The sequence below is a fragment of the Aquila chrysaetos genome, chromosome Z, assembly GCF_900496995.4.
Source record: "Aquila chrysaetos chrysaetos chromosome Z, bAquChr1.4, whole genome shotgun sequence".
NCBI classification, from domain to species: domain Eukaryota; kingdom Metazoa; phylum Chordata; class Aves; order Accipitriformes; family Accipitridae; genus Aquila; species Aquila chrysaetos.
In genome coordinates this window covers 67392885-67536007 of record NC_044030.1, presented here as the reverse complement: position 1 = coordinate 67536007, position 143123 = coordinate 67392885, and the positions used below count along the sequence as shown (strand labels likewise).

The 143123-nt window shown below is 40.2% G+C and overlaps 4 protein-coding genes across 25 annotated transcripts in view; 3 read left to right on the top strand and 1 right to left on the bottom strand.

Moving 5' to 3' along the window:
- Window positions 1-28307, top strand: part of MAP3K1 (mitogen-activated protein kinase kinase kinase 1) — a 64169-nt gene extending 35862 nt beyond the window's left edge. For 2 of the 3 annotated variants that reach the window (XM_030004702.2, XM_041120911.1), the window contains exons 2-20: window positions 3325-3475; window positions 5911-6117; window positions 7885-8085; window positions 8928-9044; window positions 9600-9748; window positions 12166-12287; window positions 13048-13129; window positions 13260-13437; window positions 14223-14513; window positions 14962-15083; window positions 16143-16234; window positions 16482-16671; window positions 16990-18271; window positions 19197-19349; window positions 20744-20906; window positions 22408-22539; window positions 23541-23683; window positions 24164-24295; window positions 25639-28307. In XM_030004702.2, the coding sequence (XP_029860562.1) occupies window positions 3325-3475; window positions 5911-6117; window positions 7885-8085; window positions 8928-9044; window positions 9600-9748; window positions 12166-12287; window positions 13048-13129; window positions 13260-13437; window positions 14223-14513; window positions 14962-15083; window positions 16143-16234; window positions 16482-16671; window positions 16990-18271; window positions 19197-19349; window positions 20744-20906; window positions 22408-22539; window positions 23541-23683; window positions 24164-24295; window positions 25639-25788 (4057 nt within the window). In that variant the 3' untranslated portion in view covers window positions 25789-28307. Of the gene's footprint in view, window positions 1-3324; window positions 3476-5910; window positions 6118-7884; window positions 8086-8927; window positions 9045-9599; window positions 9749-12165; window positions 12288-13047; window positions 13130-13259; window positions 13438-14222; window positions 14514-14961; window positions 15084-16142; window positions 16235-16481; window positions 16672-16989; window positions 18272-19196; window positions 19350-20743; window positions 20907-22407; window positions 22540-23034; window positions 23684-24163; window positions 24296-25638 lie in introns of those variants that run through there. The other variant, XM_030004701.1, reaches the window with a different exon arrangement.
- Window positions 28308-33051: 4744 nt separating this feature from the next.
- Window positions 33052-43523, top strand: SETD9 (SET domain containing 9). 6 transcript variants are annotated; one of them, XM_030004882.2, is made up of 7 exons: window positions 33054-33223; window positions 34043-34407; window positions 36186-36309; window positions 37276-37401; window positions 37519-37634; window positions 38863-38968; window positions 41065-43523. In XM_030004882.2, the coding sequence occupies exons 1-7, from the start codon at window positions 33138-33140 to the stop codon at window positions 41150-41152; spliced, it is 1011 nt and encodes a 336-aa protein (XP_029860742.1). In that variant the 5' UTR covers window positions 33054-33137; the 3' UTR covers window positions 41153-43523. The 6 variants fall into 6 exon arrangements, with proteins under 6 accessions (XP_029860744.1, XP_029860742.1, XP_029860745.1 ...); XM_030004885.1 differs by having other exon boundaries at window positions 33055-33223; window positions 34043-34191; XM_030004884.2 differs by lacking the exon at window positions 38863-38968 and having other exon boundaries at window positions 33052-33223; window positions 41065-41197.
- A 3940-nt stretch (window positions 43524-47463) lies between these two features.
- Window positions 47464-71512, bottom strand: MIER3 (MIER family member 3). Of its 2 annotated transcripts, none has more exons than XM_030004869.2 (13): window positions 71357-71512; window positions 70533-70557; window positions 68148-68293; window positions 66106-66240; window positions 64537-64657; window positions 62214-62299; window positions 61940-62012; window positions 58381-58532; window positions 57833-57914; window positions 53798-53889; window positions 51824-51951; window positions 51495-51640; window positions 47464-51413 (listed from the first exon to the last, which is right to left on the bottom strand). In XM_030004869.2, the coding sequence occupies exons 1-13, from the start codon at window positions 71363-71365 to the stop codon at window positions 50956-50958; spliced, it is 1653 nt and encodes a 550-aa protein (XP_029860729.1). In that variant the 5' UTR covers window positions 71366-71512; the 3' UTR covers window positions 47464-50955. The 2 variants fall into 2 exon arrangements, with proteins under 2 accessions (XP_029860729.1, XP_029860728.1); XM_030004868.2 differs by having other exon boundaries at window positions 53798-53892; window positions 71357-71511.
- A 12272-nt stretch (window positions 71513-83784) lies between these two features.
- On the top strand, window positions 83785-131428 carry GPBP1 (GC-rich promoter binding protein 1). Of its 14 annotated transcripts, none has more exons than XM_030004875.2 (13): window positions 86673-86730; window positions 88778-88908; window positions 89562-89669; window positions 102047-102166; window positions 107501-107624; window positions 108145-108368; window positions 109027-109093; window positions 121006-121190; window positions 121655-121762; window positions 122273-122437; window positions 126669-126856; window positions 129737-129839; window positions 130954-131428. In XM_030004875.2, exons 4-13 carry the CDS (start codon window positions 102104-102106, stop codon window positions 131110-131112), a joined length of 1386 nt encoding a protein of 461 aa, XP_029860735.1. In that variant the 5' UTR covers window positions 86673-86730; window positions 88778-88908; window positions 89562-89669; window positions 102047-102103; the 3' UTR covers window positions 131113-131428. The 14 variants fall into 14 exon arrangements, with proteins under 14 accessions (XP_040976733.1, XP_040976735.1, XP_040976734.1 ...); XM_041120807.1 differs by lacking the exon at window positions 86673-86730 and adding an exon at window positions 87249-87782; XM_030004878.2 differs by lacking the exon at window positions 86673-86730 and adding an exon at window positions 87249-87782 and having other exon boundaries at window positions 88778-89408.
- Window positions 131429-143123: the final 11695 nt, after the last annotated feature.

Sequence of the window (143123 nt, the reverse complement as noted above, 5' to 3'; positions counted from 1 at the left end):
TTGCTTGTGTATTTAGCAATAGTTTGCTAAATAACACGTGCATACCTTGTTTTAAGATATTGAATCATTGATCCATAGAGAACAAGTTGTTAATAATCTAACTATTCAATTACTGTTTGCAAGTCTTCAATATTAAGACAGAGAAACAAAGGACAATGTTTTGCCTTCTTTGTTGCACAAGACGTTGCAGTAGACCGTTTCCATGCAGTACATTGATCTGATTGTATTTAGTTTTATAGTTCATGAAGCAAATAATCCAAAGTGAATAATGCAGTTATTAATGTGCAGACCACTGAGCTTATGCATTAAAAACAGTAGTCATCACACTGAGCTTGCTTAGTACTTTAGTATTACAATTTAGATCCATTTCTTTAGAATTTCTTGACTAATAATACAGAAGCGATGTCTGTTGGTTTAAAACTCCTAATAAAAAGAATTTAAAAGATCCTTAATGCTGCCTTTTGGCAGGGAGGCAAAGTTTAAAAGTTAAAATTTATCTGGAAAAAAAGCCTTGTATCTTTTTTGCTTGATGCATGAAAAGCTGAAACTTTTAAGAGCAAAATCCTTTCTTCCTGATGAAGCAGAGGGGTGGGCTGGTGAGAAATGTCAGGCTCCCTGGTCCAAGCTAGCATGTTCTCTGAGGTTGGTTTTTTTTTTTGGCCTGCTCCTTAGCTTTGTCACTGCTGTTCAAATAAAGCAGTACCTGGCAGTCACTTAAGCATATCGTTACCTTGACTTATGAATAGGTTTTGCTGTATGAAGATCAGAATGCTCTGTATCCTGCAGGATCAAGTCCTGGGTAGAATACACTCTGGATTTATTGGGTTTGTTTTGTGCTGAGGTACAGTGATGTGGAGATGGGCTACCTAGCCATTGTCATGTAGGAAAACTTCAGCTTGCCTGGAATAGGTGAGGGGGCTTGCTTTAGATTAAAAAAAAAAAATAAAAAAACCCCTGCAGGTTCAGGGCCACAAAATGAGGATGTCCTGCAGTATGCAGGAGCTTTGTGCAGTCACAGGAAAAATGTTTTTTCCACAGACCCAATATTTAATAAATATTTTAGCCAAGCTTGAGTTAAAATACAAAGTTTTCTTGAGCACTTCAGAAACTGTTTGGTAAAAATACACATAATACTTAAATTCTGTGAAAAGTTAACTGTTGTTTACTAAGCAAAAGCTTTCAGACTCAGTTGGTCTTTCCCACCTGCATGGTGAAAAAGCACAAGAGTTCTTTGTGCAGGCAAGAGTAGATCGGTTTAGCTGTCACATGAGAGGAAGATAGCTGCTTCTGCTTTTTAGAGAACAAGCACAGATTGTAAAGCCTCCACTGTTGTATTACATTGTTCATGAATTCAAGTCCACAGGCCTCTAAAAGACTTTTTTTATATCAGTTGGGAAGTTAATCATGTTTATACGAACAAATGAAATACTGTGTCATTCTTTCACTGTTGGGATAGTGTTTTCTGTCTTGTATACAAAGTATTCATACAACTAGGATGGTTCATGCCATGGAATCACTAATATAAAAAACAGAGTAACTATATTTTTAACTTGCACCTATATTATTTCAGAGCTGTACTGTTCTTACACAAAGATTTCTGTCTTTGAACTGATTTTTTTGACTGAGAAGAAAATGTAAAGTTTTTACACATTAGTTTTTTCCCCTATTTTAAACTTAGGCACTCCATTCGGACTCTACCTGCTGCTGTAATATCTTTGTGTTTCATGAATTATCACTATTTTTTTTGTCTGTGTTTCTAGAAAGCAATAGTGTGGAATTCAATGCTGGGACAAAAATATTTTTTAGGTCACTTCCATTAGTTTTGAAGTCGAGCAAGCATTAATGCTTAACGTCTGAAAAAACATTTATTCTTAGGTGGATTGTGTTTCTATTTATAAACACTTTTAAGTCTTTAATTGCTAAACACAGTTCTAAGTGTCTAAAATTGGTTATTAACAGTAGGTTTAGATGTTGCTTGAAAAAAAAAATTACTTTGTTTACAGTATCCATCTGCTTATTACGTTTCAGCACTGAACAGGAAGAGTTATTTCCTGCCTCAGAATACTTTGTTTCCTTTGTCTTTACAATGTGAGAAAAAAAATAACAGGAGTACTCCTGACCAGTGAAAATGTCTCATTTTTCTAAGCAGGGATTTGTGATAAATGAACCTTAGTGATGAAGATAGGAATTGTAATTTTAACATCATCTTATTGCAGTGAATGTTACAGGGACTATGTTGTAGGTCATCACGCAGTACATAAATGTACTTTTAACTGCATAGCTAAATGTTTTAGAAGCTGAAGACCACATGCATGAAAGCAGCGCTTGTAGCTGAATTATTATATAGTCTTATCTTCCACTTTAAGTTGTGATTTTATTTTTAAATAAAATTTCATTCTGAGAGTTGGCTTGATCAAGCTTGCTTATTTTTAAAGATGGCTAACTTCAAGAAAATGGGTGGGGATCATGTGCTGCTGCTTAAGAATGTGGTTTTGTTGGTGATTTAACAGATAGCTCAACAGAATCAGGAAATCTTCCAGACTGTTCATATTTGTTTTTCAGTGTCTGACAGTATTTTTTTCTTTTTTGTTGTTGTTGCCAGCAATCACAAGCAACTACTTTTCTGTAGGTCAAAAAAAGTACAAGCCCAGATGAATTACACTTTCATTTTACAGATACGAACTTGCTGTCAGTTTTGCTATAATTATAGCTGACTTGAAGAGCTTTTGAGTCATCAGTCACTCAGAAAGCAAGTCTCAAGGCCACTAGCCTTACTTTCATGACTTCTGTGTCTAGTTTAAGCATACTTACTGTGTATTAGTTTACAAGTTCTCTTTTTTGAGGAAGAGCTCATGTATAGTAAGAGGCACTACATACCTAGCTTCTTGCTTGTGCATGGTATGAAGATGTAAAATTTTCACCATTAATTTATATTCATTTTCTAAATTGTTTTTAAAGAGATTGTAAGCTTTGAATTGCCAAGGAATGCATGAACCATCATAACACTTGTGAAACCTTTGGTGAATGACATGACATATAGGGTAATTTTTGTATTGGTTTAATATTTGCCAAGACCTTCCTTTTTACTGGGTGTCCAATGTTACAAGCAGTGTACACATTTTAAACAGGTGTGCTGCAAACGGCAGACTAGTGAATTAGTCGTAACTCTTAAAAGGCTTGCTGCAGTCAGTTGGAAGTAATGTTTTAGCAGCTGTGTTGTAAGGAAAGGGAGACTAGAATGGCACAAAGTTTAAGAATGCTGTGGTATTATACTTTAACTAAAATTAATTGTGTTTATGACTATTTTTTTTTTCTTTGCTGTAGTCGTGACATGGAGAATAAAGAAACCCTCAGGGGGTTGCAGAAGATGGATGACCGCCCAGAAGAGCGCATGATCAGGGAGAAACTCAAGGCAACGTGTATGCCAGCCTGGAAGCATGAATGGCTGGAAAGGAGAAGCAGGAGAGGCCCTGTGGTAAGTGGCACTGATGGAAGGGCAGTATCTGTAACAGCTATTACAGATAAAAATCCCTTAAATTTCTTTCTATTAGAAACCTCTTTTTCTTAACAATCTGCATACTATTAATTATGGTCCTCCTGTTCATTTTTTGTGAGCTGTTTAACAGGAAACTGTGGTTGACTTTCTGAAATATACACATTTATTAAGCTTTATTTTTAAGAAAAAAGGCATATAGCTGCGTGGCTGATTTGTGTAGTATAAAATAACACTGTGACAACACTGCCCTCTAATGCCAGCAACAAAAGTAGCTCCTGTTCATTAGGTAAGAATTTGAGTGCAAAACTGCACTATAGTGCTTTGTACTCCCTTGATTCTTAGGGGTTTCATGACTTCACTTTTCCATAGTTTGAAAATGTTAAGTTTTCTGTGTATTGTAATGGAAGTGCATGGAATTTTTGCTAGATGAAAAAACAAACTGCAGTCTTACTAGAAGCATTAAAAAACCAAAGCTGAGTAGTAACTCCTTCATACAGGTCACAACTCTGCTAAACTTTGGATGCCAGAGCATTCTATAACCTTTTTGGTAATGCTTTTGTATAAATGGTTCAGAAGTGGTTTTAAGAAATTGTGGGTGGATCAAACATGAAACTTACTAAGCATAGTTACAATTCTATTCAGTATAATACTGGTTAATTAATAGCCATTAGTTACCTGTAAGTATAGTTGCATTGCTTGATGTGACTCCCATGTACCACTTGATGGGAGTGCTAATTTAAAGCTGAGATCCTCTGATGCAGTAAACAAGTGTTTGTCGACAGCTTTTCTAGACTAGAAATAAGAGGGTTCTGTTGGCAACTTTCTGTCATGACAAAGAACATTGAAAATACTTACAAGTGCACCAGAAAAGCAATACCTCAAAGAATCAAATAACCCCAAACAGTTCTTACTCTAAAAATTTTTAAATGTTTCCCTGCTCAGCCCCCTTCCCTTGAGGTTTCTGGGTTTAATACACCTTCTGATGCTCCAGATTCTCCCATTTTATATTTTAAATGTTTTCAAGTACTAGCAGCTGGTAACTGCAACTTGTCCATAGGCCTATGAATTTGCATTATGACTGTCCAGGAAAGAAAAAGCATTACAGTAATCGGCAGGAGAGAAAAAAAAGGCTGCACTGCTTTTTATAGTTCTTTGTTATCCTGTTCACCTTTATAATCAGATAGCAGTATATTTTAAAAAAATAGCAGCAAAGGTTTCTGAAAAGTTCAGGTTTGCAATACATTAAATATGTTGACTTCTTAAAGTAAAATGAGCAGTGCTTGGACCAAGGCTGTAAATGCAGATTTTTCTTCTGTTAGGCAGTGCCTAAGTGGAATAGCTTCAGTTGGATGAGTTAAATGCTTCAGTTTAAAATAGCATTTGACTTTGTGGATGCCGTCCAAATCATCAGGTAGAAAGGCATGAGTCTGGATGTCTCTTACTCCCCTGAGCAGGAAAATCCCTTCCATTTTTTGCCTAAATCAAAGAGACCTCTGGAACTTCATAGGAGAGGTCTGCTCTGTTATTCTGAAGTGTTACTTGGAGCTTCTTCCAGCTTTGAGTCAAGCCTCTAAGACATGGAGAAATGTAGAATTAAAACTGAATCTGCTGTGACTGCTTTTAATTTGATTCCCAGGGGCCTTACTATTCTCATGCATTATGTGGGTCTGAGAGGCAGGCAGCTGAAAGTTGTCTTGAAATATTCCATACCTCAGGGTCAAAATTCAGTGTTCATGCAACAAAGCACTATATTAGAAGTGTATGTACTCACTCTGCTTGAGCACATGTGTATATTCCCGTAGCGCAGCACTGTACGCAGTGATTAGCTCAGATACCAGATGTAGTGTAGCTGTTCAACTTGTATGGCAGGAAGAAAACCCACGTGTGGTTCTTACAGGGTGCAGCACACCTTAATTTTGCTGCATTGCCTCCAGGTTTAATGTAATTTTTACTTTGCAACAAGTGTTGTGCTGTAGAAATAGCAACCCTAGTATTTCTCAAGTGATACTGTATATAACAGATGGATCCAACATTATAGGTCTTAATAATCAGACAATGTCTGTTAAAAAAAAAAAAAAATTTTGGCTCCTACTATCCAAATGGGGAACTGCTGTCCTTTGAGATCATGAATGACAATTACAGAAGTACTTTGAGAATCAAATCAGTTGCTGCTACAACTAACATAAGCAAGACAAATGGGCAGGAAAAAAGGTTCTTGCTTTTGTGTTGCGTATAGGATAACTAAATAACTGCTATTAGATGTTAGTATTAGAACCTAGGGAACATGCAAACTTCAGATGTCTGGATAATGGCTTAATTATATAATGCTAGCAAAACAAGTTTTGATGAATTTGTTTTGCTTTAGCGTAAAATGATCAATTCGTAATTCTAACACATGGTTTAATTCTTGCAAGGTGGTGAAACCTATCCCTGGGAAAGGAGATGGATTGGAAATGAACAAACTCTCTCTAGAACCTCAAGCTGAAGGACAAAGCACTGCTTCTTCACCTACACAGAAAGGAAGACGTAGTCCTTCTCCAAGTAGCTCCTCTTCATCATCTTCTAGGACGGTTAAATCTGAATCACCAGGTGTTAGAAGAAAAAGGGTATCTCCAGTGCCTGTAAGTTGCAAGCTGTGATGTAATTTTTAATTTGACTATACTCTGCAATCTTTTGCTTGTAGAGGCAATTAATCCTCCCTGTGCAGGGCAAGATGCTGATACAAAGGGCTTGTGACAGGGTATCACTTGTGAGATATGCAGAGCATATCTCATGTTATGATTCTCATGTGTGGACTTTCATTCTCTACTCTTAGGTGTGTGTTTTCTTTTTAATTCAGTCCTGCTTTCAATTTTTATTTCTAGGAAATAAATGAAGAAATATAGATATTCAGTCGTGAAGACTTGTATGTTCCCTTAGCTTGATTTGCACAAAGAGATGCTAGTAGTTTGGTGGTTTTCCTGTAGTTTTGCATGTCAGTTCTCCAGGCAGATATATTCCACTGGGGATATGATTGTTGACTGGATTATGATTCCTGTAGAAAATTGTTACTGGTATGCTATTTGTGATCTTCTATTCCAGAACTGATCTTTGTGTACAGATAAGGGAAGATTTAGGTATGTGCCTTGTTAGAAGACTAAATCTCTATCATTAATTTGAGAAGATCTGGAATAGAATGTTTTGAGCAATAGTAACTGCCTTCATTAAAGAAGGTCAAGAGTATAATGTTTTGAGCAATAGCATCTAACAGGTTTGCTTGTTTACAAAAATGCTGATCCACAGTTAAGCTTCAGTTGACTTGTCTACAACTTCACAGTGCAATTAGAGTAAGAATAGGATCTAATTGATTTTATTGTCCCATTGCTCTAAACAACGTTTCCAAAATCAATTAAAATATGTACTGCCATTCCTCTGAACTAGGCACGAATATCAAACGTTACAGCACTGCAGCACAGCTCCTTTTCTCTTGATAAGAGAAACTGAAAGGTTAAAAAACCAAACAACCTCCCACACACACAAAACAATGCAAACCAAACCCACAACAACCCACCAAACTATCTAATTTATCCTTTGATCCATTTTTACTTGATTGTTTTTCTTTGTTTTACATTAAACTTCCACATCAAAAACCTTAGAAGTTCAAGCTACCTTTTACTTATTGATGGACAGGTAGTCAATTATAACCTGCATCATAACATAAAATTCAAAGTGGATATAAGTCAAAGCAGAAAATTTGAAATTGGACAGAGCCATTAATGCATCTCGTAATGTTAGAAATGTGGAGAATTTAAATGAAGACAATTTTAATAAAAGGTTTGGGCCACTGAATTTTTTATCATGGGGAAAGAAAATAAAACAGAACCATCCTGAACTGAAAGTTGCTTTAATTGTGCAAAGGCGAGGAAGCTGTATCCTTTTTCCTTTTCTTTGGAATTTCTTAAACTTTTGTTCATCGTTGACCATATATTCCCTTTTGTAAACTCTAGTCATAGGATTTCTTCATTTATGAAATATATTAGCACTATAACCTTATATAATAATTTCCTGTATTGAGTCACAAGTCTATGATTATCTTCCAGTTGAATTATACTTGCTAATTCAGTAGTAATATGGTAAGGCAACCAATGAAGACTTAAAAATAGAAGGAATTTAAAAGACTCCTTTTCTGTCATAATGTCAGACAAAATTTCAGTTTTTCTTCTGCCCTCGAGTTCTGGACATGGCAGAAAAGTAACTCTTTTAAAGGCATATAGTCGAAGCAGGTTGCAGTAGTTTCAGGCTTTGGGGACTTTCTTATTCTATGTCATTTGGAGGGGAAAAAAAAAACCCAACACCTGATTAAACTTACTGTTGTCCTGGAAATCCTTATGATGGAACTGCTTATGTAGTTTCAGAGTGGACGAATAACACCACCTCGACGAGCCCCATCTCCAGATGGCTTCTCTCCATACAGCCCTGAGGAAACAAATCGTCGTGTCAACAAAGTTATGCGAGCCAGACTGTACTTGCTGCAGCAGATAGGACCCAACTCTTTCTTAATTGGAGGAGACAGCCCTGATAATAAATACAGAGTGTTTATTGGGCCTCAGGTAGAGAACATTTTTGTGTTGTCTGTGGCTTTTATTAATTTATAGTTAATCTTGGAAAACTGTTCAAAACCAAATTAGATTAAGTTAGTCGCCAACCCATGATAATGATTCTATTGAGTAACGTTTAAAAGTTTTAATCTGTGCTCATGTAATGATCAGCTTGTATTTTGTCAAATATGTAGCAAGTATGTCAGTTTTCTCTAAAGTTTCTCTTTAAAAAAGAAAAAAGACTCTAGTTTCGAAGTAATTACTGTTGTCCTGTCTTTCTCATTCCTAGAAGTGGCTCTGAATTACATATCTGAAGTATTTTTGGCTAAAATTTGGCCACATCGTTTTCCCAGTTTCTCACTCTGAAACACTTTATTTCCTCTCTATATATAAATGACAACCACATGACATAATTCCTTTAGTGTTGTGATAATTTCATTAATACTCATAGTGAGGTCCTTTTCATAGACTTTCGTAGTACTAATGTGATGCTGCATTGGGGAATGTTTAGGTTTTTGAGTAAACAGAAGCATCTTAGTCAAGCTTGATTGCTGTCATGTTATTAGATATACGATGATTATGTGCATAAATTCCTTCTAGGATGAAGCATAGCAATAACTTCAGTTGATTTTAAAAAAAATTCAAAATGGGAAAAAAAGTCAATTGAAAACTTAGTGTAATAATTATTTGCTTTTCCATATATATTCCTGAATAATATTTGGGGAATTCACATTTTCTGTAAGGCCATGTAAGAAGATAAGAAGATATTTATGCCTATGATGCAGTTAAATGTGGAAAAATTACCTATGTAATTATCAATTCAGTAAAGCCTTAGCATATACTTTTCTCTGCAGACTTGTAGCTGTGGCCGTGGGACATTTTGTATTCATCTGCTGTTTGTTATGCTGCGGGTGTTCCAACTTGAACCCTCGGACCCAATGCTCTGGAGAAAAACATTGAAAAACTTTGAGGTAATTGATTTCTAATAGATCTAATGGCAGATCTAAAATACACTCCAGGTAAAAGTCTCCAGGACTATCTTAAAAATGCTGAAAACTTGTTTCAAAGCAACAAGAATATATGTTTTTAGTTATATCTTTAATTCAGTCTCAAGACTGAAATTTTTTTAATTTATTTATTTGCATAGCTGCAAATAAAAGACGTAACTAAAAGAATAGTAGAGAGTGGTAGTTTACTGAGTGATTCAAATCTTGGATTTTCTACTCAAATTTGTATATCTGTCTCACCGATTACCTGTAAGGTAAACAGAACAAGGGTCTTCAGAAATAATTGTGTGTATACTTAAAGCTGTTATTTATTTTTAATAAGCAAATAAGTTTTTGTTGTAAAGTGTTTCATGTGATCTGTTTATTAGTAAGACCTCTAAAATTCCTGCTGCTGCTAATGCATTACTGTGAAGGTGAACAGATCTTTTTTTAGCAGTAGTTAAGCTTCAGTAATACTACTTTTAATTACAAGCTATTCATAGCATAAATACGTCTGTTGCTATCTTTCTCTGATGTTAGGTTGAGAGTTTGTTCCAGAAATATCACAGTAGGCGTAGCTCGAGGATCAAAGCTCCATCTCGTAACACCATCCAGAAGTTTGTCTCACGCATGTCAAATTCTCATACATTGTCATCATCTAGTACTTCTACATCTAGTTCAGAAAACAGGTTAGTATTTTTCTAAAGGAATTAAAAGCTTTATTCTGTAGTTTTCTTCTAATTTTGGAGGTTTAGAATCACCTACATTCTTTTTGTTCAAAGCTGCTTTCATTTCAAGCCACTTTAAGTCTCTATTTGCAAACGATCAAGTCAAGCATACATTAGTCACCAAGTGGGCATATTTGCTTTGTAACTTCTGTTTGAAAAATGTTGTGGAGTTGTGAAAAGAATTTTTTTGAGTCTTTATGAATTTGGGAAACAAACTTTTGAAATGTAAGTGCAAGACTGAAGCGTATATTAACTTTGGAAACCTATTTCTGTGCATTTGTTCAAATACAGCACTTGTGCAAATGTTGACAAATGGAAGAAACATGATTTTTGTTTTTCTCTTGTCCTACTTTGTCATTGTCACAAGCATTTCTCCAATATGCTGAAAAATTTTGGGGTAAATGTACTTTGTGTAAACTTATATAAAAATACATATATACGAACACAAGCTTATATTTAAAAAAAACACTTCATGTAAAATGGGTGATTAAATTATTTTAAGGGAGCTATTAAACTATTATGATTCTCATAGTTTATACAATATTAAACGATGCCTTATTTATCAATTTTAAGTGATGTTTGATTCTTTGATTCCCACCCCCTTGACTTCTGCTATTTGAGTGATTTTGCATGTTCTTTTCCTTGATTTTTAAAAGATATTAATTTTTTTAAACAAGTGATTTGTGTATGCATGCATTAGTGAGTAAACTAGACATCCCCTATAGAGGTCAAACCACAGAAGGCAACCTAAACTGAAGCTTTCTTTTGTGTAAAGTGAAACCTAACTTAAGGAGTACCTTGATATGTTACTTTGTGGTAATAAGCATATAGTCAGATGAATGTATTCAGACAGGTTTATAATTCTGATGTACATTTTGTGACCTTAATTTCCCATCAACTTTTACTTCTTTTTTCAAATTGCCAAATTGTGTCACTGTAAATAAATTGCATAAACAAAGCACTTCAGTAGTTCCAGAGTAGATTATGTGTTTACCTGGCAAGTCAGTTCCTTTAATATAGATACCTTGTGCAGGAAAATATTTTTTTTTCATAGAATTGGCTTCACTGGATTGTGAACTTCGCTGCATTAGTTCTCATTTTTTACAGGATGAAAGATTTTTCAGTTGCTTGCCAGTACACCTGATGATTAGTTCCTAGCATTACTGGTTCAATGAGATAAGTTGCTGTTTTGTGCAAGTCTAATCTTGCATGATATAAGTGTTGGAGAACAGTGAGCATCAGATTCATCTGAGATAAAAGTTTACTCAGTGCTGATAATTACTGTGACTTGCAATTATTTTAGGTTTACTATAATTCTTCAAAAACAAGTTTTAAATTAATACTTGTGTTTCTATACGTGCTGTGGAAATGAATTTTTCATTGTAAGCTTATTTTTGTGGATTTTTCAAGGAAAAAAATAGTGTCAACCATTTGCAAGGAAACAGAAGTGAATATATGTGTATAGAAATAGTGTACATACAAATTAATTTTATTCTAAAAATACATTGTTGGTGAACAAATGCAGGGTTCCTGCAAACTTTGACACACACCGACTATAACTTAAATTTTTGTTATGAATAGTAAGAGTTTTGCACATTTAAACAGTATTACAGAATACTAAAATCTGTGTTTTTCACTACGTGTTACTTAAGTTCAGAATAATTTTTCTGGCTAAACCTCTGGTTATATCCAATTAAAAGTTAAGGTGGGGGTAAATAAAATGGAAGCAACACGTAAAAGAGGGAAAAAGGTTTTTTTAAAAATCTACATGTGACATGTAGGTATGTTAGTGTTCATGTGAATCTATAGCATCTGTTTCTGTTAGTGGCAGAAAATTATTGGGTGGCTGTTATCTTCTGTTAATTTTTTGAGTTTTACATATGTTCATCAAATAGTATTTACAGTTTCCTGTAATGGGCTAAAGACTACCTTGTGACTCAATGCTCTGAAAGGAGAGTAATGGAAAAAAATGTGGGTAGCTTTCAAAATATAAAGATTTCTTAGTTTTTCAAAACCAAATGATAAGTAAAAAAGTGAAGGTTGGTTTGTTTAAAGAAGCCTTAGGGGGAAAAAAAAAATGTAAGTGCCTGAAAGGCTGGGCCTTTCAATCTCTAATTGGTATCTGACCTAGTTTGAAAAAGATGTCATGTGTTTTGTGACTTTCCCTTTCTTTTCAACAAAGTGTTTTCTGTACTCAGTGCTTCTAAAAATTTGGTTGCTTACTTATTCAGACCAAGGTTTAGGAGAATGATTCATGAATAGCCTATAGTTATTCAGAAGTGACTGTTCCAAACTGGAAGTTAATCTTTTTTCACTGTTAAAGCCTGTTCTGAATTCTGATATGCCACTTTTACAATCACAAATATCTATTTTTATAGTATGAAGGATGAAGAAGAACAGATGTGCCCCATTTGTTTGTTAGGCATGCTGGATGAAGAGAGTCTAACTGTGTGTGAAGATGGCTGTAGGAACAAATTACACCACCACTGCATGTCAATATGTACGTTGTCATCTTTGTCTTGTTAAGTTCTGGTGCCTCTAAATATGCAAAAGTATTATAACTTAGTGTGTTTTTGTTGGGGTTTTTTGTTTGTTTTAAAAGGAAAAAAACCAGAAACCTGCTCTTAAGTGATGACTCATAGCTCTTTATGAGAGTTTGGTATCCTTTGGGTACTATTGATATGCCTTATTTTATCAGTTATTCACAAATCAAGTTTGCAATTTGATGCTTTGAGAAAAAAGTTAAACTGCAGGGCTAGAGGTTTGAGCCTCTCTTACCTGAGTGAAAAGATTATGTCCAATTCGAGCAAGGTTAGGAAGAGACTTTTAGCCCCCTGTGACTTGTCATTAGAATGCATGAAAGTCATCTGGTATCAGCTAGGATTATGTAGTGAATTATGGAGTATGCTTACATAGCACATTAAATAAAGTATGTAAATTATTACAGTTTGCTTTAACAAATAAAATTCCATCTCCCGTATTTTAATGCTTTTGAAAAAGTATTGCCTATGTTTGAAGTACAAAAGGAACTGCAGTTCAGTTCATAACTTTTAATATTAGTTGTAGTGCTAAACTGAAGCACTTCTGCATGCAAAAAATGTTTAAATGCCCATATTCATCAGGCTGCTGCAAATGGCTCAGTTCAGAAGCGTTTATCCTGAAACTAACATTCTTCAATAAGACTTAGAAATAGTAATGCCATCTTCTGGTTTTATACACTGTAAAACTGAAGTACGTATTATCCTGTTCCTGTGTTCCAGGGGCAGAAGAATGCAGAAGAAACAGAGAACCACTTATCTGTCCTCTTTGTAGATCTAAATGGAGATCTCATGATTTCTATAGGTAAGGATTCAGTCTGTGTATAAGAAACTATCTGTTTCTGGATCCTTAGTTGATGTTCCTAAATATGCTGAAGTATTTACTTTAGGAAATGTTTCATTTGTTAATCCATGTTGTTTGTTGTAATCTGCAGTCATGAATTGCCAAGCCCTGTGGATTCTTCTGTTCTGCGTGTGGTTCAGCAACAAACTCAGCAGCAATCTACAGCTGGATCACAGAGAAGAACCCAAGATAGCAATTTTAACCTTACTCATTATGGGGTCCAACAGATCCCTTCTGCCTATAAAGATTTAGCTGAGCCATGGATTCAGGTAATTTTACTTTGTAAAAGAAGCTTCAAGGGTAAAACTGATTTTGAACTGTTCTAGATTTGTCAGGTCAACAGTTCAAAAATCTGTTCTGAATCCCATCAACTTTATGATTGATTCTCATTGGAAAGAATTATGTTTAACTTGCATCTGAAGAGAAGGTTTTCCAGTCCTGTTTTAACTGGGGTTTCAATTTTGGACTTCACCTCAGGCCTTGTGTTAAAGGTCCATGTAATAAAATTTAGTATTCTTAACTCTAGTTTTGGTTGTGGAAGTATCACATAAATACAGTTGGCACTTATTGTTACCTGAGTTGTTTTGCAGGAGCCAAATGACCTAAATAACCTCTAGTGTCTAGAGGTGGGTTGAGTGGAGCAGGAGTCATGCAGTTAAAAGTGGGAGAACTTATATTGCCTGTATTTCTGCTGTAATTTTTTGTCTGGTATAGCTGGACCTTGGTTTCAGGGTTGCTTATATCAATGTCTAGAAATACACTCCATACTGAATAATTAAAATTCAAAGTGAATGAAACCATCCACACAGTCATCCTCCCACTTCTCTTAACAGGGTTTTTGGAGACCCAATGACTTATCGTTTATGATGTTTCATTTCTATCACAGAATCTTTTTTTTAAGACGCTGTACCTTCTGACACATTTTTGCTGTCAGACTTCTTAAGGTGATTTTTCACCAGAAACATTTCTGTGCTCTTTCTGATTTTTCTTCTTAGGTACTTAAGTTGCAATATTATTCAGTTTAACTTCTGTAACATTGCTTTTTCCTTGGCAGGTATTTGGAATGGAGTTAGTTGGCTGCTTGTTTTCTCGGAACTGGAATATACGAGAGATGGCACTTAGACGTCTTTCCCATGATGTTAGTGGTGCTCTATTACTAGCTAATGGTGAAAGCACTGGAAATTCTGGAAGTAGCAATGGAAACAACATAAGTGCTGGAGCTCTGGGAGCAGCTAGTGGGTCATCTCAGACCAGTATCTCAGGAGACGTGGTGGTGGAATCCTGCTGCAGTGTGCTGTCCATGGTCTGTGCCGACCCTGTCTACAAAGTGTATGTTGCTGCTTTAGTAAGTAGTTGTTTACTCATTGTATTCTAGTAATTTCATAGTTACTTCATTTTTGAAGGAGAGGGAAAGGGAGGAGATATGTGAAGTCAGGAATCCTAGTAATTGTTGTTGAGCACCACTGATGGCTTAACTTTTAACCATCATCTGAAAGCAGGATGAACAAAATCCTTGGCAAGAGTGGAATGGCATGGCTCCACTGGCCAAATATAAGGAAATGCTTGCTACAGTGCTACGTATTAACATTACTTCCATGACTAGGTTCTTTCCAATCTCAAAGAATACATGACTAATTCTAACAGTGATATGTAGTAAGCTATTTATTCGTTGAACATTTCACTGATGCTTTGAATGCAATTTATGTAAAACTATTTACAACTCTCTAAAAAAAATTTTTTTAAATGTGTAGCTAATTTGATTTTGTATGTATTGCTTTCTTCCTTTCTCTTAGAAAACTTTAAGAGCCATGCTGGTATATACTCCCTGTCATACTTTGGCAGAGAGGGCTAAACTACAGCGACTTCTCAAGCCAGTTGTAGAGACGATACTAGTTAAATGTGCAGATGCCAACAGGTATGGTGTCTCGTGAACTTCAAATTTATTTTGGATTGTTACTAAAATGTCTTGAAGCTTCATTTGTTGCTATTTATGTGGAACTAGGAGACCATTTATAGTTGGTGGTGAAATAAAATGTGTGGATCATAAGTATAAATTTATCATGGTTTTTTTAAAGTCTAATTGCTACCAGCAAACTTGAAAGCTTGAAAGACGTGGGTTTTGAAGGCACTTGATTGTATTTTTCCAACTCTTAGAGATCTTAAATGATACTTTGCTTTTACAAGGCCTTTTTCCTCCCCCTCTTAAAATAAAGGAGCATGTTAGGTGCAGTCATCAACTATCCCGTCCATCTCAGTTGATATTGCTTTAGTCTAATTCTCAGGACTCACCTTTAAGCAGTCAGCAAGTACCAATCATATATGTTTCCTACTTCAATAAAAGCTGTTGCACATCTGTGCCATGAAGTGTTAATGTAACACTTCTACTTTTTATTTCACAGTGTGATGTTAGGAGGTGGCTATTCTGAGTGAATTCCCTTGGCATTTCTGGCTTGAGTAGGCCTTGTCTTCCCATCCCAAGCTACCCTGTTTGTTCTGCCAGACCAACCATTTCTTCATCTGTACTGTAAATTCGATGCCGAAGTCCACCAGCTTATTTTTTTGTCTCTTTAGGTTTAGTTCCTAAGCAGCATTTCTTCTGAAACTGCAGCTAGAGATGCCTCAGCAATAGTCTAGCAATAGAATATCTAAAATTAAAGGAATAAGTGAAATAGAACTGCTCCTTGTGTTGCTGAATACCTGGATTTGGCCTGTTGTTGCAAGAGGATGAAATCCTATTTGGGGTTTTGTTTATTTATTAGTGATAGACATGACATTTCTGGGAGTATCCTTGTAAAACATGTCACAACTATTGGTAGCTTACAGATAAAGGATTATAGAAATGTATTGGAATAAAGTGATATGAAATTTTCTACACAGAATTCCAAGCTAATGATTATTGAAATATAATGATTAGAATGTTTTTCCTTGAAAGCATCTGCTAAAAGAGTTATTTTTTGGTTTTAATTTCTTATAGTCGAACAAGTCAACTTTCAGTCTCAACGCTATTGGAGATGTGTAAAGGCCAAGCGGGCGAGCTGGCAGTTGGGAGAGAAATACTTAAATCTGGTAATAATAGCTCTTCATATATAATTGAATTATAATTACAAGAAAATGTACTGAAGTATTTTATATTTAATACAGGATTTATCCAATATTAGCATGGCAAAGGGAACAGTATTTCTCTTAGCAATTTGGGAGAGGGGTAATTTGGGCACGCAATGTGTATTCCTGTATGATACCTTTCTGATCTTTATTTAGAACAGAATTTAGATGGTGAACATACATAATCCTTATTTTATCAATTTTTTTATAGGGTCCATTGGTATTGGTGGTGTTGATTATGTCTTAAATTGTATTCTCGGAACCCAAACTGAATCTAGCAACTGGCAAGCACTACTGGGGCGACTTTGTCTAATAGACAGACTTCTGTTGGAATTTCCTGGTGAATTTTATCCCCACATTATCTGTGGAGATGTTTCACAGGCTGATACCATAGTAGACAGGTACTTGCTTACACTTTGTGACTATTACTCTTTGTAGTTGAATGTGGTGTTGGTGATTTCTTAAAAAAAAATCGTTGTTCTAATTCCTGTAAACAAGTAGTAAATATTTATATGCAAAAGTGTGCTTGCTTTACAGAGTAAATGGTTGCCTTTTTTAAAAACTTTTGACCTGTGAATCAATTTTGAAGCACCAGTGCAGCAATAAGTGTCCTTTCTACTGCAGAACTGACAGCTAAATACATTGTCTTGAAATGGCTTTCTTGGCACTAGTTACCTAGAGTATCTCAGTGTATAAAACATCTCTTTTCTTTTTTTTAGGTATAAGAAACTTCTCTCCCTCTTAACTTTCGCCTTGCAGTCAATTGATAATTCCCACTCAATGGTTGGTAAACTATCGCGGAGAGTATTTTTGAGCGCAGCAAGAATGGTGGCAAGAGTGCCCCATGTTTTTGTAAAGCTGTTAGAAATGTTGAGTGTGACAAGCTCAACTCATTATGCAAGGATGCGTCGACGTCTGATGGCAATAGCAGATGAAATGGAAATTGCAGAAGCCATCCAGCTAGGCATGGAAGAAATGCACTCTGGGAAATGTCAACATGAAGACTTTTTGCAGCTACCTGTACCAGATAACTCTCCAGAAGCTACCGAAAGCAATACTCCTAACAATACTGTCCAGTTATCAGGGAAAAGTGGGAAAGGTTTAAGTGACAAAAAACTGAGTGCCAGTCCAGAGGACATTTCTGAGACACTGGCTGGCCTTGCTGTGGGACTTCCTGTTTCATCAGTAACTACTGAGCAACCAAAGCCAGCCATTCAAACAAAAGGAAAACCCCACAGTCAGTGTTTGAACTCTTCTCCCTCATCCAGTCATTCCCAGTCACTATTCCCAACGCTTCTGTCTCCTTCAAGCCCATCTGTACCAGCTGGAACTGTAACAGATGTCTCTAAACTCAGACCTCAGGGATTTGTTCCCTGCAAAATCCCCTCGCCTTCTCCTCAAACACAGCGGAAACTTTCTCTGCAGTTTCAAAGAAACTGTTCTGAAAATAAAGAACCAGAGAAACTTTCTCCAGTTTTTACCCAAGCCAGGCCATTGCCATCCAGTCACATACACAGGCCAAAGCCATCACGACCCACCCCCAGTGATGTGAACAAGCAGGGAGAAACCTTAAAAAACAGTATGACACTTGACCTGAATGATATTTCGCAGTGTGACGGCAACAGTAGTAGTAGTAGTAGCAGTGCAGTTATACCAAGTGAAGAGACAGTGTTCACACCAGTAGATGAAAAATGCCGATTAGATGTTAATGCAGAGCTCAATTCCAGTATTGAAGACCTACTGGAGGCCTCTATGCCAACAAGTGATGGCACAGTTACATTCAAGTCTGAAGTTGCAGTTCTTTCTCCTGAGCGGGCAGAAAATGATGATACTTACAAAGATGATGTAAATCATAATCAAAAATGCAAGGAAAAGATGGAAGCTGAAGAGGAGGAAGCTTTGGCTATTGCTATGGCAATGTCAGCATCTCAAGATGCCCTGCCAATAATTCCCCAGCTACAGGTTGAAAATGGTGAAGATATCATAATCATTCAGCAGGATGTAAGTATACATATGAGAATTTAGCATAAGTCTCAACTGAGGTTCACTGAATTTATAAAGCAGTGGTGTTATATTTCCAAAGTTATATAAAACGTAAAGATACCCAATACCCTCTCATAGGAGTTGGAGTATAAACAGTCTGCCAGTTGAGGGTGCTGACAGAATCCTTCCATAGTTATTAACAAGCTTAGAGAAGGTATTTGGAAGAGAAACATCATGTCGTGTACCAACTTTCAAAATGGCAAAGAATGAAGTGTAAAAGTGGGGAAACCAGGAAATGAGGACAAAGGTTTTAAGCAGGAGTAGAACTGTACTGAGTCTGTACTGATTTACTTTGAAGGCAATTGTACAAAACCAGACTAGTTTCTGAAAGAAAAGGCAGAGTTGTAAGAGATATTGTTGTCAGCACATCTTGAGAGAGATGCGAGATACTTTAGAAGTCAGAAGAAAGATGCTTGTTTGCAAGTAGACAAAAGCACAAGAAATAAGAACAGAGAAAGGAGTATTTTCTTTGTGGTCCTTTGCATGAGGTAACAACATGTGAAGCATAAAATGGGAGAAATAAGTCAAGTAGAAAATAACATGATTTTGGTCATGTTTACTATAGGTGCTAACTAAAACCTTAATTAGACATGAGATCAGGAATAGAAAAAAAGGCTTGCTCCTGTTTGTGTCCTTAAATCTTGCCTTTCACCTTCAGCTAGTAACATAGAGGAGGCTCTCTGTTCTTGCATACAGTAGGAGTATGTGGATTATGGAATACACTGGTGTTCTGGTCTCAGCTGAAACATGTATAACATGCAGTACAAAGAACTGTAAGGGAGAGGAGAAGCATATAAGCTTGGATATTTCATAACCTTCCAGGATGTCTACATTTTAGATGCATGCTAGTAAACATGGAATTGATTTGGAATTCAATTTGCAGACACCCGAAACCCTGCCTGGACATACCAAAGCAAAACACCATTATAGAGAAGATGCAGAATGGCTTAAAGGTCAGCAAATTGGTCTTGGAGCTTTCTCTTCCTGTTACCAAGCTCAAGATGTAGGAACAGGGACATTAATGGCTGTAAAACAGGTAAATACTTCAAATACTTCACTTTCTTGAATATATTGTGCTTGTTCTTCAATATTTCTTCGGAATATTAAATATAAAAGCTCTCTGTCCTCACAGACTTCTTGTATTCCTTGCTTCCTCTGCTCCCTATCATGTGTTCTCACATAATACATGATAAAAAGTCTATATGTGCATGGTATTAACATAACATTTTCAGTTTTTTTTCACTTCTCCTTAAAATGAAAAAAAAAAAAAAACCCCTAACCTGTAATTTTTTTTTATATGCCCATTTTCTTTCATAGTTCTTCAAATGCATTTTTACTTTTATCACGTTCATAAAACAGTGACAGTTAGGAATGCAGCCCAGATCTCTTGATTCCAACTTACTCTTTGCAAGGTAGCTGTTAAAAGTAGTTTCCCCTTACTTGTCAAGACTTTTTTTCCTAAAACAGATTAAGTGGAGGAAATGTAGTTTAATGCTTGTTTCTTCTGATCCAACAGCCAGCTTTGAGCCAAGTATTTTTAATATTTAAATTAACAGATACAGAAGTATGACTGAGAAAACAGGCTCAAATGCACATGCTTCACTCAAGATTTTTGAAGGTTCTAGATGTGAGTAAATCTTTCACGCTTTAGGTGCCCTAGGTCTGGATCAGTGATACCAATATAGAGAGAATCTTAGTCCCCACATTTTCGTATTAATTCTAGAATTAACTTATACCTATGGAATTGAGCAATTTCAAAACATTTCATCAGGGAAAGAATACCTGTCATCAGCTATTCCTCCTCTGAAACTGTCTTCCTTGTGAAGGAGTAGGACTGTCCATGTAGTCCTTGAGGCTCCTCCTGGAGAGATGATACTGATGATTCTGATGCCCAGGGGAAATTCTCTGCAGCATACTATTATTTGAGACCTACTATGGGTCAGAGCTGGGGTTGGCTCCAGTTCCATTACAGGACTTCTGATATGTTTTCCCTGTCCCCCAACCCCCATCAAATTTCTGGGATAAGAGGTTTAGTTATGAAACAGATAGTATGGTTAAACTGGTAAAAATCTTACAAATAACAACACTGTCAGAATCCCATTTCAGGCCTTATCTTATTTCCTTTTCTTCAACATCTGAAAAAGAAAAAAAAAAAAAAATCCTAGTTTAAGCAGGAGAGTGAAGAGGGGAGTTTCCCCACTCCATACTGGGAGAGATTTTTGTTGGTATTTCCCCAGAAGATCACTCTTAATTTTCTATGACTGTCTAACAGGGAGGTATGTTCTCAGCTGAAGGGGCTTGAGTTAAAAGAATACTTGCTATTTCCAGATGGTGAAAAGGGATGGAAAACCATCCATTCTTGTTACTGTACTAAAAGGGGGGTTATGGCATTGGTAATTATGTAAGTCTGAATAACATATTTCAAAACAGGTGACATATGTCAGGAACACATCATCTGAGCAAGAAGAGGTAGTTGAAGCACTGAGAGAAGAAATAAGGATGATGAGTCATCTGAACCATCCTAACATTATTCGAATGTTGGGTGCTACATGTGAGAAGAGCAACTATAACCTCTTTATTGAATGGATGGCAGGTAAACAATTACTATGCTAAAGAAAATTGAAGTATCAGTTGTGTCTTGAACTATGTAGTTTCATACTGCATTTTGCATCGCTTCAGTTTGCAAATTTTTGTTTTCATTCCTGTTGGTAACCAGTATAAAGCTCTACTTACAGAACAGTTTATGTGGTTGTATTCTTACTGGTGCATCCTTTTTTTTTATTTGGAATTTTCCATACCTAATCTGTCATACAGTTAAAGCAGTTGGAAGCCCTGAATAAAAATTCTACTACTTTTTCCTCAATTTCTGAATCTAATCGAGGAGTTAGAAACTTGAGACAGGCACGGCACTTGGAAATACATCACACTGTTGCATTTTCGGTATACCTGTGTAACTTTAAATTATTATTAAAAATAACTTTGCTAGAAAGTTTGGAATACCTGTCACTTGTTTTTGTCCCAAGTGTTTTCATAAAAGTTGTGCAAGGTGACGTGCAAAGGCATTTAAGAACTTAAAGTAAATGTCTAATAGTAGGTAGTAAGCAGGATACTTCAGGAAAAACATGTTCAAATCCTAAACGTGTTGAGTGGTAACTTAGTAACAAATAGTGAAATCTTTTCATTATTCTATACAGCAGGGACAAGAAAGTCTATATCCTTTTTTTAAGAAGGAGCGTTACTAATTTTATGAATGGGATTGTATGTTGTTGCCATCCAGTTATCAAGACTAGATTTGGTGTTTTATACATTCTTATTTCTTATAAAAGAAAGCATTGCACCTTAACTTACGTTCTTTGGCAGAAACTGCTTAGCAGTACCAGAGTGCTAACAAGCAAAGCCCAAGTATGTGTTATTGCAAGCAGTAGTGTAGAAAATATTTTCTCAAAACTAAGGGTGTTTTAACTTTTTTAATTATAATTTTTCTGAAACAATATTATTTAGGTAATGAAATGTCAGGAATTGTCTTTACCTCATTCAAGCCTAAGTTATATGAGAATACTTTGAAAGGCACAAAGGAAATTAAAAATCTTGAGGATCTATATACCAGTTGTGGAAAACAGAGGAAGATACTGCTTTTCCTTGCTTGTCTACTTGCTTCTATATATTGGTACTTGGATGGTAACAAAAGTAAATTGAGATCCTCAGAGGGAACGCTTACTGGAGGCTGCGTGTATCTTTTGCCCCAAAGCAAGCTAATGTTCTGCTGCTTAAATGTTAATGTGAAATGTGGATAAATATGTGTATTTTTTTCAGCAACAGTACTTTGTACACTAAGGTATTTGTACATTCTTTTATGGAAGTATAAAATTATGAGGAAGCATGAAGAGAATGTCTTTAATGTGTACAGTTCCAGGTAGAAAGTAATTAAGTAACCAAGTATATTACTTTTTGCCTATGAAATTTTTTAATGTTTTGGGGGGGAATCTAGTTATAAATTAGGAATACCAATACCAAGTTCCAATTTTAGGAGACAGTGCTGAATTCTACTAATACAAAATATAAGCGTTGATAAAAATATATTTTTTATCTTCTAGGGGGTTCAGTTGCTCATTTGTTAAGTAAATATGGAGCCTTCAAAGAATCAGTTATTATTAATTACACAGAACAACTATTACGTGGCCTTTCTTACCTCCATGAGAATCAGATAATCCATAGAGATGTTAAAGGTGAGAATTATGTAGAATGTCTTTTAAAAAGGAATGTTCAGAAAGCAGCATCTATTTTGGCTTGAGACCTATTGCTTCTCTTGAATACCATCTCAAGAGTGGTATTTCTATTGGGTTTGTCTGATCATTCTTAAGAACTTTTAATTACTGAAATTAATCAGAATGTTCATATCCAGTCTTTGGGGATGTTTGCTACCTATGCCAATAGTTTAGAAAAATCGTTTTTCTCAATTTGTTCAAATAAAATATGAAGTTGCCATATAGCTTTAAAGGTTGCTAGTTAAATTAATGTAAATGTTTACACTGAAATAATAGTAAAATCTGTGAACAAGCCAAGATAAAGAGGTCAGGTTTCTAATGTATAGGAATATTGTGATGAGTTTGCTTCCTTCATCCTAGTTGAACATAAATACAGTGGTACTGTGTTTGAGCAAAATGTGGACTTCATTGGGAAATACCAGTCTTAATAAACTTTTCCCTTTAATGTCACTATAGCTGTCCATGAACTGGAGAGATATCCAGATAAGTAGCAATATAGCAATTGCAAATATTTGTCTTTAATATTTCTTCTTAAAATAGGAGAACTTTCAATTGCTCTGTAACTCACTCCAAGACAACTCGGAGTTGCTTAAGGATGAAGTAAGTTTAAATTTCACAGGGAGCTGCAGGCAATGAAAACCTCCAGGGTTTTAGGTCACCATTTTCTTTCATTATTCCATCTCCAGGCATTGTTCCAGAATCCTGTGTTTGCCCTACTTCAAAAGTTTGATTGCTTCTCTGTATCTCTCAGACAGCCTCAAGCTGTGTGCAGTATCATTCAGGCATAACAGAAAAGTGACATTATTAGACTTCGTCCTTGATTTTTAGATTTCCGTTATACTGGGGGTGGGGGAAACGTCAACCTATTTATAGTTTCGAAATGGAGTGAGGAAGAGTGTCTGTTCATCCTTTCGCCTTTAATAGAAAGCCAACTAGCAGTAATTTTATTATGCTGTTGACAGGTGCCAATTTGCTAATTGACAGCACAGGTCATAGATTAAGAATTGCTGATTTTGGAGCTGCAGCCAGGTTGGCATCAAAAGGAACTGGTGCTGGGGAGTTTCAGGGACAGTTGTTGGGAACTATTGCATTTATGGCACCGGAGGTAAGAAACCTATTTTGGAAGTTACTTCAAAAAGTTTGTTTGAGCTCTTTAAGTTAATTCATACAGCCAAAAACCAGAAAATTGCTGTAAATGCTTCAAATATGTTTTAAATGTACTTGTTCTAAAGAATAGGAATGATTCCAACATGATGATAATGACATTTCTTTCTTGCTGCCAAAGTTGGTTTAGGTAGTTTGTTACAAGTTTTATCTATCATAAGTGTTGCTACTAAGGCCCAAATGACCATTTGGTCAAAAGCTACTATTGCAAGGTACCTTGCTTTGCCCCTTGATCAGGCATTTTATTTACTAGCTCTCTACAGCTGTATAAATCTTAGGGCATTTACACCACTGATCACTCTCTCAACCTGAAATGTTAATCAGAATGCATTTGGTTGATGATATTTTTTGCATATAAATTACTTAGAATTAAGAGACTTTGAAGTGGATAATCTGAGCTTTGGTCTGTCTGTCTCTTCAGGTTCTGAGAGGTCAGCAATATGGTAGGAGCTGTGATGTGTGGAGCGTTGGCTGTGTTGTTATAGAAATGGCTTGTGCTAAACCTCCCTGGAATGCAGAGAAACACTCCAATCATCTTGCTCTGATATTTAAGGTGAGGTGCTTTGTTGCTACCAATATGCTACAAAAGACGCTGACTAATTTCATATATAGCAATGTGAATTTTAGAAAAGTATACAAGTAGTAGGAGTTGTTGCAATAGCTCTTCTTTATATTGGAGCTGTTAGTACAAAATCAATACTGCTATCAACATAATTATACTTGCTTGTTAAAAAAACCCAAACAGCTACCAACACAATAATATGCAGAAAAAGCTCTTTTGTAAGATATAGATACTTAGTGTAACAGGCAAAAAAAAATGTGGGAATACTGTTGATCTTGACTCTAGGCAGAAGGCTGGGATTTGAACTCTTTCTTACAATCCTGAAAAATACGGGAGCAAAAGAAGTTTTTCTACCATAAAACATTGATGTGTGTATTCATATTTCAGAGTGGGGAATGTCCTTTGGTAAAAACCTGATGTTCCGCATTCAGATTTTGCTGAAAGATATTTACTGTTATGCCATGCTATATATAAATATTGCCCCTCCCTTCTCTAGGTCATCCATTTTGGCATTCATGTTTCTTACTGAAATCAATCAGGTATATTTAATTCTAAAAGTTTAGTTGAACTGTAGGCATGAATGAAGAAAATACTGCCACAAGTGAAGAAAGTGATTATTAGCGTTTTCACTAGCATGAGTGAAGAAAGAGTTTCCACTAAACAGAACTAGAACAGCAATATTCAAATATGTTCTGATTAAGTACAAATCACTTGTGATAAGAGATGTAATTGTCTTGATTCTGTGTCTGTGAACTGGTGGTGCCACTCTAGTGTTCTCAATCACCTCACTTAACCTATCTAGAGAAGATCAAAATTAATTTGGTGGGGATTGATCTGTGTCTATCTGAGAAAGATTGCCCTTTGGGATGGTAGCAGAAATACAGCAAAGGAAATGCAAGAGAGCATACCGAGCTTAATGTATCATAACGTAACATCACTCAGCTTAATATATCTCCATGTTGGCTTATGTCAGTTAACACTGATGGCAACTAGTAGACTAAAGAATACCCATATGTATGGCATAAGAGCTTTTCTTGTGGCCTGCTCAGCAGATGGTCACTGCAGAATCTTGCTGTAAGAAGAAAATTTAAAGAAAAGTACAAGGAGAGAGGCAGACTGTGAAAGGCAGTAGGTATAAGGGCAACTTAAGACCCATTTTATAATATGGAAGCAGTAATGTAATCTTCAAACTGCAGTAGGAAATACGCTAAGTGGAGAAAAGCTCATAAATATAACTCATCACCTGAAAATTATCAACTTGTGGAAGGGTTTTGGGGTAGGAGAGGGGACTTAAGGATCACTGACTTCTAAAAAGTTATTTTCCCTTTGTTCAGATTGCTAGTGCAACTACTGCTCCATCAATCCCTACACATCTGTCTCCTGGCTTGAAAGATGTGACTCTTCGATGTTTAGAACTTCAACCTCAGGACAGACCCCCATCAAGGGAGCTGCTGAAACACCCAGTCTTCCGTACTACGTGGTAGCCACTTAGGTATAAGGCTGATATACTGAAGAAGATGCTACTGAATATACCATAACTGTCTTGCAGTGCAGTTAAGCACAGCAAATTGTATTGTTCTGCTGGCCTTAATGATAGATACATCAAGGACTTAAGGCCAGCACAGGACCCTACCTAAGTATGTGATTGACAAATCGAGATCTTTACCTAAGCTCAGTATGCAACATTTCACAATTTGTGCAGAGATTAGTAAACTGTGCCTTTTCAAACATCTGGCTCTATGTGAACACAAAAGCATTTTTCCTTAAATCTGCATGATTATTTAGCAGATAAGTGATTTTTATTTTATTTGGAGCACTTTTTCAGCAATATTAGGAGCTGAGGGGCTCAGGATCTATTTTAATATAGCATTCACTATTCCATTTCACATCATGTAGATGTAAGCAGAGGATTCTGCAATTAGTCAGTTTTCAGCACTGGTTAAAAAGTTCTGTATCTGTCCATTTTAATTACATAAAGTTCTCTGAGTAACAAATCCAAACATTGATGGATACTTTAAAAAAACATTTTGCCTTCCTTAAAGTAAGAGCAGGCAGTTGTGGTTCACTGCATTTACTGCTGGCCATGTAATTTCTTTTGAAATTAAAGGTTTTTTTCATTGTATTTTTAACTTTCAGGGAAAGGTGATCTTTTAAAATAGTCTTTAGAAAAAGATGCAATAAGTGTCATGGAACATCTTGCTGACACAACAGTTTTAAAAACAGATTTGCTGGAAATCTGGAAAAAAAAAATGCTACCTTCAACAAAGCAGTGTTGAAGGCTCTGATAGTAGAGGTTATTTAAAAAAACAAAACAGAAAAACCAAGATTGTTCTGCAAAGAACAACTTAGTCTGAATCATGCTAAAAGTTGGTGAGCCTTCTTTTCTTATAGCAGTTTCTTCTGGGAAATTGTGTAGAGAAGTTTCATGTCAAAGGCCCCAAATCCAGCTCCCATTAAAGTTTATGGGAGACTTCATCCTTATACTTCAGTGGGAGCAGGTGCCAACTATGAGCAAATCTCATTTTTTGTGTAACAAAACTGAGGTCACATTCTCTACTGATAATAACTTTCACGTGCTGTTTTCCTTCTGCCATACATCATCTATTTACTGTAGCCATTAGTGATAATTTAATTTGAAAATGCTAAAAATATTACCATAAGAAAGGTATTTATTTTAACAAGAAACAAACTTGGACTTGAAAAGCAAGTATAATGTGAAGTAAAGCTTCACCTGTAGTGCAAAACTTGTGGTTTTTAGCAGGTGTGTTTTTTTTAAAACAGGTTTTTAAATTTATTTTAAAGGCAGGTTATTAGATTCTGATGCATGTAATTCTGAAGGAAAATGGCAGCTTTTCTTTTGCTTTTTTAAGAGGGGATCTTTTTAAATCAAATATTGATTGTGTTTAATCTATTTGGAAAAAAATACTGTTCATGTTTTAACTCTTCAGAAGCCAGTTGGATTGTTGGACTGAAATAGAATTGGTTATTTTCAAAGACTCAGGACAAACTAAATAAGCTATAGTACATTAAAAATGTACAATACTAATTGGAAGTAAAACATCTTAAAGATAAGTTTACAGGAATGATAGTGCTCATACTAATAAAGAAAAGCAGTGTCATTAGTTGTGAATGTGTTTCTTTTGGAAATTTTACATTCCTTTGTTTTGGAAGACTGGCAGACTTTGAAGAGTTAAAAAAATAATACTGAAATGTGAAGTTTGGTAGCTCTAACTGTTTTGTACTTGACTTTTTTTTTTTTTTTTTTTACCACTTTAGAATTTCTTGTTCTAGTAAGATTGTTTCCAAGTCTTTCTTATGTGCAAGCTTTAAAGGATGCACTCTTGCCAATTCATGTACTGGAAGATCAGTTGTCAGATTAATACTGTTTCTGGTGGAAATGCAAACTGTATAAACTGATGAACCTCAGCTAATCAGTATTACTTTGTAGATCACCATGCCTACCACATTTCAAACTTAAACTGCCTCTAGGTGTCCAAATGCGTGCGTTTGCGTTTCCCTCAGCTTGCTGGTAATTGTGGTGTTTTTAAAATGCAGATGTGATGTAATATTCTTATTTTCTTTGGATCAAAGCTGGACTGAAAATTGTATTGTGTAATTATTTTTTTGTGTTCTTAATGTTATTTGGTACTTAAGTTGTAAATAACGTCTACTGCTGTTTATTCCAGTTTCTACTACCTCAGGTGTCCTATAGAGTTTCTTCTACCAAAGTTCACTTTCACAATGAAATTATATTTGCTATGTGACTGATTCCTAAGACTTCCAGGGCTTAAGGGCTAACTTCTATTAGCACCTTACTGTGCAAGCAAATTTTACAGAAATCTCTGGGTTAAGAAATTTGGCTTCATTGTATCCTTTGTTATTTTAAATATATCAAGATATTTTAATTAAAAGTTTTTACCCCATTGAACCAATTTTATATAGTATAATTTGTACCTATTTTGGTGTTTTTTGTCTTTATAGTAAATAAAAGTTTTTGAACAAATTTTGTCTTTTGCTTATTGTAGTGTGAACACCTTCAGTTTACTGATGTAACATTTCTTTTAGACTTCACTGTTTCTACATGATTTCATATGCAACACTCAATATATCAAGACTTAGTTTCTAATATTACAGGACACATATGAATGAGTATTGGCTGATACATGTATATCTTAAGTGTATCAATAAAGAATGCTTAGATAAAGGGCAGCAACAAACACTAAATTTTTCTTAATCAATAATAAAGGTAGGAACTTCTCTCACAACAACAATGTATCTGTCAGCCTCACTTGCTTATGCCCTCAGATCAAACATTAAATGTCTAAATTTTGCAGTACTGCAAATGTAACTATTAATTACCAAGCCAGGTGAGCTGATTTGGTTAGATCAGTTCTGGAGGCATAGAGGTGTACCTTGGAAGTTAATCTGCTATTTTGTTTTCAGTGAAATGATTCTGTTGCTTGTGATTTAAGTAGCAAACATAAGCCTTTCCTTATTCAGGCAATCTGAATACGTATTGCAAAGATAGGGCTTGTTTCAGTTGCTTGTCTTTCTCCTGATTTTTTTAAATTTTAAAAATTAATCTATTTTTTGATAGTTGAAAATTAAGTTCAAGTGTTCTGTAGCCTTTTTTGTGACTACTAAATTCTGCATTTTGAAGGATCGTTCTCTTCATAGTCTCCATTACTTACATGACTTTCTGCAAATAGAGACAAACATATCAATTCACCAGCAAAAATTGGCAGCAGAAATCTTCAGATAAATTTTAATATCTGATTTTATATACAGAAAAATGTACTACCTGAAATGTCAAGAAGTAAAATATATGACAGGGATTAAATAGAAGATAAATTGAGTCCAATGTATCTTCTTTATTTGATTTACTACAGAACTTTGTATTGGGTTTGCATGGTAAGGCTTTGGTAGCAGAGGGCATACAGGGGTGGCTTCTGTGAGAAGCTGCTAGAAGCTTCCCCCATGCCCGACAGAGCCAATGCCAGTCAGCTTCAAGACGGACCTGCCACTGGCCAAGGCCGAGACAATCAGCGATAGTGGTAGCGCCTCTGTGATAACATACTTAAGAAGGGAAAAAAGTTGCTGCACAACAGAAACTGCAGCTGGAAAGAGGAGTGAGGACATGTGAGAGAAACAACCCTGCAGACCCACAGGTCAGTGAAGAAGGAGGGGGAGGAGGTGGTCCAGGCGCCGGAGCAGAGATTCCCCTGCAGCCCCTGGGGAAGACCATGGTGAGGCAGGCTGTCCCCCTGCAGCCCAGGGAGGTCCATGGTGGAGCAGATATCCACCTGCAGCCTGTGGGGGACCCCACACCGGAGCAGGTGGGTGCCCGAAGGAGGCTGTGACCCTGTGGGAAGCCTGCGTTGGAGCAGGGTCCTGGCAGGACCTGTGGCCCCGTGAAGAGAGGAGCCCACGCTGGAACACATTTGCCAGCAGGACTTGTGACCCCGCGGGTGACCCACGCTGGAGCAGTCTGTGCCTGAGGGACTGCCGCCCGTGGAAGGGACCGACGCTGGAGCAGTTTGTGAAGAACTGCAGCCCATGGGAAGGACCCACGTTGGAGAAGTTCACAGAGGACTGTCTCCTGTGGGAGGGACCCCACACTGGAGCAGGGGAAGAGTGTGAGGAATCCTGCCCCTGAGGAGGATGAAGCGGCAGAGACAATGTGTGATGAACTGACCCCAACCCCCATTCCCTGTCCCCCTGTGCCGCAGAGGTAGAGAAAACTGGGAGTGGAGTTGTGCCTGGGAAGAAGGGAGGAGTGGGGGGAAGGTGTTTTAAGATTTGGTTTTATGTCTCATTATCCCCTACTCTGATTTTGATTGGTAATAAATTAATTTTCCCCAAGTCGAGTCTGTTTTGCCCATGACAGTAATTGGTTGAGTGATCTCTCCCTGTCCCCTTATCTCGACCCACGAGCCTTTTGTTATATTTTCTCTCCCCTGTCCAACTGAGGGGGGGAGTGATAGAGTGGCTTTTGTGGGCACCTGGTGTCCAGCCAGGGCCAACCCACCACAAACACCTGAATCTTAACAGTACTGTGTGGTAATCACAATGTTGCAGTCTCCTTTTTAGGAACAAGGGATGGCAGAGATCACCTGACCCCAGCAGTTGGCAGAAAATGTCAAAGACACCTACTTACAGAACCAAACATCTTCATTTGCAAAGGGCATGTTCAGTTCTTTCACAGGCAAATAGTAAGCTATGCCCATTTTGGTTTTCTCTGCTGGAAAAATGTTACATTCCATGTTCTCTATGACAGTCATAGACTGAAGTCTGACAGTGTTTCATCTTTGCAAGTTCTCATTGAAAGGTAATGATTGCTTCCAGACCATGCCGGAGCATCATGAGGATCATGTATTTCACCTCCATCATATGAGTGGGCAACGTGCATGTGTGGCTGTTCTGACCTGACTCTTGCCCACCTCCCAAGACACTGTATTTCCCTTACTAACTATTCTCTCATTGCTTAGTCTTCCTTGCTGAGCTGAATCATGAATGTGACAGTCTTGCTTTTAAGAGCCACAATATGCATATACTGTGGCAAAGGTGCCTGTTGTTTTCTCATTGTGGCACACAGCTGCTGAAATCCAGAATTTAAGCTGTGAATTGAGACCTTTCTTCCCTGACGTTACCGAGAAAGTCCAGAAGATGGCAGGAAAGCGTTTTGAGGCAGCCACTATGCCATGTCCTTTTATTTCCCTCAGTTATTTCTGTTTGCAATATATCATCACTCGGTTCCTGTTCTTGAAAAGATGTGCAAGGCCAACAATACAATTAACGTGAATATGAAGTAAATCAAGAGGCCATTTATAAATATTTGCAAGGCTCTGAGTCGGGAAATTAGTTCTGCTTGCTTCATTGCTTTGGTGGGGCTGCCTCTCAAAATCCCAAACCCCTGGCTAAAGTTTAGGTCCAGATACAGGACTGTAAGCCTTGACAGTGGTTTGAGGTTTGATTTCTCTGTTCACCCCAAAACCAATTCTCAAACACTAGCTCTATATGATTATTTTTTAAGCTAGTTTCCTCAGAAAGTAAGATACATGCTGTCATGTTCTGTCCTTTTTTCCCCAACAACTTTTGACTTCATTGGCAGATTTTAACTAAAACTGCATGGTAAGGAGCAGCATCCAAAGATAAGTTTTATGAAAGTAGGTACCCAAGCAGAGAAGGGAGAACAGCGGCCAAGGAGATACCATTACCCTTATCTTAATATATCTTAACTTAATGATTTGTAAAGAATGATTTGGGGAGCTTTGTTAATTTCTGAAGCTCAATTGCTGAGCAATTGTTTTCTTCACTAGATTTGTTTGTTTATTTTACAGACAACCTATGGTAGAATGTGGCACCAAAAGAAATTATGTCCCCACCCCACGAGCACTCTAGTCGTAAATGCTCATGATTTGCAATACATCCCTTCTGTCTGGCTTGTTAGGTTTACAGTAAATGCTGCAGACTGCTTCACACCAGTAAGCGGGCTGCACCTTTCGAGATGCATTTGCTTACGATGCTACAAAGCACAACTCATGTCTCCTTGTTGCTAGGGCCAAATACTAGTCAAAAGCGCAGACAGAAATGTAACAGGTTTCAGCTCTGGGCTATTGATCCACTCCTTTTGTGATCATCTGAGGCACTAACAGTCTTCAGCATCACTAGAAGCAGGCGCAGGATAATTTTGGAAAGGCGGTCTGATAGTGCTGGGATTGCTCCTGGATGTAGAATTGTCAAGGAGATGTGTTTCAAACGCTGCTTCTAGATAATTTTTAAATCTCCCTTTGGCATCATCTTGCCTTTTTTGATTGTTTAATAAAACACGGGAGGGGCCTGCAACATTATTTAGATATAGGGAGGTGTGCATGTATTTACATATCTAAGTATGCACCCACGGGACAAGAGTTTTCTTTTCCAGCGCCTGGAGCTCTGCCTTTTTTGGTGCAAACACACCATGCCTTGGTACCACCTACGGTTAACCAGCTCTCCCTATGCTGCCAGCTGTTGCAGAACAGGGAGTCCCAGCCCCACTTGAGCCCGATCTCATCAACCAACAGCCCTATACATTTGCATTAAAAAGCTCCTCGCTCTGCCTCCTCTCCTTGGCCGCGTGGAAGCTGCTCCCAGCCCCGCGGCGGGTGGTGCGGGACCGGCCCACCCACCCCAGCTTCCCCGGGGACCCTGGCCCAGGGAGCGCGCCAAGATGGCGCCTCAGCCCGGTCAGCCTGAGGAAGCCCCCTCAGGTCAGTCAGTTCCGAGGGCTGACTTGGGCTTTGTCTTACTTTGTTTACCTATATGGGCTCTTTCCGTTGCCTGTGTCAACCGTAATTTTAAAAATTAACTTTTTAAAAATGAATTTAAGAAAAAGTAAATGTTGAAAAATTTGGCTTGCCGTCACGCCTCCACGGGTGTCAAGCGCGCAGCCACGTGACAGTAAGGTGGTATCGGCTACTTAAAAGCGCACGTCACTCGCGCTCCTCGGTGATGTCCGAGCTCACGAGTGGGCCACCGTTCGCCACCGCACGCGCCACCGGCCCAGCGCCCGCCCGCCCCTCACGGCCGACAGCGCGGGCCCGGCGTCGCCCCCCACCGGCCAATGGCAGCTCCGTACGCAAATACGGCCGCGCGGCTGGAGAGAGGGCGGTGCCGAGGGGGGCGCCGTGAGGGAGCGGGCGCCGTGAGGGAGCGGGCGCCGTGAGGGAGCGGGCGCCGTGAGGGAGCGGGCGCCGTGAGGGAGCGGGCGCCGTGAGGGAGCGGGCGCCGTGAGGGAGCGGGCGCCGTGAGGGAGCGGGCGCCGTGAGGGAGCGGGCGCCGCTCGCCCGCCGCCATGCTGCGGGCCCTGCGGCGGCGGTGGGACGCCTACAAGTACCGCTTCGTGCCCTGGCTGGCCCTCAACCTCCGCCGCAAGCGCAGGTGAGGCGGAGGGGAGATCCCGGGCGCCAGCGGGCAGCGGTGAGGCCGCTCGGGGGCGGGGGGGGGAAGGCCCGCCCCGCCGCCCTTTGTGTCCTCCAGCGGGGTGAGGTGGCGGCCGGGGGCGCCGCCTGGCGCAGGGTTTTTCTGGCTGGAGGAGCTGCCGGAGCTGGGTGAGAGCTCCCTCCCGTCGGGCCCGGGGGGGCGCAGACCCGCCGTCGAGGCCCCGCTCCCCCTTCTCGGGAGTGACGGGGGTCGCCGCGGGAGCTCACGCGGGTGTTTCCCTGGGGGCGGCTGCTTTGCGGGAGGGGTTCAGCCTTGTGTGCCGCTTCGCTGGCGCGAAACTTTAGTACCTGCCTGCTTTAAAATGGTATTCAACGTTACAACTGGATGGGTAGGTTTTTCTTTTTTTCCGCAAGACATGTTTGCCCTCCTTTTAAAGGTAAAAGCAGTGCTTGAATTTAAGTGGGTACGGCGTTGTTAAATGTAGCATAAATTAAAATCTCCCTAGTCAGCATAACGTTTGTCCTTGCCCCATTTAAACTGTAATGCACTATGCATTTTTTTCTTTAATAAACTTTGGTAATCGCGTATATTTGATTTTTAGTATGTTTGTCACTGAGAGTTCAGTGGTGTTTAACCTACCTGCCTTGCTGTAAATACACAGATGATGGTTTTATAGTAGGAGAGGTATGAAAGAATATTCTTCAGAGTTTGGGTTTGTTTGAAACAACAGTGCCTATAAGTTGCTGCTGTAAAATGGGTCTTCTGTATTTTATTTAGGAAAAATGTAATTTTAAAATAAGGGTTTTTTCTTTACAGGACTCTCCGATACGTTCCCGAAAGCTCCCAAGACAAAATTATCTCTGATGAAGATGTCTTTGAAACACTACTGAAAGTATTTAAAGCTCTGTTCATAAATGACTTCAGTAGACACGCACACATTTTGGCCTTACTTCCAGAAATCAAATGTAAATATCTGGAATTACTGACTGTTGAGCAGAAGCGATCAAAAGTAAATTCATGTAACCATCAGAGTCAACATGTGTTTAGTCCAGAGGAAGTTCTGTTGAATACACTAGGGTTCGCTGTTAGTCGAGACCGAAGTTCCCTGGTGTCTGCTGGAACTGGAGTCTTTGTTACCAAAGGTTTTGTACCAAAAGGGACGGTTGTATCTATGTATCCTGGTAATGGAATGTTCTTTTATCTGATTAAGTTAGATGGGATTTCTAACCATCTAATTATAGAATACTGAAGTTCTACACTAATTTTTATTTTACGGGTTTTATTTCTGTCATTCCTTAACAAAATTGCAAGTTATGGTGAATGAGAATATATCTGTGTAACCTGACTAGAGTTCTTTTGGAAATAAGCAAAGCAATATTGGGGGGGGGGAGGTGGTGATGGTGTGTAATTTTGTTTATAAAAAAAACTTTCAGTACTCAAAATCTGATTTTTTCAGCTGCTGGAAAAGTTGTTCCAGATTCTTTAAACACAAATGTATGGGAGCAATTTCAAGTAGATGAACAATACAGTTTAATTCTTCAGGGTTTCTGTTTTGGGTAAGGATCTGAAAAATGAGGTTTTGAGATTTCCACACAGATCAGCATACAAGACTATGAACTTTTTCAAAGCACAAAAATACAAACTGGAGAATGAAAGTAAAATCTTTTAGTGGAACTCTCTTCCATAGAAGCATGTTTGGAAAATCAGCACTTCTCTGTTCCTCACTTCTTGGAACTGTATTTGCTTACATTTCTTAAAAAGATTTGTAATTCTGTCAGCATGGCCAAGCTAGGACAGCTCTGCTGAAGTGCTTTGGATTTGTTTCTGTTTTGTCTGTCAACAGAATCATTCCCTGCATGCAGTCTCTAGCTTCTGCCAGCACTGCAGGATCGGGACCAGTCCAAGCATTGGGCAGCAGAGCGTGTTTTGCCATGCCAAAGCAGGAGTGCCTGGCGATTGCCATTGACTGGTAAACTGACTAACAGTCAAATGACAATCACAGGGAATGAGCCTGCGACCTTGCCACTCGCTTCAAATTTCAGGCACATGCTAAATGTGAGTGTAGGCTCATTGAGAGTCTCCTCTAGCAGCTCATCTGGCAAAACAAGAGGATGAGCTGTTGAAATGCTTTCCTTTTTCAGGGGTATGAAGGAAACTGCAGGGCTGCTGGCTGGGGAAGGGACCCTGTGGAGAGAGCACGTCAGTGCTCTCCTGCCGGTTTGGCAGTGAGTGCAGACTGCTGTCGGGGCCTTTGCCTCGCTTCTTGTGAGATTGCAGTGAAGGATTTCTGCAGAGAGTTGCTGAAGGTGTAGTGGATGTGAGGGACATAGGACTGCAGTGTCATGAAAAGTTGCAAGCCAGTCTGCTGTCACTTTTCTGTGCTTGGAAGCCAGGGCAGGTTAAATCCTGTCAACGGATTTGTGACATGGTCTGCTGAAATGATTTGTCTGTTCTTGGTTTGGCATTTTCCCTCTCCCGTACCAAACAAAATCTCCAATCAGGGTGGTGGAGGAGGGTGTTTCAGGTTCTTTGCTGTCTGTGTGTGTTTTTCAGAGTCCTGACAGAGTAGTAACAAAATAGCTTAGTACCTTCAGGTGTGCTTTCCTGAACAAATGTCACTTGACATTTTCCTCTCTGAAGCAGGCCGGTTGGCTGGTTTTTTACCTACTTCTCACATGGATGCTGGACACAGGCCTTCTCCTCGATGATTTCCTTCAATGGCTTCTCTCTCTGGAGTATCTCAGCTCATGTAGATTTTTTTTTTTTTTTTGCATCCCACAAAGATATGTCTAAAAGCTTGTAGGTTTACAAGTGTTAATGTCATTAACTGAGAGAGGAGTTCTCTCCTACCCGCTCTGTCTCCTTTGAGTTTCTGTATGGAGGGTCTGGGTGATATCGTGAGCCCATTCTGACAGTTAACTTATTTTCTTCTGAAATAATCATATCTGTCTTGCAACAGGTACAGTATACAGAAAGCATGAGCCCATCTTTTTCCAGTCCCTTGGCAATCCCTTTATTTTTAGGTGCATAGATGGTGTCCTTATTGATGGGAATGATAAAGGACTATCAAGATCAGTGTACAGGTAAGCAGTCAAAAGAAATAGGGGTTTGTCACTCAACTGGTTTATAACAGTGGTACTAATAGTCTCAGTTCCCTGTTGTCTTACCCTAAATTGAGTTAGATTTTAATATTATCCACCTATGTGTATCTTGTAATGCAAACAACACAAGGGTAAGAGCTGCTGGATGTGATCTGTTATGTACTTGTCTTCATCTGTAATGCCAGTGAGATGCGTTTTGATGTACAGAGACTGTTTCCTGTAAAGAAAATAGTTTTAATAGGAGCAGGATATAGCATAAAATTTTTTAAATGCTTCTGAGCTGTTATTCAAATCTGCTTAGTGGATAAAAAAAAAAAAAAAAAGCCTCTATATGGACTTGCCGATACAAACAGGGTGAATCTGGTAACTCCAACTCTACTCTACGGAGGAGCAGCACTTAAGAAGGGAGCAGTAACGCTAATAATAATACTTATTATCTCACATTGGAAGGGACCCATAAGGGTCATCAGGTCCAACTCCCTGCTCCTCGCAGGACTACCTAAAACTAAACCATATGACCAAGAGTGTCATCCAGACACTCCTTGAACTCTGACAGGCTTGGTGCTATGACCACTTCCCTGGGGAGCCTGTTCCAGTGACCAACCACCCTCATGGTGAAGAACCTTTTCCTAATGTCCAATCTGAACTGCCCCTGACGCAGCTAGCCTGGACTGTTTTAGCTTGCCTTAAAATACAATTTGTAGCAATTTGTCTTTAAATGTGAGATGAAAAGGAAATAAAATTTAATAACAAGCAAAATGATCTAAAATAATACCTAATTTGATTACTAATACCTACTAATACCAGATTTTAATTCTGGGAATGAGTTTGAAGTTGATATTATAACGAGCCTTCACATCTTTAGAGGTGAACGAGATGTGTTGACACTTCTGTAATGGTAATGTTTGACGTTGGATTTCTTGAATGGTATGTGGTGGTTTTGTGCAGGTTCTTCCACTGGAGTCTGAAAGACACCACGCATTATGTGGGAGGTTTAAATGCACTTTTTAAAGTATCATCAAGGTGTTGGTCTGCATGCACACCCCCCAACTCCAGTGTTGTCCTGTCTCCCAGGTGGGTTGGACAGCTGTAACTTTACGCAGCAACTGTGGCCATTTCTACTGGAGGAAGTACAGATAACCTGTTAAGTGAAGGAGCAGTGATTCATGTTAACACTGTTGGTCGTTTCAGGTCTTGCAGCAGGAGAGATCAACTTGGCCCATTTCAAATGAGTGACGAGAGCTGGCTCACAGCTGCCCTGCAAAACCCACTGGCGGTGGGACAGTATGTCAACAACTGCTCACATGGTAAGTTGCCAGGTAAATTTTCCAGGCTTGAGTTTGTCTTTATGGATATAAGTTGTTTTGGGGATGACAGAGAATCAGATACTAATCTTGGAGGACAATACTGCTGTTTAAAACAAGATAAGCACTTATGGAATAAAGAGTTTCTGAGGCTCTTTGTGACGGCTGGGTGTTAGAATCCTTCAGTGTAGCAACACTTCAAATATCCTTATGCTTTTCTCACTGACTCCCCCAGTCTCCCTCCTGGTACGTAGAATGAAAGGCACACATCCCAAAATGTGAGATGGTGGGAAAGAATATCTGGCAAAGGACTGCTGGGCTGAGGCAGTACACAGAGTTGCAGATCAAGTTCCCCAGTATGGTTCCAGCAGGCTTCATTAGAAAACCATACACACAGTGGCATGTACAGTAAGATTCTATCACTGCTCAGTTTGAACTATAATACTTTTTTTAGATTTCCTTACATTTATGTGCAAAATCTAGGAAACTGCTGGTATGATCTAGCTGTTGGACATGAAGAAGGGAACTACTTATTTATTCTGTCTCACACAGTACGTGTTGGTCTTAAGGTTTGGGGGAATAAATAACTCATGGGAACGGTTGTGAGATACAGAAAGTTGAATTGCTACCATCCCTATCTTCTCAGTTGCTTTGAGAGCCTGCATTACATTCAAGATACCCTGCCTCCAAGTAGCATCCAGAAAGGTTGCTGGAGTAGCGAACCAGGTGTTGACTGGCCCAGAGACAAAGGGCTGTCCCATGAAGCTGTTTCTTCCAGATCCAGTGTCCATGTCAGGAAAATTCCCTTCTTCCTGCTGGACAGATGGTGATTTTCTCTGCTGTATTTATGTATTTTGCCACCAGGAAATTTTTTTTCTGGATTTTTTTAACTGTAAAAGCAAATGTTGTGTATTAACAACATTTAGCAATGCTGTAAGCTACCCCTGGCACTCTGCAAGATGTGCCCCTTCATATACATGTTGATAATCAGGTCATCCTGTTTAATGCAATAAGGATGAATTAAAGCTCCTGTAGTTCATTGTGTATCTCTTGTGTAAATTCAAAATAGGACTTCAGAGGAGTGTAGTAGCTCCCAACAGAGGCATGCTTTTCAGGCTTGATGAAGCATCTGGTACTTCTGCAGCAGTACATTTGATATTTTTACATATCTCTAAACCCTAGCTAAGATTTTTCTCAGTATCATAGAGACTTTTTTTTTTCTTATTTCTAGAAAAAGCAGCCAACGTGTGTTATCAGGAGTTTGATGTGCCAGGATACTTTCCAGTAGAACTGAAACAGTATCTTCCAAACATCGTCTACAGCCATGACATAGAGAGGTTAGCAGTGGGTCAAAGAGCTCATAGATTTGTATGATACAAAGCTTACTGTATGTGTAAAAAAAAAAAAAAAAAAAAAAAAAACAAAACAAAAACAAAAAAACCACAAACAAACATGGTTGAAGAATAACATTATTCCATATAAAGATGTGTTACGCAAATGTGTGCACCTGTATGGAAGAGTTAGCTCTTTAAATAGACTAATTTTAAGTGATTTACAAGACTATTTATTTTTGTTCCTTTTTCCACATCTTCACAAATGAGATCAGCATAGCTCTGAAGACATGGTTTTACAAGCAGTTGTTACACTATAGTGTGATTCTTCTGAATCCCATAAAGCACTAATTATATTTTGCTTGTATGACAGTACTCGTTTTTCAGTATGTATTTCAGATGTAGTTAGCAACCCTTAACCAAAGCCCTTCTAAGGTAGTTGAGATTTAGGCTTCTTGCTCTCCTGTTCCGCATGTCTTCTGCTTATGTGAGGAATAAGCAAATGAATTTGCAAGAAGAAACTTAATATTAATTTGTACTGAGACAAGTGAAGTACTATGCAGTATAAAGCGTGTGACTTAGTTACACTACACAATTACAATATCCTCATTATGATCTGAAAATCCACCTCTTTTAGAAATTAAAACACTTGGAAACCTTTCTCAGATTTTTTTGTTCGGAAAAGTGACAATTAAATGAATATGTGCAAGAAGCAGTATGGACAACAAGGACAGACAATACGTTTGGAAGTGAGTGTCCTGTACTGGGATGTTGTCAAGAATAACTTTGAAGCTGTAAGTAAGTTGTAATGTTGGTCCTGAATTTAACACACCAAAGAAACTGCGCTTCTAGTCCAGTTGCTACCTTCAGGAACCAAGTAATCCTCTTCATTTAGAGGATGTGTAAGGGTTTTAGAGCAGATCATCTAGACTTCTAATGTAGTTCTGGAGCTATTTAAAAAATCTGGTTGGAGAAAGTTACGGTGCATATTGGAAAAACAGCTTTTCTGATTCAACTTAGACTTTGTTGAGGCAAGGTTAATGATGCAGTTGTAGTCTGCAGATAAGTAAATAAATGCTAATAAAAGAAGTTGTAAGACTGAACTTTCAGGAAGCCTGGATGCTGTACTTTAAGTGTGAAAGTGCAGTGAGTAGAGGTAAGCTATGGGACCATTTCGGGAAGGGGGAATTTTGCTCTCTTCCTTGGAATCTGTCCAAGAAAATATGGTCTTTCAATCACCAATTCTGCCAGCGTACAGCCACTAGACAAAAGATCCCATCTGCTTCTAGCTGCTTGTTTTGATAATGATACTTACAGTGCTGACAACATAGGTAATCTGGTTTCTAAATCTTTTTCTGTCTTGTAAAAGAGTTCTTAGTACTTGCTTACCTTTTTGTTGTTGTTTGTTTTGTTTCAAAATGACCTCACACTCAGTTTCTTAGTAGTGGGGACTGTTTGGGTTGATGCTGTTCTTCACGTTCATGTTCATCAGCATCAGAAGAATGTGCTTTGCTTTGAACAGATACTTCAGCTTCAGGGCATGGTCACTTACTTAAAGGAAGTTTAGGGGGGGGTGGGTTCCTAAATCTCTCTGTAAGACGACTGCCAGCCACTGATTTCAGCTTGGTTTATGGAGAATTCACCCATCCCCATAGACTGCAGCAGGGCTCTGATGCAGTTCGGAGCTGTCTTTCTGGGTGTTGTTGACTGAGGGTGGGTTTAGCCAGCTAGCACCTGTGGGTAGGCATGTCTAGAGGAATGATTTCTGCTCCATGAACTTTGCTGTAGCTTTGCTTCCTGTCTGTGTGTCTTTTTCTCCATCTTGACTAATTCTTTTCATTTCTGCGTAATTGTGCGAGTGGAAGGTTTGTTTGGTTTTTTTTTTTTTTTTTTTTTTTTGCAATTATACTGGTTTTGCTTATATTTGCTGTCTGTATCCCAGTGTTGTTCTTCCAGGCTCCTGGGCCTGCATTATGCATATTACTTCCAAAAGTAATCTGGACAGAGCCATTGTTTTAGTTCCTTGCCGTGAAGAATTTAAAAAATTCAAAGGGACATGTAATTGTTCACTTTCATATGTTTTGCTTTTCCTTTTCTTACAGCCACCTGAGGTGTGTAGTGCTTGTTGCTCTCAGAGACATCAAGCAAGGAGAAGAACTTTTTTCTAACTACTACACTGTTGTCGGCTGAATAATAGAAGAAATCTGTGTCATGAAAATACTTACTGTATGTGTACTTCGAGCTTCGTGAGCATCTTTACATAATGGAGGGCTGTAGTTTTACCATTTAGACAGCAAGCTGCAGGCTTGTGTTTCCCTGAAAATACTCCACATCTGATGCAAGGGTGAAGGTTTAACCATTTATGTCATTAGTTTCTCAGCTTTCTCCTGTTGTTGATATTACTGCTTATCAGTGTTCAGCTGTCCATACAAAAGCTCATAAAAGAAAAACGTAAGTTCTGGACATGTCATTTAATCTTCAGTTGGCACAGCTGTCTGTAACTCATGGCTCAGTTTTAATACTTTGCCATTTCGCTTCTCGTGCTTACAGTGGACACAATTTGTAAAAATGACTTCCCTCTTGTGAACTATTCCTTGGATAATTGTCATAGTTCATGGTAATTACTAGTTCTTTTTCTGATTTTCTTGGGGTTGGTCCCTTTGGTATCTGCTTCCTTTTAGAAAGTATTTCAGTGTAGCCAGTTGTCCAAATCTTTTATGAAGCCGGTTTTGGAACAATGCTAATACATGCTTCAGGTGTGCCTGCATGGTGCCCTGTCATCAGGAGGCCAGCTTGAGCCACTGGCTTTATCTGTGCCTGTCTTGGGGTGGGAGGAAAGAAGGTCTGTATCTTGAACCCCTGTCCAATCCTAGTTTCAGTGGTTCAGTGAAAGTTTCCTGGCATGTGGCAACTTTCACAGCTTTTATTCTCAAGGAGAACCTCATGTTGCAGTGTAGCTGGAGGAAATAATGCCAGCCAAGTGTGCTGTGTATTTTTTTAATGAGTTACTGGCATAAACAGAGCCAGCGATTCCCACATTAATTCTTGCTGCTGTCTGCAAACTGCCTTCAGAAAGTAAACAAGAGACAGCTTGTCAGTCTTTTGGTCTGGCTAAACAGCTTGGGAAAAGAAAAATCATCCCTGTGTTTACTGCAAAAGTCTAAGCAAGCCTCCCAATGAATTTGTGGTTGGCATAAGCTGATGAGAAAGGAGGGGCTGGGAAATGGTGCGCTCTAACAAATCTGGCAGTGGTTGGGGCAGCCAGGGTGCCCTGCTTAGCTGTGGAAGCATCTCGCCTCCTTTTCAGAACGCAAAGCTTTTTGGTGTCTGTGTGAACTTGGTCTCCTTCCAAGCCTGAACCTTGTCTTTCATATTCATCTGGAAGTCCTTCTCAGCCAGAGAAGGCTGGCTTTTTCAGGAAGATTTAAATAGCAGAGCGATGAGACGGTGGCAAGCGGCTCAGCGTGGGTTGTACAGTTCTATGAAGATGCTGGGGACAGCTTTTAGTGGCCCCTTGTGTCTTCACAGCGTGGTAACAGATCAGAGCAGGCAGCGGTCTGCAGTCTACTGAAGAGGATGCTCATCCTCCATCACTCTGAGGATCCCTTCTCTCCTGAGCTGGGCCTTCTCACCGGCTCTCTCTGGGAGGAGGTTGTTGGGCATCTTGATCTCTGAAGAGGACGCTGGTTGTCAGGCTGCCTGCAGCATTGCTTAGCTCATCAGGCCAGGGTTTATGGGTAGGTGGAGAACCCTAGTCTCAGCATGGCAGAAAAGGGAGATCCTGTTCATGTTCTCCAGGCTGAGGTGCTGCCACACAAGGGCACAGATTACTGCAGCTGTCTCATTATATACTTGTTAATACTTTTTAAATGACCGGATCTGAAAGTATTTTCCTGTCTGACGACTGTGGAACTTAAGTTTACAACCCATCTATTGAGAAAGCTTTGCTTTACTGCACTTGCTGCCTCCTGGATGTGAATGTAGCAGGTTAGTGAAGGACTGCAGCGCGCAGGCTGCCTATCAGTAGCAGGGTACCTGTGACTGGCTTCTCCTTGCTGAAATACTGAAACCTGACAGCCCGCTTCAGGGACTGCTCACACATGAGGGAAAGCAAGACCTGGCGTGCAGCTGGCAGCAGCAATTGATTTCTGTCTGCTGGTGGCTACAGAAAACCAAAAAGTAGCAGCAGGAGGAGGAGGAGGTTGTACTTCTGAGCAAGCATCAGGGCAACATGGGCACTGAGCAGGAGAAAGGAAAATGGAAGAGTAGAAATAATGGTCCGGTAACGTGCTACAGCCTAAGAGAGGGCTTCAGGTAGATCAGACTTCTTGTCGTCTTTAGATCCCTGTCTCTTCACTGAAGGTCAAAGTCATTCTAATTCCCTGTGTGTCCATTCATTACCACCAAACTGACACCACCAGTGCCTGAGAGGAGGATGGATTCTGATGTATTTTCAGATACAATGTGCAATCTGATAATAACCCAGTAAAATTCTCTATGCAACCTATTTATGGTTTGTTAATAATAAATTATTCATTACAATAAGTACAGTCGCTTGAAAGATGATTTGCCTGCGTGATTTTCATTAGAATTCCCTAAAAATAGGGGCTTACTTGGCTAATTCTGCCTCTGTATGCCTGTACACTTCAGTGGTAGAAGAAGGAAAGGAAAATCAAACTAAAATTTAAGGTGGTTTCAATTACTGACAGGCCAGATCCTCAAAGTCCTTCTCCCAGATGCACACCCTTAGTCTGCACGTGTTAAAATACTGTACTAATTCAAGAGAGAATTTGTATGTTTAAATCTGTTGCCAGCTGTGATGCGCTGGCTGGGATCCTCAGTGAGGATCACCAGCTGTCTTGAGCCTGGCTGGGATGGAGCTAACTGTCCCCGCAGCAGCCCGCCCAGTGCTCTGCTTTCTCTTGGTAGCTAGAGGGGTGCTGGTAACACAGCAGTGCTGTGGCTGCTGCTGAGCAGCCCTCCCACAGCATTGACCTGTCTCTCCCACCTCCTCACCCCCAAAGGCCGGTAGGCTGGGAGTAGGAAAGAGCTTGGGAGGGGACATAGCCAGAACAGCTGTCCCAAGCTGACCAAAGAGGTACTCCATACCACACGACATCATGCTCAGCAATGAAAGATAAGAGAAAGGAGGAGGGGAGGGAGCGTTTGCTATTAAGGCGTTTTCCTCCAGACCAGCTGCTACGGTTGCTGCGGCCCTGCTTCCCTGGCAGTGACTGGACATCACCTGCTGATGGGAAGCAGAGAATAAATACTGTTTCCTTTGCTTCTGCACAGCCTTTGCTTTTGCTTTATTAAAATGCCTTTATCTCAACCCACAAATTCTTTTTTCATCTTTTCTCCCACGCGCTGGTCTTGCTGAGGAGGGAACTCGCAGAGCAGCTTGGCGGGCACCTGGCAGCCAGCCAAGGAGACCACACCACACTAACATAAGAGCAAAACCAGGAGTCCGTGAGGGGAAATGGAAAGGTTCACCACTGCATGGAGAGTTTTAGGCTTATTTTTCCTGGATTTGTTTGAACTCCTTACCCCTGTAGTAAATGGCCTGGTAGTCCTGGTGCTGCCAGAGGGGGAGTGCAGCTTGTGAACTTGGGGGGGGGGGGGGGGGGGGTTGAAGGGCTGAGAAGCTTAGCAGGTTGTGCTGAATCCATGTGCCTCCTCAGCAGGAGTGGGAGGATGGAGCCCTTGACACTGCAGTATTATTTGGAAACACTGAGGGCTATCTGCTGCTGTTGAGATGGTGAAATCAGGTTTTGGAATAAATGAGATGATAGATTGCATCAAGAGACACCCAGCTGGTGTCACCAGGCTCTTCTGAAGAAAATTAGTCTGCAAGGCTCTAACTTTTGACTTATTAGCTCAAAAGGCGAAGCTGGTGGTAACAGTCGACTAATTCTCCAGGAGGTTAAGTTGTTAACTGGAATCCCTGTTGATTCGGCATGGCAGGAGAACAGAGGTGCCTGAAAGATAAAGAAATGAGCTAACAAACTTTGCAGGGGTGCTGCAGACTCCTGGAAAGAATAGCGAGATGGCCCACAGTAGGAGAGGGACGTGTCTGCTGGGGGAAAGAGCTGCAAGGGGTCAGCACAAGAATTGGAAGCCCACTTTAAAAAAGCAGTTCTTAATCAAGCTACTGAAGTATTCAGTAATCAAGAGTCTGAAGTATCACCAGTACGATTTAGAGCAGGTGGACATGAAATAGCCTGTGTCAGCTGTCCTGGTTAACACACTTGTGTTTGAAACGCCTGTCCACAGGGGGAGTCCACCATGAAGGGCTGGGCTGGGGGGGGTGATTGGTGGCAGCTCAGAGGCCACCCTTCCCTCAGGGCTTCCTTCTGGGAGCCGTTTTATCCATCATCACTGCCTGTGGCCATGGAGAGTGTGATGAAGGCAAACCACATCTCCCTGCTGTGGCGCTTGTGAGTTGGAAGGACTGAGAATGAGTTTGTCAGGCACTGAAAAGAATATAATCTGTTAAGCTACTGATGGGTATCTACTGGTGCAGTGGCTACAGTTCCCCAGGCAACTCCCACAGCACTCCGGTTGGAGGAGAGGGGGAAAGGTGTGAGTGCATAAATGCTGCTGCTCATCTGTCCCTCCTCCCTTGCTCTCAAAGCCACCATTCCTTCCTGGCCATTTGCTCATCAGACCCTACCGTGAGCTGATCTGACTTGCTAAATGTGGTAACACCAACACAAACCACAGGCCTTCTCACTTGTTTTGGTTTCTGCTATTGCAGTGAGCTGCAACAGCTCATATAGAGGGGCCAGAGTGAGCAGGACAGCAGGAAGCCTATAGGAGGTGGCTGCAAGTTGCTAATTTGCCTCATGGGATCTTATGAAGCCATGTTTTAAGACACTTTTATTTTGCATATAAAGGTGACGTTGTACTTACCTGACAGCTCCTCGTTGCCTGCCGGGCTGCTCTGCTCCCTGGCTGCATGCTCCTTCCCTGTTCTAGTTCTGGAGCTCACCCGGCGACACAGAAAACCGAGTCGGTACCTGCAGCAAAAGGGAGCGATGTTCTTCTGCTAAGTTAACGAATTGCGTCAAATCTGTTTGCAGAACAGGCAGATGTGTGCCAGCGCTAAGGCAAAGGAGCCGGTGGGGATCAGCAGCCATGCTGAAGGACAGCAGGTGGCCCATTGCTTCAGCATAGCACAAAGGCAGCAGGAGAGCATGTTTCTGCTGGGGCATCCTGATCTCCTCCCGTATTGGAGGGCCAAGATTTGCTGGGAGCTCTAAATTACTTTTCCCTACAGAGAAGGCAGAGAAATCCAAGAACTAGTAAAAACTTTTTTAGCAAACTGATCACTGGGGTTTATGCTTGTAGTCTTTGCTGCTTTGCATTTTGTGGACAAAACAAGGACTTAGGCACTGAAGAGCCAAGCACCATAAGGACTTCAGGGGCTTCTTATCTTTTTAGTGGCAGAAGCAGATGTGTCCCAAGATTACTATAAAGTAACTATTCAGTTGGGGGCAGATGTTTACATTATATACAGGTATACTAATTAAAACCATTTTTAAGACTCCAGCATTGCAAGGCTAACAATTAGTTGCATCAAAACATGAACAGACTAGATGGGGTCAGTCATTATGATTTGTACTAATAGCACTGATCTTTATGCTAAGCAACCAGAAAAAGAGAGGTGCAGCTTGTCACCAAAGAGCTTTGGATAGGTATTTAATTTTGCACCTTGTATCAACCATCATTACAAAGACACTTATCTTGCATCTCTTCATCGGAGGAAGCAAAGCTCATTACATTACCTGGCAAATTACAACTTCTGCTGTTCAGAATTGTATCAGCTTGCACTTCTATTTAATAAAAAAAAAAAAAATATCTTTTCTTTACCCAAAGCTTTATTGTGCCAGCCATTGCAAAACCAAGCATGCTGGGCCTAGGAAAGCACAGCACTAATTCTGGCCTTTGATCGCACTGGTATGTAGGATCTTAGAGGTAATACAGTGCTTTTCAGGATCCAAGATTAGTGGTTATTTTCTTGAGGGAAAGGAAAATCAAGACAACAAGCATTTCAAACCGTTTAACTTCAGCATTAAGGCCTAAGCCAAGTAAAATTTTTGTATTCACACCTGTAATCTAGCTGGACATGGATTTAAGGATTTGGGCAAGTTTTCTTACAGCAGAGAACAGGAATGTGTTCCCTAGTTTACCATGTAGTTTGAATACTAGCTTATACCGCTGCAATGCATTACTCTGAAGCTACGTTTAAGTCCCATCTAAGATTTTGCTATGCTTAAGCCATAATGCTTTAACGTTTGAGGGAAATCATTACTTACTATCTTACCTGCATCACTGCATGCTGCATTTTTCACTCTTCTCTATGTAACACTAGGTAGCGTGGCAGCGTGCACTTTAGCGGTACCTGGAGTTCTTAAAATGTGTTCAGAGTTACTGCTAAATATTTCTGAAAATGAAGTACCAAACATAGTGCAGATGTATGTAAAGCTTTACAAGTAAAGAAAGGTTTCCAGACATTTATTTCTGGAGCTGTACACCAGGTATTAAAGTACAACAAATACAAAATAATGCTCAAAAAAAAAAAAAAAAAAAATCAGTGTTTATGTACAAATATTAAAACCAATGCAACAATAGCGACTTCCTCTTGAACATATGATACTAGAACATGTTCCGATTGTCACTAGATTTGTTGTTATGCACAGGGTACTTACTTTGAACTGAGAATAACTGGAATCTCTGTTTTATTAGGAGAACTATAACCATTCCTACTATATTTTACAATTGATATCTTCCTCCTTCTTTCAATGAAAAATAGGAATAAAAAAAATAGTAACCTTGTCATTATCTTATAAATTACTGTATTTAGTTTCCCTGTCTGTAGACAATGTGCTTGTAATGCTGGGCAAATAGTGTCCCTGTTGGTCAGTTTATCCATTAGTTTACATTCAAAGTTGAAATATTCACTAGAGACTTTGGTTAAATTAAGTAGTATCACTATGTTCTACTTGATCTGAAGTTTTCCTATATTTTTGACCCTCAGTTTTAAAAATTAAAAACAGGAAACAATTGCACAATTCATTGACCTAATTGTACACAATTTAGTATTCTTCAAACAGTATTGTACATCCTTCAAGTAAATTCAGCAGTTTGACCATGACAAGAGGAAAACTAAACATTTAAAAACCTAGCATGAGCAGATGATTTATGACTAACCAAAGCAAAAGTATTGCTATAATCACAGCACCAGTTACACTCCTAAATGAATCAGCTACCCTCTTCAGATTCCCTGTACATAAAAAGGATACATTTACCAACACTGCAGTTGCCCATTATGGATTTTTTGGTTTGTTTGTATGAAGAAAAAGTGTGGCAAAGGACAAAGAATTCATCACAGTTTGTTATAAGAATTGTGCTTCACCATCTAAGAACCAAGGCAATGGAATTTCTTCATATGGTTGCAATTCAGTTATCTTCATGCTGACTTTCAAAACGCAATTCTTTTAATAAACAGTAACAAGTTCTCCATTTAAATGTTTAAACTGAGAGAAAAATAAGTAAGTCCAGCTTTTAAAAGAAAAGTTCAATAAATAGCTATTTTACATGGATAGAGTCATAGTGGTACAAATTTATGAATGTCACATCAAGCATGCACAAAAATGTAACTATACACAGAAGTAGTCAGAAAATATTGAAATAGATATCTAAAAAGATATGAAGAATTTACATATTTACAAAATCTTGCAAATTATTGCCTCATTTTAACAAGGAATTAAAAGTAAACGATACCAGCTAGCTAGCCAACAGGCTAAATAAGATCAGCATTTAAAAATCTATTAGACTAGCTGGAATTCATTTTTCTCTCATATCATTTTCTGAATTTTGGTCAAAAGTCTTTATTAAATAACTAAAGTGTCCATTCAACTTGCTGACAACCCAAACCTTAGACAAGTCTCTGTCTACTTTAAGAGCCCAGCAATGCATAGATAAACTGAATATATTACTGCATCAGCTAATGAGAATGGGCATGTTCATTTAAGTGCAACTGGTATAAGCATTCAGTCATCTTTGTATAATGATTTTTATACAGACCAGCCACTCACTGTAAACCCATAGATAAACTTGAATGTATAACAATGGAGGATTATGGCCAGTATTTTACAAAATTACATAAAATGTGTTGATTCATAAACAAAAAAAACAAGGTACAAAGTTCAGCACAAAACACAGCAACAAGAAGCTGACAACTTGGCTAAAAATGTCAGAGTACAACACAGGGCCAAGGCTACCTGTTATTTACTGTGTACTTACTAAAGTTACATATTTCAGATGTGTAAATTAAGAACGGATTACAAAATTGTCTACTTTTGTCCACTGTGCTAAACTAATTTGGTTTTAATATGGTAGATGTGCTATTGCGTAAACACTTCAAAGCAATCTTCATTACAATGCTGTAAAGAAAACTCCATACGCTGCATCCGAAACTCAGGATGTCAATGCATTTCACAGTATGCATAATAAATACCCTCTTCCCTTTCAAATATTAAAGTCACTACTTTCTAATTACTCAGCATAACCTTGAAGCAACTATTACAAATATCAACAATGCAAACTTAATCACTTGAATAATGAAAACAAATTAGTGGCAATTAAATTTGTAATACAAACAGTGCAAAGAAAAAGTATGGCAGGAAAGGGGTAATCCTATTGAAGTAAGGTTCAGATTCTCATTAAAAAACCCTGCAAGCTGTATGCTACAACAACCGGTTACAAGCCAATACTATGCTTGGGCTGCCTCTCCCGCAAGAACTAGAACAAACCTTTGCAAGACAAACTTCTTGGATGGCTAAATTGCACTCAGTGTTCAAAATAAAAATAAAAAAAAAAATGTACTGAAGTTACATAGTTGCTTTTATGGGAAACATTTTTACTCATCCTTTCCTATTTGATCAAAGTAGTGAAGTGCCATTTTTGAGCCAATGACTTGCCAAAACAAATAAATGCAATCCACACTAAAGAAAAACTTTCAAATACATACTTCAAGGTTCTACTATTCCTATATAAACTAGATAGTCCCTCAAAACTGTAACACTTTGAACTGCAGTGCTCCAAACAATTTAAGATGTCTTCCAAATGCAGACTGCTTGTTTAGTGGTAAATCCTAAGCTGTGCAGACTGTAGCTTTATACATCAGCTGCCTTAGGAAACTTAAGGTACATGATTACATTATTCTTCAAAGTCGTGGACAAAACCCATCCGAATACAATATAGTCTAAACCGCATCTGTTTAAGCCAGTAAATAAGTTTAAAGTACACAGACACCTATGGCAGCATAATTACTTCTGGGTAAGGTAGCCATGGCCTATGTTTTTCCAACAGCATTGAAGTGTAGGTCTTCACACTTTAGTCATGTTAAGTCCCTTGTGCTAGCTTCCACCAAGATGAACTTGCTGTTTTGTAAACTGAAGTGCTCTAGTTTAGTATCACATGAGAGAAGGTTCCATTTAAAAAACATCCTTGTATGTTTGTGCAGTTTAAATTAAAGAAACCCATCCCTGCCTTTATAAGGAAAAAAAAAAAATGCTACATTGAGCAGGGATCAGGATCGGTACCTGTAAACATTGTTATTCCACTGCATCCGTTACGGCAAAAGTAACTTAGACTAAAAAGCCACTCCAATTCGTTCAGAACTTCTGTGCTGGTTTTGAAACGGTGGCCTCTGTCTACAGGCTTTAAAAAAAATTGAAGCAGAGCTTAAAGCTGCACCACAGAGTTCTCTTAGTCCCAAACTCTGCTGAACATCCTATGACATTTCCACATTTATGGACTGAAAAAGAAATTACTCTTGATAAATCAAGATATAGTTCTATACATACAAAGACATCACTGATGTCATAAAGTTCAAACTTCCAGTGAAAGACTAAGCAAACCTGATAGCTCCCATCAAGCTTACTACTACTGCATAAAGTACCCACTGTTTGTTTAGTTTTCCACAGTCATTCTGAGTGAAGGGCAGCATGTTGGTGAAGAGTGTGGGTATTGATAAAACCATTTGTCTCATTTGCAGATAGACTGCTGAAGTCAGCCACTGAAACAGCCATTTTGGCACTGGTAATATGGTGTGTGTGGTTCTCGAAGTCCACACCAAGGTTATTTACAGAGACATCACTCATGAAAGATTCTGGGACAGCAATTCCCATTTTCAATCTCTTTGCAGGTCTTTCTGTCTCCTCACTGCACATGTTCATTGGGTTTAGCTCTGAATGATAAAAGCCAGTCTCAAATAAATTAAAACAATCACTTTCACCATTGCTAGGCAAATTAAGCAATTCTTCTGTTCCAACAGGCACGTGATTAACTGGTGCTCGGGGTAAGCTGTCCATAGGAGGAAAGGTGTCATCCAGGCAGTTCACATCTGAAGTGTGGCAGACTGTAGCTACACTATTTGTCAATGCTGGAGAAAAGATGAACACAAATGCAAATGAAATAGTTGTTTGCATAGTTACACCAACAATTTTTTTTTTCCTTGATTTACCTGTCAACTCATTGGCAGTGATAGAGTTCAGAATGCTTAACTGTTGATCAGGAATGGTTTCTGTTCGACTGTTAGATGTTAAGGCTGAAGAATGCACTGCGCCACCAAGGGCTTCTGCTTCATCGACCAAACGATCCATGTAGTCCCTAAAAGAATATTGCATCCATAATGTATCATTTAACTGGAAAACAAAGCCTAAAAATGATGATGGATTTAATTTCAGTTGCCATAGCCACTGCAGCATTACACTGCAATGACAGAAGGAAAAAAATAGTCTTCTACATTTATGATTTGTAACAGAAAACATATTCCAAGAACGTTTTACTTACGTAACTCCTGGATGATGGTTGTATCTCTTCTTTCCAAATCTTGTTTGCTGAGCAAAGTAATCATAACGTTCTGACTTTTTCCACATGTAATAGAAAGCCACACACTCAGCAACTGTTCTGGTTCTTACCTAAAAGAAGGCAGGAAGAATTGACAAGATGAATGCAAAGACTAATGTTTTGTCATCTCTCCAATTCCTATTCCTGCAATATTGTTAGTTTTATTGTTCTAGTATCTGGAACAAACCAATTAGATTAGAAAACTTCAAAGATCTACAGTTTCAAGTAAGGATTACATTTGTTCTACTGTATGCATTATTGACTTTTTTTAAAACTAGATTGAAACTATATCTACATCTGAAGCATTTATATATATAACAATTTTTTTAAACTATAAGATAGACTCTCTCTTAAGATGGAAAAAGCTGAGCAAATCAATAACCTAAGAGAAGTGATGCAGGAAAGACTTTGGGTACTTATTTCTTTTGGGGAAGTCCAGAATCCTGGAGGCTTTGACAACAGATAATCACAACGGTAAATGCTTAAACAACAAAATAAAATTGTAGTCTTGTTGAGAAGGTATAAAGGACTCAAAAGATTCATTTTGATCTATGTTAACTGTCTCCTTCCCCCAAATGGAGTTTGCTATGTGAAATCAGATTCTTGGCAGAAAAAGTCGTTACTTCTACCTACATTCTTATAAACTACATCCATTTTTAGATGCAGAAACATTTCACATCATCCTCAGCCCACAGTTCCAGTTCAAGTTTTACAACTAGCATATACAACTCTATCAGTTGGCAGTAAACTATATTTGAGCTTAATCAAACTCACGGAAACATCAGAGGCAAATCCAAAATACCTTGGGTGTAATAATAAACCTTGCTAGTTTAGACAACAACATACCAGACAGGGGAGGAAATGAGCAGATGTCTGTATGCTAGCGATATCAAGTCCCAGTTAACAGCGCTTTGCAGTACAGTGATAAGGAAACACCTCGTGTTAAATTCTTTCACACACAAAAGCTTGTCTAGCTGATACTTTTGAAATAGAAGTGGCATCAGCTTATGCTGGGTCCCAGAACCTTCCCTGAACTTTCTGGCACTTTAGCCTTTTGGAAAAACCAGCTGATTGCTTAGACAAATTCTGATCCATAGCAACAGATACATCAACCCACATACTTTGTTGCATGCTGGAAAAAATATTTTTAAATTATTTCTTTGCATCTCTGATGAATTACTGTTTATTGGTAAGGTCCACTTAAAATCTGAACCACCCAAATATTATTTAGGACAGGTTAAACCAGGTATTGAGCATGACTAGCTTACTGTTGCTGAACAGCAACGACAAACCTATCAAGTTTATCTGAAATACAAGACCACCAGACTCCTAAAGGAAAAAACCTTCAAGGTCGTATCAAAGTATAAAGTAGATACACAGACTATTTGGAAACATCCATATTGACAACAGTTGCTTTTTGAATCCCTATTCTTCAGGCACAGATCAGTCAATCAGAAGCAACCCAGATCAAGATTAGAAGTCCTTTGCTGGCCACAAAACAGAGTCCTTATGGATGACTATACTTCCTGAAAACACAAAAAGCTAAGTCTGTTTCAGTAAACTTACACCTTCCTGGTGACAAAAATAAGTTAAGATGCATTTTCCCCTCCCACTGCTGTGGTATGGAAACACTGTACTTCTAGGAGAGGCACACATTTAAACTAAATTATAATATGAATGCATAAATGGAAGTAATGTCAACATAAGTCAATTTCAGAGATAATACATTGACTCATCTTGCAATGCCTAGTTTTCCAATGACATCTGAGGAAAAATTAGGACAAAAATGCCAAGCTGGTTTTAATATGTTGGTTCTTATTTCACTCTTCTGCATGGCTTCTGACAAATGTATTGCTTTTACAGATTTTCAGCATTGTATCATCTACTAATTCTTCCATTTAACTGTAAAATACTAACCTTGTTTTTCTGTATGAGATGAAAGTCTTTTCCATAAATAAGAAGTGCATGTTCAAAGCTTCTGCATTCTTCTTCTGTCCATGCTGTCATCTCTTCTAGACAATTATAAAAGTAGCATGATAAACTTGATTTCACTCACTAACCTTTTACAAATAAAATATTTGTTGCTAATGGATAACTATCCAAATGCATTCTAAAAAAAAAAATCCATGTTCTTTCCTCTACTGTACAGATATCCTACCTGAAATCTAATGTTCTTCTTTATAAAGACTCATAGAAGAGTTTGATTTCTGAAATCTTTTATCCTTGAGGGCAAGTGAAATGCAAAAGATTTGATTTATTATTTCTGAATAAGTTTGTCATCAAAAAACCAAAGTTTGATAACATCACTGAGGTGTACGCTAGAGATAATTTTTCTGAATATTTCTTCTCACACAGGATACAAAGAACAGTGGTCGTTCAAAAAAAGAGTGAAGGAACAACCTTTTGTGATGGATACCCCTGCTCTGAGTGAGCGAGCAGTACTTTGATTCAGGCATCACCAACAAGGCAGCCTGAGCTCAGCCCCACTGTGCAAACCGTGAGAACTGTGCTAGGCTGTATCTTCTCAGGAACCAAGGAGTCTAAGCAATGTCTTATCAGGAGCTAACAGTACCAGCCTGAGCTGGGAGTAGACAAAACTAAAACTGATACAGCTGCACACCTGCGAGTACACCAAAGAGGAGGGCTGACTACGAGTTGGTCACTTTACACTATAAGTATCTGTAGCTGCCCCAAGCCCTCCGAGCTCTCCTGTAGAGCAGCAGTCTGGGCAGGACTGATCTCCGCTTGAGCACGGAAGAGACGCCTCTCAAAGTTATCCTTCAGAGTTCAGACATCCCCTGCCCAGGACGTAAAGGCTGTAATTAGGTAAGTGACATTTTACATTAAGCCTAAAAGTATATTGTATACTAATGACATGTATATATATCAAGCTATAGCTTAATTATTAGAAGTGTCGTAAGTAGTAGAGTGTTTGACCACCACCTAATTATCAATTAATTATTGTTAAATCAGTTTAATTACTATTCAATTGATTACAGTTTAATTGCCAATCAACGATTAATTATCATTTGATCATTTAATCATTAAAACCCACTTTTAGTTAACCCCATAATGATGACTTTTCTCAATTATTCACCTGCAACAAAAAATTGGCATAGTCGGCAGGATGGCCGATTCAATCACTGACTAGCTATGGAGTCACAGAGTTAACCCTTCACTGAAATTTTCATATGACTGGGTGCATAAAAAGTGGGATAATTGGAATAAGATAAAAGAACAGCTGAACCCTGTAAAAGGGAAGCTGAAAGATGGTAAAGAGAAGGTAATAATATACAAGATGTTGAAGAGGTATTTAGAAGCTGCATATCGGTTAAAAGAATGTGAAGAACAAGAAGGGAGAATGCTACAAAATTAGTTTGAACAAAAAAAGTGACAAGAAATGCTGTTACCTCTGCAAATAAAACAAATGCTTAAACAACCAAAGGAGGAAAAAGAAAAAATGCAAAAAAGCAAGGCTGAGTATCTCTGGCATGCCTCCTTAACAAGGAGACTGTATTATGTTAGATCAGGATGGCTTTTGGGGACCAGGGGTGCTCTTGAATGAGAGACCATCCCCTAACACTGAATCACACTCTATTACCCGTTGAGCAGCATATTGGGCAGGAGGCACAGACCCTCAGGATAGAGGGGAGCCCACTGCTATATCAGTAAGAACATTAAGTGAACATTTTACTTCCGTTACAAAAGCAGCCTGCCTTAACAACAGAGGTACATGTGGTGATTACCCTGTCTCTGCCCCTGTAGAAGCCATGAAACTGCTAGTAAAAGGAGCCCCAGCTGTTTTAAAATTGTACTTCATTGCAAAAAGGGATGAAATAAGACAAAACATAGAACATAATGGTCAGGAGGGTCAGGGTGGCCAAACCCTTCTCTGACCCATCCCGACCTGGGCAGACTTGATGCATGGCATTGTAAATCATAGTCAAGAAATGGGGTGGAATGAACGAACACCAGCAGGGCAGTCCTGAGCTAACACAGACAGCAGACGGATCTAGCAAGTAAGACAGACTTCACAGAACCCCTGACACTTTCCCCAATCTCATAAACCTCCTGGCGAGGTAGTGGACCCCCAGAAAAGGAATAATGAACTGTGGAAGAAAGGCTTAGCTCTAGGCATACCTCGGGAAGCCATACAGGGCCAACTGACTGGGACTACACTTAGTCTGATCCAGGCTTTTGAAAAACAAGGGCTATCAGGGAATACGGAACAAACCAAACAACCATCTGCTCCTAAAGATCCCAGGAATAACCGTTTCAGATTTCATAAGGTAGAACTGCAAATATCCCTCTCTGTTGGTTTTTTTTAAGATAAAACCTGCAATTTCTAAAACTGAATTTTAGCTTTACAAACAACAACAACAACAAATCATTAAACAAGAGTAAGACTTTTAAAACAAAGTAGCTCAAACTATTTGAATAGGTCAGTTTTGTCTCAAGTATTGTTGCTTTCCTATCTTGATTACGGTTTGGATCTATATAATGAAGAAGGGATATTTCAGGCATCTTACATTCGTAATGGTGATCCAAAGTTCCTGTTCAGCTGATATTTACAGCCAATGGTGGGTGGGGGGGAAACACATTTCAAAACATTTCTGGAAGCAGACACTGAAACCAAGACCTTTCTGCTCCCAGAAGGAGGAGATAATCATGCCACTGCAAAGCCATTTTCTTTCTTTCTCACCCCACTGATTTTGCACTCCTTACTACAGAGTTCTCAAGCTTTAAAGAGAAAAGATCCTCATGTAAAGTCCAACAGTTAAGAAATTATTTTGGGAGTGGTGGATTTTTAATTCTCATCTTGAGATAGCAGTGAACTTCAGTGGGTAGATCAGATCATAGCATAATGGTTACCCTAAGAGACAGGCACCGACAGTGTTATCATCCTTTATCATTTCTAATGAAGGTATAATAAGTCCCATCTGATGTGGGGCAGGACAGGGAGTGTGAGTACTAGTCCTTAGGACAGAATTTTGGGCTCTGAACTACAAACGGGCAGAGGTATTTTTCAATCCCGGAACAGGAACATAAATCCTAGAAAGGTGTGGGATTTAGGATACAACCCTGCAACTGATACTTCCTTATTGTTTAAGTCTACGCAATCTCTTCCCGTACATGAGCTTTCTGAAGCACTGCTCTGATAGTCCTTATTGTACCCTTCAGCTTCACCTTAGATACTTAGCTTTCACAGCACCTAACTTGTAAACACTGAAGTTCCCTTTGAATCCAATTCTGAGTAGGGAATATCTGTCAGACTATCAGTTTATACCAGGGCTCACACTCCATTTCTGCTTTATGCAACACGTATGTTAAAATACAGGACAAAGAACTGTCTTTGCTAAATGATAAACTCTGACTTTCATTTAAGGGAGTAACAAAGTCAGGGACAAACAAGATGGAAGCTTGTTTTCCACTGTAAACTTGAGCAAAGCTCTCCATGCTTTACTGAAGACCTATGGAACTATACAGTAGAACCAGTTTAGGATTGGCATAGCACAACATTTGCACAGTGGGGAAGAGAGTGGGGGTTATTTATATAGCCAGCTGTGTTCTCCTGATTTTGGTATAAATGTCATCAGATTATAATTCATCATGATCTTAAAAAGATGCTGTAATGTGGGTGAGAACTGCCACACGGGAGGCAAAATCACCGCTCCCCCCAACCCCTCTCCTCAGTCTGTGCCATTGTCACAACAGCAAAGGAGGAACGAAGGGAAGGTGGAAAACTGATCCTCAACCTCTATACAAGTTGCAAACTTCTCTAGCAGGAATTTCCAGCTGGCCAACAGTCAGATTATACCTAATTTGTGCTAAAGGCATCATGGAAAGGGATGTGCTCATCAACCTGATTCTTACTCAAGGCTTCTCTATGCAACCTTTTTTTTTTTTTTTTTTCAAACATACATTTCTGAAAAACCAGGTATTCTCTCTTACCCTGAGACACCTTTCCATTTGAGCAGTACCTCTCAATTGCTTCTTTAACATTATGGCTACTTTTAAGAAGTTCATACAGCGCCTATAAAATAGAAAAAGTCTTTAGAAAGAGTCAATGTTTGCAAATATCCAATCTAGACCTCTAAAACTAGCCTTTCAGTTAGCATAGCTAACATAAAAAAGAGAATTTTTCTTTATAGATGATGAAAATTTTAAAATAACAACCAAAAGCAAAGCCATCTAGAAGTTAAGGCAAGGATTAATTAAGAAAGTGTAAAACATTATATGCAATTATTAAAAAAGCTGGATTTGTCAACAGCGTGGCAATCAAAAACATCACAGATCACAACACTGCTAACATTCGAATACTTGTAATTTTAAGCATGTGCTTAAAATTACAAATAAGATCCTGACCCCAATAACATCTAATTAAAAAAAAAAAAAAAAAGAAATTGAGTATTGCTGCCTTTATAACAGAAGGCAGAGAAAGAGAACACATGTTAATTACAAAGCAATGTGTTACAAATGGAATAGGATATAAAACATACTTGTTCATTGTCCCGTGTATGTAGTCCTTCAGGAATTCTGCCAATCATTTTTTCATTTCCTGTTCTTAAGGAGGTTTCAAAAAGGTATTCTTTAACTTTACTTTCTGAGATCACATCAGGTTTCCAAAGTAAATGGTCTTCATTTTCATAGGCTGTTAAAACAGAAATCCATTAATGCCAGGTGTGACATTTTTAAGGCTGTAACATTAAGAGCTATTTCACAAAGACAAAGAACACAGAAGTAATCAAATCAAGCACTGTCATGCCACTTTTAAATTGCAGCTCACTTTTTCCCCAAAAGCCTCAGTTAAGAGACAGACTCTGCAGTGTGACATGGTGAAGAGATTCAGGTTCCATGAAGATAAGAGACTGAACTCTTGAGATGAAGAGTCTTTACACAGGAGCAGCTTGTTGACAGCTAGATGATTCAAGTCAAGTTATGCATATGTATTCGTCATCTCCATATAAACTAACTAGCAAATCCATTCACAGTTTTGTTCAGCTGTTTTCAAAAAATAAACTATAGTTTACAGTAAAAGTGTAGGGTATTACTTTAATATTTCAAATATTACATGTCAAAAAAAAAAAAACAAACCAAGAGGAGGCAGCTAATTGGTCATTTTCAACTAAAATTTGCCAAAGATAACTTAACAGAACAGACATCTAGGTCTCGATGTGGTAATCTGTTTTTCCATTCACTAACAACTGAATGCTGTTAAGAACTTGTACGTTGCATACTTTACAAGGAATCAGGATGTATATTCCTCCTTCATAGTACACTAAAATCATGCATGCACCTCTTAAGTAGCTTATTTGAAAGACAATATACTGGAAATATGCAAGAGCTGGGCTGAACCTTTGTCAGTCTGTGCACGTTTCAATTCTAGATTAAACTATAAATACTTTATTCTGATCAACAGTTGTGATTAACATTGCGTGTAATGTTTCACATACTGTTTTGGTGATACAGAATTAGACAGTTATTCAATTCAAACACACAAGCATAATGGCTGTTACAGTAGAATAGATGAAGATTCTCAAATCTCTTATAAAACTGCAGGAAACAACATTAAGCTAAGGTGAGGAATAAAATTACGTGTCCTCTGAAAGTTCTGTTACAGCTTAAGAACATGGAAAACTTTCAAATAGATATGTTACAAGTGTAAGGTTTATAGAAGAACAGAACTGCCTTCTAGCACAATTCTGGTAGCTGGGAGTACATAGGAGAAATCATAGAATCACAGAATCAGAATTGTTTAGGTTAGAAAAGACCTTTAAGATCGTCGAGTCCAACTGTCAACCCAACACCATCATGCCCACTGAACCATGTCCTGAAGTGCCATGTCTACACACTTTTTGAACACCTCCAGGGATGGTGACTCCACCACTTCCCTGGGCAGCCTGTTCCAATGCTCGACAACCCTTTCAGTAAAGAAATTTTTCCTAACATCCAATCTAAACCTCCCCTGGTGCAACTTGAGGCCATTTCCTCTCGTCCTATCACTAGTTACTTGATAAAAGAGACCAGTACCCACCTCACTACAACCTCCTTTCAGGTAGTTGTAGAGAGCAATACGGTCTCCCCTCAGCCTCCTTTTCTCCAGGCTAAACAACCCTGGTTCCCTCAGCCACTCCTCATAAGACTTGTGCTCCAGGCCCTTCATCAGCTTCGTTGCCCTTCTCTGGACACGCTCCACCACCTCAATGTCTTTCTTGTAGTGAGGGGCCCAAAACTGAACACAGTACTCGAGGTGCAGCCTCACCAGTGCCGAATACAGGGGGATGATCACTTCCCTGCTCCTGCTGGCCACACTATTCCTGATGCAGGCCAGGATGCCGTTGGCCTTCTTGGCCACCTGGGCACACTGCTGGCTCATATTCAGCCAGCTGTCGACCAGCACCCCCAGGTCTTTCTCTGCTGGGCAGCTTTCCAGCCACTCTTCCCCAAGCCTGTAGTGCTGCATGGGGTTGTTGTGACTCAAGGGCAGGACCCAGCACTTGGCTTGCTGAACCTCATACAACTGACCTCAGCCCATCGATTCAGCCTGTCCAGATCCCTCTGTAGAGCCTTCCTACCCTCGAGCAGATCAACCCTTCCTCCCAACTTGGTGGCAAACAGGGGCTTGTATTTGCAGATGACATCACAAGCTCTTCAGGGAGTACAGAAGAGGCTTTCACAGATTCCCTCACCTCCACAGCCAGGTCCAACCTCTCCAAGCACTGCTGACACTCATCTTCAACCTCCTTTATCAATCAAGACAACCCAGCACTTCTAGCTGGAGTCCATGACTGATAGTTGCAAAAGGAGCTCCTTGGGCCCTCTGATCTGGGAGCTACCTCTTTGCTCTTGGCCATGCCAGCAGACAAGACTCTCACTGGTTCTCTCTAGCACCAACTCATTCCAGAGAAAGTTGTGAGATTAACCCCTTCCCGGTCATCCTCTGGTCATTGGCACTTCTCTAGTTCTTGGCTAAGGAGAAATCAAGATGTGTAAATAGTAAAAGGACTATCCAGATAAATCTGGTTCTTACTCCTCCATTTCTTAGAACCCATAAGCATCGTGCTTGAATCTTAGAAAACAGACTTCCCTAGGTCTCTGAAGCAACACAAGACATGTTCACTTGCTAATGGTTCTAGCTCCATCCATACCAAACATTCTTCTTCTCTACTGCAAAGGATCATTATTCAAAAAAGCAGTTAGTAATGGTGAAAACACTCGATATACTTCAAGTGAATAATATTCCCATGAAATGTTACAGTTTGAACACAAGTCACTTACAGAATATTGAAAATTTACAGAAAAAAAACCAGAATGCACTTAATTTATTAACGTTATCCCCCAAACTGTTCCTTGATTTCAGAGCTGTTCCACGCATGAGCAAATTTCTTTCATTATTTGCTTTTTGAATTCCACAGCTGTATGTGCTATACTTTTCTCATAGTGAAGGTTTTTAAAGATACAAAACTCTATTAAGTAAGTTCTTTTTTCTACTCTAGCACAATTGCAGTTTTTAACCTAAATTTACACTGGAATAATATCATACTTAAAACATACTATTTTTTAAAAGACAGTGTATCAGAAACCACATCTTCTATGCTATGGAAATTTAAAATAGTTTATTGCTTTATTTTCCATATCCATTTTGTAACCTACACTGTTGTGCTTGCCAAAAAACAAGCAAAGAAAAATACTGTGTTGAAGATCTTCAGTGTAAATTAAGTTACATGCTCATAGCCCAGTTATGATACTCTGATGAAAATATTTCCTTCCTGATCCACAGTTTGTTGCCTCCTAATATTACTAGATACTTCAGAATTAACACTGTAATCTACCATCCAATGTTTTCTTCAGAATGTTCTCTCAAAGCTGAAGAATCACATTTCTGAGATATAATTCTGTGGTTGTTCTACTTCAGTTTTCTAGTGCCCTTTTTTTTTTTTAAGGTCTCTGAGACTTTAAGTAAGCCATTGAATTTACCTTATAAACTTAAATAACATGTTTCCATCAACTGCTATGTATAAACATAAAATAAAAAGTAAAACAGTCAGAAGAACTTACCCTTTTCATCATCACTGTATCTGCCAAGGTAAGGTGGAATTTCAGCCTGGTACTGTGAACCAACCATTATTTCCTGAAGATGTAACAAAAATGAAAAGAGAAAGTTATTAACTTAATATTTTGTGGAATGGAAGCATTAAAAATGCCATTAACCTGGCATTTGGCGGAGAATTCCAGAATTAAGGTACTATTTTAGATATGTACTATAAATCTTAATGCATTTTTCTTAACAATAAAGTTCTTTTAACTTTTTTTTTTAAGACACAATCATTACCTTTCTCAAATCTTCAGATGAATTACCATTGTCTGCCTCTAGATCTTCACCATCTGATTCCTTATCTCCATCACATGTAGTGTTTGCTTCAGACACAAAGAAGTTTGGTTTTAGCTAGGAAGAATTTTCAGTTCAAACACAGAACTACAAGATAACGTTTACTTTTGAAAGGGGCACCTTGCTTTTATTCTGGGAGACACTTAAAATGAATCTGTTGATCTACATTTCTGTCAGAAGTCTGTTAATCTACATTTCTATCAAACTAACATGAAGTCAGAAGGCACTGGTACTTGTATACTGCAGAATGGAAACATTTATCATCACCTCAACTGAAACAATCTACCGTATTTCTAACAGTCAAAAGGAAATGAGATCATGATTCTTCATCAGTTTTCTCAAAAAACGCTTATACCTTACAGAAAAGGTATGAGAAAACCAGAAAACTTCCAGGGCTATGACTTAGCCTCAGGTTAATCACAAAGAAAGTAAAGTTGAAGGCATGTCTTTATTACCTACTAAAACCTTTCATCAGAAGTTTTAATGGGCATTCAAAACATTCCTTTAAACAGGGCTGCCTCAGCATGGAGTAAAGATACAGGAGAGATACACAAAATGGAATAAGCAAAAGACAGCAAAAGACTGCTTATTCCTTTTTTTTTTTTTTTTTAATTAGGAAGAAATACAGCAGAGCACACCAAGCAATTCAAATACAGTACTCCACACAAGAACTCGTAGTTTAGAATCTGCAACACTGTGGTACTGGGTTCTGAAGTAATTCTGTTTTTATAGCTGTATAATTTCTGGCAGAATGGAATCCACAGTTCTGATATGATTAAAGCTATTTTGTATTCTCAAACTTCAGAAAAAATATGCTTATAAATAGGGTTGCAATTTTAGCTTTGCCACAACTAAACAGAATCGTCAACATCAGAGACAATATCCAAGACTCTATGGACTGAGGCTCTTCTTCTGTAGTCGTTACTACAATCACCAGTCTATCCCTTTTTCTTGTTAGAAGTAGAACGCAAGAAGCTAACCTAAATGCATGAAGTAACAATATGCCTGGATAATCATAGGCAATTATTTTTTCCAATTAAAGCAAATTTAAAATAGCCTATATTATGTATTAGACATGTTTATCTTAAAAGTTAATGTTATCTTAGTATCCGAGAAATTGACAGAGATCAGAAAAAAAGGTGAAACTGCCAACAGCACAGAGAACTGACATCTCCCTCCCTGAAATGGTGGATATTTGATTTTAAAATATCCAGCCAAAAGTTCTAATAGAGAAAGTAACATTCTGATAGAAAACCATGACAGCTGAAAACAAAGATCACTGTTTCTTAATCCTCAATAGGATGAGGGGCTAATTTTTTTTTCTATAAAGCTGCCACACTTTCAGTGTCATATTCATTAACAGTTCACAAGCAATGTTTAAGTGCCAGCAAGTTTGTGGTTTGCTTAACTGAAAAAAGGGTGTTATAATTTTTAAGGTTTTTATATCTCTCTTTCAATACAAATGTCTTATATTTATTACACAATCAGCAGCATGCAAAGGGCTACAATTGCTGATGACTGAGGCAGCACATCCCCTTTATCATCCCCCTGCTCTAGAGGAATTAAATCCCCCAGGAATAGCTTAAGATACTTGCCAAATCAAAACTGTGATAAAAATCCTCCACATTGCTCTAACTCTAGTACACCAGTGAACAAATAAGCTGCAACAGGCAATGAGGAATATCTCGTCCAGGTTGGATAACTGAACCACTGGTTCTCAGATCTTTCCCGTAATAGCTCCATGGGTAGTGAAATTTTGGTGGTCATGGGTTTATGGGCCCCATCCCATATAAAACCACTTTGGCTCACCCCATGAAGTTGAATGTGTGAAGGGAAATAATCACAAAGAAACCGCGTCCCAGTTCACATCCACAGGCTGCACGGAGAAGTCACTGGCTTAAAAGCAGCAGCAAAAATTTTAGTAGAGAAACACTAATTTAAAAGAATGGGTTACATATTCATGTAATTCACTAACATATTGAAAATGAATTAAGGGTGATCCTCAATACCACATTAACTATTAATTATGAAGTTATTGTATTTGTAGAGAAATTAATTTTACTTGTGCTTTGAGAACAGTACCAAATATAAGTCTTTCAGGTAATCAGTAATACCAACCAAAGACAACATTCATGTACAACATCCTGCAAAGCACTGTTTCTCAATTCCCAGTAAAGTCAGCACTACCAGTTTTGATATTTTAAGCTAGGAAGCTACATATAATGCTAAGAGGTTTTGAGTACTATTAAAAAATTAGGTTTCCTACATCTTAAGGGCCGAGGAAAGAAGTCAGTAGCCTCATGTGAAGTAACTGATGGTGTCAAGTCATCAGCAGAGGACTGTGTTTCTTCATCATCACCCGACAAGAGGTCTTTAGCTATTTCCTCCTGTATCATTAAAATAAAAAACATAAAACCTCAGACTGACTATTAAGTATAGACGGGGAGCATTTAGATTCAGCAAATTGTAAGTCTCCTTAATTAAAAAGAATTATTTTACCATAAGTAAATTTAGCAGACCATACTCCCTTAATTAAAAAGCTAGTTTGCTTCTCCTAAATCTAAGAACAAATATAACAATTAATTTCAGAGTTGAACACAGGTGTTCATTTCCCCTTTGTCTTCTATTAAAACAAATGCACAAGAAGTAACTTCTGCAAGCATCAATCTCAGATGTTCCTCCAGCTGCTTCCCATGAAAAATGCCAGTGGAAGCTTCCTCAAATCTGTAGAATTCTGCCATTCTTTTCATCACAGATATACTGAAGTTTTAAAAGGCTGCTACCCCTTAAACTCTGGGGAAAAAAAAAAAAACAACAGCCAGGCATTTTTGTAGACTTTTGCTGAGAGGACAGTTACAGACAATAGACAACCTGTTATCTTCTCAAAATTCAAAAAAATTGACGTTTCTGTAGGTTAAAGAAAAAGATGTTACGAAAGAAAAAGCACACTTCCTCCACTAGCAGACATGTTTGAACCCCTCTGTAGAGAGGTTAGGAAGGGAAAGAACTGTATTAGACAACAACCCGACTACATTTTTGTAGCCTCAACACAATCGTGAATCCTAATGAGAATCAGATGTGCAGAGCCATCATTATATCCTACTTTGTGGACTGTACCATTACATCATACTCACAGAAAGTAAAAAAAAAAAAAAAAAAAAAAAAGACATATACTTATACCTACATACTTTATAATCCAAACTACAAGCTGCATATGCTTTACAGCCAAAAATCAGACTAAAATCTCAGAATTCAAAGTGAACTTGCAAATCACAAAACCTTAAGTTTTAGGTTTTTACATCAGCAATGCAACACATGTAGTCTCTGCACATAAAACAATCTCTCTCTCACTCCCCAAAGTTGAGATCTTTCCAAATGATATGCATTTGAAAGCAACATTCCAAGGCATTCAGGAGTGCATTTTCAAGTTATCCACAGACGTTTTGATACTTGACATGTGTGTTGGAAGTCAGAATTATTACTTCTGGACATTGCATACACTATCAAAAAATCCCACTTCTATTAAAAAAAAACCCCACCTATTGAAAGTTCAATTTGTGTTTTAGAATGTGTTTTAGAAGAACTGTTAACTTATTCATTTCTCATTTGTAGTAATATAGTGCCACTGAAGTTGCTATGCATTTGTAAGTGTGATAATTATGATTAGAATCAGATCCTCAATATTGTTGAAAAAGAATGAATTCAGAATAATATTGTATATGGAAATTAACAAAGATACATATTTTGTAACATTAAGAGATAGTGAAATATAATTTAAGGTCACCTGGATTTCTGCATTTAAACCATAATACAGGGGAAAATGGTTCTGACTTACTTTATCTAAAGTCATATCTGGAAGTTCATCTGCAAGTTCACTTGGAGAGCTATCGGCACTGGAACCCGCGATAACTGGAATTGTGGGTTCATAGCCATAGAATGCCAGTAAATCTTCCAATGGCATGTTTCCTTCCTAACACAAGAGGATTTACAAACATTTCAACATATTGCCAAATACTTGTAAACAGTTCAGGCCTAAAAGGATAAGACATATTCTGAAGAACAAAAGTAAAAAACAAACAAATAAAAACTTAATTGAAAGCAGGAATCTTGATTCAGGCACAGGACTGAAATAATTCATAACCATGTCTCTTGGCATATAGCGAAGTCCCATCAAGCAGTTGTAGAAAATCGTTTACTGGATTAAACTAAAGAGTAAGTATTAAAAATTTGCTCCTTATCTGATTCATACTGTAGAGCATGATTTGCCTATACTTCTTCAAGACAGAAGATATCCTAGAAACACTAACAAGCCTCCTACAAGAGAGAAATGCAGAAAAACTTGACGACTTTATTCCTACAGTTACAGCTGCAAGTGTGCAAAACCCCACAAAAGTAAACCCATATAGCAACTTTTAAGCCCTCCTTTCCATCTCCTGCACAATATATTTTACAATGACTGTGGAGAAAGTAATAGGAAAAAGACAGCTAATGATACAGAAAGCAAAAATCAAGAGAAAGGCTTGATTTCTAATTTGTTTTTTCCACCAGCTTTTGATCAAATGATTGATTTCAGTATCATCATATCTGCATCCTAATTCAATTCATAAAATAAACAGTGGAGATTTTTTTAGTTACCTGATTCAAGCCATCAAAATATTAAAAATATTTTCCAATATTTATACCTTTAAAAGTTATATTACCTTTAAAAATTTCTTGTTGAACTCATACACTGATTAAATTACTTGTTTTCTTTAATCAGCTAAGGTCTTAGTCCTGCAAAGACTTTTCACAATGGGTAAACGTAAACTCACATCCAAGTCTTTCCAGGATCGGGACCTAAAGTAATAAAGTGTTTAAGATGAGCGGCTCTCAATTCTTCTACCTTCTATTATAGAAGCAATAAGATAATTTTGGGGAGTAACTCCATTTTAACCACCAGACTTGGCGAGGTGCTTCGCTATTATAATTGCAAGTTCATAATCAGCAAAAATGTAATCGTAAAGGTATCAGGACAAAAAAAAAAAATCAGGAGTATAAACACTGTTAACTCCACATTTAGAAAATTTGTTCTCACACAGACTACAAAAACACAGCCTCATGTTTGATGCTAAAAATTACACTTTCCTGGAACTCTGTTGACCAAAATCTGCAGTTATGCTGAGTGGTGTAAGTGGTTCACCCAACAATAATGCAAACAACATCAATTTGTGGGTGTTCATCATTCAGCAAGCATTTAAAATGGGTGATGCACTGCCACAGATGAACAAGAGGTGTAAATAGGAAAAACATGTAATTAAAGAGCATAAAATGGAATAGGAAAAGCCAAGGAGCATGCTGGTCATTGTGTACACCTACCGAATGCCAAACTGATGAAACTAAGACATAGCACTACCATTTACATAGAACATGAATGTGATCCATCATGCCTAAAACAGGACTGTTTGTTTGCATATTGAAAACCAAAACCTAACCAATAGAATGAAATACAGCTAGCTGTCACTTAATAGTATGCAAAGTGTACAGCTTCAACTTATATCCAACTTACAAAACTTAGAAGTCATAAGAGATATTAGATGATAGGACACTAAAACCTGCTTCAGTGATTTCTCTATCAAAGTGAAAAGACTACTAAATGAAAAAGAATATGAACTTAACATAACACTGATATCTTTCAGAAGCAAAGTTCAGTCATTTGGTGAGGACGCACTGCTATATGCTAACTAAACATGATTTTATTTTCTTTTTTTAAACAAGCTGCAGAAGCATGTTGCAGGAAACAGCATTATACAATACAAACTGAAGAACAGGTTGAGTGTTCTTTTCACTAGAAAAGTTACAACATGTATGGACTTTTATGAGAGCACGAGTCACTCTTACCTTTTCTAAATCTTCAATTTCAGAGCTGAAATTTTTGCTTTCTTCCATCATCTCCTCTTCTTCGAGAGTTCGCTCATCATCATAATCATGTACCAGCATTTCAGCAGATGGGTCAAAGTCATGATCCTCAGACGATAAAGAGCCAACTATCAAAAAAACCTAATTTCAGTAATTTTTTTTCTATACCAACATATGAAATTACATCACAGAAAAAAATATGGTTGCATGAATTCTTTTACATACAGGGTCAGAACCCTCAATGGAATAACTGGAACAAATTCCTAACTACTTGACAAATTCAGCTGTTTCAGCTGGCTTTCCCTTTTCATATTTGTAAGTAGTAGGTGCAGTTTTGTCTCTTGCAGTATAGAGTTATTGCTAGAAGTACCTAAACTACTAAAACAAAGTTTCAGAAAGTACAATCCCAAATTAGTATTTTACTGAATGAAAGATTGTGCAAAACATCCTTGAAATCATCATTAAGGTACAAAGCGCACACGTCACAAGATTTCAGATGCTGCAAGACTGTGATTTATAGACTCTGATTCTATTTACGTGATTTATATGGTAGCAAGCACAGTTTTTCACTGATAAACAGCTAACTTAGATTATGAATCAGCTTCCTACTAACAGCAAAATAAACAGCGAGACTTGCCTCAGATTAGTTTAGCCTCACAGATGGATCTTTTATTAAAACTAATTTAATTCTTAGCACTGAATCTATGAAGAAAGAATAAACATAGCAGAGTTTCAAGAAATATTGAAGAAAATATACCAGAAAAAAAAAAATGCTTCTAATGGATCACATTAATTAACAAGCCACTGTGACAGCTCTGTGGTCCAAAAGACACTTTTTCATTGCTCAAGGATACTCATAAGTCATCAAAAAAGTACTGTAATAGTTTTTGTTATTATTTTAAGTGCATTTTGCCAACTCTTAGAAAGGTTATCATTAGATCCAACAGGCTTTAAAGATGCGAATATTCTGCACTGCAAAGTCAGTGTTCTACAATAAAAATCACTGAATTACAGGGTCATTTTGTTCTTTAATGTTCACTTTCTTACGGCTTTCAGGATGGAGAAAATGAACAGATTAGGCTATTTCTCTTTCACTTCTGGCTTCCCCTTCTAGTTTTTACATACTAGTGCTCTGTTGCAATCCTTGGCTTACGAGCAGCAAAGAAAAGGCTTATTAAGAATTATTTCCATGTAAGAACTTCTTCAGAAGTTTTGAAGGGAATAGCTACAAATTTTCAATCCTTCTCAAAAAAATAAAGCCGTACCCCTCTTTGCACTGCTTCCAGCCTTGAAAGAGACTGTTGTACATACTAAGACTTCAGAGTCTTAAAGCATCAAACTAATTTTTCAGCAATTATGCTAAATGTTCATTCCTTATATGCAGGCAATGGAAGTAAGTTTTGTCTTTTTAGCTCACTTGAGACAATACTGTGAAAGTTCATAATATCATACTGTAGAGAAACATTCAGGCCAAAAATGCTTTTTATTCACGTTATTCATGTTATGGTCTCACAGAACTTTCAGTATAGCTGATAACGCTAATCCAATTACAATAATGACATTATGTGTTGAATTTTCCTGCTGTTGGCCATCACACCCTGATCCAGTTTTAAAGAAGTGTCAACTGCCTTAATCTATTTATATATATGTGTGCTCAAGATTACTGCTTCTCATCGCTGTTCTAACCCACCTTATGTTTGAGTAACTCAAATGGAAGTTCTATTCCATTCACAGACTTTAGATGAAAAAGTCCCACTTCTTTAGTAGCTCTGAATGCTCAATATCCCATTTAAAATATTTAAAACCACATTCAAGAATACAAGCTCAATAAATTTCGTAAGAGTAGTTAAAAAAGAAGACAAACAGCCAATGCAGAAGGCAGTTACACACAAGCAAATTCCCAAATACTTCTTCGAGAGTAGCCCTGCTGATATCAACTATGCTTGCTTGTGTAAAGTATTCCGAAGAACCTTAAGAGCAGTTAAAGCCTTACAAATTACTTAGCATTATGATTTTAAGCGTTTTCTCTTCTACCAAGAAGTTAAAAATTTACACAAGCCTGTAGTTATCAGCAACAAGAGAAGCAGTCTCTCTCCGGGCTACATGGCTTTACCGAGATACTGACTTAAAAGTGCTACAAAACTTTGTTTTCATTTTGGGTTCCCAGCAGCCAATTACTAACTGCAACCAGAGTTAAGGGAAGGACTCCACAGCGCACATCTCCTTCTCTTAACAATCTGGCAGGCAGTTAATTGCGTGCACATGAATCGTTAGGAGAGCTACGAGGGGATAAATTTGGGAAGGAGCAGAAGGGAGACAGTAGCGGGCTGGCAGCAGGCTGGGTGCTTGAGGTTGGCAAGGACGAACCTGGGCTCGAACTCCCAAAGGAAGCCTGCGGGGAGGAGAGAAAGAGAGGTGAGAGCGGGTTCCCTCCGACCCGGCAGCAGGCAGCGGTCTTCGTTTCATGCTCTCCCCCCTCCGCCCCCCGAGCTGCGCCCTTCCCCCGCCGCTCCCCGCCGGCCTCGGCCCCTGCGTCCCGCCCTGCCAGCCCCTCCATCCCCTTCACCCTCTCCCATCCCTCCCTGCCTCCCTCCTTCCTTCCCTCGCTCGCCCGCTCGCTCGCTCCCCGCCTGCCGCTCTCCTTCCCTCCTCCTCCTCCTCCTCCTCCTCCGCTGGCAGAAGCCCCCCCCAGGGGCCGCGCCCGGCCCGGCCGGTGCTCCCGCTGCCTCCGGCCCCGGTCGGGCGGGACATGACAGGGGGCGGCAGCGACGGAGGCAGCCGGACCGGCCGCCGCCTCTTCCCCGCTCCCAGCCCGGGGCTCGCTCCTCCTCCCTCCCGCCCGGCGCTCCTCCATCGCCGCCGGCCCGGCCCGGCCCGCGCCGCCCGGCGCGGCGGCCGCGCCCCCCTCCGCGCCCGGCCGCGGCCTGTCGGCCGCCCGCGGGCTGCGAACCCGGCACCCGCGCTGCGCGGCGCCCGCCGTGCGGCCTAGTCGCGCAGGCTCCCCGCTGCCCCGGCGCCGGCGGCTCCGCCGGCCGCCCCCCCGCCCCGCCGGCTCCCCCCGCCCCGCGCCGCCGGGCCGCCCCGGAGGCGCCTTACGGGGATGTCGAGGCGGGCGCGGGGGGCCCGCCGGCGGCGGGGGCCCGCGCGGAGCCGGCCGAACCCCGGCGCCCCAGCCCGCTTTCCCCGCTCACCTCCGCCATATTGGGACGATCGGGCTGAGGAACAGCGCTGCGCCGAGTGCCCGGATGGGGCCGCTAAGCCAATGGCAGCCGCCGAGCCCCAGCCGGAGCCGGCCGGGGAGGGAGCGGAGGGGGCCGGCGGGACCGGGCTGGGGCGGAGGAGGCGGCGCCGGGGCAGGGGCAGCGCGGGGACCCCACCTCCGGCGGCGCCGCGGCCTCCCGCCCCGGCCGGCGACGGCGCTCTGCCCGCCCCGGCCCTGCCCCGCCCGGAGAGGGCGCTCGGTGCCCGCCGCCGCCCAGAGCAGGCCGGAGGGGCGGCGGCCGGCCGCCAGCCCCGCCCGGGAAAGCCCGGGCCGGCAGCGGCCGCCCGCTCCGGCGGCGAGGCGAGCGGGAGGGAGCCGGCGGGGCCCCCTCGCCGTGCTGCCTCAGGGGCCCCGAGGCCGGCCGGCGCCCGGGTAACTCGGACACCTCCCGCCTGGGGTCAGCGGGCCTCCGACTGCCGCGGCTTGCCGCCCTGTCCCGGGGCCGGGGATGCCGTACGGGAGCGGGGCACCCGGGTGCGTCCCCTGCGCTTCGCTCGCCACCGAGCCCCTTCCTCGGTGCTGGTGTGGAGGAGGGCTAGCAGTTACACTGGTACCCGGCGGCCCGGGTTTTTGGAGCAGGAAACGAAATGTCAAAGCCTTCGGACCTTCCGTGGCTTAAACGGAGAAAGTGAAAATTACTTGGCGGTGGGTTTTTCTCTCTAAAGGTTGAGGCGTTTTACATACGAGTAACATCTATTCTGGATTTTCAGTGGTATTTTTTGGTCCCAGTATGCACGAAGTGGGAATGGGGCCGTTTTCAGCTTGGTTTCTTCATCCCAGGCTATAAAGGCTCATGCTTTTGATTTTGGAGTCACATGTTTCTACTTCTGGCCAAAATAGCATCTGCCGTACTTGCTATACCGAGTATTGCTCTGCTGGAGGGGTGGTGTGTGTCACAGCAGTAGTCGGGTGCAGTAATGCCCCAGACTGTGCCCCACCTGGGGAATTCGGGAGGCTCGAGGCTGTATCGCGAAGTGAACGGCTTCTTTGGATGTGTCTTAAGTTGGGTTTGCAGACAGTGTAGAGATCCCAAGCTAGTTTAGGTACTTAAGTAGTGGAGCTCTGTACTGTTTGATTTATTCTGCTGGGACCTGTTGCTCTGAGAAACAGAGTAAATTTAACTTGTTGTGTGCTCCACTGCTAAGTTTAGCCTAATTCCAGTATATAAACTGTTTGTGAACCTTCAAACTACACAGCAGCCTAAGATGTAGACATACCTGCTCTTGATGTACCTGGGGTGAGATGTTGACAACACAAAACCCCCAAGGCTTTGCAGAAATGTATTTTTTTAGGAAAGTTGCCACAGTAACCAGCAGCTCCAGCGATACCTCATCCTCTGGTCCCTGATCAGTCTTTGCCTTTTTCCAAAGTTTTGCAGATTAGGGAGTTGTCTGGTAAAAATGATCAGTGACAGACAGATAAGCTATGTCAGAGCATAGTGCATGTACCCAAAAATTAAGGAGGAAGATTTAATCCTTTCCATCTTTGACTGGTCTGGAATGCCGCTAATGCTCCTTAGCCTTTTTTCAGTTTCATTCCCTCTAGATACACCAAACCCAGTTTCTACCCCTGTTCCCTTGAAGCCTCAGCTTGGGCAAGGCAAAACAGCTTCTCATGAACACAGAACGTGTAACACATACACAGGCCTGTTCATCTTACCAACAAAATAGCATGGAAAGTGCAGCAGGAAGAACTTCCAAATCAGGAAAGTACATATTTGCTACTATACGCATTTTCTTAACAGGAATTGTCCCCAATTGGATGCAAGCAGCTATTTCCTAACTTCCAAAGTAGTTTACTCACAGTCTTTCAACTGTTCAACATGATTAAGTTTTTCAATTGTATGTAATTTTACAGAAAAATCTTCCGTTGTTAATTTGCCACTTAAAATCTCTTATCAGATTTAGAACTGATGGTTGGTTTTTTTTATTATAATTCAGACCACTTTGATAAAATAGTATGAACTCATACCTCTACCACAGCAGGTCATGAGGTGTGTTCCAGAGCTGTCATATAAGTTACAGCAAGAATTCTGGAAAAAACCTAGGGCTTGGTGTTGTGAGCAGGGGGCTACAAGACAAGAAAAAAAAAAAGTAAAACTTAACAGGATCTAGAGCATAACAGTGGAAAAACAAGCATTTTTTTTTCCCCTGTCTTTCCCTGAGATTCAGTTCGGCACTTGGAAATTGCAGCTATACAGAAAAGTTTACAAATGTTCTCAGATTCCAATAGCTACAAAAGATGGTGAAAATCTGGATCCCGAAGGTTTGAAAAGAGCTGCTGTAATCTTGTATCTGCGTGGGGACTGGATTTAGATGGCAATACCTATAAGTGCAATTATGTTCCATGCTGTTACAACATGTTTTACCTCCCAGTGGTTTTCACTGAGTACAGATCAAGATAAAGAGTGAGGATGGCAAAGTTACTGGTGTAAGCTTGTTTGAAGGGGGTGGAAAGGAGCAAGGATGTGATTGTACCACCTCTTTCTCAGTTAGCATTTTTCTCCAGAAACAGGGGTGAGAGTGTGGGTATGCTCCTGAAGTGTAGCTTGGAAACCGAACTACCTTGTGCTTTTGTGGAGTCTGGTATGGCATTGGTATGGAGCTTCCACCAGGGCCCAGTGCTTTCACACGTGGGCTTCTGCTCTCTGCCTCACCTCCCTGAGCAGAAAGGCAATGTGAGATTGCTCTTTCCATTTTACAGGGACTCAGAATTAGAGATAGCTGAACAAAATATGTGTATGCATACATACAATGAATCAAATAGTTACATCAATGCAAATGCAGTTTTCCATAGCTGCTGGACATAAAAGACCATGGGGAGTTCTGTATTTCAGGGTGTCTTTTCTCTTGAATTGGAATCAAGAAGATGGGACAAAAGTCTGCCTAAACTGTTCTTTCTGAAGTAATGGGGGAGGACACATTTTGTGTCCATATTTTGACTATATTTTATCATCTAAGTTATTCTCAGATAAAAAAAAAGGAAAAAATATTTTGAATTATTTTTTTTGTTTCAATTGATTGAAACAGTCAAAAAATTGAAAGAACGAAAATGAATTAGAAGAGAAGAATCCAGTCATCTTAAAAAAACCCAAACCAAACAAACAAACCCCCAAAACCAGTAATGCAATGAAGCTGAACAGTTATAGGTGAGGAGTTGTAAGATAAGGAGTGCAGAAGCTCTAGAAGAAAATCTCTTGATCGCTACCATTTTTTTCTCCTTTACTCTTTAAGAATGATAAAATTAAGTCTTACTTTCTGCACTCGTAGTTGTATGCTATCCTATCATGGATACATCCAACAGATATATGGTGATCAGAGAATACCATAACCATGTTCGAAGTCTTGATCTGTATCTGGGTGGTGTGAATGTTTACAATATTTTTTCACTTCAGTCCATACTCTTCTAGCAAACCTGTTGCCCAAAGCCCTAGAATAATGGCCTCAAATAGCCTTTTCTGCAGGCGTAATGACAAAAAGTAAAGCCTGCTTATTCAGGAAATGGAGCTGGTCTTAGACCCTTTTGCTGTATCTCTACTAGTAAAATAAATATGCTCAGGGATATTTCCTAGACATTAAAACCACCAAAAAGCATGGAACTACACACACCTCTGCTAGCAAAAGCTCTGCTTCCTTCAGAGACTGCCTGTTGCAGATGGACTGTTGAACACAACGACTCCTGCAGGGTACTGAAGAAGCAGGCTTGTGGGAGCAGGGCACAAAGCATGCATGGACCATCCTAACAGTTTGATGTTATGGATGACTATGTGCCAGTGCTATTTAACTTACTGGGAAAGATAGAATTGTAAAGGTAAAATTGTAAAAATACAAGTCGCAATCTCCAACAAATCTCTGAGCTTCGAGGTGGGGGGACAGAAGGAACCCCATATACATATTAGGCACATCACTTACTACATTGCTTGTTGTGCAGATACCATGGTTCTGAGGATCGGTTTTGCAATAGAGGATGAATACGCGAAGAAAGTTTTTAAATCCCCTTTGTGTCTGTCTCCCAATGCTTTAATTTTCATGAGTGCAAGTAACACAGCTTTCTGCAGTACTAACTGGACTCCCGTATAATGTAAGGAAGTTTGACTTTTTAAAATAGCCTTGCTTGCTTACCTCTCATGCCAAATTTTCAAAGGGAATAGTTTGCCTTAGCTCCTTCCCAAGCTTTTAGTATTCTGCTATTTTTATAAAAATGAAAGTTAAATTTCTCCCTAAAGAACATGGATAAAAAGTTTTAAGTTATTTACTTTTCATAGTAATAATAATAAAGAATTAATTGTAGTAATAGGCAGAAGAGCTTATTTTTGGTGAAGCTTACCAACAGCCAGCAGATTTACAGCAAGGAGATGTTTTACCTGTTACAGATGCATGTGCATATAATGGCAGCACTGGTAATTACATAAGAGATGGTGTAATGTGAGCATAACAAATATTTTTATTTAGGGGAATTTTTTTAATGGTTTCTTTTTTGTAAATTTAACAATTTCATCTGTGTATAATTATAACTAGTTGTAAACAAAAGGTTAGTAATTGTAGCAGGAACTTAGGCAGCCTGACTCTCCTGGCCAAGTCACTCCCTCAGTTCCCCTCTACCAGGAGAAGGAGCTTTTCAGTGAGCATTTCCTTCTGAATCATTCTTAAATGGAACGACACTTTTTGTTTGGGTTTATTTGTCATTCAGTTTAAAGCACCAAGGGGTTTCTAGCTAGCTGGTATCTTGGTCAGTTTGCCCTCTGGCCTCTTTTACATGTTGCTTGCATAGCCTGTATTGAGTTTCTCCCTCTTTCTAGACTCCAGAGTCTTATCCATCTGTTCCAAGCACCTGTAATGCACCCTCTCACTTCCCAGGTGGCATCTCCTTGCCTGTTCCTTAGCAGGGACTCACCCCCACGAAGCTCCTGCCCACAGCAGCTCCCTCAGGCATTTCAGAGGTGGTCTAGGGAAGGCTTGTTATCAGGGACCTACCTTAGGCTGTACCCTACAACCCTCCTGGTTTTACCACTGAAGGGATGGGATAATCCTGGTGTGAAAGGGATGAGCCCCATGTTCCCTCGAGGGCCCAGCTTTCCTGGGAAGGGCTTCTGGCTTAGAGAAAGTGGCTTTCTGATTGTCTTCATACTGAAATGTGACTTCACTTGCAATGTAAATGAAAACAACTGTTGGTCAGCTACATATAGAAAAACAGATGACCACATACGTCCCCTGTATGCCTTGCCTGCACTGTTGGGCAAGGAGGAGTGTAGGAGTTCTTAATGAAAGGGTAGGCATGTGATTAAATTGTAAACAATTAAGAATATGATGAGAAACAATTTCTCCTAAGTATAGTATTAAACCTCACTAGTTTGCATTTTATAGCATCTGCAGAAATGTCACATTGTATGAAGAAAAAAGCCATCATGCTTTTTGGTGTCTCAAAATATTTTATATGCATACACAATAGCCACCATAATTTGAAAAATATTTACAGGAAACTTGCTTTTACTTAGTAAGGAAATGCTATTAGCCATACTGGCAAAGTTAGTATAGTGTAATAGGGTATCATTGCTTTGGAAGGACTGAGAAGGAGTATTTCCTAAACAGGAAGCCATGTACTTGTGTTTTGAGGGTGTTTTGCCTATTTCTTTTGAGCCAATTTATTATAATTAGCAAGCTTACAGAAAGTATCATCATTGTCTTTTTAAAAGTTCACAAAGATACACAAGTGTTTATATTCTGCAAATGTGAAAACTAAGGCACAGAAAAGATTTTTTTAAAAAAAAAAAAACCTCAATCAAAGCCTAATGCAGGATCTCTGGCAGAAGTGAAAATCAAAACAAGACAATGCTGATTTGAAGCTATTGCACCACCTTCATGAAATTTGTATTTCAGGGGTTTCAAATTTAGAGTTATTTTCCACTTATTTACAAATATCAAGAGTTTCTAATAGCAACATACAAAAATGTCACAATGTAAGAGTGTAAGTATCCCTTATGTTGGGTGGGTGTCCAGTAGGAGAGAACTGTATCTCTAAATTTTCAATTCTGAACGAACAAAAGAGAGCATCTAAAATTTGTTCGGAGGGATCTGTAAAACAGCATAATGCAGCTCCAGGAAGATAAGTCTAAGAAAAAATTTCATTTGCTTTTGACCCTATTCACAGCCCTTCATACTACTAATTTCCTTGTGTCGCTTTTTTTGGTGTTTTTTGTTTGTTTGTTGTTTTGGTTTCGTTTTTGGGTGCAAGGTTTCAGATGACAGAGCCATACAACAGATAGTAGAAACCTGTGCTGCCTGGTTTTGTCTGTGAAGGGAAAAATAGAGAAAGAGGATCAGCTGAGAATGAGGCAGATATCCCTCTTTAGCCTTTTGCATTTAATGTTCTTAGGATACTTAAGATTTGCTGGGGCATTTCAGCCTGGTTTAAAGGTGGAAGAAACATTCTGCTAGTCAGAAAGCTGGTTTTAGTCTTTCTTGAAAATACTTGTAAGTGAATCTTGTTTTTGTCATGTGATGCTTCCCCCCCCCCCCCCAAGGCTGATTGCTAATCAAGGTAAGGAACTGCAACAGCTGAGCCCATTCTATCAATCTTGATAATAGTTCTTTTGGGGGATCATGCCACAAAACTAAGGAGATCTTTTAACTGTGAGTTATACCCCACGATGTTTAGTATATATGACAAAATCTAGGCTTCCAGTGGTTCTAGCAAACAGATCTAAAAAAGTGGTATAAATTTGTGTCTTTTTGGGGGGGATATGGGACAGGACAGATTATTCTATTAATTAGGTCAGTTAATATAGTTGGGAAGACACTGACAGACTTTTGTACATCCAATTCCTTCAGCAAGTCTGTCTGTGTAGAGAAACAACAGATCTCTGGGTCCAGTTTCCTAAGGTAAGCCCCTGTAGTAACTACACACACTCTTAAAAAACATGGTAATGTATACATTGATGGTAGGCAAAACTGGCAGAAAAACCTTACAAAAATTGTTGTCTTCACTTTACTTGGATGTGAAAAGTTTCTAAATTAATCTAGTCATTAAAACTGGGGGAAATAAGATGTCAAGTTGGTGTCAATACAGATTTTTTTTTTTTAAAGAAAAAGGATAAAGCAAATAGATTTGTCTATGAAATGAACCTGCATTGAAATGAGATCTGCTCATATTTAAGTATGTGCAAGATCCTATCATCATGCTGGTCATCTGATCTCCTTACTTCAAAATTAACATGCTGTAAGTTCACAAGTTAGCTAGTTTCATTTTAGGGAAGATACAGGAATTTCATTTTAGAGAGAAAAGGGTAGGGTAAATACAAACATCTTATGAAAAATTAGTCACTTGATACTGTATGTTCTGTTTGTAATTCCTTCAACTTGTTCCTTTTCATCTGAACTCTTTCTTGTTATTCATAGTTATTATTTTGAGTTCTTTCTGAAATGTAGAACAGTGGTTATTTGCTTGCTGTTTTTTCACTTTCCTTGCATGGGTGGAAGGTGGGCAGAAGGGTGGAACAGGGCAGAAGTTGAGTACCTTTAGGATTTACTTGCTTATTATTTTAGAGAAGGTGTATAATGTGACTTTTTCCTTCAACAGAGTAGATATCATGTAGATAACATTCATCTGGGACATATCTGAAGAACAGTTGTACCCTTCTAGACCCAGTTCATTAGCTGGTTAACTTACATGAAAGGAATACTACTTAATGGAGATAAACCATTAAAATAGTTTCAAATAACCCTTGTTTTAATACTGCCCAACATTTCTGAAATGCATTCTTGGAGATGGATGCTTTTATTGTTAGAAGGATAAAAGCTACTAGTCAGGCTGTTTTCAATTACAATATAGGTGAAAAACTAGATAGGGAGAAGGTGCTCTTTCAAAAGTTTGATTCTTAATGATCTTTTTACCTCCAATTAGTATAAACAAAAGAATGGCCTCTGAGTTCTTATCCTGGCTTTTCACTAGTGTCACTAAGATGTTGACTCTTTCAGGTAGAAGCAGCCATTATCTTGAGAGAGAGAAAATGGTCAATTACTTTCAATAATAGAGGTCAAATTTATAATTGTGTCATTCAAAATTAATACCTAGGTATTGCTTCAAAATATGAACTGTTACCTACAGCTTTATTGAAGTCTTTGCCCAGAATGCTGCTCTTTGACGCTGCTCATCAAAGTCAGTGGTAACTTTAATATTAAAGTTCTTCAGAAAAGAATGACTCAACAAGCACTTATGTTTTAATTTTCAGACCTGTTTGGTACTTGCTAATTGTATTAAAGTGCCTTGGACATGGAGATGCTCAGAACTCTTGAAAAATTGAATAACTAGAGATTATACATCCTATGATGCAAATAATAACGGTCAATTCTTTAATACAGTCAAATCACATTATCTTACTTGTATAGGTAGACCCACTGAAATCCTGAAGCAATTGGAAAAGTCATTTTACCTTCCTTTCGTGGAAGGGATAATACATATAAATAGACAAGCCCAGATACTTTATACCAGTGTTCATCGTGTTACTGCAAATTGTAATGACTAGATGCTGCTATGCACTTTTGTATAATGCTTCCATTCTGTTAATTTTGTTACTTAAAATGTTTCATATTGTGAACATGAAGCTGAAAGATATTTAAAACTCTGCAATAAGGAGTGTTTATTAGAACTGTGTTTGGGATCTGATTGTACAAATACTCCTCTGCTGAGAAGAACATACATTAGAGTTGGGTTTTTATTATTAATGTTAGGTGGATGTTTTCTTTCTAGTTTTTAAATATTGGGCTCATTGCATTAGAAGCTTTCTGGATCAAATCTGTATTAATCAGATTTTAAACCTGTTTGAAGAAAATTTTGATTTTGGCCTTCTGCCTGATTCTTTGGTTCAAATTGATTGTATACTGGGCACACTGGGTTTTTACTACAAGGTCAAGTGTTTTGTACATCTTCATGGAGTGACACAAAAATTGAGTTCTGAGACTTGTATTTAAATAGGGATAGTTAGTATTTGGTGGGAGTTAAAATGTTTCTTGATTAATTTCTTACACCTCAGCATTTCCCACACATTTTTGTTTCATTGTATTTCTTCAATGTTTTCATATACTGATGTAGGCAGTCCCTGAATATGGCCTGAGCTATCTTTCTCTTCGGTCATCTTGCAGTCTGCAGTCTGATCTACACCAAACAGAACCTTAAATTACATATAGTATTCAGAATACTAAATTTGGATTAAAGTGCTAAATGTGTTTTTTCTTCTCTTTTCATCAAACTACCCAGAGGTACCTCAGTCATTCCAAACCAGTAATTCTTAGCTTGTTCTTAAGTCTCAACTGTTGTCTAAATTCCACATGAGCTATCCTTTGTTTATATCATGGTTCATTGAAAAGACTTTAAAAAACATGTGTGGGCATCTGTGGCAAAAATCTTGGCCTACTTCTCTGAGCTTGCTTAACAAAAGAGAATGGTTCATATGGATATATCCTCCCCCCCGCCATATTAATTTCCAGTGTAGATGTTGCCATAACCTCCTATAGCAGTTTTCCAAAACAGACCTGTTCTGCTCAGCCCAACTAGTTTCAGAAGCTGTTTCTCTTAAATATCAATTGCTTTAATGCCCTCACTCTCTTCTGTGCTCTATGTACTTCTGAAGATCCAGGTACAGTTTGGGTTCAGAAGATCAAATAACAAGTTTTACAACCAAAAAAAATGCTATAAATACTGCTTCGCAGATTTGCCATTCTGACAATCTTCTGTCTTTCCTCTTGCTCTTCATGACAGACAATGACTATTTTTATCCAGGGTTTCTTCATCAGTAATGGAATATGTATGGTTTTATCAGTGTAGTTTAATTCTTCTCCACATAGGCAAATCAACCTGTATTAGCAGAAACATTGTTTTGTTGTATAAACTCTGTGTATACCAGGAGAACCAGCTGGTATAGTTAGGCTATGCATGGCAGGAACCTCTTCACAAACCAAATTCATATGCCAGTAGGCTTGCAAATTAATTCCTTTAAACTAAGGAATGCACGCTAATAATGTCCTGTTGACTTTGCTGGAACTGCTTGAATGCTTGTGACGTGTAAACTCAAGTGTGTTAAAAGAGGAGAGCTCTTGGTTTGAATCCAGTGTGAGGTTTGCCACTGACCTCAGTTAAGGACATCACTTCAGCTGTTTGTTGGGTCAAAACCTTGCTTTTCATGAAGTGGAAATGGCATTAAACCTTCTTTTATGGAACAATTAGAGATATAAATGAAACCCATTTCCCATTACTACTTTAAAGTAATTTCCCCAATGACTATCACAGCTTTTCCTGTGGTTACTAAAATTGATGTGGTTATTGTCACCGGAAGGAAATAGGACTGTGTACGAAGCAACACAAAGAGAAACCTATTAGGAGGACTGATACAGATAAATTTACAATCTCCTGCTACTTATTGTGTTTCTCTTTTGATACCCATTGTATGTAATGCATTGCAAAGCCAGAAGATGCTCAGAATAGCTGTGCAGTGTGGAGGCTTTAGCTGTAACTTGCTCAAATGAATTGAAAGGTCATTTCAGATCATTAATATAGCCTTAAGTGTCTGTTGTCAAGGTGGCCTGGAGATGATTAATTGACTCTGTACACTTTGTTTTTGTACTGCTTTGGGTTTACCTCTTGTCTTGTTTTCCTAGGTACTGTTACCCATCATATTTTAGGATTGTATATGTTGCTTTGGGACTTGTATGTGAACCCTCTGGTCAGAGCTTTCTTGGTATGACATGTGTCTGAATCACGCAGCATAGTGAGTCCTGAGATGTTTTAGGTGACTTTTCCTGACGGAACAAACCCATTAGCTTCTAGCTGCTACCGCAGCATATGTCTGATGCAGGTTAAATTGATCAGTATGTAGGTTAGAAATTCGTATTCTGAAAACAATTTTAATAATGGAACTTGAGAGTGTGGGCAGTTTCGGTACTACGGTCCTAGTGACCACATGTAGACGCATCAGACTTGGCTCCTTGGCCGGCGCTGTGGTTCACAGTCGGGCCAGGTGGCAGAGCATGGCCCTGCCTTTCCTGTTTGTGGCTTCAGGCTTGGCAACGGACTCTGAAAATAGCAGTGGGGCTGGGGGTATGGTCCGTCACCCTGCCTGGGAAGCCTGACTTCTGCAGCGCAGGTCAAGGTGAATAACAGGACAAACAGTTTCACAGGTGAGGTGGAGAAAGGAGATTGCAGTGCGGTCAAGGTTGTGATGGGAACCCAGAAAAAAACGCACCGTTGCTGTTAGAAAGTGGAATTGGGGTTGGCTACTCAGAGTTGAGTTGAAGGTAGATGTGACCATAGCAGTTTCAGAGCTTCTGTCAGGTTTTAAAAGATGAATTTCTCATGTATTTTTCTGCTTTCTATGTTTCTCAGTTGTTGACTTTGGGTACTTTTGCCAGTAATTGTGGCTTGCTAGTAATTTTATCAAATGATGAAAATGGGTCATTTTGACAGCATATAGATGCCTGCAAAAATGCATTTTAAAATCCTACTGTTTGTCAGGGCTTTGAGACGTTTTTGTGAAAAATCAGTGCATAATTTCAGCTCCTACAATAATTTAAATCTCGTAGTGGAAACGGCCGTGGAAGGAAAATCCAGACTCAAACGCAGGCTCCAAAACCACGGGCTAGTGAATGCGTTAATCCAGACATTTGCTTCCCAGGCTGTAGAAACCCGTCACGCCCCTTCCGAAAAAGGCACGCGCCGAACGACGGCGTGGTCGTTGAGCGTACTCCCACCCGTTTGCTTGTAAACCGAAGCCGTTGCTCTCGGCTCAGTGAGGACGCCGATGTCGCGGTCGTCCGCTGCGGCGGCCCTCGTGGGCTCTTTCGCTCGCCGCCGGCCCCGCCGGCGCCGCGATCTAACCCCGCCGCCCGGGCGCGCCCTGCTCGGCTCCGCGGCCCAGCTCCGCCGGCAGCGGTGGGGACCCGCGCTGCCGGGCGCCCGCTGCACCCCCGCCTCGCCGCGGGGGCGGCGGGGCTCTCCCCGGCACCGACCGCCCCGGCCCACGGGCGAGGCGCAGCGCACCTTCCGCCGGGGCCCCGCGGCGCCCGGCCTGAGCCCGCGTCGCGGTTTCGGTGACCCGTTCGGGCACCTCGGCGTGGCACCGCCGGTGCCGGTAGGGGTGGCGCCGCGCGGGCGGCGGGGCTGCGCCGCTGCGCGGTTAATTACGGCGGCGCCGGGGACTCCCGCGGGCGGGGCGCGCGCTGGGGATTCCCCCGCCGCCCCGCGCGGAACGTTCGGGATTGTTCCGTGACGTCACGGCAGGGGGGCTCCCGCCGGCGGGGCGGGGTCGCACCCTCGGCGGCGGCCGGGAAGCCCCGCCCCGGGCTCCCGCGGGGTCGCGATGGGGGCTCTCGCGAGACTTGTGCGCGCAGAGCATTGCGGCTCAGAGCGGCGCCATTTTGGGAGCGAGGCGAGCGGGGTGTGTGTGTGTGTGTATGTGTGTGTGTGTGTGTCTGTGTGTGCGCGCGTGTGCGTGCGCGCGCGCGGGAGGTGTGCGCGTGCGGCGCTCTCGCGCCCGTGGCCCCCGCGGCTCTCGGGGGGGGGGGGGGGGGCCGCGGCCGGGCCCGGGGCACCCCCTCCCCGCCCCCCCCCCCCCCCACAGGGGCGGTCTGGCGGCGGCGGCGGGCCAGCGGCGCGGAGGGGCCGGGGCGGGCACTGGCGTGCGGGGCGCCGGGCCGCCCCGTTCCCTCCCCCGCCGCGCGGCCAGGCCCGCCCCCGGGGAGGGCAGGGGGAGCCGCCCCCGGGCCGGCGGGGGCGGCGCGGCCCCCCGGGAAGGCAGGGCGAGCGCCCAGCGCGGGCCGGCGGAGCCCTTCCTGGTGCCCGCCGCGGCGCCGCAACAAAAGGCCGGTCGTGGCCGGGGAGCTGGGGGGGGGTCTGCCCGCGCACTTGGCGGGCGCGGAGCGGCGAGGCGAGGCTTCCCCCGGGGCGGGCTGGGGCTTCCCCCGGCGGCTCCCGCCGGCTCCTTCTGCGCTTCCGCTCGGTGTCCCCGGCCCAGGTCAGCGCCTCCCTCCCGGGTGCTCTCTGCAGACCTGTTCGTCCTCTCCAATAAAATGAGAAATGCCCCTTTCTGCGCCCCCCCCCCCCGCCTTTTTTTTTTCTTCTTTTTTTTTTTTTTTTTTTTTTTTTTCCCCTCCTCTCGGGGATGAGACGCAGGAGAACGTTTTCGCTATAGGCTGCGTTCTCCGAAAAACGCGCCTGCTGCTTTCTCCGGGATGTGAGCGGAGGTTTAGCCGAGGGTTCTGTACTCGCGTTCGGTTCCCTGGTTGCATGTGTGTTTGCTTTTTAAGACTCAGGTTTATGTGTTTGTCTAACGCCAGTTCGGATTTCGAAAGGGAAGACTGATTGTTCTGGTTCTTTTTACCGTAGGCAGTTTGGATTACAGAGGGAGAGAATCCTGGATGTTTGCAGCCTTTTGCTTCAGCTGGTAGGGAGGAAAAAAGGTGGAAACCGACCTGCAGCAGTTGCTTCTTGTGGAAGGGGAGAAATACCGGACACGGTTCTGGGATTATTTGTCCAAGTGCTTCGTCCTGAAAAGCCTTCTGAAACAATCAGTAGGCATCTGAGAAGTGAATGGGAAGTTCGAAGTCGCAAGCTTTTTCTTTCTAGCAGTGCCGAGCACCTCACCCTTGGACGCTTTTGTCCACATGGCATGGATACATGGCTAAACTTACCAAGTTCTGAATACTTCAGCTGCCAAAATAAAGTGCTTTCTTACTTTTAGATACTTCTTTCTTCTAGGCAACATTCCGTCTGAGTCATAGACATAACCAGTTTTGTCAACTGGCTCCAGGTTAAATGCAGCCTGAGTCACTGTGTAGACATTGCTGAAAAGTTTCATGGCAGGTATTTTTCCCCTTATCTTATTTTTTAGATTTTCTGACATAGCCTTCTGTCGTTTTGTAGTGAGACCTATTTTCTAAATGAAGAATCTAATAGCTGTTTGTTTATCATTTTTTCTTTTATGTTTTATTTAATATTTTTGTTGAAAAATGTTGTTGCCAATAAGCAGTATGGAGGTATCCAGATAGCTGTTGTTTACAAATGCCTCTGTTACCTGAAGCTAGGAAATGTTCCAGAGTTCAGATGTGAAATTTGGATTTTTGGCTTCACAGTTTGTGGTGTAAAAAGTGTATTTATTTCACCTGGAGCTGATGCTTCTTATAGTGATATGTCCGTGGAATAGAAAAGAGAAGAACTTGTCAGAGAAAAAAAAAGCTTTTTAAGACAGAGTTGGCAAATTTTGGAAGTAGCCCTGTGGAATCTGTAAGCAAGAAGGATCGGTAGCCGATTTCTGTGAGGTCAAATCTATGTCAAACAGCTACGAATGTAGTATCAACAAGAACTCTGGATATTATCTCAAGGAAAACAAACTGGAAATATATAAATCACACAGTACTAACACCTTGTGTGGTCCTCTTGGATTAGGTAAGTGGTGTATTGTTCATAAATCAATTTACAGTTGAATATACATTTTATCAGTAGAGTGGTTAAACCAGTAACATTTACTGCCTTGAGGTGGTTGTTTTTTGAGAATGTTGAAATGAGCTTGCAGAATCGAATTTTTACTTGCTGTTTTTAATAATTAATGGAATAATTCTTTAAGAATTTGAAGAATACATGTACAAGGAGAAATGTGTAGGTAGGAGTGTGACTTTCCTGGGAGTTTAAAAAATAGGTACATCTAGACTGAATCCTTTGGTAACTTAATCTTCACGTTAATATTGTAATCTCAACAATGAGCTGCTATAATTATTGAACAGGTCTGCTGGATGGCTTGCACATCTTAGTCTTTCCATTTGTTTTAGATGTTTTTGCAGCATGAAAGTACTTAAAATGTAGGGTGGTTTTTTTGTCTGTGTTTTTTTTTTTTTTTTTTTAATTTCCTTCCACTGTTCTTTGTCACTTATGGAAGCCAGATATTTTTTACCGAAAACTAGTTTACTGCCTGTGCAAACTAGCTTTTTAATGTGTTGTTATTTTAAGGTTGGCTTCAGAGTAATTTCCTATTCTGGAATGAGAATGAATGAGTCTGACTGGTTTACAAGTATGACATTACAAAAAACCTTCACCTTTTTGGAAGGATTTAAAACAAAGTTTAGAGGTGAACTAACTAATTTTGTGTGTTATTTTTAGATTTATTGCTGTCCCCTTTCTCCGATAATGGTTAAATGTTTCTGAAGAGAGATATAGTTTGTGTTGAAATTAATATGTTTACACTATGTTTTTGTAGATTTGCATTCAGCTGAATTGCTACTGCCTCAAAGAAAATTAAGATGGACAGAACAACTTAATTCAAAAGTCAGTGGTAATTTTACTTAAGTTCTCTCCCCCCCTACCCCACCTTGATTATTCATAAAGCTTTAAATAATTAAAGCATTATTGCGTAGACTGTAAACTGAGTGTCTGGTAAAGGTGACACATTTACTGTAGTAGCCACCTTTTTAAAAACATTTTCAGAGCTTCTGCAATACTGAAGTATTAGTAGTAGTGTGCTAACGAAAAAAAGAAATGTTTTTCTCTAAGGGCAATGCAAAGATGTTTGGCAAGGTGGCTTGTGTTAAAGCCTTGGAGAAAAAGTTAAGTTAAGCATGTGAAACTGTATCTAAAGATTACTACAGTGTTTTTTCCCCCTGTAACTTGTTATTTTGACCACAAATGAAAGACTTGCATCTAAATAAGTTTTTTAAATTCTCAGGCTCACTGAAGTAGTTCTATTCTGTGTGTTGTCTTGTCAGTATCTGAAAGTTGATCTCACTTGAGTATTTTGCTTTATTTGGATGGCCATGCTGTTTTGTTATTTTAACTTCTATTTCAGTTTTGTTGTTTTGAAAAAATGGAAGATGTGGAACATGAATAGGAGGCTGTTTCTGTAATCTCTTGTGGCTGTGGCTTGTGGGCTCTTCTACATAGAGTCTCAGTGTGGCTGGGGATTCACTGAATGAACTGAGCCACATGTGAAGGAACCAAACCAACAGAGAAGAATGATCTTCCTCATTCCTTTATTTGTATTAATCTGTGTTTTGTTTGAAAGCATTTGGTAAATGGAAAGAGTTCAGGCCATTTAATTTGATTTTTGTCTGTTGTATGGTCATAAACAATAGTAATACAAGTACTTCCTTCTTAACTTGTGGGAAAAGTGATGTGTCTCTTTTTTCAAGCTATTAACTTGCAGTGCTGTGAGATACTTTTACCTCTTGACAAGACGCTCTCGCGGAAATCAAGGAGCTGCATCCCCCACTTACTGTTTTGGGTGACATCTTTATCTGGACTCTTTCCCTTCTGGATGTTTTGAAGAGTTTGCTTTTTAACTTCATTACATTAATTCTGTCTTTACTTCTCTCTGTCTGCTGGTAGGATAATTCTTTTTCTTTTCACCCTGTTTGCACTTGGGAAGTGCAGTTGTTCTTACTTGCATGCAGATGTATTTGACAAGGATTCAGGCGTGTTTTCCAGCTGTGCCCTTGTACCCTAAGCAAAATTCATACTTGGGTGAGGCCCACTGGGGAGAAAATGTCTAGCATGCTGGTCCACTTTAATGCTTTCTTTAGGTTTTCATTTGTATAGTGCTGACAGTCTGTTAAGTGGTTTGCAGACAACTATGAAGATAAGGTCCTTGCCCCAAAGAGCTTGTACTTAAGGATTGATGTAACCATAGCTCTTGTACTGGAATAACTGTCAGCAGCTTGGCTTTTCTACGGATGAGTTTATTCGGGTAGAATCCTAAACTGGGTACATTTGTATTGAGAAATTGTCTTGAACGGTGTAGGCTGCTGTGCTGTGTGAAAAAACTGTTGGTGGAACCTTTTAAGAGTAAGCAGAGTTTAAACTTGCAGCAAAGCTTAAGTGGAATTACATCTGTAAAGTGATATAGGTAAATTGTGTAGATATTTAGCTTTGTTAGTACTTCACAAGTTAATGTACTTTATGCTCCTTTTCCCCCCCCCCTCCATTCTAATGAGATTCTTCTGTTTAAAATGTGTGGATAAAACAGTGTGACAGTCATAGTTCATTAATAATTTCTGGGGAAGTTGCTTTTATTTATTTTAGTACTAGGAGTAAATTCTGTCCTGCAAGGAGAACTATTTGCTGACCTTATTATAAACGAACTTGAATGAGACTTGGCATGCTTTCTGTTTTGGCTTTTGTTACTGTGTGTGTTTGAGCAGTAGTATTACACAGTAACTGATGGTAATACCCTATGTGGTGCTATCAACTCTTCCACAATCATCTCCTTTCATATTTTGGGTAAACAGGGAGACATCCGAAATACACAGAATTGTTTTTAGTGCTTTATATGTTCAGGATATGTCAAAACTGCTACCTTTTCCAACTGCTTTTCCTTTAGATCCTTGTGAAGACTCCAAAGTACAAGAGAATTCCTGGTGATTTTGTTACATAATGTATGCTGAACCGGGTGGTGATGTTATTGGGCTAACACTTCAGCTTTTGGACTTTGAACCTTGCAAAGGGCAGGAGGTTAGCATTTATCTAGCTTTCTGCTAAATAGTACTGCAAGTGTGTAGGGTTTCAAGCAGAAGGAACCTGGTTGTAGTTTACCTGCAAATATGAAGTTATTCTGTGTTATGTAATAGGTTTTTTTTGTTTTGTTTTGTTTTTTTTTTTTTTAATTTACATTTTGGTACAGTGCAAGAAGGAAAAACTTTTTTTGATAAAAATGATGATTAAGTTATTCGAAGCTCTCTCATTAACTTTGACTGTTTCTAAAACATTTCCTAAAAGATGTTTTTATTGTTGTGACATTAATACTTGATTCACAGAAGTGATATAAACCCTGTTGCTTGTGAACTGTATCTATATATAGAAAGAGGACTATACGATAAAGAGCAGTGGTTGGGATTTTTAGAACACCAGTGTACCCTCAAGTTTGCTGACATTATAGATCCTCATGCAAAACAAAGTGTGCTTTAGTTGATTAATCCTCACATAAGGAACTCAAGCTCTAAGTAGAAATGAAGGTGGGTTTTCGTTATTTTTTTTTTGTTTGTTTGTTTTGTTAAGTCACTCTAAAACTAGGTTTTAGGGCTGTGGCTGTACTAGAGAATGTGTTGGCTTTAAATGGTTAAAAAATTGACCGTTGCAGTTTGACTCCATACACTTCTCATACCTAGGCATGTCATAAGACTTTTGGAAGATTTGGCAGAGGACCTCACTCCTTCCTCAGTGTTCTGCAGGAAGCCTTAGTTGTCATACTTCTTCTTAAAAGATGAGGCAAGAAGGTAAATTAAAAAAAAGTATGGGTATTTTCTTCTATTATTCCTTGTTGTCCAGTGCTAGAATACTCATCAGAACAGTTCTGTATTGGATGGTGGGGACACCGAGACAAAACCAGGAGATTTTACCCCGCTCTGCACTAGCACAGTTCAGAAAGAAGAGGCTTCAGCTGAATTGTTCAGAACATGTTAATGTCTGTTGAACCAGTGGGATAGAAGACCTTTAAAGGTTCAGCTCCCTTTTCTTTTATTGGAGGTGTGAGTCTTTGCCAATAAATTTTAGAAGACCAAAGAACTTGAGAGAATTACCATACCCAAAGTTAACATTGTTTGTAAATTACATGTCTGTAAAACCTCTTCTACATTGAAATGTAGTGGGAGGAACACATGCACACTTTCCCTTCAAAATGTTAAGAGGTTGGTTGTAGAGATTTAAGCTTATTCTGTTATTGTGGCTGTGCATTTACATGGAGAGAAAAGAAAGGAAATAAATAGTCTTCAGTTCAAGTAGTTGTCATGCTTTTGTAGCAATTTGTGATCAGTAGAAATGCTACCATTTTCAAAAACACCATAAAGCTTGTGTTAGAGTTTGAATATTATTTTCTGTTTTACTAACATGCAAATTTTGGCCAGCAAAATAACTTGAAATTAGATTATTTTACTCTGTTCAAACTAAATGAATCACAGAGTAAGGAAGATCTCTAATAAGCTGTGTCTTTAAAAGGTGAATGAAAATTGAGATATATAGGGTTTAAACAAAAGTGTTTAAAGCTTGCACTTGTCAACTTCAAATTAGTGCTATTCTTGACTAGAGATAACAAGGAAGGATCTGTTATCACAATAAATTTTTTTGTTTAAAAGACAGTGTGTCTTGTGGTAGAATGAAAAACTTTTGGAGTGGATTATTTGAAAGGCCTGCTTAGTTTGAGAAAAATCCTGAATGTTTCTGTTTATGAAGAGGAGAGACGCTGTAGTCTTATGGCTGGGACTTGTATATCTAGTTTCTTTTCCTAATTCAGGCAAAACTTTTTAATTTTTCTATGGCTGATGCTAAATAGGTGAAATAAACATTTTAAGCTGGCCCAAGGTGGGAGACTTGAAGGGTCAATTTATTCTGTAGCTCATTTATTCCGGAGTTGCTCTGTTTTAGTTAGAATTTTGCTGGCTGATGATGCTTCTTCAGGGGGAAAAAAAAAAATAAAAATTACCTTGGCAAATAGCTTTCTCTTTTTGTTGTTATGAAATGCGCTACAGTTGGTGTTTGGCATATCTCTGATAGTAAACAATCATTTTTAATTCCCTCCTAGAAAATTGTGTGCTGCCTTTCACTTCTTATTAGATCGTCACTCTTTTCTAAGATGTCATACAGACTTGCTTATTGGACCCTTCTGAAATTCATATATATGCTTTGTTTGTCTTCCTGACTTAATAAGGATTTGATATACTTGCTGTAGCTCATTACCAAGGAAGCAAAGCAGCAGCAGTAGTAACAAACTTGAGACAATGAATAGTATATAACCTTTTATTTTTTCTACTGTTATAACAACACTATACTATACTTCAATTCTGATGGCTTACAACCTTCTTTTAGCCCATTTATAAATATTATACTAAAAATTATGGTGACAAGGTAAGGGTGGGTTTTCATACAAGTGTGTAGCTGAGGGGTGGAGTTAAGGTTCCCACATGTAGTTTGTGGTGTGCTGTACTTACGGTAATAGTAATCTGTGAGGTGTCAGCTAAAAGATCATAGGTATGTGCCACTTAGATATGCGTACATGCTCATCTTACACTTTCCTGAAAACTATGAATATGCATATATGCATGTGCTTTTAACATTTATTCTGTTCCTGGGTTTCTCTATGAAAATCAATAGGTTGAATTTCTAAACTGGTCTTCAGGGAGCATCAAGAAATCTGAATGCATACCTGCCTTCTAACTTTGGGAATTCATGGCTTGAAGCTTTCTTATTTTTTTTTTTTTCCTGTTAATAACTTTGCTACTCCACTCACAAGCTTCAAGTATTCCTGGCTGTTTGAGTTTATATTGCCTTTATTTTAATCATCTTCTGGCAGTCTCTGAAATACCCAGTGTCACGGAAACTGCTTCCTGTAAAATAACACAGGCTATTCACAGAGCACGAGAAGTATAGAAGCTGAAAATGCAGAACTGTTTTTCCTTGTTTCTAGCTTCTGGTGAGATGGGTTTAGCTGTCTTTTTTTTTTTTCCCCTAATTTTTAGCATTATTTTAAAATTTGTTTCTCCTATTAAATTTTGGTCAGCTCCATTTAAATTGGATGTATTTATTAATGGTAAACCCGTAAGATGCCAAATGCATAACAAACTTTTAGTAAACTAAATTTTTAGATTGTAGGTGGTTTGGCTATTTTACTGTTATGCTGACCAGCCTTTTCCTTATTATATTGATGTCACCATTTTTATCTGTTTCTTTGTGTTGGGACATTATGAAAAAGCAAAGCTGTTTTTATTTATTCTGGTAGTTCAGGCAAATAGTGTTACCAAATGTATCTTGCCAACAGTAATGAAACCTGTCTTAAATATTGAAGACAGCTTTCTGGGCTAGGGAGGTATTTTTGTTTTGTACACTTGAAGAGACCTCCCTGAAGTTGGATCTCCTCAACACCAGGGGGACTGTCTTTCCTCTGCCAGCTAAATACTTGTTAGACAAGTTAGACAACATGCCCTTAAAATTGGGTGGGGACTGTCTCTGATCTCATGTCCTTATCATCTTAAAGTTCTGCTGTGCTTTTTTCTCCTCCCTCCCTGGAGAAAGGATCAGGTTAGGGAACACTTAAATAAGATACACTTAAATCCATGGGCTTGACAGGGTGCTCCCATGAGTGCAGAGGGAGCTGGATGATGTCATTGCAAGGCCATTCCTTATTATCTTTGAGAGGTCTCACAGTTGTTGAGAGAGGCTTTTAAGTACTAGAAGAGAGCAAACGTCAATCCTGTCATCAAGAAAGGTAAGAAGGGAGGAGCCAGGGAGCTACAGGCTGCTCAGCCTCGCTTCAGTCCACGGGAAGGTGGTACAGCAACTAATCCTGGAAACCATTTCCAAACACTTGAAGGACAGGAAGGTGAGTGGGAGCCATCAGAATGGCTTTATGAAGGGGAAATCATGCTTAACCAAGCTAATAGGCCTCTACAACGAGGTGACTAGCCTGGTAGATGAACAGAGAGCAATGGATGGTGTTTATCTTGACTTCAGTAAGGCTTTTGATGTCATGGACGTCTTCCATGACATCCTCATAGAGAAGCTGACAAAGTATGTGTAGAGGAGAGAATGATGAGGTGTATCAAAACCTGGCTGAATGGCCAGGCCCAGCTGGTCAGGGTTGTGATCAGTGACACAAAGGCCATTTGGAGGAAGCCATTATTGTACCTCAGGGTTCAATACTGGAGCCTGTACTATTTAACATCTTCATTGAAGTCCTGGACAATGAGACAGAGTTTACCCTCAGCAAGTTTGCAGATGACACAAAATGGGGAGGAGTGGCTGATACACTAGATATTTGTGCTGCCACTCAGAGGAGCCTGGACAGGACGGAGAACTGGACAGAGGATCCTCGTGACGTGCAGCAAAGGGAAAATGCAAAGTCCTGCCTTTGGGGAGTTGTAGCTGCATATGCCAGTACATGCTGGGGGCTGACTAGCTGGTAAGCAGGACTGCAGGGAAGGACCTGGGGGTTCTGTTGGTCAGCATGCCAACCATGAGCCAGCAATGCATCCTCATAACAAATAAGGCCAACATCTCCCTGGGCTGCGTTAGGAAGAGTGTTCCCAACAGGTTGAGGGGAGCTTGTCTTTCTCCTCTACTCAGCCCTGGTGAGGCCACATGTGGAGCCCTGTATCCCATTATAGGCTCCCTGGTACAGGAAAGATATGGACTTAGTGGAGCGAGTTCAGCAGAGGACCACAAAGATGATTAAGGGATTGGAGCATCTTTCTTATAGGGAGAGGCTGATACTCTTTTTGATCTTCTAAGGAAGTGCAAGTTGGTTCTCAGTCTTTCAGAACATTCTCTGGATATTATAGTTTAATTTTCAGAAGATAATTTCCAGATTTAAAATTGGTAAGCTATCAAACTCATATTTTTCTCATGTAAAATACTGTGAAGGTGAAAACAGTGAGGGAGACTTTATCTTTGTTAATGCTACTGATGGGACTACAAACTGTTGGGACAAGTATACAGTATGCCCTTAGAAGAATGGTACAAGGTAGCAATGCTTCGTTACAAAGTGATGCTTAAAGTTCATAACCTTGTCTGTGATAAATTGAAGAGTTGTGTTGTTGAGACATTCCTCCTGTAATCTGCAATGGGTGTGGAACTGGGAAAATAAAAGGTAGAGTTACATGTTTTTACACTTGAGTCTTATGAGTTGCAAAATTGTTACAGTCTTTATAACTAAATATATTAAAGATGCGGTACTAAATGCATTTCCTCTAGTTAGAGCTATTTAAAGCAAATAATGAAAATAGTTTCAAAAAATCACAGAATGCATATTACCTTATAGGCCACAGCCCATTCAAGATTCTGTACTTTAATAATCAGGCTCATTTTTTCTTATTTGACTTGTTTATAGAAAACAAAACATGGAACTAAAATTCAGAATGCTTTGATTACATCTGCTTGCTCTGCTCTTTGCCCTTGCAATATCCCAAAAGATAATTTCTTTCCCACCCTATCCCTCTGCCTCCTTCCCCTGCCATCTGTGGGCTCTCTTGTCCACTTACACAGCCAGTGCGGAGATTCCCTTGAGAGGAATTCTCATGGGAATCACCTTTTCCAACTCCTGAAGAGTATTATGCACTTCCAGAGATACTGTCTGGCTATTTTTAGTGTTGTGTAAGTAGACAAATAGAGAGAGAGAGGATTTCTGATGCTGGAAAGATTTGATGAATGGAAGTGATGTCAGAAGAAATTCTGGATAAAGGATTGTCTTTATAAGGGAGCAGGAGTGATCACTTAAATTATTTTTTGTGTAACCAGTTTATTCCAGACCTCAGTAGCCTTTGTTTTCTTGATATGTTTAAGGCCAGGTTGAAGACATTTGTAAAGGAAATTACGGTCATTCCACTGTGTTAGCAGGAGCAGTGCAGGAGATATCATACAAATTTCTAATATATGAAAGAAGTGAGGTTAGATCATAAGTATTCCAGTGTTTGAGTTGGAGCTTTTTTTTTTTTTTTATTTTAAAGCTTTGTCAGGTCTAATTGTTTCAAGCATTTTATAGATGCCTGGCATGGAAAATAAAAATCTAGGTCTGTCTTCTCACCTTATCCTTTTGCTCCATAACTTTTGGCAGCATGACTGCTTCCTGGTTTGGTGTTGCAGCTAAGTGAGTTAATAAATGCACCCAATTCTGTCTGTAGTCACTCTACAGTTACTCTGTCTGTTATGAGTCTGGTATGCAACTGCACTGTATTTCCACTTTTGATGTGCTACACAGAGATACAAGCTGGACTAATAGATGCTTGCTAGGGTTCTGGACTATGCTTAGCCTGTAATGCTCTCATGCTTCACTAGTGATTAGAAACTACTGCCATGTATTGCCAGCCTGCCTGTTTGGTGAAATTGTTCTGGAGTGAAGGAGGGTGAAATCTGTAAGCTACACAGTTGTGGTGGCAGGAGTCCCTAATTTAGGACAAATGGTATGAGAGTGAGCAACCATCCCTTCCCTCCCTCTCCACCCCCCCATCCCCCACCCCCTTGGTGAACATGGGGCTAGGTGGGGAAGATTTTAAAATAAATTATTTTTAGTGCAAGAAATTATGCAAATTTTATTGAAATGCGAGAAACTGTGTTTGTTAAACCTGAGATGTATTCCAGAACACTGTTTTGGATAGTTTGTTCAGCTGGATCTCCTTGATCTATATATTTCATGCCCCTGTTTTATGTGCTAACTGCATGCGGGTTTTTAGCTTACAAACAAGCTTTGAAAACAAAACTTAAATGTTAGTCAATTTGGTGATTCTGTATTTTGTCCCAGCAATAGTGAACTAAAGCTTGCAGGTAATGTGAAAATTGTAATATAAGATAAAGCTTGAAGAAGCACTTTGCTAAAGTAGTCTGGAAGTAAGCTAATCCGAAAGTTCATGAATACAGGGTGTTTTCTGCTTTACCATATCGAATTCTATCTGTGTTATTGCAGAAAAAAAAAAAAGGATGTGATTTATACTTTGGTTGTAGTGTGTGGTCTTCATGCTTAAAAAGTTTGGTTTTTAAACACTATATTGATTTCAAGTAGCAAGGGAGAGAGGGGAAAAAACTTGCTGGGGAAACAGTGTTCTCATCAGTTACCACCTAAGATGGGGGAAAAAGTGGATTAATTATTACAGTGTTATCTTTGTGTACATGCATTGTGCTACACGTTAAACTTTTCAGTTACAATTATTAGTTTCTGACTTAGACCATAATAGAAATTGACAGGTTCAAGTATTTGTCTTAAGTCTTAAAGTTGTTCCAGAATCTTGTTCTTCTGATCTTCAGGACTCTGTGTCCAGCCTAAATCTACTATGGTTGGTATCTTCTTGTGATTCTTATGGTGTTTTGGATTAAGTCATCTCTCTTCTTGGTGGAATTTACTCCGTCAAATATCTATAAGCACTGTTTAAATACATCCTACATCCTCATTTTGTGAGGCAAAGCAAGCCAAGTAGTTTTCTTAAGACTTTTCTTGTGCCTGATCACCAAAATAGTTCATTATTACACCAAGTAAAATTTTAGAATTCTGTGCTGTTATTCTAAGTGTGATTTTACTTGTATCTTTTTCTGTGATTATTTAAGAAAGAAGAATGTAGTAGTGCAGGGATGTCATGGTTTAAACCCAGCCAGCAAGTAGGCAGCACACAGCTGCTCGCTCACTCCCCCCTCCCAGTAGTATGGGGAGGAAAATTGGGGAAAAAAGAAGTAAAACTCATGGATTGAGATAAGAACGATTTAATACTTAAAGTAAAATAAAATGGTATACTAACAATAATAATAATAGAAAATAATAATGATAATAATAATAATAATAATAATGAAAAAGGAATATAATAAATAAATAAACCCCAAGAAAAGACAAGTGATGCACAATGCAGTTGCCCGCCACCTGCTGACCGATGCCTGAGCAGTGATCCACACCTCCTGGCCAACTCGCCCCAATTCATATACTGAGAATGATGTTCTATGGTATGGAATATTCTTCTGGCTAGTTTGGGTCAGCTGTCCTGGCCATGCTCCCTCCCAGCTTCTTGTGTACCTGCGTGCTGGCAGAGCATGGGAAACTGAAAAATCCGTAACTTAGGATCAGTGCTACTTAGGAACAACTAAAACATCAGTGTGTTATCAACATTATTCTCACAGCAAATCCAAAACACACTGTTCAGTAGCACACTGAGCTGAGTAGTACTGAGCTCAGTAGTACTGAGCTGGTGCTCAGTAGCACCAGGTACTGAGAAGAAAATTAACTCTATCCCATCGGAAACCAGGGCAGGGGAAAATAGGCTATACTGTTTAATATTTGATTTCTTAATTTAATTTGGTAAGCACAAGCTAAACTAATGATAGTTGTTTGAGTTCAATTTTTGTTTTTTGGAGAGTTTTGGGAGTTGACTCTAGGTGTTTTTTCTTAGCCTTTTCACAGATGTCTTGACTCCTGATTCATGCACTGGCTTTCTGCTTCCCTTTTCTCAGCATGTTGTTTCTTTTTCTAAAACAAAGGTAATATATTAAATTTTCCTGAATGCTCTTCAGCTGACACAAATAAGTTTGTTTAAAAAGTAGTGTTTCCAGCTGCTTTAACAGTGGTGAAAAACATTTTCTGTCACAAAAGGACCTTATTGACTCAACTATAAAAAACACCATCCCAACTTTTTTTGGATGTTGGTTAAGCATACTTGGTGCAGTGTTCTTACTTCGGCTGCTAATGTGTCTCAGAGTGGATGACTGAGTTACGTTTATGACAAGTCTCTTCACTGTACATCACTTGGAACCAGCTGTTCATTATTCCTTGGCATTCACTGCCTTATTATTGAAGATCATACTTCACAAAACTATAGAATTAAATTTTATGTAATTGGGTATTGGAATAATTATTGCAAGTTACCTGAAACAAAATGCTTTACAGATTTCTCTCTGATCCCCCACAAGAAGTAACATTTAAGAACAGTTTTTTTTCTTTGCTGTAAACTATTCTACTATCCACAACACAGCAAAACATAAATTTTATCTAAATTTATGGGCTTTGGAAGACTTTCTGAAGTCACTACACAGTACTTGAATCAGACACTAGAGGCTATTGCTGAGATGAGAGTGAATATTTTGACCAGTCTGATTAAAGAAACTTAAATGCATTTGAGTGTTAATAGCATGAGTGAGGGTAGCAGTATTTCAGTATCTTTCTTACCTTTCTACATTTTGTAGAATTTAGAGCTGCAGAATTGTGCAGCTCTGCTTCAGTAATAGACAACCTGAGCCAAGTTAGCTTTTATGACACTTTGGTTAAAGAATGGCATATTTATTTTGAGTTTGTGCTGCTAGGGAATGGTGACTTAAACATCCAGTGATAAATTTTGGGCCTCCTCTTTTGTTACCGAGAGAGTTTCTGAAAGCAGTGGAATTGTGTTCGGATCTGTGGTATACCTCAGTAAGCTTACTTCTGATAGCTGTATTAATGCTGGGAGTACAACAGCTGTTTTATCAGTGTTAGTGAACAGCAGTTGATCTATTGTGTGATGTGTACCTAAGAGAAGGCTTGCTAGCAGACAAATGCGTTCTTCCTGTCTGTCCGTATAATTAAAGCAGTTTCTTGTAAATGCTTGTATGGGTGCATACTACTGATTTTCATTCTATTCAAATACTTTAATTTTTTTTTTGTTTGTTTCATTTTTTAAAAAAATTTATTTATTTTAAAAGTAGTCCTATGTTTCTGAAAGGCAGAAGTGTTCTTCTAAAGTACATTGTGGATCAGTGTTACCTATTTGCCTTAGTGGCTCTTCAGCCTTTATAAAGGCAGCTCTTGTTTGATGTCAAGCTGGAAGGCTGTGTCAAGTACATTTCCAAAGAAGTCTCTTCAGTATTTTTATTAATAACTTCCATCATGAAATAGAGCGTATGGTTGTTAAATCTGTAGATAGTACAAATCTGAATAGAGGTTGCAAGACTTTGGGGGACACAATGCAGAAATGTCTCTGACTGCTGGGGATAGCTTAGGTAATGGACTTGACTAGCAGGAAAAAAGACTAAGGTCAGACCTGGTAGAAGGAACCTTTCTAGTGATGGGACATGTTGCAGAATAACATGGTAGTCTCAGTTGTTGACCTGTTTTAAGCTGGAAAGCAAGCAAGGAACAAACTGGTGTTTGGCAACCTAGGTGATCATGAAGGGTTTGAGCATAGTAAATCCTGCCTGTGGCAGCAGACTGGTTTTGCTGCATCCCATTCTCACTTTTTGTGATCTGTTTTCAATTTACCAAAAATATCTTCTGAGAATGAAGAGTATCCTAGAGCTATTGAATATTTGCCAGATCATCAAAATGGAGCTCATGCTTGTAATGAAAATGTTTTTATATTAAAATATGTTCTAGGACAAACTTCTTGGCAAAGTCACAAAGATAGCATCTGTAAGAGTATTTATGAAGGTAGAACATGGAGTTGCCACCTTAAAGCTGGGTAGGCTATATACTCTAAAATACAGTTTTTGAAAATATGTTAATATTTGTCCTTTCCTGATCTGTTCTTTGTTTCCCAATTCAATTATGGCTAGGGTGTTTGTGCCTATTGAAAGTTAGTAAGGTTTAATAATGAAAATACTTGATTTTCCCATGTCTAATTGCCAGACCAATAATATGTACAAGCAGATGAGAGAAAGTGTTTTCTTGATTCTGGTGGTGTGGAGGTCAGTATCCTCAACAGTTGCTTTTCTTGGTAGTCTTTAACTGTAAAGCCAGTCAGGTAGTGTTCTAAAAATACATCTGTGCTTTTTTTACTGTTCTTCTTTTATCAAAACTAGCTGGAAGAATTAGGCCTGAAAGTGGTTTTTCTTTTATGGGCTTATTGAAATTTACCGATATTCTGCTGCTGACTTCGCAGTCTGACTATTGTGTAGTTTTGGCCCAGGTGTCTGTCTTTACTGCTTCACTATACCCCTTTGTAGGAAAGGGATTGACTCATCTGACAGAGCAGCACTATGAAAAACCTTTTTAGAGCATTTAGTTGAAGAACTGAGAACATGAGGAAGACCTGAATCTGCTTCTAGAATAATTTTTGCAGGAAGAAATATACACCCAGTATCAGTGAGCTGTGGACAGAGCTCTGTAAAAAAACAGACCTTTCCAGTCCTCAGATACTTGATGATCGCCAAATCTCGCCTAACCCTTGATTTATGTGCAAAAGGTAAAAGGTAGGGATGTTAGTGAGTTATGAATAAACTCTTTTCATGGCAGTTGTATAAGCAGTAGTGTTAGGAAGCTTGACTAGTTTTTTAAGAACAGTAAGATGAATTTATTAAGAAATCACATTGTTAGTGCCTTTGTTGTCCCATACCTAATAGCTGATTTACCAATAACTTGGTAATACTTCTTGGATCCTTTGTTATGTTCTTACTCAGTATAAACCTAATCTCTCCCTTTGTTTTTCAGACTGTAAGTGCCTTGGTCTGAAGATTTTGTTGTTGTGGTTGTGCTGATCTTCCAGTATTAATACCTGTCTTGATCCTTTCTAAAGATTTCATGATTCTCCTGCTTGGAGACGAGAACTGTGCCTGGGGGGAAGGAGAAAAAAATTTTTTTCTTGCTGCAGTCTGCTCACATTTAATTTGCTGTTTCTTAATTTAGCATGTCTTGTATTGGTTCATCTGTAAACATATACCCTTTTCTGTTTCTATGTCATTGCTGAACATGATTAATCACTAAAAGTGAACTTGGTTCCTGTTAGAAAGAGAAGCCATTTTTTGGATGGTTCTGTGATTCATTAGAACTTCTTTCACTTGTTTTTTAGTAGTCTGAAATAATTGGATTCTTCAGAAAGTTTCTCTGGAATTTTTGTTGAGGTTAATTTAGAAGATAGTTTTGGATGACTTCAGCAAGCTATTTGGGTGTGACATACCTTTAAACTTGTCTCTATTTAATGATAGTAGACTTTGTGCATCTTACCTTAGAGTTTAACTCTGATAGCAGAGGTACCTAAAAACCTAAGTATGAGCTCACAGCATAAAAAGAAACTATCAGCTGAACTAAGTGCAGTTTAACACTTACAAATCCGTTTGACTTCCTTTTAGAAGCTGGAACATTCTCATCTGTCACTGGAAGTCTGCAATATCCTGGTTCAGGCCAGAATACAACAATAATTATCAGTTATCAAGTTCAGATTCCACAGCTCTTACTAATACTTACTCGTGTTGCAGCGACCTTAGATTAGTGAACTATGTCTATGCTGACTAACAGATCTGCGCTCTGTTGTGCAGAGATGTGGAATACACTTTTATTTGGGTCTCCCTGTGAAATGAATGTGGGTGTTTATTATGTTTTCACTAGCTGAATTTCTAGTAGTGTGTATGTCATACTTAAAATCTTTTTGAATCACTGATGATTTTGCAGTGTCTAGCTGCAGAACATGATTCAGATGCCCCTATGATTCAGGCAATGTTTCATCCATTTTCCTTTCTGTGCTATAGTTCAGCTTCGGGTAATATAGTTCACATTTTCTTGCATTCTTTTGCATATTGAGAGATGTTTTCCTACCTGTGGGGAGAGTGTGGGGTAGAAAACGTATTCTTGGGTTTTAATCTTAAGCCATTACTTTCTCTAGCCCATTTTCAAACTAGAGAATTTTACTGGATTTTGACACTGTTTCTGGACATGTAGACTCTCTTTTCACTGAATCTAGAGATAATACGGGGTTTGTGGTGGCCCTGAGCATCTAGTTTTTTCATAAGGAGCCTTAATATGGCCTTTGAGACTAACTTTTAGGGAATAATTAATAAAATCAGCTTCTTCTAGGAAGCTAATGAAGTAGCTCCTGAAATCCGTTCTAGATAGTACCAGAAAGTATTTCAACAAGCTAATTTTGTCACAGTTTTCTGGATCAGTCCTTGTGCAAGATGCTTCATCCCATTTGTAAGAGGAAGTAAAGGAAGGTATGTTACAGTTGTATTTTCATTATACCTGTGATATATTTGATTAGTGTGACACTTTGGTAATAAAAGCACAAATGTGATGCTATAAATGAGATGAGGATAGTTAGATTCTAAACCAGATCTGTGTGAGGAAAATAATACCAGAACACAGAAGGGAAATAGTGATCAAAACACCATAAGTGTAATCCTCTTGTAACATAAGCATCTGAGAAGTACTCATTTCTTCTTTTTCCAATTACAGGGACTTGCCATGAGGTGCTGAAGCCTTGTTTCATTGATTTGGAGAGACTGGACCTAAATGGCGCAGCATGACTTTGCTCCAGCCTGGCTTAATTTTCCTACTCCACCATCATCAACAAGAGTATGTTCTTTGTTTTTGTTTTGAACAGGCACTCTCATTATTAGAGCAGTCTGAATGTCATAACCTCGATTGTAGTAAAAATGCAAATCTCTTTATGAATAGGGTGATAACAGATGATATCTAGCTAGTCTTGTTGTGATTTAAGTAGTTGTACTGCGGTTGTCAAGCTCATACCTCCAGTAGAGTTTTTTGCTTGAGAGCTGAGTGCATGGAAAGAAGCATGTGCTTGGCTGTATTATCAGAGCTGCTGTTGTATTAAGATTGCCTTCATCAGGAGTTTAAAATGAATTATTGCATTTTGTGCTAGAAGTACCAAGGCAGAGGCACGTGCTTGATGTTCTTGCTTCTAATTTCTCTCTGCATCTTATAAATTTTACAGAACTGTTAGTATTTTTTTTTTTTTAAATCACGTGGATGATAGAATGCTTTTGAAATAGACCTTCTGAAATGGCTATTCAGTTGCTGGTGGGATGCTTGTTACTACTGGTGGAGTGTGGCACTTTCAAATAGTTGTGCATCTTCACTGTGGTTGTTTCATCTAGACTATTGTTACTCTATACAATAGGACAGTTAGCTTGGAAACAGGAAATAGCAATCTCTGAATCGTTAGGATTTGTAAATACTTGTAAATAATAGGAAGTAGTGAGTATGTCTGTCTCATAAATGTTTTTTTTCTGGCCTATCCTTCTACTCTTTTCAATTTGTACGAATGCAGAGACAGCACTGGGTATTCAAACTCCTGTGATTTATTTCCCTATTTGTAGATCTGTCTTCATGATAATCTTTTGAATGTGGTATCAGTATCTGCAGCTATGAGAGAGGCATTGCCTTACTTTAATGTATTTGTGTAAGTTTCCTGCTGTCTTTCATGTCCATGGAAAATGTTTAGCCTTTATAAACTTACAGAAATAGGCTTGTGCTATTGTTAAATGCACAGTTAGCCATCAGTATTAGTTGTGTTCCCATTGCTTTGCTTATATATGTCTACACACACACATGCATTTTTTTAGTCAAGTAGTTGAATGTCCTTATTCACATTGCTCTATTTATCTTTCTTCTACACTGACCTACCTAGCTTCTTTGTTTGTTACAGTCTGTCAGCAACTCTCAGTTGCTGTTCTGGGAACATCAGGCCTATCTGTTGCAGGATGGTTCCTGTGATCTGTTTGTTTTTATTCTACTTGACTTCTGATATATTCAACTCTTTGGATCTGTTTTTCCAATTTAATACATTTTCAATTGCAGAGTAATCAGAGCTTAGTTTAATATGGTCTCACAATTACAAAACAATCTTCACCACGTATTTCAAGAACCTCCTGGAAGAGCTTTTCCTGCATGCTCAAAGTGTCAATATAGCAGGGTAAAAGTATGTTTCAGAACTACTCCAGTACCACTTGAATATGTCTGAGGTATGGGTTGTATTTGTCACCTCATTCCTGGATTGTGGGAAATTTCATCGTAAGCATATGTTGTGGATCCTGTTCTTTTGTATGATTCTTTGCCTCAAAGAGTTTAGTTAGACTTTCTTGCATGTCTTAAAAACTCTGTAGCTGTCTGCTTTCTCCATTATAGTCTTTGTGCTTCATTGTTTGAAATGCAGCTTATTTCCTTGTGTTACCACCTCTCTTAATGATCAGCGTTCTGTAATATATAGCATGTTCAGTATTAAACACTTGCAAAGTCTTTCTGGTCCTATCTGATGTGTAGTAATTCTTAGATTACAGAATAAGCCTTGTCCTGTCATTCCTCTACAAGACAGGTCTCAAATGTTGCAGCTCCCTGTCCTGGTTTCCACTGGGATAGAGTTAATTGTCTTCCTAGTAGCTGATGCCGTGCTATGTTTCGAGTTCAGTACTAGAAGAATGTTGTTAACACTGATGATCTCAGTTGTTGCCAAGTAATGTTTAGTCAAGGATTTTTCAGCTTCTCGTGCCCTGCCAGCGAGAAAGCTGGAGGGGCACAAGAAGTTGGCACAGGACAGAGCCAGGGCACCTCACCCAAACTGGCCAACAGGGTATTCCATACCATGTGGTGTCACGTCTAGTATAGGAACTGGGGGGAGGGAGGGGCGGGGGGATCGCTGCTCTGGGACTAACTGGACGTCGATTGGCTGGTGGAGAGCAATTGCACTGTGCATCATTTGTATATTCCAATCCTTTTATCGTTACTGCTGTCACTTTATTAGTGTTATCACTATCATTATTAGTTTCTTCTTTTTATATTGTATTGGACCGTTCTTATCTCAACCCACAAGTTTTACTTTTTTTTTTTTTTCTGATTTTTCTCCCCCATCCCACTGGGTGGGGGGTGGAATTGAGTGAGCAGCTGCGTGGTGCTTAGTTGCTGGCTGGGGTTAAACCATGACACTCCCTATCCCCTCCATTGCCTAGAATAGATTTTTATTTCTGATTCCCATGTATCAACAAAACAGCTGAAGAGAAGAGCAGGTAAGAGGGATGGAGATGAAGAGGAAGGATGAGGTGAGGAAGGTGGGGTGTCTCGTGTTTCATGCAGAATGGAGCTGGGGTGAGGCTATGGTATCAACAACATTTAGACTTGAGAAGGAGAAACTGAACTCTGCCCTGTCAGTTTCTATTTCCCTGAAGAGGCACTTTTAGGAATTGCATCTTTAGGAGCTTTGTTTTCCCCCCTGATCCTGGGTAGCCAAGGCTTTTCCATATATAGGTAAAGGCTAGCACTGAAAAACCTGATGCCATGAGGCTGGGATTGTGAATGAGCTTTCTTATTGTCACTGATGTAGATTACAGCTTGACTGAAATCTATCTCACCTATTGCTGATGATTTCCTCTTAAGTATAAGCTTTTATATCATCTCCCTGTCACTTATGTAGCAAAGCCCACTTAAATAGCTGGGTATCCATTGCTCAGTAGCTCTCATTCAGGTCTGGAACTACTCTATTTGTGTCAGTGCAGTATTGCAGTTGGGTAGATGGAAATGGGAAGTTGTTGTGAATAGTGAAGCCATTTTGGGATATGGATGAAACTTTTCGTAAAGGATTGTTGTAAAACTTGTATGGGGAGATTGCAGACAGACTGGTAAACTCAGTTTTTGCAAGCTTACTTTTACTTCATGTTAAACAATAAGACTACTTCTTATAGTTCAAAAATCTATGTTGCTTGCTTTCTTTCTTGGATGGCTAAACCTAGTCAAATAATTTCTCAACTTCCAGAAACTGCCAATAGATTTCCTGTTGATTACAAAGTTTACTGTTGTCTCTGCTACAAGAGGCTTGATAGACTGATGCCTCCATCATGTGGGGAAAATGCAAACTGCATGATATTTGCACACAATTTAGAGATTTTTAGATTCCTTGTATCACGTCCAACTCAAACATTTTATATAAACTGCTGTCAGTTATACTTCATGAAAACGTGATTATTCTTCAAAGTTCATACAAAAAAATTAAAGTCAAACTCCAAAGGCAGTGTTAGAAGGTTGTCATATGTAAATGTGAATACATGAAGCTATCTTCTAAAATTTCATCTATGATCAACAGATCTGGAGCTTTCTGAAATTTTTGGCAGATTATACAAAATTTGTTTATAAGGATTTATTTTTTTACTTAAATATTGAGATTCATTATGATAATTTTTTAACTACCTAGACCTTTTGATAGTTTCTGGTGGTTTTTGGTTTCTTCTTTCCAAGTTTGTCAAGAAAGTAATTCACTTCCTAGGTCTCAAATTGAAAAGGCAATCCCTTTTCATTTGACTTTTGTATGGTTTGGAAATACATGCTTTGTATTTTAAACGTATCTTTTGCTTACTTGAGTTTGAATTTTAAGCAGTGAGTTTTGAACAGCACCTTGAGCTCTGCTGGGGCATTGTCAGTAGAACTTGGGTATCATTTGCTGTGTGTGATTTGTTTCTTGCGGGGGCAGGGAACATGGGAAGGAGGAAATAATTTTCTCCAACATGTTTTCCAAAGTAGTTAAACCTATTACTGTGATTCCCCTCCCCCCCTGCCCCTGCCCTTGATCAGTGGAGTACTTTAAATATTAGTATAATTTGATTAGATGTTAGTGGATAATACCTGTTGAAATAAACTTGGGGCTTTCATTTTCAGACATACACCATTGCTACTGTACTTTTTTTCCTGAATGTTACTCAGTCTGGAGAGAGCGTGGACTTCAGGCAGCAAAGTTGATAGTTCAAGTGCAGTAGAGTTGATACTCCCTGGAATCAGTAGGCTTAATTTGCTGACACAGTACATTTCCACACAGCTGTGCATTTATGCATTTGTAGCTCTTGTGGCCCTGGGAGGTGTTGGATCTCTTGTACGTGTGCAATACAATGGACATATATGCACACAGTAAGTCTGCTGAGAGGGAAGGGGGCTGTGCTTCATTTGCATCAAACGCTGGCTGTGCGGCAGCCCTTTGCCGTGGCTCACTGGGGAGATGTGTGGTGTGAACAACAGTAAGGCTAAGCACTACTTTTGCAGAGTGAAAATGTATTCTTGAATTTTTAACGTGTAACAGCAAAAGAAATGTCACAGTGTTAAAATAGTAAAGCCAGATAGAAGGAATAGGGAAGACAGCTGCAGTAAGAGATGATCTTTTTTGGTTTAATTCCCTTAGGTATGAGTTCTAGTCAGGATGTATTTTTATTTCTGAGTGCTGTTCTCAATATAAGGTTTTAGTTTATAAAGTACTTTCTACTGACATATTAAAGATTTATTTCTTTAAAATTTCTAGAGTGCCTATTTGTAAGCTGGTAATTTGAAGTATATTTGTGAATCTGTACCCTTTCGACTCTAGGTTTTATTTGTATTTCATAACTAGTTGCATTTGCCGTATTAAGTTATAATGGCAAGACTAATAAATTGGCCCTTTTTTGGGTACAGCTGCCTCCAGTGGAAGTTACTCCTTGCTTTTTATGGAATGCACATGTGTAGTCTCTGAACACCCAAATCAAGATCCCAGACTTCTTTTCTGCCTTCCACACTGTGATCTCCTGTCCTTTCTTACTTTTTTTTTATTTTTCCTCTGCTGCAACACATGTCACCTGTGCTCTGTTCTGCTGCCAAAACAAAATAGACATTTGGGTTTTTTACCTTGTGTCACAAGCGTGGTCCTCAGTGCTCTTTCAGTGTCCTGGAGCAGAAGATACAGCTTCCACTTTGCTAGCCTGGGAGATGGTGACACAGCTCTGAAGATACTTGCATACTTGAGGACTGCTGCATTGTCTGTCATTCAAAGTAATTTTATAAATGAACTGTATATACCATGAGTAATGTGCATGTTACAGTTCTGATAATTCAGCTTTGTTATTAATCAGATATCTCAGGTCTACCACTTGTGCTCATTTACAGTCATCACTGAAGTTTGAGAAACATTCTGAAAATTTTTCGTGGGCAGAGAATCATTATGAAGCAAATCGCAGAAGACACAACTCTTCAGATGGGTTTGATCCTAACATTGGACGGCCTAATGGAGGTATAATTTAGCTTTCATGGGAACATTTTGAATATGTTTACATTATTGCTTTGTAGCACTCCAGCTAGAAAAGAAGTCTGATGATAATAGCTCTACTATGGTACCACTACTATACTACTGAATTCTTATTCTGTAGTAAAATAGAGGTAATGGAAAGACAGATCTTCTGGGAGAGGATGTGATGATCAGGGGCTGGTTAAAATAGTGTTGAAAGTGTTTGAAAGTTGCCAGGTGTATTTCTCTCTTAAGAAGAGTAAAAGTGTTAATATTATAGCCAACAACATATAAATGAGCAGCCAGAAAAGGAGGTTGACTTGTCTTAATGTTGGACTACTAGCCTCTTTGTCTGGCACTGTTTTGTAAGATTTTTTTCCCTGCTGCTTATGTGAATGGAAACTTAAGTTTACTATGCTATCGCATCCCAGAGTATAGAGCTGCTGATTTAACTTCTCTAAGAATTTTACAAAAGTAGAATATTCTTTTAAAATTGTTTCTAATTGCATTTCTTTAAAAATCTAAGGACATTTTTGGAGAAAAGAGAGGAATGGTTGGCGTTCACAAGGCAGAAATTGTACAGAAAATATAAACCATCGTGGGGGATACCATGGTGGAGGTTCCCGTGCTCGTGCCAGTGCTTTCCACTGTGGAAAAGGCCATGGACTGCATGAAAACAATGTACCTAGTAATGAAACTGGGAAAAGTGAAGACAAGGAAGTACCCAAACAGTTTGAGGCTGAGGATTTTGTAAGTTAATTGTAACTATAATAAACAAGGTTTCATTGTTTCTGCAAGTGCCATTTTGTCTATTACAAGCTACTTCATGAGATTTCATGAGTTTAAGATCGTCATATAAGGGATCACCCTTCCCATAGGTCAGAGGGTGTTAGTCATTTGCCCACTAGCTTGTTTCTCCTTTTATATACAGTTTTTATCATTATATGTTTATTATTGTCACTTAAGTGTTTAAGTGAAACTACAGTTATGTTCCAGTTTGCTGTGGTATGTGTATGTATTAAATTCTACACAATTACCTTACTGGAAATCTGAAGTACTAACAAAGTGATCTTCCTGCCAATGGCCCTTTGAGATCCCATGCTTCAACCTAGAATCGTAGAATGTGAGAGGAAGGGTGCGCTTCCTCTTTGAAGAACCATACATCGCTGGTTTTTGTTTTCTCTAGATAGTTCATGTAATGCTATTGACTGCTGCCTGAGATGTTTTATTGGAGAAGAGCAACAAGTGAGCATTGACCTATTTGGGTCACAGGGAAAGTGTCTAGTCTGTCTCCATTTAAAAAACTTTGACAGCAGAGATCATACTGCTGATATTATTGTGATTCTTTATTTCATTGGTCCCAGAATTCAAGTCTTAGTTTTACTATTATTAAAAAAATATCTTTCAGCCGTCTTTGAACCCTGAATATGAGAGGGAACCAAACCAGAATAAATCTTCAGCTGCTGGTGTGTGGGGTGAGTATTTCTGATGTTTTTAAATGTAAAAAATGTAGTGGAGATCTGAAGTTGTTTTATTTGAAACATAGGAATATTTTTAGAATTATAAAGGTATAGATTTAAATTATAAAGGTATAGGTTGAGATTGAGGAAACTTCAATATTATTACAATGTAGGTATCTTTTTGTTAGAGAGGTAACACTTCTATTTGAATGTCAATCTGTTGGTCTGTAGATGCAGCCGCAGCTAGGATTCTTTTCCAGAATAAGAATACATCTTTTTTGTAAGGATGTCAAGAATTTATCTTCATCTTTATCTTCAAGAGGAAGTGCAATAAAGGTGGGTAACCTAAACTAGTGATGTGATTGCTAGCTGAAGATTTTGTAAAAGAATGCTTCTGACTGATTAGAGCTGTTGGAAGAGTTTGAAGAGAAACCTGTAAGGACTGGGAAGAGCAGGCTAGCTTGCAGAGGTCTAAGGTCTTTTCCTGGAAGCAAATGTCTTAAGCTGTTGGTCTTGTTTATGAATTACTTGTAACAAATCCAATCCTGAGAGCAGGCCTTGAACTGAACTGTAGTTTGGGATTGTTTTCTCTTATTTACCTGATTAAATTTGGCTACCACTTTACAATTCTGTGGGCTTTATGAAGTCAATTGTTCACCCTTAAGAAGGTGGCAGCTTCAGACTGCACAGATTGTAAAGTAATAAACTTACTCAAAACAAGAACCTTTCTCTTTATGAAGAAATAACTTTAATTAAGCATAAAAGCTACTACTTAAACTGTTGCTAAGACTGAGATCTGAAACTTGTTGCTTATTTTAAATAGTGCTTTAATTTGCTGGGGCTATTTCTCATACTTCCCCAGTACGTTTTGCACTCTTAGGTAACACTAGATGTAGGCCAGCCCCTCAATATAAATATCTAATTGCTAAGAACTTTTGCAGGAGCCTAAATAATTGGACTGCTTTCTGGTTTTGTGTGTTTAGCAGCTTTCATGTGAAATTCAGGAAATACAGTTATCTTTCAATAAAAGAGCAAAAATAACTAAATTCTTTCCTAAGCAAGTCGGGAAAAAAATTACATAGCAATTTGAATGTTTCACAACCTTTGCAGCACTCTAGCTGTGGCTGCTGCATGATGTGGCTCAGTTTAATCTGAAGGAGGGAAAGCTTTCCAGGTTTTCTGGATATCATTCTTCACAAGCAAAGGAAGGAACAGTTCTGTTAGTTACATAAAATCACAGGATGGTTTGGTTTGGAAGGGACCTTTAAAGATCATCTAGTCCAACCTGTAAGCTACAGTGCAGTGGCTTGTTACAGCTACAGCTTGGTATCTTACTTTATTACAGCTCTGCTATTGCAAATTTTGTTTTGTAATTGAAAAACAGAAATTAAGGCTGTTATTATTCCCTTTTAAAGCAAACAATATTCAGGACAGGAGGAATGTAACCATCCTTTTCTAATGCCTGTTAACAATGTATGCTTCTGTTAGATTCCATTTTACCTTGTGTGTGAGTGATGGGAGCGTGCAAGTATTATGAAAAGTCTTTCGTAAAGTTTAATGAGAGCTAAGTATACAGTTATCACAAATGTTTTGTAACATTTACTTGCTAAACAAAGCTAAAGTCAGTTATGCTTTTGTTGTGTCCCAGAGTTGGAGCGACTCAGGTTCGTGGATTTCCTTTGTCAGAATTAAGGTGAAACGACACCAGGGGAGTTCAAACAACAATCAACATTTATTCAACCTAGATAACCTTGCCCAAGTACAAGTGAACTTATCAATATGAACCTTGCAACATGTCGTTAAGCCGCTGTTTGAGAAGAGAAGGGAAGTATAGAAAAATGAAATGGAAAAGGGAACATGAAACTGTGTCAGAAGGAGAGCCCTCCCGTTGAGTCACGAGGTTCAGAGCAGACCCCCTTGCTTTCTGGACTCCTTCTCAGAGAGGAGCCCAGGGGCGGCTAGGTCCACTTCTAGTCTCAGACTTGGTCAACGGTTTATGTTTAAAAGGATGAGGTGTAGGGACTGTGGAAAAGAGAGAAGAAAAAGAGGGAGGGAGAGAAAGAGAGAAAGAAAGAAAGAGAGAAGGAAAGGGTTTCACCAGTCCTGGGTCCAGTGTTGGTCCAGCCAGCGTAGAGATCCAGTTCTGGAGGGCGCGTGCTGAGAACTTGTTCTCCCTTCTTTTATAGCGTGTTAGTCGATGGTCTCGACATGCGCAGTCCCATTCCCGGGGTTCTCTGGAATCGGTCGGAGAGCTTTGGGGGGGGGGGGGGGGGGGCGTTCATCACAGAGTTGCCTCTCTTTTTCTGCTGGCATGACCGCTTAAGATAGAAGCACAGTCCCATCCTCCGTGGGGCCTCCTCCTCCAGGTGCATATGCTGTGTTCCTTCTCCTGGTCACTTAAGATAAGGAATTGTGGCTTTGGAGAAGCGCGGTCCCACCCTCCGGGGGGCCCTCTCCTCCGGCCACATTGTCCTGTTCACAAAACTCCAGCATTTTTACAGAGGCCGTTTTCTCCACCAAAGTTCTTTAACGAATGTTTGAGACATTGACTATAATTTGTCCGACCGTCACACCACCCCGTGGCTCAAACAGTCGCTGTACTTTGATTCTCGTTCATATCATCTTCTTCTGTGGTAATTTTAACATAGCGGACAGTAGGAGAAGAGAGAGAGACAGCTGAGGATAGCAAGCGGCTAATCATACATCTTACTATGGCAAGGCCTGCTATTAAACATGTAAATCCAATTAATATCATAAGTCCAATATTTACAAGCCATTTTCCCCATCCCGTCAGTCCCAAGGATCCCAAAATGGAATGTAGCCATGAGTTGGGACTCCAGCCATCAAACCAGTCAGCTGGTTGCATTGCATGGAAGAGTTCCCCTGTCTGGTCGGCAATCTCCTTCATCTTTGCCCTGGCTTCTTCAATTGAGGTTGTGGCATTATGAATGGTAATACAACATTCGGATTCAGTCAAGTTTAACATACCACACACACCTTGTTCTTTTAACAATAACATATCTAAGGCTAAACGATTCTGTAACGCCATTTTTGATACTTGTTGCACTTGCAGATTTAGTTCCCCAAAGGCATATCGAGTCCAATTACTTAATACATGTACTTGCCAAGTTAGGTTTTCTAGCACCCATTGATGCCGAACAATATACCCAGATGGTGCAAAGAATGCTTCTAGCTCTAACGATACTTTCTGTCCCCAGGTATAATAATCAGGTTTTAGAATGCTTTGAATCCACTTCTGGGTGCTACTTGGGTCATCAAGTTCTCGTTTTTTCCTGTGAATAGGTGGTGTGGTATATTCAAAGATTCGCCTGGGACACATAGTAGGAATTCCCAAACCACACCGCAATCCAGCCTGTTTGATAACATTCAAGTGCGAGTACATTTTCCCATCTGAGCACCCCCAGACGGTCCCCTCAGGGGCGGCATACAAAGCGTTTTGACAAGTAGCTGCGTCTCCCCGGGGTATTTGATTATCTTCTTCTATTTTATGTCTTGGGAAGTGCTTAATGGGAATTCCACATTTTAGCCAGATATTAACATTATTGGTGATCTGATTACATTGGTTGTCCCGGTTTCGGTATCCAAAATTAGGATATCCCCAACAGGTGCACATATCTCGAATTAAGGTTCTAACTTCCAAACTGATCCATGTTTCGATGGGATTGCCAGCGCCTGTGGTACAATCTATAATGTGGGTACAGTTTAACAAATGGGCATCATTGGGGTTGGGCGTGCCCACAAATTCTTTCTTTAATAAGTGAAGAGGTTGGTTTTTTAACATGTGTTTCACTGACCATCCCCAAGCAGTGTGGGCGCTATTCACTGAAGGATATTGTCCCTTCCTGTCAGGTATGTGAACACACCAAGCTGAATCCCATCTTACATTATACTGTAATTCAAAAGGGGTAATTTCCGGGGAAGCAGGCCAAAAAGGCACTAAATTACAAGATATATTGTGATAGGAAGGGCATCCTGTTATTCTCCACCAGGATGGAGAAGGTGGGAATCGTCTGGAATAGGCTTCCTTGAATCCTGGAGGACACGGCGGGCTATGACTAATACCAATTTCACGACTGACCTCCAATCTCCATTGCTTACAAGTTTTGTTTATTAAGTCAGGCCACCCCATGTCCCGAGGGATCTCATAGAAGGCTGCTTCATCTCGCCACCATCTGCCAGAGGAGGTATAATCACTTCGATATTGATACTCAAACGGAGCATCTACTAACCCTATAATGCTATTGCTCATATTATATTTTCCAATATTGAGCCTCATGGGTATCAAACCGAATCTAATCCCCTGCTCGGCAGAAGTAGGAATCTGAATACAGATCCCCTGATCTGTTCTATTCCAGACATGTATGAATCCTTGTATCACTTCCCAAGCCAAATTGGAGGCCCTTTCTCCTTGTCCAGATGCACCAAAAGTAAGAAAGGCAAGGAGGAAGGAGTTCCAAACCATCTTTCCCTGTTGTACCATAAGAATATCACAACCAAAATCAACCAAACAATACAGATAATGGCCCACTCATCAAGTGAAAACATAAGTCCTGCCGTGGGCTTCTGATAACCTGCAAAATATATACAAAAATAAACAATCATTAAAGGGATAGGATTGGAGGAGATGTCAAGCAGTGTTGCTAGTGGTTGGGATCCATCCGAGAGGCTGAGGTGCACTCTCCGAGGCGCTCATGCAGCTTCTGTAAAACAACCTCCTACAGGCCATGTGCAGGATGTGTTACGTATTATAGATGCATACAAACTAGCCTTAAATTTCAAGCTCTCTTGACTGGAATTGCTCTGATTAAAGTATCCGTAGATCAGCAGAATGTGTTCATCGTGCGTAAAAAGGCTAATAAGTTTATAGCAACCTCTTGTTCTTACGTGGCGCAGGTGCCGCTGCAAGAACTCCAACATTGTCTGCTGCCAAGCTCTCTGTGTCCTCCCCCCAACTCAGGAATTCTGAGAAGTCAACACAGCATCACTAGTCAGAGTAACAAAAACATAAGCAGGCCATCAAGCAGCTATGGTTTTAGTACTATAGCAGAGGGTTGGGGTTATATTGTGCATCTTAACTGATATGCTTGTTAGAATCCAGCCAGTGGGATACAGAAAAAACATATTCTTATCAGCCATTTAACATCGGAACAACTTTAATTCAGGACATGAAGGTCCACTTAGAAGGATGGGACAATCCATCGGGTATTGATACGATGCTCTTTCCCATGGGCATCTGTGGCTACCCAGGAATAAAGGTTAAGGGGCGTCTTTAGGGTTAGGGGTACTTGCCCCACAGTGGGCAGTTCCACTAATACTGGTTGTCCAGCATAGTGGAGCAAGTGTGCAGGGTCTTTGCCACTTTTCGTCCCTGGAACAATAGAAGGAGGTGTGGGACAGAATGCTAGGAGTCGGGGGCAGCCATTTGCCCCCGACCGGCTATTGACTCAGTATACTGCTTCTGGTACTCGCAAGGCCCACCCTGGGTCATGGGGCCTCAGAGCTCGTTTTAGAAGTCCGTTTGTTCTCTCCACAATACCATTAGCTTGAGGGTAGTAAGGGGTGTGAAAAACCCACTGGATTTCCTCACCCTTAGCCCATTCTTGCACCACTCCAGCAGTGAAATGGCTCCCATTATCAGATTGAATTGATTGAGGCTTGGGTAAGCAGCTAAACCATACTTTAAGACTTTTCACTGTATTTTCTCCTGTGGCTCTGGATACAGCTTCAGCTTGTGTTAGTCCTGATACCACCTCTACTCTTACTAACACATATCGTTTTCCCTCTGATACCCGAAAGGGGCCAATATAGTCAATTTGCCACGTTTGCCATAAACCTTTGTTTGTCCTTAAATGTAGGGGTTGCTCCTTTAAAGGGTTATATTTTTCCAAATGAACTCGACATTGACCGCATGCAGAAATAACAGTATTACATAATTCTCGTGTAACAGCCCATCCTCTACTAATAGCCTCTTTGTACAGGTCTTTACTTCCTGAATGGCCACGCTTCACGTGCAGCCACTCCAGAAGGTGTTCCCATTTCTCTGCTTCACCATCGATGGCAAGACTGGCTAGACGTGTTAAGGAATCTACTTGGTTATTTAGGAGGTGAGCCGGGTTATTTCCTGCCTGGTGTGCAGCAACCCAGCCTACCAAGAAAGATCTCTGCTTGGCGATATTCAGTATTTCTTCCCATTTGTCTCGTTGCCACACTGGCACTTGGTTTACTTCCCATTGGTTTTGTTCCCAAAACGGTAACCATTCAGTACATCCCTTAAACACCGCATAGGAGTCAGTATAAATGTATACTGGTTCTGTTGTCTCAGCTTCCTTAACGACTACACTCCACACAGCAACTAACTCCCCTGCTTGGGCACTACCCTCTCCCTCAGTTATCATATGCTCCCCTGAATCAATATGTAATGCTACTGCTCGATACTTCCACGTCTTTCCTTCCCTTTTTGCAGAAGCATCAGTGAACCACACATTTGTTAAATGGGGTTTAAAATGAGGAGCCACTTTGATGTACGATGGAGGGGGTTCTGTATCTGGGTGATCAGAAGGGGGATCCTGTATTTGGAGCATTCCTGTATTTGGGTGTTCCCTCCTCTATCTGTCTAGTGTGACAGTAGTGGTCTAACTGGGCATACCACTTCCTTACTGTTTCTCGCTGAGCTACTCCTACAGGGGGAGGAGTTCCAGCCAATATTGGTTTCAGGATCTTAAAGGGTCCTCGTAAGATGATGGGCTGCTGTCGTATAATTCTCTCAGCTTCCTGTAAGGCTAGGTTAACCACAAAGAGTCCTTTCTCCCAAACTGAATACCGTTTTTCAGCATCCTTAAAGCTACGCGAGAAAAATCCTATAGGACGGGTAGGACCTTCAGGGCCACGTTGCCACATATGTATAGATAACCCATGAATTGCAAAACCCCATTCTATGTGGAGTGGGTCTGTTGGATGTATTGGCCCTAAGGCCTGGTAAATCCCTGCTTCAAAAATTAATAATTTCAGAGCCTCTTCATGGACAGGTGTCCAGTCCCAAGCAGTTCTTTTACGGGTTAAATCATATAAAGGGCGAGCTATGATAGAAAAGTCAGGGATGTGTTTTCTCCAAAACATTAGCAAGCCTAGGGCATGCTGCAATTCTTTCTTATTTTCAGGCATTTTCACTTGTTCGAGGGTGGACAAGGTTTCGGGTGGTATACACACAGTCCCTCCTTTCCACCAGATACCTAAAAATTTTACTTCAGGTGATGGGAGTTGTACCTTTTCGGCAGGAATTTGGAGCCCTAAATTCTCCAAGTGACTAATGATTTCTCTCTGGGTTTGTCCCACCACAGTGGTATCTGGTCCTCCAATTAGCACATCGTCAATATATTGATATACTTTTACTCCATCTTTAGGAGTGATCTGATTTAGTTTCTGGGCTAATGCATAGTGAGCAATGGTTGGTGAGTGGCAATAGCCTTGGGGAAGCCATGTAAATGTATATTGTACACCCTCCCAGGTAAAGGCAAAGCGGTCCCTATCTGTTTCTTGCAAGGGAACCATAAAGAACATGTCTTTCACATCAATGGTTGCTAAAATCTGGTGACCCTGTTCTTGTATGGTTGCAATTCTGCTATATTGGGGACTGCAGCTGTTAATGGGCCAGTATTAGCGTTCAGGCGTCGATAGTCAATTGTCAGTCGCCACTTCCCATTTGGCTTGCGGACCGGCCATACTGGGGAATTATAGGGTGAATGCGTAGGAATAACTATCCCCTGTTCCCGTAACTCAGTTATCACTGAAGTGATCCCTTCCCTTGCTCCCAAAGGCAAAGCATAAGGCTTGACATTAACTATCTTTGAAGGGGGGAGAGTTGGTGCAGACTGCAAAAGCCTCACAGAGATTGCGGGACACCCAAATTTCCATTCTCTTCCCTTAGAGTCTACCCATGACCGGCCCTTTAAGAGGTCAAGTCCTAGAATATTGGTGGGTAGAGGACCTAGTATCATAGTAACCTCAACAGGGGATGAATCCCCTCGCAGCCAGCATTTAACTTTAGCTGTCGGCTGTGGTTGGGAGCTTCCAAAAACGTCTGTGACCCATATCTGCTTCTTATCTGCAATTATTCCATTGCGGGAAGCAACATCTGCCCGGAGTGCTGACATTTGAGCACCCGTATCAACTAGAAAAGTTACTGGGGTCTTAAAGAGACCAGGGGGAAAAGCAATCATCAGGTCTCCTGTCTTATTTTCAGTGAGCCTCCTTAAATAAACCCACTGGCTGTCCCCTGGCTCACTTACTGGGGACAGCCTGTCTAGTTTCCCGTCCTGCGGACAGTAATACCTTCCTCTGGGGCAGTAGGCGTTTGGGGAGTGGGAGTTGCCAGCAACTGCGGATTCGCCCCTTTATAGCCTCGAATGTTTAACTCAGTATGAGGAGGCTCCTTGTTCTTGTCTTTCCACGCTAGGACCAACTTTTCTAGGACAGAGGTGGGCAAGCCATCCATCACGTCCCGGGGAATTCCCTTTTCTATCCCTTCTGCCCACAGCAAGTTCCACTGACCCCCATACGGCTTTTTGGTGTTTACAGTCTTAGATGGGGGAGGTTGGCCAGGTCCTTCTATTCGGCAGATAGCAGGCTTAGCCCTGCTTTCTCCCCTTGTGACACCCATTCTCCGGCCATAGTTAACCAATTCCTGTGCCACTTCTCCCCAGGTCAGGACCCCTCCTGCATTCCGCCTGCCTCCTCTAGGTGCTATCGTATCACGTAATCTATCCTGCAGCTGGACAGCATATAATTTCAAAGAATCTGGTAAACCTCGGATTAGAGGAGTCATTCTATCGGGATTGGCATTTAACAACATTGGAGAGGACTGTTGTGGCACTAATCGCCTATCATGCATTAATTGGAGACAAGCAGTTTTCTGTAAGCTCTCAGTCAACTGATTTATAGAAGGGGTGTCTATCCGTGTTGGTTCTCCTCGTTCCATTTGGTCTATTCCCCCTGCCCAGTAAGCTGCCCGCTGCGTCAGAGACCATGGTTCCCTAGGATCATCGGTAGTTAGGAACACTCCAGGCCCCCAATATCCTTGGGCTTCATCTTCTGAAAATAAAATCCGGTCGCCACCAGTTAATGACACCCTCCACACATATTCTGTTTCAGTCTCCTTTGCTAGTCGGATATACTTTTCCTGAATTTTAGATAATTCAGTGGCGGAATATGGTATCGTCTTAATGGTCACGTGTGGTGCTCCACCATTTTGGCCATTGTCTATGGTTTCTGTTTTAATTAATGGCCTCATTGCTATCTCTTCATCCTCAGGGTAAAAAACTTTTCTGGTACCTTCTAACTCTTGATTTGGGTATAAAGATTTTTGCTGTTTCACCTGAACTACCTCTAGACCTTGCAGGTCTAAGTCTGGGTCAGATCGTTCATCCACCTCGGCTCGTAAAATTCTTTCCCGATCTAATGCATCAGCCAAGGCAGCATGAAGCCGCTGTGTTGTATTACACTCAGCAGTTAATTGCTCTTGCAGGACTTTAACTAAATCCTGCAGGGACTGAATCTTCTCCTTATCTGCCTGCTCAGCTTTCATTGTTTCCTGTCTGTCTTCCTGGGCTGCTATGAGTGCGGCCCCTAAAACTGCACACACTACAGCCTTCCCTTTTCCCGGGCGAAACCTGCCGCCTTTTGCTAGCTTCTCAATTCTTCCTACAATGGCTTTTGAGTCATGCCAGTGGTCTCGTGCCCAGGCTACTCCTTGTGGGGAAGGGCGGGCTTTATATGCAGTTAGCCTCTCTAAAACAGGGGAACAGTCAGACACAGATATTTCCCGGGTCACCATGCCTGCCACTGCTCGGATCTCTCCCGACTTATTGTTGAGAGATCCTTCCCAGATCCTCCCCGCCCGTTCTCCGGGTGGAGGTCCGGTATCCCATTAGAATCTCCCTTCCAACAAGGGAAATCCCCTATAGGCAGTTAGCCTCTCTAAAACAGGGGAACAGTCAGACACAGATATTTCCCGGGCCCCTGTGTCTGCCGCTGCTCGGATCCCTCCCAACTTATTGTTGAGAGATCCTTCCCAGATCCTCCCCGCTCGTTCTCTGAGTGGAGGTCTGGTATCTCATTAGAAACTCCCTTCCAACAAGGGAAATCCTGTCCGTGACACCAATTAAGATGTCGCGTCCCAGAGTTGGAGCGACTCAGGTTCGTGGATTTCCTTTGTCAGAATTAAGGTGAAACGACACCAGGGGAGTTCAAACAACAATCAACATTTATTCAACCTAGATAACCTTGCCCAAGTACAAGTGAACTTATCAATATGAACCTTGCAACATGTCGTTAAGCCGCTGTTTGAGAAGAGAAGGGAAGTATAGAAAAATGAAATGGAAAAGGGAACATGAAACTGTGTCAGAAGGAGAGCCCTCCCGTTGAGTCACGAGGTTCAGAGCAGACCCCCTTGCTTTCTGGACTCCTTCTCAGAGAGGAGCCCAGGGGCGGCTAGGTCCACTTCTAGTCTCAGACTTGGTCAACGGTTTATGTTTAAAAGGATGAGGTGTAGGGACTGTGGAAAAGAGAGAAGAAAAAGAGGGAGGGAGAGAAAGAGAGAAAGAAAGAAAGAAAGAGAGAAGGAAAGGGTTTCACCAGTCCTGGGTCCAGCGTTGGTCCAGCCAGCGTAGAGATCCAGTTCTGGAGGGCGCGTGCTGAGAACTTGTTCTCCCTTCTTTTATAGCGTGTTAGTCGATGGTCTCGACATGCGCAGTCCCATTCCCGGGGTTCTCTGGAATCGGTCGGAGAGCTTTGGGGGGGGGGGGGGGGGGTTCATCGCAGAGTTGCCTCTCTTTTTCTGCTGGCATGACCGCTTAAGATAGAAGCACAGTCCCATCCTCCGTGGGGCCTCCTCCTCCAGGTGCATATGCTGTGTTCCTTCTCCTGGTCACTTAAGATAAGGAATTGTGGCTTTGGAGAAGCGCGGTCCCACCCTCCGGGGGGCCCTCTCCTCCGGCCACATTGTCCTGTTCACAAAACTCCAGCATTTTTACAGAGGCCGTTTTCTCCACCAAAGTTCTTTAACGAATGTTTGAAACATTGACTATAATTTGTCCGACCGTCACAGCTTTTAAGATAGTTTTTTTTTTTTTAAATGTAGGATATGGTGACTGTGAAGTAGAAATGCTTGCAGGGAGAGGAGATAATCTTGGAAAAGGCTGTTAATGCGACATTGGAATACATGTGCAAAAAATAAAGTATTTTCACTTTTTGAAAATTTCAGAACTGTTTTTAATAGGTGTTGTTTAAAACTGCTAAATGTCAGTTACTTAGTATGACAGCTGGCTGTGTGTCTCTTAATTAGTACTCTTGAACATGGAAATGTTGTAAGCCTCAGATGTTCTGTTATGCCCTTCAGAGGCATGGAGATAGAGAAACTGGTCATTGCTGTGGTCTAGAGTAGTGCACATCTTGTCTCATGTTTATAGAGCCTTGTTGTGGAGTATTTGGCTTTAAACTGAGCTGTTAATAAATATATAAGTAATTACTTTTTAGTAACCTTAAAGGGAAATATGAAAACCATAATGTCTTTTGAAGATTAGGTAACTACCAACAAATAATAGTATTTGGATTTTAGATTTGCAAACAAGAACTGCATAGCTGTCGTCTTTGAAGAATATCTTTACTTTCTGAAAGTAAAATTCCTGAATTGCCAAGTGAAATATTTTACAAATGGCAGTGCTAGAAAATGGATCAGAACCTGTGTTTATCCAGGTTTGGACAGTGTGTTATTTGTGGAACTAACACTGGACTAAGTTCCTGATTTATGCCTGTTTGCTGTGGACCATATGGCTATCCAGTGCCTTATGAACTAGAGACTTAAGATTGTATACACATGCACACATATATATGTACCCTTCTTTTTTTTCCAGGGTACCCTTTGAATCCTAAATCTAGATCGCAGAGAATGCTGGTCATTAAAAAGGGCAGTACAAAAGAACTGCAGATATCTGGATTCCCAGTAGTAGGAAGTCTTCATTCACATCCAGTAAGGAATGGACCTGGTACAAGTGTTTATAAAGGATTAGTCCCTAAACTTGTCACTCCAACCACAAAGGTGAGTCTTGGATACCAGTGGTGTGAACAGAATGCTGAAAAAAATCATGCTGTAGTTCTAAATGTGCTTATTTCACCCCTGAGAGTACTGTTCCTAGAGTATTATGCTTTCAACTCTTGCTAAGTGCAGCACACCCCAAAAGTGAATGGAAACAACTTTTTCTCATTTTTCTTTTTAAGCTATACTGTAATTGGATCTCTCTTTGTTTCTTATTTATCTTTTCTGAGAAGTGTAAGAGCAAAAAGGATGTTTTTAACTTACGGTAAAACAATGCCTTTTGTATATATTTTGTGAGCAGATGAATTGCTCATAAACAGTCTCTTTTCCACAAGAAAACAGGTGTTTGCACTAAATTGTGGTTGTAGTTATCATTTGCTTTTGCTTAATCATTTTTCTGAAGATTCCTGAAAATAATTCTATTGTAGTTATTGACTCTTTAAACTTCTGTTTAAATTTTTGTTTAGCCTACACAGTGGAAAAGCCAAGCAAAAGAAAATAAAGTTGGGAATCCATTTCCTCATGGATCTGCATATGGTGTTGGCAATTTCAGTCCTTTCAAATCAACGGCCAAGGTATTTTCTCTATCACAAAATGCAGTGAAAGACATAAAGCAGTATCTGTAGTTTTTTATCAAATCTATAAAACATTTAATTTGGCTAGATAAGGGGATCAGTAAGTTCTATGCAGAATTGCATTAAATAATTTTTTTTGGAAGTTAATGTGTGAGAAATATGGAAGGCACATCACTGGCCTTTAAGTACTGCACAGTTTGCTTTGTAGGTTTGATTTGGGGTAAAAATGCTGCATTAGGAAGTATAACCTGGTAGGTTTAAACTTCAAAACTGCTAATGGTATGATGCACTTCAGAAGGTCGTTAGCAGTGCTCCATAAATCTGCATCTCTGGGTTTACATGTGGGAACTATATATATTGAAATAGAAACGTCTTCCCTCTGTTTTTGACCATGGATGTATGTGAAACCTGAAACTACAGGTGCCAGGGAGTCTTTTTGTCTTTCATTCAAAGTTTTCTAAATGAATAAACTTCTAATATTCTTTTTTTTTCTCTGACTCCCTTCATTAGTGTAACTGGTCAAATTCTTCATCCCCTGTTGACAAAGTTGGTCAGCCTCGTTTAACAAAATTGACAAGAATGCGGACTGATAAGAAGAGTGAATTTTTGAAAGCATTGAAACAAGACAGAGTGGAAAAGGAACATGAAGACAAGAATCATGCTGGGCAAAAGAAGGTAGTTTTGTTGATACCTGTTGTAGATCCAGCATTAGTAGTTTTCAGATGGACCATAAACTGCTTCTTATTTTGCTGTAAACAGCTGTTAAGTCATGGGCTTGGATCTTTAAGTGAAGGAAAAGAATTATATTTTGATGAATTTTAAAAAGTTTTTCCAAGTACTATTCTTCCTCCAGTGCTTCTTACAAGTTTCTTTCTTTCTGCAGTATCTGTTCATACATAACTCAGGTACATCTGTGTCTTTAGCAACAATAAAAAGAATAAACTAAGCTTACTACAATAACGTAATCATAGAATTGTTTAGGTTGGAAAAGACCCTTAAGGTCATTGAGTCCAACTGTTAATCTAATACTACCAAGTCTACCACTAAACCATGTCCTTAAGTGCCACATCTACATGTCTTTTAAATACCTCCAGGGATGGTGACTCAACCACTTCCCTGGGCAGCCTGTTCCAATGCTCGACAACCCCTTTCAGTAGAGAAATTTTTCCTAACATCCAATCTAAACCTCACCTGGTGCAACTTGAAGCTGTTTCCTCTTGTCCTATCGCTTGTTACCTCGGAGAAGAGACAGACACCCACCTCGCTACAACCCCCTTTCAGGTAGTTGTAGAGAGCTATAAGGTCTCCCCTCAGCCTCCTCTTCTCCAGACTAAACAACCCCGGTTCCCTCAGCTGCTCCTCATAAGACTTGTGCTCCAGGCCCCTCACCAACTTGGTTGCCCTTCTCTGGACACGCTCCACCACCTCAGTGTCTTTCCTGTAGTGAGGGGCCCAAAACTGAACACAGTACTCGAGGTGCGGCCTCACCAGTGCCGAGTACAGGGGAACAATCACCTCCCTGCTCCTGCTGGCCACACTATTTCTGATACAGGCCAGGATGCCGTTGGCCTTCTTGGCCACCTGGGCACACTGCTGGCTCATATTCAGCCGGCTGTCGACCAGCACCCCCAGGTCTTTCTCTGCTGGGCAGTTTTCCAGCCACTCTTCCCCAAGCCTGCAGTGCTGCATGGGGTTGTTGTGACTGAAGTGCAGGACCCGGCAGTTGGCCTTGTTGAACCTCATACAATTGACCTCGGCCCATCGATCCAGCCTGTCCAGATCCCTCTGTAGAGCCTTCCTACCCTCAAGCAGATCAACTCTCCTGCCCAACTTGGTGTCATCTGCAAACTTACTGAGCGAGCGCTCGATCCCCTCATCCAGATCACTGATAAAGATGTTAAACAGAACTGGCCCCAGTACTGAGCCCTGGGGAACACCACTTGTGACCGATCACCAACTGGATTTAACTCCATTCACCACCACTCTTTGGGCTCAGCCATCCAGCCAGTCTTTCACCCAGCGAAGAGTATGCTTGTCCAAGCCACAAGCAACCAGTTTCTCCAGGAGAATGCTGTGGGAAACAGTGTCAAAGTCTTTATTGATGTCCACGTAGACAACATCAAATGTGTTTCCCTTATCCAGTAAGCGGGCCATCTTATCATAGGAGATCAGGTCAGTCAAGCAGGACCTGCCTTTCATAAACCCATGCTGACTGGGCCTGATCACCTGGTTGTCCTGTGCCGTGTGATGGCACTCAGGATGATCTGCTCCATAACCTTTCCCAGCACCAAGGTCAGGCTGACAGGCCTGTAGTTCCCCTGATCCTCCTTCAGGCCCCTCTTGTAGATGGGCATCACGTTTGCTAGTCTCTAAACTGGGACCTCCCCGGTTAGCCAGGACTGCTGGTAAATGATGGAAAGTGTCTTGGTGAGCACTTCCACCAGCTCCCTCAGTGCCCTTGGGTGGATCCCATCTGGTCCCATAGACTTGTGGAGGATAGTGTTTCATACCTTGGCTATTAGTTATCCTACAAAACAATTAATGGAAAAACTTGGTTCTACTTCTCAAACCATTTTGTTTCTAATTAGAATGAGATTGTCAGGAGTTCTCTATTCTTGGTCTAGTCATAAGACCAACAGTTCAATTTATGCATACATAAAGAACCTGGTTTTACTTTGTAATTGCAACTTGGAGGTCTATACTGTCTGTATATAATATGTGTCACGTTTCTTTCAATCTGGATCAGTTTATGCAGTGCTTGGCTGCCACCAGAGAATATTTGTGCTAGTGCTACCAGCCACCAACAAACCATAAGCATAGTTATCATACATAGTCCAAGTGAAGATAATTATTGTGTTACTCAGGATGAGGTGATTACAAGCCTGTTTGCTGTAAATGAGTGGTTTAAAGTGTTTTAACAAAACAAAAAAACATTATAAATTACAAATCAGCCAGATAAATGAGTGGGCTTCAGGAAGGTTTATTTGGATTCAGAGATGTGAGAAAAGAAACAGTGCCAGTGTGCATTGCTTATAAGAGTAAGATTGACTTTTCTGACCCTGTTCCTATTTCAGGCAAAATAAAACTTGCTGTAATGGGACTGTACAACTTAGCTCTGTGTGTGAGCTAAGAAAGGTCTACATCTTTCCATTAGGCATTCTGTGGCTGAGCACACTGAGATGGATCTTGGGAGTAATGTTGTTCATGTGTGTTTAAGAAATACACATAGATTTTGACTTAAGATGGAAAAGATACTGGGAAACACTGTCTTGAGCTTCAGAATTATGAAAATAGTACATGAACTTTGTGGCGGTTTCTGTTCCTGAAATTGTTTTGAGTTGATAATATCTTTGATACGTATGTCAAATGCATTTGCTTGTCCCATTGTATGCAGCTGATTTTCAGGAGCAAGTGTATTTAAAAAAAAAAAACAAAAACCAAAGGCTTTTAGTAGTGGAAGTTGCAGTGTCCTTGTACAGGTATATGTAACATGTAGCCTGGAGTAGTTGTTGGAAGTGCATGCTTCCTTTTCCCTGTCATTGCCGCTTCACTAACAGGTGTGGAAGGATGTTAAACAAATCATGTAACTAATAGCCATCCTACCTCCAACATTCGTTTTAATGATCATCAGTAGAAGACATGGTGTGCAACTGAGTGGATGGGGAGATAACTGCACAACAGTTTCTATAGTATGATCCTCTTGATGGAATTTTGAGGCCTATATTAACAGATTTCACCTCTGAAATAATAAGGCAAATCATAATCAGCAGCTGAATCATGTTTGGAAGAAGCTATTTTGCCCTATATATATTAAAATTGTTTAATATTTTTATGAATTTTGTTGATAATCTGAGATGCATTCTTCAGGCATATGATTTAACAGCTGAATTTACGTTTACTGGGATACTTGTTCTTAAATTCTTGCTGAGCATTCTAAAATTTCTGGCAGCAGACAACACTGAGTAGGAGGGAAATGATGGTGGTCTTGATCTTGGACTATGCGGTATGGTTTCTTACAAGTGCAGAACTGGCTGATGGAGTGATTGTTTCCTGCTATGGATAATGCTGTTACATGCCCAGTTTAGGGATTTCGTTGTGAAAAGGGTGTTAACTAGATAATGATTGTACTCTCCTCTTTGTTTTTGCAGTTGGTGAGACTTCTGAGGCTATTTGGCTCAATACTAAATAAGAATTACAGGGTGCTGAATGAGTAGAATAAAAAGAAACATCTCTGATTTATAGGATTAAAGAGCTTTTAATATTGGAGTGAACCTGAACAGTCTGCTTTCTAAATAAACTTTTTTCCTAGTTCTTATTTCATGGCTAGTAAGTTACAGTTGCTGTTAAGAACATCCTGAGAAGCTGTGGTGCGTGCATGTATGTAGGGGAAATTGTTGTCTGAATTTAAAGAGCAGTATCCAGTCTTTCTGAACTTGTGGCAGATGAATTTGCTGGTTGAGGTAGGGTGGCTATGACCTCCCCCTTACACTAAGTAAACTTGAAAACTCTTATGCTTTCAAACTTCTCTTGACACACATGGCTCTGATACTTAATTAGGAACATTGTTTGTAAGTTCAACAGGTAACCTGTTATTTCTGCAAGTATGAAAGGCAGCTTAAATAAGTTTGTATTTTAAGATACATCTGAAACTTCATAGAAAAATGTTTGAGGCAGAGCGTGGGAGTTGCTTTCTACATCATTTGATCAGTGGCATAAGTTAAGATTTCTGTAGTATCCAGGTATTGCAAAATCCAGAAGTATGAACAGAATTACCCCTGAAGTAGTATAGAGTGTCTCCATTTAAACTTAATTTAAATTAAATGGAATCACTGAATTGCAGCCCTTGCAGACACTTACTTGTGAATGGAATTTACTTTTGAATTTTGTAATATATAATTATTTTTAGCAGGATGATGAGTCCTTTAACTTGCGTAACAGCAACAGCCCTCATCATGAGAGAGATATAAACCGAAACTTTGAAAATGAAATTCCGCAGGAGAATGGCAGTGCTTCAATTACATCTCAACAGGTCATTCGATCTTCAGCTTTCCCTCGGGCAGATGTTCTTTCAAGCTCACTTGAGGCAGAGCATAGGTATGTACTTTATATAATATAAAGAGTGTTCCTTCATGGTAAGTGAGCATGTCATAAATTCTTACTATTTCAGAAGTCAGAATCTGAAAACTGACAACACATAAAATGTTTAATAAGTACTGTCAAAGTTTAACTTTTAAACATGTACTAATTTAACATGGAATATACTTTGTTTCTGCCAGACTTGTGTATTGACTTAAACTTGCTTTACTAAAAATTTGAAGTATTACCTTATAAAGAAATAAAGCAAATTGCATAGTGACTTCATCCCTCTGATTTTGGTCTGCACGTCTAGAAGGAACAGTGCATGTAATTGCTATTTGTATTAATAATACTTTAAATGCTGCATCTTATGTAAAACTCCAGCAAATTTTTCCTCATTGTTAAAGTAATTATTTCTGTAGCTGACTAGTTGACACTGTCATTGGTATCACAAGAAAATGCACTGGAAAGGGAGAAAGTAGCTTCAAAAAAGGATTGTAACAATTCTAATATCTCATAAAAGTAACTGCAGTAGCAACTGGCAGAGGTGAGAATGATGCTGCTGGGAAATGACAACTCAGTCTAGAATGAGCTTGTCATGAGCTCTGTCAGATTCTTACTGTTTCTGGCAACTACAGAATTGCAGTGATAGATTTTTTTTTTTTTTTTTTTTTTTTTTTTTGGTGATAGATTATATGTATACATTGGACTGGAGAACTTTCCTTTTTGTAGTACCTGCGGAGGAAACTTTCATGACCTCTTATCCCTCATGAGTACGAAAAATGAAATGCACCCTGCTCTGTTCCTTTTTTTCTGCCATTGGCTATGGAGACAAATCTTTGGCCCCTAGAGGCTGCTGCTGCTGATTTTTGACTAGAAGATAGGAGTCAAATCTAAGTCTCATTTTTCACTTCAAATAACATTGAATGACCTTCACAGGGTTTCTGGGCAAGTGTTTTTCCTTTGTGGTATCCCAGAGAGTCTGTCTCTATACTGTCCCAGCCCTTTGGCTGTGACCTCTGCATACATGTAGACAGATGTTATGGTAAACCTTTTTGTGGTAAATGAAGAGATCAGCTTCACTCACAGGATACTTGTGCATACCTAGTAACAATATTGGCACATCTTGTACAAAATGTATCTTGGGCTTCCCTTCTGCTGTGGAAGTTTCTGACACACAGTCATCCTGTTGGAGTCAAGTTTACTAATCTGGAGTTTAATTTTTCTACGTAGTTCACGCTTTTAACCATTCTAGAAGTCTAGTGTTGCTTTAAAGGCAGTGGTCTTGCTAACTTCAGACAATGTTGCTTAAGAGCTAATTAACCATTCTGCTAAATTTTATTTACATTAACAGGAGCTCTGTAACTATTCACTTTATTGTACGTACTACTGTTAACATCTTAGCTTGCTTGCAGTAAAACTTTCTAACTCAAATTACTTTTGCCAAAAGTATAACTATCATTAAACTGCATCTGGCATTGCGAGTCTCTTTCCGTATGTCTATACAAATGCACACATTCTCTTAAAAGAGAGTTTTGGATGACTTGTGTATTATTTCTGCTGCTTCCTGAGGATTTAATTGTTCCTGGCTGTCTTATCATCCAATTTGGCCCAAATACTACAGAGGATGTAACTTCCATTTCTGTTACTGTCCTGTAAACTTTTTTGAACAGAGTAGAGCTGTTCTCCCCTTCTTCTGCAGTTTCAGGCTTTTATTGTGGTTTTAACAACAGTCATTGGTGTCATTGGTCATCTGCAAGTTTGCCCAATGCACATCCATTGTATTGGGACCTAGAGTTCTTTGTGGGGAGAGTTATGTTGAAGGGCATTTTTTGATGCCATCTGGCTAAGTGAAGTACCTGGCACATGACATTAACTGTGTAACATCTTAGTTCCCAGTTTTAATGTATTCACTGTTCTTCAGCTCTAAGGGTCAGTCTGTTGTGTCAGTTCTGGCACATAATTTAGAAACCTCTTTATTTTTTGTGAAATAGCTTTAACCTTCTTTAACATTTGAAGTCAACAGGTGCATGGTTTGCCTGAAGAAGGTGCTAATCCTTTTGGCAAAAACTGTGCAGCAAGAGAACTTACTATCTTTGTTGTTAAATGTCACGGTGCCTTCACCCTCAGATAATCCCTGTTTACATGGTGTCTTCACATGTAAAACCACTTGTCTTCCTGCTCAGATACTGCTGTCCCACTTTTGGCACTAGCTAAAACACATTGATTATTGCACCTCTGGATATCTCTAGCTTTAGTCACGAGAGGAATCTGTCTCTTGTTTCCTTTCCTCCCCTCATCTCAAAACCCACTCCTAGTTGTAGTCTGTCTGTGCTGAAATAGCAGCATCTGCTGTTGGGTGAGACTCAATTGCAAAGAAACCTGTCCTGGCTTTGAGATTAGCATGTGCTAGAAAAAAGAAACTGTATGAGGCCATTGCATCCTGAATTGGTTCCCATGGAGGAGCACCACCAGTATTCCTCATGGCTGCTCTGTTATCCAGGAAAACCTGCTGATTCCCTCAGTGTAAGTCTTTTTGTCTCTTCATACCGTTTTCAAGGGGGTACGCTGCTGCTCCACCAGAGCAGTTATGCAAAGGAAATACATTCTTTCTTTTCCACCTGACAGAGATGTATTGCCTTAAAATGAAGGTACAGTTTTTGCCATGGGTAGTGATAAAGCAGGGTCATCTGTGAAGGACCTGAGAACTTCTCAACTTCTATGCTTTATATATCTTTTGTAAGGCTTTTAACCTACTTTTATGTAAGAGTTTGTTTAAAAAAATTATGGACTGATTAATCCATTTGTTACAGATCTTTACACATATATGTAGGCAGAGCTTGAAATGTCTTGAGTGTAAGTAGCAAATTCCTTAATGTTGTCCTTTTTAATTTAAAGGTTGTTAAAGGAGATGGGCTGGCAGGAAGATTGTGAAAATGATGAAACATGTGCTCCACTAACAGAGGATGAAATGAGGGAATTCAGAGTCATTAGTGAACAGGTAACACTAAGTTAATGTTCCATTATGAACTTGTAGTTTGCTACCCTAAATGCCTAGCTTTGAGAAGGACCTGCAGTAATTTTGATGATTAGGGGTATTGCTGTTTCAGTACCATTTCAGTATTGTGCTTTAGGAAGAATAGTTGCTTTAAAAGAATAGGGGACCAGTGCTTATTGTAGGTAGGGCCTTTTTTCGAAATATCAAGGGAAGGGTAAGGGAGTGCTTCTGAGTAGTGTCAGCATTGCTGGGAGTAGAATTGTACAGGCTTTCCAGCTCCTCAGCTTGGCCTGAGGAAAGGGAATTTTCTTTCAAGGTTTTTATGCAATTTCCTTGGTTCTCCAAAATCTGAATTTTCTCTGCTGGAAATTGAGACATATTTAATTCAATAGTAACAAAGTCTGAAAAGGCAATCTAGACTTGATTTTTTTTTTTTTTTTTAAATTAGGAATTTTGTATATACCTGATGGGGTCAGTGAGGAGGAGCTGGAAGGGAGAATCTTGTGCAGTGTTAAATCTGAACATTTGATACTTCTGTAAGTCTAGCCACAATTAGAGCATATGGAATATTAAACTCTTAAATGCTTGGCTTATTGCCCAGCTTTTGCACTATGTGTGGAAATGCAGTAATTCCTTTTTTGTTGTAGAATCAGTTGTTTCCTTTCTCTCCAGTGTTTTTGACTTTCCAACTGCATCAGGTAGACAGATTGGGATACCCATTCCTCCCTGCTGCTTCTCCTCTTCTAGGCCCCTTCCTTATTGCAGACCCTGCCCTTCTTAGCACAGATGTTTGCAGCACTGTGGAAAAAGGGACTACCTTGCAGGAGACACCATGTGGGAGGAGGGATCACTGGGGCAAGATGTCTGAGGAAGTGGGTGAGAAGAGGGTAAGCTCTCATTGACTGCAGGAGCTTAGCACAATTGGAGGCGCTTGGATACCGGTGGCTGGCCCAGAAGTGAAGGCGCTCAGGGGAGTTTTCCTTTGTGTATATATGAAAAGGTAGTGCTGTGGATCTAATGTAGCCCAGAGACGAAGATGTAGAGAATGTTGAAATGCAACAGATTGTTGTGTTTAGCTTTTTCCTTCTCTTAAATACATCTTGTTTTCTCATTTCAGTTACAAAAAAATGGCCTTCGGAAAAATGGCATTTTGAAAAATGGCATCATCTGTGGTTTTAAGTTTAGCCCCTGGAAAAACAGCATTTTCAAACCCACTCTGGAGAATGAGGATTCTGAGACGAGCAGCACTGATACATCAGATGATGATGATGTGTGAAGAGTTCTGTAACATCTGTAGAAGACCATTTTGATCTTACAAAAATTTGGGGATGTGTTGTCCAAAAAAAATTTCTAATTTATATAGTAACTTACCCATTAGAGGAAGAATGATGTTACTTTTCTCTGAAGAAAGGAATGTTGTGTTGGGTGTGTTGAAAGCTACTATAACTTCTTTGTAAACGAATGTTGTAGAATGAGGACTTAGGTTGACCCAGCATTGACTTCCTTCATCACTGAAGCATTTCTGAATAGCAATGTGACAATGTAACAAGTCAGACTTTCACATTTAATAATAAAGACAAAGAATTATGTAATGTCTTGTAAAGCTTCTGTCTTAAAATGTCCAAGTCCATGAGGGAAAAAAAGGGCAGCTTGACACAGTGTTTTGTTTGCCAAGTGATTTCTTTCTTACAGTGGAAATCCTTGAGTCCACTTTGTACGCACAAAGGGCAATGTAGCATGTTGGCTAAAATGTGCACTACAACTCTTTTCCTTAATTGAACTGTTGTACTGTTCTACTTCCACACATAACTGCTCTTTAGCCATTTGTAGTGTAGCTGTTGTTATTGATGGCAAAAGACCCTGATGTTACAGTTCGAAATTTCTAGAACTAACCTTTAAATAGAAAGGGGAACAGAGAATGGGGGTTGTGGTCAGTTCATCACACATTGTCCCTGTCACTCCTTCCTCCTCAGGGGGAGGACTCCGCACTTTTCCCCTGCTCCAGTGTGGGCTCCCTCCCATGGGAGACAGTCCTTCACAAACTTCTCTGGCATGAGTCCTTCCCATGGGCTGCAGTTCTTCACGAATTGCTCCAGCGTGGGTCCTTTCCATGGGCTGCAGTCCTTCAGTCACAGACCGCTCCAGTGCGGGCTTTCCCATGGAGTCACGGCCGTCTTGGGGGACATCCCCCTGCTCCAGCGTGGGGTCCTTCCCGGGCTGCAGGTGGGCATCTGCTCCCCCGCTCCCCTCCATGGGCTGGGGGGGACAGCCTGCCCTCTCACCACGGGCTGCAGGGGCATCCCCTCCTCTGGCGCACCTTCCCCCCCTCCTTCCTCACCAACCTCGGCATCTGCAGAGGGGTTCCTCTCACATTCTAATCCCCTCACTCACTGCAGGTTTCCCCTCTTAAATACATTCTCCCAGAGGCACTACCAGTGTCACTGATGGGCTCAGCCTTGGCAGAAGCAGGTCCGACTTGGAGCCAGGGAAGCTTCTAGCAGCTTCTCACAGGAGCCACTCCTGTAGCCCCCTGTCCCACTATCAAAACCCTGCCACGCAACCCCAAAACAAAGGTACACTGTTTGAAAGGACAATGTTTGAAATGAGCTCATCTGTAAGGAATTGACATGTACTGTGGGCCTAGTGACTCAAGCTGCTGTTTATGCTAAGCTTAACTTAATGAAGTAAATGCTTCATTACCGAAAGCTGAGAAATACTTCTGTCTGCATTGGAAAGCTGTTTCAAAAAGAAGCTCGAGTATGAATGTGAAGTACACAGATATTTTACTAAGTCCTCACACGAGCATTTTTCTCTGCTCTGATTTTTTTCATTGTCCACCTCCAAAGTGGCATATACAAATAATCTTTGCACAGAATAAAAACATTTTCTTAATTGAGGTTAATGAATTAGTTATTCTGAAACTGCAGTGTGGAAATAACTTAATGTTCCACTTAAATGATAAATTAGTATAATTTAATTTTTAGTCTTTTGTTTGATGAAACTGCTGAAAAATGAACACATTGTTGCAGGTGGAACTGGTGATACTGGCTGTGGTTATGGTTACCTTATGCTTCTACTGCAAGGATCTGTTCTCAGTCACTTAACTCGCAAATAGTTAACTTTATGGGACCAGTTTTCCCAGGCTGACCAGGTCACTGGGGTTGCGACTGCAGCATGGCAGACCCCAGCAGGTAGGCTGAAGGCAAGTAAAACTGGGTACAACTCAATGGCAAAAGAGAGAAAATAAATTTCAGTGGCAAGAATAAATGGGAGCAAATAGGAGCAGGCACAAGCTCTCATAATTTTGAAAAGAAAGGTCTGCAGTATGTTTCCATCCAGATTATGTAGCTGAAAGTGAGACTCTTGTCTTCTGATGCCAGTGAAGTAATCCTCCCTAGTCTCTTAGTGGCTAGTCTTGTGTTAGAAGATTACAGCCAACATCTGCTGCATGTGATGAACTCAAATTATGCAGCTGCATTGTAAGAAAGTAAAAACCTTAGATGGTTCATGTGGAGGTTTGGTGTGGTTCTCTTATTTCTTGTCTCTTTTTATATTTATTTGCTTTACATTGAGAGAGCATAAAGCTGGTCAGGATGTGCCAGGTTTAACAATAAGTGAGATATTTATTTTAGTGGATGTTTCTGAAAATTTTTATCTTAATCTTGGTAATTTATTTACTTGGAGAAAATGGACCATACTGTGGGCTAATGACAAGGATATGAAGGTAAGTTAATGTTGGTGAAGGGCTCAGTACAAGAGTACCACAGGCACACTTAAGAGGAGGGCTGTAGTTCTGCATTTCGTGCACAGTATGGATCATGTGTTAAGTAGGGAAAAACCAAATACTTAGTAAGGCAGGTGTCCTGCCACGTCAATAGTATGTGCTTACACAATTAAAGGCTAACAAGTAACGCATGCCTGCAAGGGCTTGAAGGTTGCACAGGCTTGTGCTTCTTGGCCTTCAATCAGGTTCTGTATTTCTCACCTTGCAAGTGGTTGACCTCAATTTTCTTTGAATAACCTTTCTCTTGCAGCTTAACAAAGGTGATCCTGATGTTAGAATGCTTTCCTGTTGTATGAATGGGAAAATTAAGATTGAAAAGGGGTTAGAAAAAAGCTGGAGCTTCTGTAAAATCCTTAAGGGATTTTAGGCGCAGGCATGGTCCTGTGGGTGAGGATGAGGGCATCGTCCAAGTAACCTGGGGTGTAGAAATGCCCTTAACTAAAGGGGTGCATCATTACTAGAGTAGGGCAGAAGTAGGGAAAGGCCTGAGCTCTCCAAGGAGGTGAGGCTGGTACTTGACTGAAATGAAATCAAAAGAATGATGCAAAGCCTGGCTTAACTAATGCATAGGTCAAAACTGGGCAGCTACAGTGTATGTTAAATATGCATTTTTCTTCAGCTTTTTTTTTTTTTTTTTTCTGGCTGCTATTAAGCCTTCTGAAAGGCAGATGGCCTCAACTTTGAATTTTTCACAGATTTTGTGGTGCAGAAACAGTGAGTCAGTAGCAAAAGGACAGGCCCAGAAGCTTCCCGACTTGGGCTGAGGGAGCAGGGTGTAGATCAAGACAACTTCACCCACTAGGACCCACTGGCTTCTTCCCCTGGATGCCCAATGGCAGGTAGCAATTACAGCTAGACCTGGCTTCAAGGAATGAGGGTGGAGAGATAAGGCTGGAGCAGAAACTGCTCTAATAAAGAGTGGAAAACAATTTCTAAAGAAATAGTAAGAACAAAGGGTGGACAGGACTATGCAGAGGCATGGCTCGTGGGGCTGGGTGGTGGAAGAGCTCAGTGTTTAGCAGAAACAGCTGAGTAAAATGAAGGATGGGCAGCTTGGCTCTGCTGAATACAGGCTCTTCATCAGTGCTGCAGCTGTGGATCAGGAGCTGCTTGTTACCTCCCAGGTAGGCTTGAGCTGCCTGGTGGGGCTGGGGGAGCAAACTGGCCTTGGAGGGAGAGCTGTGAGGAGGCCAGTGAGGTCTTGGTGCTGCACTGGCTGCAGGAGCAATGGGTGCCATGTGGGTGGGGGCTCAGCATGGTTTGGGGGTCTCAGATCCACGCCTGGAGGAGGAGAAGCTGCAAAGAGGAGGACTGATGGAAAGCAGTGGCTTACGGCTTCAGGCTGAGCTGGAAGTTTTGAGGTTTCGTAGCACAGCCAGTGCCTGGTGTGGGCAGTGAGGACCTGCAAGCTGGTATGTTGGTGTTGGAGTGTTTTAATGGTGTTTAAGCCCTGTCAAAGATTGAATGTAGAGATGAGTGGAGGAAATGTGGATGAAATAGTTCTGGATGAGCAGTGAGTTGCTGGGCAGTGTCTGAAGGAGGTGTGTGGATGGGGGATGCATGGGAGCTGAGCAGAGGAGCCCAGTTCTGCAACAGTTTCACTGTTAATTGCTTAAGAAAAAATGATGCAAACCCATCTTTGCTACGTGAAGTAACTTAGGATTTGCCAAACCAGGATGGACAGACTTAGTTAACCAATATGTAGAAAGCCTCAGCAAAGAAGAAACCTTTTTTTATTATCTTTGAAACAGTGGCAATCTTGGCAGAGCTGCAGGGTGACAGGGGACAAATAGTGTTGTTGGCTTTATTGCAAGGTGAGGGGAAGGGTCTGGTGTGGAGAGGTGGATGGTGAGCATGAGTGGGGCAAGCCCGTGCTCTGCCAGGCATGCAGGCAGTGCTGTGGAGGGAGTGCGTGTGGACTGAGGAAGGGTATTTCATAGTGTTTGCTCGCATTAGGGGTGCCCAGCAGCAGCAATATGGTGGCTGCTGTCATCGTCATATATTAATATATGTGGAGTTAATGGTTATGCTTATGGTTTTCCTGGTCATTAATGGTGTGGGGAATAGCAGCTTGGCTTGGAGCACAGGGAGGAGTCTCTGGGCCTTGCTGCCTGGGTGTCTGGCTGTCCTCTCTGCTCTTGAGCAAGTTCTTCTTCCCAGGAACTTCTTCAGCATGAGCCTGGTCCTCCTGCAAAGCTCTTCTGTGACTGGCACTGGGATGGTATTATCCCTCCCATCATGCATGAAAGCTTGACCATGCAGGGACAGACAGGTCATTTTATCTTTGGCTTACTTTGGCAAGGTCCTAGGGTAATGTCAGTCCTTGGCCAGGCCAGGTGACCTTCTCCTTCAGCTGCTTGGCCAGGGCCTCTGCATGGTTGGCCCTCAAAGGTGCTTTCCGTGCCTTAGCTCTGTGCAAAATGATGGAAGTCTGGGTTTTGGGGGAGCTCTAGTGACTCCAGGGAGAAGAGACCATGGTGTGGCCAGAGAGAACAGCGGTGAGCTGCTGCTGATTGTTTGATGTATCTGACCCCCAAGAGGAAAAAGCTGCTCAATGTTGTGTGGGCCAGACCTCAGAGCTATTGACACCAATGACTTAAAATACTGGTGTGACAGGAAGAAAAGCAAATGGCTCCACATGGTGCAGAAGCAGTATTGCTTAGCCAAGAGAACAAACTTCCCAATCAATGGTCTGGTTTCTATTTTCTTACTTTTAAATAGTATCTTCTGACCATTTCACTCTTCACTTACTTTCCTAATTATTAACTTGTGCTTCTTCCTGTCTTTTACAATCTTTGGGTTCTCATAACCACCTCTAGCTGTTGCAGATCTTCACTGTATGACATCTCTAAGGTATAACCTATTCTGCCCATGTATCTCAAGACTCTTCACTGGGGGTCTTCTCATCTGCCCAGTTCTTGAGTCAGCAGTGTCACCTCTGGCCTCAGCACCTTGCTGCCCCACCTGTCTCAGAGTGATGCTGCACAGGCTCTTCTCTCATCTTTGATCCTCTCTGGCTCCTCCCATGTATCTCCTGTCCCTGATTACATTTAACATGCTTTTGAGCCCCCTGAGATGTAGGCACTCCCACTCCATGCGTCACTTCTCACTTGACTTCAAGAAGATGGCATCTGGCACTGGCCTCTGGCCAGTGATGCTGGATTGTCATCCATGTGGTCAGGTTTGAAAAGGGCATCCTTATACTTTCTTCCATGCTGTCTTTGGACGTCAGTGAAATTTCATTGTTACCTTCCTTCCTAGAGATGGCGTCTGACACCCCCAACTTCCCTGCCTCCACCTCAACCTTCCAAAGTGAAATGAAGCAAAATAAGGAACCTTGACAACTCAGGCTACTCTGACCTCTACCTAGCTCTTGGAGCACATTGCATGTGAATTGTCTCTGCTTTCCCATCAGTGTCTTGTAAGCAGTTTTTCCCAGTGTCTGTACGTTGTCCGGTACATCAATGTTCTGGCCCTGAATCTATGGCTTCTAGCAAGTGCAGTAACACAAAGAATGGATACAGAGACTCACGGGAACAATATTACAACAGTTGAAAATTTCTTCCTGAAATTTTCAACACAGTAGGATGACCTATATTGTTTGCTCTAGTGCTGCTGAAGGCACTGGCATCCTGTTAACTTCTATCTAGGTGTGTATTAACTGGGTCCATCAATGTCACTTGAGCAGAAGGGAGGTTTCTAGCTGCCGTCGTGCCTGTGGGCTCCAGGAACCAGAAGAGGGTGCTGGAGATCTTTGGCTCACTCTGGTCTCTGTTCCTGCTCTACTCATAGACTTTGTGCAACTATTATTAGTTAATCTGGTTTTGTTTTTCTAAACTAGTTTAAGTATTCTAGATTTTTTTTATACTTTACTATACCAGCCACTAAACGCAGAAACAATTGTACTGTTCATAGAACTGCTCTACTTTGGTATAATTTATGACTATACTTGTGAAACGACTGAAATAACTGTGTGTTGTAGGTTGGAGTTTGGCTAGAGATGTTCTTAGGCAGAGCAGCCTCCATGTATAGGTGTATTGTAAATCAAGGAGGGAAAGTCAGTTCTGTTATATTTTTACCTGCATGCTCTGTGCATACATGAACATTTGTTTAAAGAAAAGCTGGGGGCAAAATCGGTTGCATTCTCTGTTCTGCTGCGATTCTCCCCCGAAGTAAATCTCCTATTTGAAGATTGCCGGTTGCATTCATGTGCTGCAGCGACGCTGTCTAAAACTTTGCGGTTGGGTTTGGGGAAGGCTGATGTTTTTCAGTCAAAACTTGGCCTCTTTTCAGAGGTGTCTCTACCAGTGTTCAGTGTTCACAATAAGACAGGGATTTCTTTCCCTAAAAAAAAGCAGTTAAAATTGACAACAGGAAAAAGCTTATTCTGATTCTGTTCGTCACAAAAAGCTGACACTAGAGGACAGAAAAGATATAGTTGAGACGTGCTCTCATTTGTGTATTTGCAGCTAGACTACTTCTTGTCAGAGTTGGGCTGAGATGGCTTTTTACAGTCTGCAACTTGCAGCTCTTTTAAAGGAGTTTTATTTTCCACTGGATTTTTATAAGTTTTTATCTCTTGCCTGCACTGCAGTTCTGATGCTGATCCATTGCTTGTTGGAAATGAGCCATTAGCACTTAATAACAAGTTTTTTTTGTGGCTTTTGGGCAAAATCTTGAAATCTGGGTGGCTAGCATGAAGTGACTATATCTTAACATAATTGCTTAATTTTTCAAAGATGGAGAGCAATGCCATTTCTGTTCATCAGTGGGAGTAAAAGATACTCACTATGGTTGAAAACAAGACTTCACAACATTGTTTTAGACTTTTAATTAAAAGCAATTTTATTGTAACTATCCAGACCTAAGGGAGTTAGGGAATAAGATGTATTAACATGCCAGCCTGTCTCTGGGGTATTAGGTGATACTCTGCCTCTCTTGCTCGAGGAGGAAGACAACACTTCACACTAGTTTCTTCTGTTGTCATACTAACTGTGTAAGAGATGCTGCAGGTGTTTGCGTCCTGGGTTAAATGCCCTCTAGTTCCTTGGTCACATGTTAGTTTGCAGTTCTGGGCACATCCTTCTGCTGTATGGAATAGAGATGTGTGGGGCTAGGAAGCTGCTTAAGGACTTTTATATATAAAAATCAAAGGCTACATGTGTAATGGAAGTCAAGCACTTACACAGTACAAAGCTCTTTTATGGTAAGACTTTGGGGATTCATGGAGCCTGTGACTGAAGGAGGAGAGGCTGGGCTTTTATCCTGGGATAGGTCCAAATGAAATAAACCTGCCTCCTGCTGTCTCCAACTCCTTGGAAAACAGCAGAAGGTGTCCATCCAAGAGGGGAGAAATAAATCCACAGGTCTCTATCATGTTACTTCTGTAGTAGAGGAACTATTGCCCCATCTGCCCATGCCTCAACTTGAGTTAAGGTGATAATCCAGGGGTTTTGCTATACCTGTCATGCAAACCTTCACTTTGTTCACCATTTAAATCAGGGCCTAGATTTTCACTCCTTTAAAAAGAAGCCAAAACGCACCTGCAAACAGTCATTTGAAAGAAGCCCTATATCCTTATCTTTCAACACTTCTTCAATTATTTTTTTGCCCTGTAAGAGCTTGGGCATTCCTGTTCTCCTTTTGCTCAGCAGCAATATCATGCAGTGTTTCAAATCTAAGGATTTCTCCTGATTATGCCAGAGGCAGAGAAGATTACATCTTTCACACATTGATGATTACAGCGATGCTGCACAAGTTGGGGCGTACATGGTGCATCATGTTGCTGTAAGCAGGTAGCATTGCTGTGCGGCACTGCTCGAGTCAGAGCTGCACAGCAGAAGGAAGTCTAAGAGCTCCAGTCCCATAAAATTATATTTATTGCCTGTAAGATGGGCCCAAATCTTTCATCTTTCTAGGAAAGAATATTTTGTAGCTTATCCTGCTCTACAGGTAAAAGAATAATACATAAAGTAGACCAAAATGTGAGAGATCAGGCTCCCAGGGCAGTAGGTATTTGAGTGAAGACACTGGGTGTACTCACCACTCTCTCTTTTCTAGAGGAACCGGACAATAAAGCAGGTGAAATATAGAACTGAGCAACCATCTCATATATGTCACTGTATGATGTGATGTAGGATGCAATATGTTCTGGAGATGAGAGTTTCAAGTCTTCAGCTGAAGACTTGAGTTTTTTCTTGTTAAACCTTTTGGAACTTTCTGTTGGAGATGGAAATCTATTAAAAAAATCAAAAATATACTGATGAGTATATATGCTGATTTTTAATCCTTACCCCACAGAAAACTCTTTAAAGCCAATGCATATGTGTGTGTATATGCATATACATACAATTTTTTTTAAGCTGTATGAGGACTCCAAGAACAGATCCTGTTTCAGTCCTTAATTTCTTTTTCAACCATGTCGTTTTCCATGGATGTTTCATTGTTTCTGCCTTCCCTGCTAAAGGACACACTGCTCAGAAGTTTAGAATGTTGTTATAGGCACTAAGGCTGAGGTATCCAAAGATACATAGGTCACTGCAGCGGGCAGACACAGCTTTTGCTGAAGGCACCTGGTTTGAAGAAACATGAGGAGGTTCAGAGGAGCACCCGTCTGCAGCATGTGCTGCCTTGTGTAAGCAGAATATGCCCTTATCTTCCATCCAGGCTAGCGCTACCTCCCAAGAGTCATAACAAGTTAGTGTCTATGTTTGTTACTGATTAAAACCCTGCCTTGGTGAAGCAAAATATAAACCTTCTGCTGAGGCTGTAGTGCTCACATGTTATTTTCAAGTGTGGTAGGTATGGACTGAGTAAATCTGAGTGAGGACCTGGAAGAGCAGATTAGGAGAGATTGTGCTGTGTCCTTCCTGCGCTGCCTGTTTAATAACCTGCAGGTGGCACCTGTGCCAGCGTAATACCTACAGATCTTTCTAAAAACAGCTCTTCAGTCGATACTTCTCGTGCTGGCCACTAACATTTTTCAGGATATACTAAACCACAAGGTAACTTTTGATCATGTCAGGCGGTTCTCTGCAAAGTGAGGAGGCTGGTCTGTCTCTCTGCCATGCTCTCCCCAGGCATAAGGAACATTGCAGGGCATGAGGCTGTGGCTGGGAGTCACTTCTGCGGTTACAGTTGCCAAGTGTGCCCACTGAGTGCAGGACAAATGGTTCCACTTTTCAGGACTTTTCAAGAAAGCCAATTCTTTTTCTTCTGAAGTATGTGAGTTATATTAATGCTTGAGCAGTGAATTGGTTTACTATGCAGGGAAATTGGAGGCAGTCTTTCCAAAGGTTATTTACCTTATGTCTAAAAACCATAGCGTGTACTTGAGGAACAGAGAGCTCTTCTCACACTGTGTTTGCACATACAGATTAATATATTCTGGGGTTAAAGTGAACACTTAGTTAGAAGAACTTATTATGTTTGTTTGTTGGTTTTATAGACCTTACAATGTGCATGGGTTTACATTTGAGAAAGAAAACCAGCAATCAGCAGCTCTCGGCTTTCATGTATCAGATCTTTCCTAAATGGAATGCAGATACCCTTTTATAATATTTAGCTTTGTGCTGATGTTATTTATTATATTCTTTCTTAACCTTCAGTACTGGTCACATCAATAAAATAAAAGGGTGGGGACAAAGTAATTTTTTTTTCTTTAACCAGTATTGCTGTAATTCATTACCTGCAGGTGTTAAAGCTTCATTTTCTTCCCTGTTTATTGAGCAATGAAAATCACTCACTTTACGTCTTATTGATTTTGAGCATTTTCATGTTCATATTGATTTGAACAATTTTCACTTTACTTTCCAGATCTCTCTAGTATTCCTACAGGCAGGTTATATAAACCGCAAAGCTCCCATGCACCAGAATAATATTTGATTTGCAGCCATGAAAAGACAGCTTGATTAAACCATTTTTTTTCTACTCCTCAAGAAAATATTTCCATTCCTACTGGGCTCTGACTAAAACCATATTTATATAGAAAGGCAAGATTTTCTTGGACCTAACACCAGCTGGCAATGTTCATCTAAGTATGTTGATTTGCATTTTATGAGTTTTAAAATCTCTTATTGTATTCTGATTCTACAATCCTCAACAAGAGCACTGGGTGGAGTTGGCAATGTAATTTTTATAAATTTTTTATATAGATGAACAAGAGTTACACAACTGTCTTCATTAGGAACTGACAGGTCCTAAGATTTCACAGAGTCACAGAATGGTGGAGGCTGGCAGGGACCTCTGGAGGTTGTCTTGCCCAACTTCCCTGCTCAAGCAGGGCCGCCTAGAGCTGGTTGCCCAGGACCATGTCCAGAGGGCTTTTGAATATCTCTAAGAATGGGCAGTGGGTTCAAATTCGTCAAGATTACTCTTGCCTGCTGAGGTAACGTGACCCTGAGCTGCCTGCAGATCCTACCTTCTGCTGGGAGGCCATCTCCAGGGCTGGGCCACCTGGGCTCCTCTCTGTAGTGGTGCCAGCCCCTTGGGGTTGCGTGCCATTGCGGCGCAGGTGCAGACAATTTAAGGGGCTGCAATGGGGCTGTGCATGGCCCCGTGGCCTCTGCAGCACCATGCCGTGCTGTTGTACAGCCAGTGTGACCCATGCTACAGGGTGCCGAAATGCGTTGTGCCCTGGTACTGAGCTCTGCTCTGCAGACCTGTGTCTCTGCTGAAGGGACGTGATGTTCAGAGCTGCCAGCCCATCCTGCTGCTGGGAGATTTTCCCTCTTCTTGCTGCAGTAGGGACAGTGAAGCACGTGTGTGTCCCAGTTATTATTGCATGCAGAAACCTGCAAAGCCACCCTGGACTTTGCGGGGTGTTGGTTCTGGCTGCTGCTCTGCCAGAACCGCAGTGGTGCTGGGAAAGGGTTCAGCCCTAACACCAGGTTGTACGAATGTGGCTGCCCTGCTGAGGCTTTGGTGCTTGCTAGGTGCTAAATAACTACTGACAGCAGAGAGCTGCCCACGTTCACTGCTGTCAATCCTCTGTTTATCACCAACGTAAAAGCACACAGAACAAAGCAAGGGAAGCAAAATGGAAGTGAAATGCATAGGAAGGCAGAGGAACAGGCTTTTCTTTGTCTTTGTGCAAGGTTTGTAGGAAAAAATTTTAAAAGGCCTGAATACCTGGCATTTGTCCACCTCAGATGTGGTCCTTTTTCAGATGAAACTGTTCTCCAGGGTCTGGATATCAGACAGTACTCTGTTGTCAGGAGTGCCGGAATTAATCCTTAGGGAGGGGGAGAAATGGTCCTTGGAAAGAACTGCGTAACCCATGTCTAGAAGAGTGGTACCAGCTGCCGACGTGATCACTTTGAGATTATGGAGAAAAAGGTGGATGTCCCTTGGATTCCTTCAGGTTCTTGAAAGTTTAACTGTGAACACAGGAATGTTTTTGCCAAGACAAACAAGCAAGTGGATATTTAGGAGAGCAAAACAAAACAAAAACATTCTGGAGTTTGGGAAAAAGCTTATGAATGGTTGGAATCAGCAGCAGGTGA

Bases quoted from the DNA above. Each gene is read 5' to 3' on its own strand.
- GPBP1 (XM_041120799.1), top strand. From the start codon at position 85,740: ATGTCAAACAGCTACGAATGTAGTATCAACAAGAACTCTGGATATTAT. The intron at 86,731-107,500 runs GTCAGTGGTAAT...GCTCATTTACAG, and splicing joins CAGAACAACTTAATTCAAAA to TCATCACTGAAGTTTGAGAA. The intron at 121,763-122,272 runs GTATTTTCTCTA...TCCCTTCATTAG, and splicing joins CTTTCAAATCAACGGCCAAG to TGTAACTGGTCAAATTCTTC.
- MIER3 (XM_030004868.2), bottom strand. The intron at 64,658-66,105 runs GTAAGTCAGAAC...TTAATGATACAG, and splicing joins CAGATATGACTTTAGATAAA to GAGGAAATAGCTAAAGACCT. The intron at 57,915-58,380 runs GTATGTTTTATA...TCTATTTTATAG, and splicing joins ATACACGGGACAATGAACAA to GCGCTGTATGAACTTCTTAA.
- SETD9 (XM_030004882.2), top strand. From the start codon at position 33,138: ATGCTGCGGGCCCTGCGGCGGCGGTGGGACGCCTACAAGTACCGCTTC. The intron at 37,402-37,518 runs GTGGGTTGGACA...TGGTCGTTTCAG, and splicing joins AGTGTTGTCCTGTCTCCCAG to GTCTTGCAGCAGGAGAGATC. The intron at 37,635-38,862 runs GTAAGTTGCCAG...TCTTATTTCTAG, and splicing joins TGTCAACAACTGCTCACATG to AAAAAGCAGCCAACGTGTGT.